This window comes from Alnus glutinosa, chromosome 2 (assembly GCF_958979055.1).
Source record: "Alnus glutinosa chromosome 2, dhAlnGlut1.1, whole genome shotgun sequence".
Taxonomy (NCBI): Eukaryota; Viridiplantae; Streptophyta; class Magnoliopsida; order Fagales; family Betulaceae; genus Alnus; species Alnus glutinosa.
The window spans coordinates 33,964,146-34,080,276 of NC_084887.1; the positions used below are offsets into that span (position 1 = coordinate 33,964,146).

General features: G+C 35.1%; 12 protein-coding genes and 1 long non-coding RNA gene across 29 annotated transcripts; 6 read left to right on the forward strand and 7 right to left on the reverse strand.

The window, feature by feature from the left end:
* Window positions 1-7,403: 7,403 nt before the first annotated feature.
* On the forward strand, window positions 7,404-15,157 carry LOC133859667 (probable WRKY transcription factor 3). Its single transcript, XM_062295154.1, has 4 exons — window positions 7,404-8,399; window positions 11,425-12,137; window positions 12,230-12,388; window positions 14,469-15,157. The coding sequence occupies exons 1-4, from the start codon at window positions 7,980-7,982 to the stop codon at window positions 14,737-14,739; spliced, it is 1,563 nt and encodes a 520-aa protein (XP_062151138.1). The 5' UTR covers window positions 7,404-7,979; the 3' UTR covers window positions 14,740-15,157.
* Window positions 15,158-17,200: 2,043 nt separating this feature from the next.
* LOC133859660 (cyclin-dependent kinase C-2 C-like) lies at window positions 17,201-21,148 on the forward strand. 3 transcript variants are annotated; one of them, XM_062295142.1, is made up of 9 exons: window positions 17,201-17,626; window positions 18,207-18,491; window positions 18,633-18,950; window positions 19,092-19,319; window positions 19,499-19,596; window positions 19,708-19,816; window positions 19,906-20,409; window positions 20,506-20,638; window positions 20,829-21,148. In XM_062295142.1, exons 1-9 carry the CDS (start codon window positions 17,201-17,203, stop codon window positions 20,834-20,836), a joined length of 2,109 nt encoding a protein of 702 aa, XP_062151126.1. In that variant the 3' UTR covers window positions 20,837-21,148. The 3 variants fall into 3 exon arrangements, with proteins under 3 accessions (XP_062151126.1, XP_062151127.1, XP_062151128.1); XM_062295143.1 differs by having other exon boundaries at window positions 20,930-21,148; XM_062295144.1 differs by having other exon boundaries at window positions 19,726-19,816.
* On the reverse strand, window positions 19,313-22,281 carry LOC133859661 (uncharacterized). Its single transcript, XR_009898786.1, has 3 exons — window positions 22,094-22,281; window positions 19,705-20,580; window positions 19,313-19,553 (listed from the first exon to the last, which is right to left on the reverse strand). It is a non-coding gene; the product is annotated as an uncharacterized LOC133859661 (long non-coding RNA).
* A 4,130-nt stretch (window positions 22,282-26,411) lies between these two features.
* LOC133859663 (uncharacterized) lies at window positions 26,412-35,448 on the reverse strand. Of its 5 annotated transcripts, none has more exons than XM_062295146.1 (10): window positions 35,145-35,448; window positions 32,645-33,026; window positions 31,794-31,877; window positions 30,971-31,414; window positions 30,443-30,578; window positions 30,136-30,298; window positions 29,836-29,964; window positions 27,814-28,008; window positions 26,986-27,108; window positions 26,412-26,724 (listed from the first exon to the last, which is right to left on the reverse strand). In XM_062295146.1, the coding sequence occupies exons 2-10, from the start codon at window positions 32,925-32,927 to the stop codon at window positions 26,620-26,622; spliced, it is 1,662 nt and encodes a 553-aa protein (XP_062151130.1). In that variant the 5' UTR covers window positions 32,928-33,026; window positions 35,145-35,448; the 3' UTR covers window positions 26,412-26,619. The 5 variants fall into 5 exon arrangements, with proteins under 5 accessions (XP_062151130.1, XP_062151132.1, XP_062151133.1 ...); XM_062295148.1 differs by lacking the exon at window positions 35,145-35,448 and adding an exon at window positions 35,064-35,082; XM_062295149.1 differs by lacking the exon at window positions 35,145-35,448 and adding an exon at window positions 34,432-34,574 and having other exon boundaries at window positions 32,663-33,026.
* An 8,823-nt stretch (window positions 35,449-44,271) lies between these two features.
* On the reverse strand, window positions 44,272-46,535 carry LOC133861227 (uncharacterized). The gene is made up of 2 exons (XM_062296962.1): window positions 45,382-46,535; window positions 44,272-44,882 (listed from the first exon to the last, which is right to left on the reverse strand). Exons 1-2 carry the CDS (start codon window positions 46,314-46,316, stop codon window positions 44,846-44,848), a joined length of 972 nt encoding a protein of 323 aa, XP_062152946.1. The 5' UTR covers window positions 46,317-46,535; the 3' UTR covers window positions 44,272-44,845.
* Window positions 46,536-47,807: 1,272 nt separating this feature from the next.
* LOC133859722 (uncharacterized) lies at window positions 47,808-51,968 on the forward strand. Its single transcript, XM_062295236.1, has 3 exons — window positions 47,808-47,962; window positions 49,567-49,890; window positions 51,752-51,968. The coding sequence occupies exons 2-3, from the start codon at window positions 49,617-49,619 to the stop codon at window positions 51,829-51,831; spliced, it is 354 nt and encodes a 117-aa protein (XP_062151220.1). The 5' UTR covers window positions 47,808-47,962; window positions 49,567-49,616; the 3' UTR covers window positions 51,832-51,968.
* Window positions 51,969-54,512: 2,544 nt separating this feature from the next.
* On the forward strand, window positions 54,513-61,457 carry LOC133859665 (SNF1-related protein kinase catalytic subunit alpha KIN10). 2 transcript variants are annotated; one of them, XM_062295152.1, is made up of 11 exons: window positions 54,513-54,671; window positions 56,167-56,359; window positions 56,720-56,904; window positions 56,991-57,173; window positions 57,280-57,411; window positions 58,770-58,955; window positions 59,260-59,349; window positions 59,422-59,505; window positions 59,886-60,026; window positions 60,452-60,694; window positions 60,953-61,457. In XM_062295152.1, the coding sequence occupies exons 2-11, from the start codon at window positions 56,170-56,172 to the stop codon at window positions 61,064-61,066; spliced, it is 1,548 nt and encodes a 515-aa protein (XP_062151136.1). In that variant the 5' UTR covers window positions 54,513-54,671; window positions 56,167-56,169; the 3' UTR covers window positions 61,067-61,457. The 2 variants fall into 2 exon arrangements, with proteins under 2 accessions (XP_062151136.1, XP_062151137.1); XM_062295153.1 differs by lacking the exon at window positions 54,513-54,671 and adding an exon at window positions 54,672-54,771.
* A 923-nt stretch (window positions 61,458-62,380) lies between these two features.
* Window positions 62,381-63,287, forward strand: LOC133860553 (NAC domain-containing protein 41-like). The gene is made up of 3 exons (XM_062296136.1): window positions 62,381-62,647; window positions 62,703-62,864; window positions 62,961-63,287. The coding sequence occupies exons 1-3, from the start codon at window positions 62,381-62,383 to the stop codon at window positions 63,285-63,287; spliced, it is 756 nt and encodes a 251-aa protein (XP_062152120.1).
* A 1,792-nt stretch (window positions 63,288-65,079) lies between these two features.
* Window positions 65,080-66,764, reverse strand: LOC133861503 (ethylene-responsive transcription factor ERN1-like). The gene has a single exon (XM_062297289.1). The coding sequence runs from the start codon at window positions 66,458-66,460 to the stop codon at window positions 65,255-65,257; it is 1,206 nt and encodes a 401-aa protein (XP_062153273.1). The 5' UTR covers window positions 66,461-66,764; the 3' UTR covers window positions 65,080-65,254.
* A 6,728-nt stretch (window positions 66,765-73,492) lies between these two features.
* Window positions 73,493-74,360, reverse strand: LOC133859947 (uncharacterized). The gene is made up of 2 exons (XM_062295536.1): window positions 74,144-74,360; window positions 73,493-73,898 (listed from the first exon to the last, which is right to left on the reverse strand). Exons 1-2 carry the CDS (start codon window positions 74,262-74,264, stop codon window positions 73,708-73,710), a joined length of 312 nt encoding a protein of 103 aa, XP_062151520.1. The 5' UTR covers window positions 74,265-74,360; the 3' UTR covers window positions 73,493-73,707.
* Window positions 74,361-79,007: 4,647 nt separating this feature from the next.
* LOC133859668 (uncharacterized) lies at window positions 79,008-100,705 on the forward strand. 6 transcript variants are annotated; one of them, XM_062295155.1, is made up of 8 exons: window positions 79,008-79,114; window positions 79,388-79,531; window positions 79,815-79,859; window positions 80,196-80,240; window positions 80,568-80,612; window positions 99,491-99,535; window positions 99,833-99,877; window positions 100,426-100,705. In XM_062295155.1, the coding sequence occupies exons 1-8, from the start codon at window positions 79,021-79,023 to the stop codon at window positions 100,533-100,535; spliced, it is 573 nt and encodes a 190-aa protein (XP_062151139.1). In that variant the 5' UTR covers window positions 79,008-79,020; the 3' UTR covers window positions 100,536-100,705. The 6 variants fall into 6 exon arrangements, with proteins under 6 accessions (XP_062151139.1, XP_062151140.1, XP_062151141.1 ...); XM_062295156.1 differs by lacking the exons at window positions 99,491-99,535; window positions 99,833-99,877; window positions 100,426-100,705 and adding exons at window positions 80,947-80,991; window positions 81,539-81,854; XM_062295157.1 differs by lacking the exons at window positions 99,491-99,535; window positions 99,833-99,877; window positions 100,426-100,705 and adding an exon at window positions 81,539-81,854.
* Window positions 92,574-94,852, reverse strand: LOC133859671 (uncharacterized). Of its 3 annotated transcripts, none has more exons than XM_062295165.1 (5): window positions 94,741-94,852; window positions 94,333-94,476; window positions 94,004-94,048; window positions 93,620-93,664; window positions 92,574-92,879 (listed from the first exon to the last, which is right to left on the reverse strand). In XM_062295165.1, the coding sequence occupies exons 1-5, from the start codon at window positions 94,829-94,831 to the stop codon at window positions 92,764-92,766; spliced, it is 441 nt and encodes a 146-aa protein (XP_062151149.1). In that variant the 5' UTR covers window positions 94,832-94,852; the 3' UTR covers window positions 92,574-92,763. The 3 variants fall into 3 exon arrangements, with proteins under 3 accessions (XP_062151149.1, XP_062151148.1, XP_062151150.1); XM_062295164.1 differs by having other exon boundaries at window positions 94,333-94,482; XM_062295166.1 differs by lacking the exon at window positions 93,620-93,664 and having other exon boundaries at window positions 94,333-94,482.
* A 10,452-nt stretch (window positions 100,706-111,157) lies between the features above and the next one.
* Window positions 111,158-114,029, reverse strand: LOC133859670 (uncharacterized). 3 transcript variants are annotated; one of them, XM_062295161.1, is made up of 6 exons: window positions 113,918-114,029; window positions 113,494-113,637; window positions 113,164-113,208; window positions 112,786-112,830; window positions 112,408-112,452; window positions 111,158-111,502 (listed from the first exon to the last, which is right to left on the reverse strand). In XM_062295161.1, the coding sequence occupies exons 1-6, from the start codon at window positions 114,015-114,017 to the stop codon at window positions 111,357-111,359; spliced, it is 525 nt and encodes a 174-aa protein (XP_062151145.1). In that variant the 5' UTR covers window positions 114,018-114,029; the 3' UTR covers window positions 111,158-111,356. The 3 variants fall into 3 exon arrangements, with proteins under 3 accessions (XP_062151145.1, XP_062151146.1, XP_062151147.1); XM_062295162.1 differs by lacking the exon at window positions 112,786-112,830; XM_062295163.1 differs by lacking the exon at window positions 112,408-112,452.
* Window positions 114,030-116,131: the final 2,102 nt, after the last annotated feature.

The following is a 116,131-nucleotide window of genomic DNA, read 5'->3' on the forward strand; positions in this document are numbered from 1 at the left end:
TTTATTACTCAAACTAATAAAAAAATAATAATGCTAAAAATAATATTTTTATTCCACAATTATTTCCTAATGCTATTTTTTTTTTTTTTTTTAATTAATAGCTTCTGGCCGGGGTGGTCCTGTCCTGGCTTCAATTTCAAACCGACTTAACTTTTCAGCTGGTCTAAATTTAAGAGAATTATTTGTCAGCTCAAATTAACCTTAATGTTACAATTTAACAAAAAAAAAAAAAAACACTTGTGACACATGCGTATGAAGTGATCGTTATGTGACTAATTTATGAATATATAATACAGTTTATTATGGTTTAAAACTAATTTCTTAAAGTTAATTAGCAGAAATTTTGTTTAAAACTAATTTCTACAACACCTAAACTAAATTCAAAGGTTGAGGGTGCCAAAACAAGCTAGATTTTAATTTTCATAAAATATCAGCGATATCCAAGGGTCTCCAAGTAGATAGAAATTAAGTACAAACTGGTTTATAGTTAATTTCTACGAACCAGTCTAATAAAGTGGCATGCGTTCCTAAAGCATGCAATTAAAGATCACATACCTTCTTATTAATGCTATTAAAAAAACATGTGAGAAGTACATACAATTAAAAAAAATATTTGTTTCTTACATGTTGAGGGATACATATCACTTTATTATACTGGTTTGTAAGAATTTAAAATAACGTATTCCTAAAGAATATAAGAAGTACACGCTTTTTAATTAATGATATTAAAAAAAAACAAAAAAAAATATATCTGTTTTTCACATGCTAGCTAAAGAATACATGTCAATTTATTTGATTAATTTGTGAGAATTAATTTCAAATCAATTTCTAACTAATTTATGTCCAGAGCAAAAACTATTTCTAGTCTATGGACATTAAAGATATTAGACCAATAGTGTTTCATGACAATGATATTTGACTATGTTGTTAGTTTGATATTTTTCAATAAAATTATATATATATATACACACACTGGTTAACCATTTCGCATTTGTTTCTAATATCACAATTTAAAAAATGGGAAAACTACAATTTACCCCCCTGAAGTTTACACCAATTTGCAATTCTAGTACCAATGTTTCGATTGCGTCAATTGCACCTCAGAAAGTTTTAAAAATTTGCAATCCACCCTCTTCCGTCCAATTGTGCCGTCTCAATTGACGAAAACTCAAACACGTGCGCAGCACGTGCGTTTTTAGACTAAAGTTGACAAAAATGCCCTTATTTAAAACGCAGCGTTTCTTGGGTAAATTTTATAAAGAAGTAAAGCCACGTCGTCGTCGTCTCTGAACATAGCCCGATACTCGCTCTCAGTGCAATCACTCGGCTCGTTCCCTTGCTCCACCAGCTGCAGTATTCGTAAGAAAAAAAACTTGTCTTCCTAATTCATTAAAAAGAAGGTACCTTGGGGAAATATTGTTGTTCCTGACAAACGTTTAGCTATTGGTGGCAGTACTGTCGGTAAATATAGTGATGGAATTCGAAGTACAATCACTAGATCTTTGCTGGAAGTGCTGCAATGAATAGCAATGACGAGCCCTTGTGGTGTATCCTTTGAGGGTACATGTAAAAGTTATAAAACTTTTAGGTGTGGATCCACAAGACTTGCTGATAAATCAAACGCTAAAGTTGACGACCATTGAATCACAACCTTCGCGGAGTAACGTCCAACCATTCGGGCCTATGGCTCAGCAGGACCCTTTGTGCGTTGCCTTCGTCGAAGTCCATCCCTACCAAGTTTATTCTCAATTTCTCTTGGACTTGAGGCTTGCTTTAGATATAGATGATAAATCATTTTGCTAGTGCACTTTGGGTGACATCCAAGACGTAAAGGACATGCATTATCCTCTTTCTCTCTCCTCCTCTGTTTATGTTGTGTAGAACAGGGGAGAACAGAGTGATTTCTTCAGCGACTCTCTCAGCTCCTCCTTTGTTATGAATCCGTCGCCGTTTTTGTCGAAGGTGGCGAATATCTTCTTGAGCTCAGCCTTGTTGTGGGAGTTTAAAGACGTGGTGGAAATAACTGAAGGATTTTTGTTGGGTGGAGTACTGTGTTTCAACCATGCAAACAACTTCTTGGTGGGAAAATGAAAGAATATATAAAGGAAGCCAGTAAGAAATTGAAGAGCTAATAGGAGTACGGTAATTACCATCATTTCTGTTTGCCTAATACAACCAAAGAAGTAAAAGATAGGGAAGATAGAGAAGTAGTGCAGCACATAGATAGAAGAGAGTAGATAGAGAAGTTTCGTTCGTTTGTGATGGGATTTTTGGTCTTTAGCATTCAAAAAGATTATGCGGTATTTGGATTATTCAAGAAGCTGCTATATCTTCACTTAAGATTAATGGAGACTATTTTGCTTCCCAGAACCAACAGGTACACTTGGCTTCTAATGATGCAGGCCTTAGGTTCATATCCTACGGTTTGGGAGGCGTCAAGCGTTTTGAATTTTTTGGGATTTTTTTTGGACAAAACGGTGCCGTTCAAATGAGGGCATTTTTGTCCACCTTTGTCTAAAAAAGGCACGTACATGGCACGTGGGGTCACTTCCGTCTCTTCAAACGGCACAATTGGACGGAAGGGGGTGAATTGCAAATTTTTGAAACTTTCTGGAGTGCAATTGACGCAATCGAAACATTGGTACCAAGATTGCAAATTGGTGTAAACTTTAGGGGGGTAAATTGTAGTTTTCCCTTAAAAAATATATAAATATCATTCTTGTTTTACCCCCATTGTAGTTTTCTTTTCTCCTTTTCTTCTGGTGGTGCTGAATGCCAGACCCAACTTGTCCTTACGTCTGACGTCACTTAAGAAAATGATCCCTATTCAAATGGCCATGACTTCTATAAGGTCATGGCAAAAACGTAAGTTTTTTTTGGCTCACCAATAAAAAGTTGGCATGTGAGCTTGGAAAAAAAAATGAAATAGAATCAAAACACTCGATCTACATCTCATTTCTTCATCATTTACCGCTGCTTAGAAAAAAAAAAAAAAAAAAAAAAAAAAAAAAAAAAAAAACCTATTCTACATATGATTTCTTCATATTCTCTTCAACGTTTACCACTTATGCGATTTCTGTTTGGAGAGCGACAAAACGAGGGAAAGTGAAGGAAAATTAGAGAACCGTAGGAGGAAGAGTGGCTAACCCATGTTGGAGGAGTAGCGTTCGGTGGCGTGGCAGCGTGTTCTGACTCGGGGAGGTGGCGGCGTGTTCCGACCTGGGCGATGCCAACAGTGTCCAGACCCACGTCGGAGGAGCAACGTTCATCGTTTGGTGGCGTTGGGTTTGGCCTGGCTGTGACATCGTGTTCTAAATCGGGCGTTAGTGGCGTTTTCCAGCCTAGGCGATGCCGAAAGCGTCCAGACCCACAACCTCCAGACCCACGTCAAAGGAACAATGTTCCGTGGCTTTGGGGTTGGCTTGGCTGTGGCGGCGTGTTTCGACCCAGTCGATGGCGGCGTGGTCTGGTACGGGCGTTTGCAGCATGGTTTGGCCTGGGCGGTGCCAGCAACGTCTGGCCTGGCTGTGATGGTGCAGATTTGGGTAGGGGCGGTCTCTTTGTTCTCAACTTGTCTGAGAGGGAAATGGGGCAAAACAATTGTTATGATCCGGTGTTTCGGTAACACTTGAGTTTGTTGAGTTTTTTTGTTCTAAAATGACTTGTCAATATGTTATTTGTGAGCAAAAAACCTTTGTTTTATGTCATGACCTGACAGAAGTTGTTCTCTTTTTAATTTGAAGAGAGAGATTTCTTTATTCCATTTTTTTTTAAGTGTTTCTTTTCCATTGTTGGGTGTTATAGTTCTCGACAAATTAGTAAATGTAGAGACTATTTTTTTATTTTTTATTTTTATTTTTAAGTTGATAATGATTTTTACTATTGGATTTAAGATTACTATTACATTTTGATCCAATAATAATTTTAAAGTCACATTAATTTTAAGATAATAAAAATATGGTATTTAGCATTACTCTTCGACATATATGTTGAGCACAATACCAGCTAGGTTTTCTTTTTTCCCATTTGGTTTATATTTGATTTGCATCTAGTGTTTTTGAAACTTAATCATTGAATTTGTGAAATTCACGTGAAATAGATAGCAAATATACAAGGGATGGACGTGATGTGAATGAGGTCTCTTTTTTCTTTTCTCTTTTTTAGAAAAATGCAAGATACACCAATTTGCAATAAGTTTTTTGAGGGAAAAAAAAATTGGTTTTTACGCTCAACTTCCGTCTAAATTTTTACAAAAATCGTTAAATTTGTTCTAATTGTATTTTGACACATGTCACTTATCATGTTTAAATTAATATTATTAAGATACTATATGTAAATATTTTACATAATTATATATATGTGTGTGTTTCGGTCACTCTCATTTACTCAACCACCCGTACCGGGCAAAAAGTGGTTCGCCAACCTCTCAAGCCTTTTATTTTTTTGCAAATGGACCTCTTAAGCCGTTTTTTTTTTTTTTTTTTTTTTGGGCAGATGGAGGCTGGCTGAATCACCCTCAAAGCCATAGGAATCGTTCGGCAAAAATTGCACCGTGCTTTCTGAAATTCTAGGATTGAGCACAAAACGATTGGGCTTAAATTTGAGGTCATTAAGGCCCACTTTTTGGGCCGAGGCTAGGTCCATTAGAAAGGCCTTAGATAGGCCTATAACCCCTATAAAAGGACATAGTCTTTTTGGATTGTGCAAGTGGCCCATTAGAAGACCCAAAGTGAGAGGACACTTATTGGACTTCAATGAGGCCTTCTTTATATATATATATATATATAATCTTCTTCTTCTTCTTTTTTTTAAAAAAAAAAACAAAAAAGGTCTTTTTAAGGAAAACCCTTAGCCTAATCTTGAATCAGTTATAATAATTGGAATTAGTCTAACTAGGAATAAATAGCATTAGAGCTTGAGTTTATACTATATCTATAGAGCTTTAGAGAGTGTACTTAGCAAAACAAAGAGGTAAGTGAATACAATTATACTTCTCTTATTTTATGCCCTGTGTTGTAAACGTTTGTACAATGCTTCTTGTGCTGCTACATAGATTGTTTCTTTTGTGGGTATGTTATTTTAAAAGAAAATGTTTGAATTTATGATCTCTTAAATATTTTTCAAAGTTCTAGTTCTCAAACTATTAAGAAAAAAAAAATATTATAAAAGAAGAATAAATGATAAATATAAGGGAAATGCTAAAAATACTCCTAGTACACTTGTTATGCACTAAGAGTACATGGATCATTCACCTAAATATAATGCATGCATTCAAAAGAAGTGCCTCGTATATTAGAAATAGCACAGTACTAGAGTTCAGAGGATGAAGTGCAAACACTTCGTGCGGTCCATCAATGAAATGTTTCTATTACGAGTATACCCATAATTAATCGAATAGATTCATTTCCAAAGGACTCCTTCTGAGGCTACAAGTTGAATCGGATCTCTAGGGGTTGTACAACCCTCCCTCATATACATGTCATAATAGTGTGTAAAGCCACAGAACAAGTGAGAGGACAAAACTTACTATAAATTATTTTGGAAAGTAAATTTTAATGTTTATGATCAAAGAAGAAAAAGAGTTTCCAAAGACAATGTGACAAATAATCCATAAATAAATTAATAAAAAAATTACTACGATTTTCTCTCTTCTTCGAGAATAATAAAAAGTGAATAAAGAAAACATATTTAAATGAAACAGTAAAATTTGATAGCTAAAATAAAAAAATGAGATATAAGTGCCTTGAAAAATAAGTAGTTAATATAAAATTTTTAAAAAAATGATTCTTTAATTAAATTTTGCTGAGCCTAGCAATAATTCAGCCAAAAATCACTATATATATAATAATGATTTTATATACTACTTTTCTAAAACACCTATATAATATTCGTGTGTGTAGAAATTTCTTCTATTACCTCAAAAAAGAAAGAAAAGAAAAAAAAAGAAAAGAAAAAAGTCTAGGTCTTCCCACGTGATATTTACTTTTAGGCTTAGTGGATAAGTATATACCAAGTGTGATAGCTTGTGGGCCGTTGATGGATGACCCAACCAAATTGCTCCGTTCTGATTGAGGCCCCCTGAGCAACGTACACGGCACCATTTATTACATATGCTTCCAATCCTCTCCTTTTGTGGTTCGTAGTTTGTACACGCAGCTATTAAGAACCAAGAAGCTTCAGGGCCTCCACGTACTTTCCTGTCTGTCGCCAATTTGCCAACAACCCGCCCTCACCCGAGTCACCCTTGCAACTTGCGCATATTTATTAGAAAATCGTACGATTAGGGTCGGTTTAAATTATAATTTTTTTTTTTATTTTTTTTTTATCAAAATTAATTTATATATTTTTGTAATTAGCTTAATTTACAAATCGTTTACTGTTGTTAAATTCCATTAAAAATTTTGACAAATTCCGTTAGGAGCTACGTCAATGCCAATAAAATGATGACATATGTAGATCATAATAAAAAAATATAAATAAAAAAATAATAGTACTTGAAAAAATTTGAAAAGAGAAAAGAGATGGTTGCCAATTGGACAGTCACCCCTTTGGGGAAGGCCTGGCCACCCCCGACCACATCTGGGGTAGCGCACGGCCTCCTCTAGGAATTGGAGGTGGCCTGAAGGCCACCCCTAGATGCTTTGAGGGTGGCTGCCAAATCGGTAGCCATCCATTTTCTCTTTTCAATTTTTTTTAAAGTATTATTTATTTATATATATTTTTTATTATGATTGACACATATCGTTATTTTATTGACACTAACATGACGCCTAATGAGATATGTTAAAATTTTTAACGGAATTTGACTCAGATGAACGATTTGTAAATTAGGCCAACCACATGAATTTTTGAATTAATTTTAATAATGAAGAGAGTAATTTATAATTTAGGCAAATTTCAAAGATTAAATACCGTAATTTTCCCAATATTTAATGCTCCAAATCCTGGTGGGTTCAGACCTTGAGATATTTTTTTCTCCAAATCTGAGCACCTGGCAAAAAAAAGGAAAAAGTATTTATGAAATCTCATTTAGACGTCATGATTAGGTCATAGTGCAAAATATAGTATGTTTTTATATTTTTATTATTTATCCAAAAAATACAATAATATCATGATTAATTGTAACTATCTGTTATCTGTATCAACGATGTTCGATCTTTTTTATTTGCACAAAAATAAAACCCACTTGGAGTAAAGCCCTGTCTCGAATTGCCATAGCTAGTGTCTGGAGATCTACCTTCCGTATATATAATACATATTCCTCCAAGTTGTTCATCAAAGCACCTTCCTTGAGACTCTAAATTATTAAAGTTGCTTTATTTATTTATTTATTTTCCATTAACTTTGTATCATTTTCCTTCTTGAAATAAACAACATTACTTCAACTTGTTTTTATCAGTGACTGAAATATAAAATTGTAATAAAAAAATTATAGCGGTTCAGGCATTTTCCATTGAAGAATTGTAAAGCACACAAGACCGGAAAGGAAGTGTTTGGTATGGAAACGTTGTCGAAATTGTGAAGGGAGTGGCGGTCTTGTTGGGCAAGAAAGTCAATGGGAAAAGTCGCAAACATGGCGGCATGTCATATGGGGTGAGTTTGGAGGGAGATTTTATTGTACGCAACATCCTGGAGTTGGGATTCTTTTGGGTTTTAATTTTCAACCAGAAGTTCCAAAGTGAGGATTAAAACTTAGAATTAAGGGGGAAAAAATGTCGCTTTCCGTTTCTGCTGCGTGGACTTTCCACTGGCATGAAATTTGAAGATAGCACGAAACAACAAACACGGCCATCATTACCAATACCCCATTTCTCACCAACGCCCAGGAAAGAAAAACAATAGTTGTTGCAGTTTCAGAGAGAGAAAAAAGAGGGTAAGAGAGGCTTGAAGGGGGAGAGATGATTGGACGGAGTGGCACAGAGGCAATTTGATAGCGAGAGACAGTTATACAGAGAGAGAGAGAGAGAGAGAGAGAGAGTATGGCAAAGAAGGACGATTATGGGAGAATTTCAGCGCCAGCGCCAGCACCAGCGCGTCCTACGATAACGCTACCACCGCGTCCATCCATGGAGACCATCTTCACGGGTGGGGCCGGAGCGAGCCCGGGACCCATGACTCTGGTGTCCAGCTTCTTCTCCGACAACTACGCGGACGGAGGAGATTACCGGTCCTTCTCTCAGCTACTTGCTGGAGCCATGGCCTCTCCGCTCGCCAGGCCCAGCTTCTTTACCGACAATTCCACCGACGGTTCTTCCAATGAACTGGGTTCCGATATGGGTTCTGGGTTTAAGCAGAGTAGGCCCATGAATTTGGTGGTTGCTCGTTCACCATTGTTCACAATTCCACCTGGGTTGAGCCCCTCTGGCTTGCTCAACTCGCCTGGGTTCTTTCCGCCGCAGGTAATTGATCCAATTCTCGTGAATTTGTGATGGGTTTGTTCTGTTTTCGGTTAATTCTGAAGTACGTTTGATGATTTCTGAAACTAAATAATTGATTTTTATGGAGTTGCATAGTGCTTGTTTTGTTTTAGAGTATTGTGTTGGACTGAGAACTAAGGATAAGATATAGGTGGCAGATGGTGGTGTCATTGAGGAATGCAGTGGTGTTTGTCAGGTCAAGAATTGGCTTACATGAATTGTAGTTTACTGAGGTTTAGACTTAAGATTCTGAATAACATAGTGAGGGATTTGAATTATAACTGGAAATGGATTCATTTTGAAACTACAGGATATTTAAGTTTGAAATTCCAGTGGTAAAGGGATGGGATAGGTTTAAGAGAATTTGAAGTTCAAATCTTGCTTACCAACAATGCAAAGGACATCGATCAAATTCAAATTTCATTGGACAGCCAAGATTGGCTATCTCATATCGTCAAACTCTGTCAAATTTATGCTTTCATGCCTGTATCCAAAGAAGCATATTTAAATTTATCTGTTTTCCATGTGTTGGACTTAATTTCCTTCTGTTTCGTTCTCTAACCAAGGTTTGGTTCAGCTTGTGATGGTTCCAATCAGCCATTGGGGATGAATTTTAATGATGTGTCCAAAATAAGGAGACTTTTTGGTTTGATTGAAATTTTGAGGGATTGGACATGGTGAAAATAAGTTAAAAATACTGAAAAGTCTTATTTTTGGCCAAATTATGTGATGTTGTTGAATAACAATAGGATTTTTTTTATAAAAAAAAGGGAAATGACAAATTACAGTTTGGAACTGCTACTGAAATGAATGTATGGTGGTAATTTTAGTAATACCAGTTAGATGAAGTATTGTTTTTACCATATAAAGTAATTTACTAGCTAATCTTGCATTGATGATAAAATATAAAATAAAGAGAAATTGCAGAGAGAGAAAATGACATAAGGAATTTAATTGGTTCAGCTTAAGAGGTCTACATCTACTATATGAAATGCCCAATAGGGCTACATTTTGATTGTATTAACTTGGTCATTTTTTGTACAATAAGATGTATTTACAGAGAGTATATCATACTGTCATGGTAGGAAAATGTGGTAGGTGAAAAATATTTTAATAACATCTCCCCAAAACTCAAAGTAGAAGCTTGAGTTTGGAAGTCAAAGGATTGTGTGGAATCCTTGAAAATTGCTAATTGGGCAGAGTTGGGACTAGGTTGATGTGAGTTGGCATGGGCGAAATCTGAGTGATAGGCAAAGTTCATGATGGATTGCTTACGAAACCCAGCTCGAATCATGGAAAGACATGATTGTGAAGTGCGTATGGATAAAGGCACATCATGCACTTGGTGCGTGCAGGTAAGGACGCCCGTGTACCGTGCATGATAGCATGTGTAAACTCCTATGAAAGGCAGCGTGTGAAGACATGGGTGTTGGCGGGTGATAGATACCTGGCAACCGCTGATCCCGGATTTGGTGTTGGTTGCTTTAGAGGACGTCTAAATTGATCCAAGGGGCAAGAAGAGCGAGAACATTAATTTTTTTTGGTTCGTTGATTTTTTAAGGGTTTTTAATGCTTTTTTTGGGTGTTGCTTTTTTCTGTCAGATTTGGGTTTGGTAGGGCCGGAGGTGGATCCAACGCGTCATGGATGGGTGCAGTGCATGAATCCAACTCTTGCTGGAATCTGATCTTGGTCAGCTGGTTAACCGATCTGCGCTAGGCGGATCAGGGTAAAATAAGGATCGGTTGAAGTGGGCTGGATTGGATCAAGATGGATTCAATCCAATTTGAATGAATCAAGTTGGGTCAAAGTGGATTGGGTTAAGGAACTTTGGTGTGAGTCGGATCTGAAGACTTGGGCCAGGTTTGAATAAGATGCCTTCCACCTTGGAAAATGGTTTAAATCTGTTTGACTCGGAGTGTGCAATGCAAGAACATAAGGTGGACGTGCATGGGTGCGTGTGATGTGTGCAGTTCTTATTTTGTGTAGGAGTGCGTGGTTTTTTTAGGTGTGTGAGGGTGTCCCTGCATGTGGCGTATGTAGGTCTTATGTTGCATGGGACACATGCCAGTGTGTGGCACATATATATGTTGGCAACTGGGAACGTGTGAGGCATGTAAAACGACAATAGGAAAGTAGAGGCGGTGCATGGAATCGCGTTAGAATGCTTGTGGTGGTCTTGGTGGCGAAGGAACTGGGATCTAGGTTGACAACCTCTAGGCCCAGTGACGAGGTCAGTTGTTGGTAAAAACGGCTGTGGAAGGTCAGATTTTGAGGTGGGGCGTGGGAGCGTGGCTTGTACATCAAGGGCGCATGAGAGAAATTTTTGGCAGCGGATCCCATGGTTGGGTAGATCAACCATTTCTGAGGTAGTTTTAGGTGTCAGTTGATGAAAAAGAGAAATTTTTGGCAGCGGATTGTCGGCAGCACATGAAGCATGTGGGAGAAAAGTAGAAGAGATAGGAGGCCACAAAAAGTAGCTTTAATATCATGATAATGTATGAAATAAAATAAAATGAAGAAAAATTGTAGAGAGAGAAAATGACAAAATTTAAGTGGTTTAGCTTAAGAGGCCTACGACTTATTATAGGAAATACCCAATAAGGCTACATTTTGATTGTTTTTATTTAGTAGATTGTACTGTCACAATACAAGTGTAGTACAATGTGGTATACTGTGGTAAGTGAAGGATATTTTAGTGCTTTAACAGTTGGATTGTTGAAAATTGAAGTCTCTTTAGGTCTGTATTTCCTTCTAGACAACTTGTATAATTTGTTGAGAAGTGAGAACTTTGCAGATTTATCAGAAATCTTGCAGTTTAGAACGAGAGTACTGACCTATCTAAGCCATCCGAGTGGATACAATAAGCGGCAATATGCCTGCTAGGCTTGCGTCGGTGATGGTGCTTGGCACCTTATTATCTACCATAACAATGCCATCTAATTTTCTTGAAGGTAGTGGCTTATTTTTGTATGGGTATTCATAATTTGTTCCCCAAAATCCACGCAGAGCCCCTTTGGAATGTCCCACCAGCAAGCCTTGGCGCAGGTTACAGCTCAAGCTGCACTAGCCCAATCTCATCATATTCACATGCAAACTGAATATCAACCTTCTTCAGTAGCAGCTCCTACAGAGTCGCATAATCCATCATATAATCTAAGTGGAGCTTCACAGCAGCAGATGGCACCCTCAACATCAGACCCCAGAAGTTCCATGATGGAATCATCAGAAGCCTCTCATGCTGATAGGAAATACCAACCTCCTTCCGCTGCAATTGATAAGCCTGCTGATGATGGCTTCAACTGGCGTAAGTATGGGCAGAAGCAGGTTAAAGGCAGTGAGTATCCACGAAGCTATTATAAATGTACACATCTGAATTGCCCTGTCAAAAAAAAGGTTGAGCGTTCTCTAGATGGCCAAATAACTGAAATTATCTACAAAGGCCAGCATAATCATGAACAACCCACTAGGCGTGCAAAAGAAGGTGGTGATATAAATGGAAATATAAATTCTCAAGCTAAGCCAGATCTGGGTTTGCAAAGTCAGGCTGGAAACTGGAACAACTCAAGTGAAAGGCTACCAGCTTATTCAGTTCCTGACGGGGATCAGGAATCTACTCAAGCTGCACCTAGTCAATTACCTGGATCAAGTGACAGTGAGGAAGACGGCGATGTTGAAACAAGAGGAGAGGGGGATGATGATGAGCCAAATCCGAAGAGAAGGCATGTTCCCAACTAACTATTGTACCTAATCATCCTTTTACCTCCTCTTTTTTTTTTCTTTTAATTTTGAAAATCATTGCCTTGGAGTGCAGGATCACAGATGCTGTGACATCTGGCGTACCTTTGTCACACAAGACTGTAACAGAATCAAAAATCATCGTGCAAACAAGAAGTGAAGTTGATCTTTTAGATGATGGCTACCGATGGCGCAAGTATGGGCAGAAGGTGGTCAAAGGCAATCCCCATCCAAGGTGATAACTTCATCGATATTTCTAATTGTGTTTTGTTCCAATGGTTGTTTGATGTAAGTGGACCCTAGGAATATTTCAATAGCGATATATGACATGACAATGTAAAAATAACATAAATTGAACAACAGAGTTGCATCAACTATGGCCCCAGTTAATTGGCTATAAAATATTCTTGGATAAATAAGTTACCTCTAAGATGAAGCTCTAGGGTTGGTATGATTTGAAGTGTGGCAAGCTGTTTTATTATCTTATCTAATTTACAATCTATTATAATCCATTTTCAGAAATATTTGAAATTTCAAATGTTGAGGGGGCCATGAACTGATCAACTGAAGCTTACAATCATAAAATATTGTTAAACATGTCAGTAATGCTGTCTCTTAAATTTAGAGTTTATATATGGTTTAGAATTTCTGTATGCATTTGAGAAGATCGCCATGCTAGAACTTGGGCTACAAAAACATTAGTTTAGGCCACCCTTTATCCTTTCGATCTAGGGGTGAAAATGCAGGCAGATAATAACCGCCCGCATCTGCTATCTGCTATTGGTATATGCGGATGCGGTTATGAAAACCTATTATACGCATATGCAGATGCAGATAGCGATTTTAGGGTATGCGAATGCGGTTAATAATCGCATCTGCATTCCCTTTATATATAATATATTATATATATTTTTAATTAAATTCACTAATACGATGTCGTTTTGAATTTGGTAAAGCTTATAACCTTTAGGTTATGTTATGTTTTTTTTTCACTATCATCTCAAAGTAATACCTTACTATATTTACTTTTTTTTGGGTAATCCAAATCTCAATTACTCTATGAGACAATGATCCTCTATGGCTGATAATCGTGAATTGTGTAACAAGTGAAATATTAATTTATTTAAGTTTGCATATAGTAATAACCACATTATTTAATCTTGCATATAGATTTAGATAGTAATCTAAAACGCTTATTACCTTACATGCGGATAGCGGATAATAACCACATTTAATAACTGCAATAACCGTACAGATGTGGATAGTAATTGAATTATGCGGATGCGGATGTGAATACCTAAAAGCGATAACCGCGTTATAAGGATGCGGATATTGCCAATAACCGCATCCTCATTTTCACCCTATTTCGATATGTGAGAGTGTAACTTGAGTATTTTACTTGTCAATTTAAAATTTTAAATGAAAGATTGGAAATTAAAAGACAAATAAAAATTGTCTTCGTACTTATCAGAAAAGAAAATAAACTAAAAAATGTCTCCTTAAGTCTTGTCTTTCTGCTTTCACTTGACATGCATCGACTCTTGGAAACCATTGGCTTATCCATGCTAGAATCTGTCTTCTTTACTTTTACCTCTTTGTATGTTGTTTCTTTATGTGCTTTTGCCACTCTGCACTTGATGAGTAGTGCATCTACTAGATGTTCCATCTATGAAAACGTAAATCTCATCCACGGTTTTATAAAATCTGAATACTCAGAAAATAAGAAATTTCATTCCTTCCAAAAGTTGGTATCTTGATCACGAATCGAAGCTTTTGTAAGGGATAGGAGACATAATCCTTCGCTTATCTCCCAGAATAACATTTTCTTGAGCTCTGTATTGTGCATCCTAAACACAATTTCATACCATGTGCAGAAAAATAATGGTTACATTAGTCAATATAGAATGTAGATTCTTTTTTCCTTGTCACTTCAATTTGTCTCTCAGGTTTTCAGTGCTGTCAAGTGTCATGTCTGGGATACATGTCAATCTTTGTATTCATGTTTAGATGCCATATAATAGTTTTCTCCCCCATTTACTTGATGCAATCATTATGATAAGCCAAGGTTCATTTCTGATTTTGCAATCTTGTCCCACCCCCTATATGTAAAATAATCAGTGGTCACTTGAATGGACATATTTTGTCTCCATGTTTGTCAATCAAATAACTGCTGGAGTCTGTTGCTTTTATTGCTAACAATTTTGATCTTGGTATTGTCTCCTTAGTTCCTTGGTTTTAATTTTTTGGCACTTAAACCATATACGATGTTCATTTTCTGCAAGAATCATTTTGATGCCTCAATCTCTTTTTAACAGGAGCTATTACAAATGCACTAATGCTGGATGCAATGTCCGTAAGCATGTTGAGAGAGCTTCGACAGACGCCAAAGCCGTCATAACTACATATGAGGGAAAGCACAATCACGATGTCCCAGCAGCTAGAAACAGCAGCCACAACACGGGCAACAGAATTGTACCGCAAAAGGTGGTGGCCGAGAAACATCCACTGCTTAAAGAGATGGATTTTGGAAATAATGACCAAAGACCAGTACTTCTACAGCTAAAGGAAGAGCAAATCACAGTGTAAATTTCCTCTGCTGACATCTCTTATGCAACCATCAGGTCAGTGGTTGATTCGGGCGGACTAACCCGGCACAAAATGAACCAATGTAGAATAAAGAAATCACATCAAAGGCTTACTTTTGTTCAGTGGAAATAGTTGCTGCATGCATGTGTGATTTGTTGATGAATGATGATGCTTTTGCTTATACAGCCGCTTGCTTTTGTAGTTTGTACATTTCAGATTTGGTCTCCTACATGATTTTGTCCACACTTGAAATAGGAGATGACTATAACTCACATATGGGTGTAGCTTAAGTTCCCTTGTTCTTACTTCTCAGTACTGTAATTTTTGTTATAGGGGGGGGCTGTGTTGTAATTGGCAATTAGAGTGAAAACAATATATATTATATATGCAAAGAAGCCAATCTGCAAAATTGGGATCCTGATTTATGTTTACCGACAAACTTTGTTAAATGTGTTTCTTATTGCCTCCACGACTCAATTTGTTTTGTATAATTAATGTTGTATTTTTTTACTACATGTTGCCCCATTTCTCTTTCTGCACGCATCTCAAGTTCTTTTTTGTGTGTGTGTGTTTTTTTTTCCACTGCATATAATGATTTTCAGGGTGAGCTTGGGCACGCATGGGGATGAGGAAATGATTTTTAACTTAAAAGGAGACACAGACTTTACAGTCCGTTTGGATTTACGATTTTAAAATAACGATTTTAAGATCGCAAGTTAAATATTTAGCAAAATTACAGTTTAACTTTTAAAATTGCAAGTTAATTTTTAAAGTTTTTCGTTTTCAAAAAAGCATCTAATTGTTTGCGATTTGAAAAAGATAAGTTTTATGCCTTTTTAAATCGCAATTCTTAAATGATTTATTTTCTGTAATTTGGTTTAAAATCACACTTTTTATTTGCGAAATCGCAATTCCTAACACAATTCCTAATGCATGCTTAATCTTGTGCATAAATTTCGCATTGTCACCGGATTGAATTGACACTGCCTAATATAAGCATCCACATGGCTGATTTTTTTTTTTTCCTTTTTTTTTTTTTTTTTTTTTTTAATTTTTAATTTTTTATAAGGCGTGCTTAATAAACCTGAGCCATACTTTTCAGTTGAAAAAAAGGGCGACGTTTAAGAGCAGGACATTTGTCAATTTTGGATCAATCAAGAAAACATATAAATTGTCACATGTTTTTTTATTGTCATTTTGAATGCAAAAACCGACATGTTTGTTATTGATTTTGTTTTTTTTAAAAAAAAAAACTGAAAGATTAACAAACATTTTAAAATTATTTTCATCTCAAAACTCTTTTACAAACAAAAAATAATAAACACCTTTTAAAAATCATTAACAAACAGAGTTAGACTCCATCATAGAAGGTAAGTATGTTTGTTAATGTCTTTTGAGATTTTTATTTTTTTTAAAAAAAAAAAAAAAAGTTTTCTGATGTAACATAAATGTGAAAATAAATTTAAATTCGTTGTTAATGTTTTTGTTTTGAAAAAAAAAAAAAATTGTCAAACGGATTAGGTATTCGCATTAGTAATTTAGAAAAAGAAAGAAAAAAGACATTTGAACTAAGTGTATAAGATTAAGACCATGAAATTAAGGGTGTCATTTATTTTAGCTAATGCTTACCAGAAGAAGTTAATTTTAGAAATCCTTACAAAAATTCGTGCATTATCCTCTCATCACAATTCACAAGCCTTTTATTTATTTATTTATTTATTAATGTTCTTACTTCTTCCTTACGACAATATAAATTTAGGTGATAAAAATACAAAAATTGAGAGGATGTGGAGAGAATAAGTATGATAATGCAAGGCCACGATCACTTCCCTCTTAATAATAAATAAATAAATAATAAAACTAAGCAAACAACTAATTAAATATCTAATTAATCCAGCTTCTTCATAATATATATCTTGCAGTGGAGCTGTTGGGCAGTTAGCCTTGCAACCACCTCACCACCCCCACCCTATGTGTTTCCCTCTCTCTCTCTCTCTCTCTCCAACCAAAGCAACGAATTGGAAAATAATAACAGAACTTCCAAACGGTTACATTTCACCTTTTCCTCCTTTTGCAATACCAAGAAAACACACAGACAGAGTCAGAGACAACCAAAAGATGTACCCATTTGGACCCACGAATCCCTGTTTCTCTCTGCGTCTCTGTCTCTCACTTCCTTTCCTTTCGGAACATTTGTCCCAGAAAAACCATCCCTCCCCCGCAGATCTCGCGGAGACCCAGCAGAGAAACGAGAGCACCCAGCCAAAAACAGCATTCATCACAAGGACTTTCTTGATTTTCTGTCTCTCAGGGGGTTTAAGGAAACGCGCCCAATTTCTCTCACACAAGCAGGGACGCACATGCCCACACCCACAATGCAATCCTGTTGTTCTTAAGCGGGTGTGAGGGAATCTGGGCCCCATTTCCCGATCTGGGTCGACCCGATTTCTCCCATGCCTAAATGGGTTGCATTAGCTCGAAGCAGGCGGTCCGGGCAGCTGCCAACGCTAATGCGGCGGGTTCCTCCCCTGTTTCCGTTCACACGACGCACAGCATCAACAACAACAATAACAATAATGGCGCGGCCATGACTGTGGTGGCCTCACGCTCGCTGAGGAACCATTCTGGGGCGTTGGAGTTGGATAGCGTTAAGATTAGGAAAGAAGAGGGATCAGATGATCGGAGCCGCGAGGTGAAGAAGTCGAAGAAGGATACCTCTCGTTCGCATTCGAAGAGCTCCTTCAGCTTCAAGCTCGGGTTCTCTCACAGGCACGTGCAGGCCGAGCAGGCCGCCGCCGGGTGGCCCACTTGGCTCACCGCTGCCGCAGCCGAGGCCATCAATGGTTGGATCCCTCTCAGAGCTGATTCTTTTGAGAAATTGGAGAAGGTATGGATCGTCGACTTCAAAGCTTGGTCGTTTCCTTTCTTTGTTTTGTATGCCGTTATAGAATTCATTTCTTTGGTTTTACTCGTGTCAGATTTTCATTTGAGAATTGCAGTAATATCTTCCATATACATTTACATAAGGTTCTGTAAGCTTATATATTTAGGAAAAAAAGAAAAAATTTACAATGTGGAGAAGCTGAAGATGATTGGAAAGGGACAGAAAGGCCCCAACATGGAGATATGAACTCTCATGCTTGAAACAAAGCATTTGACTTTATAAGCTGAAATGACAGAGCGGGCAGGCGAGGGATGACCCAATTGGTTGATTGATCACATGTGATCGATCTATTTGAAAATGTGCAGACATCCAATAACATTTAGGCATAAAATCTTGCGGGGAGTTTTGTGTTCATCTGCCAAACACCTTGCATTGCCTTTTGACACACATCTAATGATCATATGATGTTGTTTTCGCGTTTAATATTTTGCCTATGCTTCAGTACGTGGTTCATTGGTCATATCTTCATAATTTTTTCCTCATATTCGTTCCCTTTTTAAAAGATTTATTTTTGCCAAGGTAGATCGGACAAGGTACGTACAGCAGCGTGTTTCGAGCGCGAGAAGTTGAAAGTGGGAGGATGGTTGCACTGAAGAAGGTGCGAGTTGACAATTTTCAGCCAGAGAGCATAAGGTTTATGGCACGAGAAATAATGATTCTCCGCAGACTGGACCATCCAAACATCATGAAATTGGAGGGGCTTATTACTTCTCGATTATCAAGTAGCATATACCTTGTGTTTGAATACATGGAACACGATCTTGCAGGACTCGTATCCAGCCCTGATGTCAAATTTAGTGAATCACAGGTTTGTTGATACTCAATAAAAGATTTTTGTGATACAATATGAGCTCTGATCATCATCAGGACATTATGTCATGTTCTGTTTCTGTTTCTGCTTCTCTTTTTCTGCTTTGGAAGATAAAAACTTAGGCTGACTTTTCTGTAGATCAAGTGTTATATGACACAGCTATTATGTGGAATTGAGCACTGCCACTTACGAGGTATAATGCATCGAGACGTTAAAACATCCAATATTTTGGTAAACAATGATGGGATTCTGAAATTGGGGGATTTTGGATTGGCAAATGTCGTTAGCCTAAAGAGCAAGCAACCTCTGACCAGTCGTGTGGTTACTTTATGGTATCGTCCTCCTGAACTTTTGATGGGGTCAACGAGTTATGGAGTATCGGTGGATCTCTGGAGTGTGGGCTGTGTATTTGCAGAACTTCTCATACGGAAGCCTCTCCTAAAAGGGAGAACTGAGGTGATAACACTAATCAAAAAAGCACTTTATTCCATAGCCACATGATTTTTTTTGGCTCATGGTCAGAGTGGGATTTTGATGAAGATTAGAAGAGAATAGTTTTTCTTCATAAAATTCTTTATACACTTCTCCGATCTGCAGGTTGAGCAATTACACAAAATTTTCAAGCTTGTTGGTTCTCCACCTGATGAGTTCTGGAAAAAGTCTAAACTTCCTCAAGCAGCTATGTTTAAACCTCTGCATAATTACGAATGCTGTCTCTCGGAGAAGTGTAGAGATTTTCCAACAACTGCTGTGAAACTAATAGAAACTTTGCTTTGCGTAGAACCTCATAAGCGTGGGACGGCATCCTCTGCCCTCATGTCTGAGGTAACAACTTATATTAATTCAAAGTTCAACAATCTGTTTGAAGATCTTTTTGTTGGGATTAGTTGTGATTCTACCACATTTTTATCATATCATCTTGTGGTGCATGCTTGTTGCAGATAAAACCCGTAATGTTTTTTGGCTTTCTGATTTGATGTCTACGTCCTGCTTCTGTTTTTCAGTATTTCAACACAAAGCCCTTTGCATGTGAGCCATCAAGCTTGCCAAAGTATGCCCCTAGCAAGGAAATCGATGCGAAAAATCGTGAGGATGGACGAAGGTGAAATTTTGTCTGGTTTGAATCGGTTTCATTCTTTTTAGTAACATTCTTTGAGCTGCCTGAAACTAGTTTAAATCCATATATATGTATATATACCATTGTACTTACCAGGAAAAAGGCTGGTGCTAGATTGCGAGAGCCTGCAGCTTCAAGAAAGCCTAGAAGAGTCCGGAAAACTTTGCAAGAAGCAAACAGTAACAGTAAATTAGCATCAAAAGAGGTCTATCTCTCTCTTTCTCTACGTGGGTGTGTAGTTGAAGGAAGAAAGATGGTTTCTTTAACCACTTTTGTTGGTCCTTTTTTATGCAGGAAACGCAAGATCATGCTCAACTTGCTCAGAGAAGCAATGGCAGTGATGCACATATTCCCAAACGAAGAGGTGTTTTTGTGCGTGGAGAGGCACTAAAGCCATCACTTGATACAATGTCAGAGACTTCCCAAATGATAAATCCTTCTCAAGGGGACAGTGGATATTCAGGCCCGGCACAAGTCTCAGGATCAACCGGGTTTACGTGGGCAAAAAGGCGAAAGGAGGACGCTACATCCACAATATCAGACGGATCAAAGAGCAAAATCAGTGCATTAGATCCATACTTTGCAAAATCATCTTACGTAACCAAAAAAGAGAATGATCTTTTATGCAGGGCTGTTGCCAATTCCATCGAGAGTGCCAAGTTTGCAATGAAGAGGCAGCAACGCCACCTTGACCGGCCGGATTCTTTCGACTCGTCTGAGACATACCATTCTCCTGACGTATCACCAGTATTTAGTCAAATAGGAGAAACAGATGCATTGAGCCCGAAATCCAATGCTGTAATTGAACTCAACTGACATGTGTTTTCTATCATTTCTTAATTTTCTTCATGTGTTGGACTGAAGAATCTCATTGCTCTTCTAACAATTCGTTAGGGTGGCAAAAGCAGAGGTGGCCACATTGAATTCTCAGGACCGTTGCTCCATCAACCACATAAATTTGATGAACTCCTGCATAAGAATGAAGGTCATATTCGTCGGACAGTTCGCAGATCAAGATTTGAAAGAGGTAAACTACAGTTAAAATATTAATTAAGCTATTGAATTTACCATTTCTCATCAAATTAAGTGATTTAATAACAATCGTTGAATCAAACCGAACATCTGCAATCTTATTTTGGTACATTTGAGAAAGAAGAAAAATGTAAGAAAAATTGCTTACATTCTTCACCTTTACTATATTCATATCTACCTTGCAGATACCTGAATTCATGAAGAAAACAAAAAACTAAGAGATGTGAAGGTGTTCTTCCAGTAGCACCTATCAATTGTTTTTTACATTTTGAACTTGTTTTTACAGATTGATGGTGCAAGGTTTGTAGGATTTAAGGAGAATGATTGCCGGACTCAACTCGTCAACCCTCCGACACTGCCTTCAACGGCGGCAGCTCCATCTTGCTGCTGACAGGGTTTGGGATGTTCTCATATCATTTGTAATATAAAAGAAGAGGCCAAAGTTCATACGAATCTACACAATATGATGATTCATCACTTAGATAATTGAGTAATTTCAACTGCGTATGATCTCTCATCAAACACCCTTATTTCAAAGAAAATAATTAAAACGCAAATAAATCAAATCAAAGATTTTTTTTTTATTTATATTAAAAGAAAGGAAGAAATGTAGGGCAAGCCCTCGCTCTGACTGCAGAAAGCTAGAGCAGCAGAGCGACCATGGCAGCCCCCAGTTTGATAATGTACGCCCATCGCACTATCGTGCGCCACGATTAAACCTCTCCCGTGGAATACCACGCCACCCCTTCCTCAAGAAGGAAGCGCTCGGCCTCAGGCGCTTTTCGGTTTATTTGTTGCCCCTCTCTGTCTATATATACCGACGAGAAAAGTCTGAAACCCTAGTGTCTTATTTCCCTTCCTGCCCGGATCTTTTACCGTATTTACCTGTATGTCCCTTTGCCTTTTCGTTCTGATTATAATTGATTGGGTTGGGTTTTCAGGATCCAAAATGGCTAGTTTAGGGCCTGTAGCCATTTTGTTTGGGTTTTGAGCCGTTTAGCCCATTAAAAATTAATTGTGGCCTACGCTCGGGTATTGGCTGTTCAGGATCAGCTCGTTTGTATATGGTAGAAGCTCGAGCTCGAGCTCGGGGTCGGGATCGTCACGAGCCTGGATTCTATGTGCGAGATCGGCTCGCTAAGAAAAATTTGGTGATCGAGATCGAACCCTAGCTCGATCAAATTGGGCGATCCCGAGCTCGAGTACTCAGCTCGAGCTCGGCCCGTGTAAAAATTGAATATTAACCATTTAATTTAACAGTAAAAGAAACAAATTGAACCAATTTTTATTAACTCTTTCCAAAAAGAATTACAAAGAAGACAAACAAGTGCTTGAACTGAACGTATTATCTTGATGAGTTGAACCTTTTTATGATTTTGCAATAAGGCAATGACTCTAGAAGACTAGAATAATCTAGATTACTCTTACAAATAACCTTTTAAGAAAATACCTCAGTCTGAGTCTGCCAACGCCCAATGAGTCGAAGAACTCGAAGTCAAAGCTGTAAGGATTTGTGAAGACTCAGGAAATGCTACTGGTAAGGATTTAAAGACGAAGATTAAAAGAGTGGCGATCTAACGGTTGTGGCTGGGGGCGAGTTTTCAAGGCAGGTTGCATGAGTGACATGTGGCTAGGTAGATGAGAAGATAAATCCTGAAGATAAGGAAGCAATGGCTATGATGAGTAAAAGAAGATCTAATGGTGGAGAAATGGTCAGAAAATACATGGGAAACGTGCGCCTAGGAAGAGCAAAAAGTTGTTGAAATTATGCAAAGACAAGATAAAAAAACAAAAATAAAAAAATAAAAAAAAAAAATTATTATTATATTTTTTTTTTTTATGGCTTTCATGTTGATGGTTGCACATTTAGCTTTTGCATTTGAATACTAGTTAGAAACAAACTATTAGTTAGAGGAGTTTTATTTTCTCTTTTACATTTGAATAATTAGATATTTTGTACATAAATTTTTGTGGAATTACATTGATTTATTTTTAAATTTACTATTAAATAATAAATTTATGTATGTAGACTATTATATTTATATTGCTATTTTTATGAAAAAGTAAATTGCAAGATACATTTTATATGTTTTAAACCATTAATAAATTTTGTTAAATTGTTTATTTATTTTATTTATTCATTAGTATTTTTAATAAATTTTTGTTTAACTTTATTTTATAATTTTTGTCCAATCAATTCAAATCTTGGCTCCGGCACTACTCCCTATAACCATCTCTCCTTGCCATTCTTTGTCACGAATATGATCAGTATCTCGTCATCATTGTGTGTGAGCATTGTCGTGACCATCGCCACATGAAGCAGAGCTGGGTGGCAGCGTGGTCATTGGGATAAGTATGATAAGTATCATATGATATGATTTATAAGATTATCTACAATAAATATGATCATTATGAGTCAAAATTATCATAATTTCTAAGTATCTAATGATCATATGATCTAAGTATTATCACATGATCATATGATTCAACAATTCGTATGATCTTAGATCTTGAATCATGTGACATGTTGATTCCTATATATTTAATGATAATACTTTTTTTTTTCCTAATTTAATAAGCATAATACTTTGATCATATGATATAGTGATTATATGGCACAATGTTAAATCATATGATTACGCAATCTAAATTCTAATGATAATACATATAATCATATGATTTAAAATGTAATGATAATACTTAATTTGTTATTATAATTAACACATTAATAATTCTACTGCTAATCACTTAATTTGAAATTATATGAATCACATTATCATTTTATTTAATTACATTTTGGACTTGTCATTATATCACATAATTAATGCGATTCATACTAACATATGTAATGTATATACCCAACTATTGTATCTAACTATCTAAGTATGATTAAGAATTGTAAGATACTTATAATCTTAAATTATACTTAACTATTGTATATGAGATTATCTATGAATCTATAATAAGTATATATGATTATTATGAGTCATAAATAATAATCATCTACTAACAATACTAATATCATATGATTATACGATCTAAGTATCATAATTTTCATAATTCATAATTATCTACTAACAATACTGATAACATATTTACATGATCTAATAATCTGTATGATCTTAGATCTTGAATAACGTGATGTAATGATTACTAAATATAAAATGACAATACTTATATATAACATATAATAAAGTGATTACATGTCATATGCTACAATGTTATGTTATTATATGATCATATAGTCCTGCTATATTACATGAATAATATGATTAAATATCTGAATTGTCATTATATCATATGACTAACAATTAAGTATTGATATTATCCAATTTTACTATTTTATATATATATATATTAATATATATTGACCAATGATCATTGTTATTTGTTACTTAATTAATTTATGCTTACATATAGTATATTGTTTATTAATATAATATATTATAAAAATAAGTTGTATACAAGTCAAGCCTTAATAAATGAGTCGATCCTTATACGAGTGAGTTCACGAGCTTTAATCGAGTCGAGCCAAGTTTATACGAGTTTGCATTGTTTAATAATCGATCATAGATTTCGTGTTCACGAGTAGCTTATTTAATAATCGATTCGGGTACGAGTCGAGTTTATTCGAGCCGATCTCCAGTGAGCTCACGAGTAGCCCAGCTCGTTTACACCCCTAAGTGCACGCATGTCACATGAATTCTTATCAACCATTTTCTTTTAACAACTTCCTTCACATGAAGATTTTGTGATGGTCATTCCTATATATATAGCAACAAGAACTTGGCATTTGCATTCGCACCTTCTTTTCTTAACCTTGAAAGCCTTTCTCTCCTTCCTCAATGCCACCTCCACGGCCTTGTCACCGGTCTCACCACAAAACCTTCACGCGTGGCTTGTTAATGACCACCGTGATAGGCACGGAGGCTGCACGAGCCCATCTAGTACCCTTATGGAATTTCATTACTTGCAGAATTCTCAATCGGCCAGCCACCTGTTCAACAACTTTCTGTAGTTGATACGGGTAGCAGTATTATTTGGTTATAGTGTTTCCCTTACAACCAATGTATTAACTCATTTCGTTTGATATTTAACCCTTCAAAGTCTTCCACATACTCTAACCTGTGAATATTTATCGGAATGGAAATGCAATTTGGACGACTGTACCATATACCATACAGAGACTTATCTTCATCATCAAGAATCTTTGTTGTTGAGCAATTTGTCATCGAGGCATCTGGTGAGTTTACAATCACGGGTGTTCTCACTAAATTAAAATGGGTTATGGCGGAATGAACTTGTTAGAGTTATTGGAATGAATGCTACATCTTCGTCCTTGGCTTGTCCATTGGGTGGTAAGTTCTGCAAGCCTAAATGATCCTAACTACAACTATAGCCAATTAGTCATAGGCGAAGGCGCAAACGTACATTCTAGGCAATAAAACACCTTTTAGAAGCATAAGCTTCAACAACAATTATAATTACTACGTCCAACTAGAAAGAATAAGCATATACAGTGAATCACTTAATAGATATGAACTTGATCGTGCAAATTTGTAATCAAGCCATTCGGTTTTACTATGATGGGGACCGCATGAAAGCCCTACAACTCATGGAAGACGCCATTTTCCACCTCCACCACCTGGACCTATGGCAACGGCATTTCTCCTCTCCACCCAAAAGCTCATTAACCGCAGCTTTAACTCCACTCATCCCGAATTCACATCATCAATGCCCAAGAATTGAATTAAGCCACAGCGACATTCATCGATCCTGCAGTACCTGCTTCTCTATTATTGACATCTATACTCCACAAATTGATGTTTGGGATTGCAATAGCGAGTAGAATTTTGTTTATGTAAAGCTTTACCAAAAAGCTATTTAACTGTTTTGTAACTACATGTCTAAAGTATTTCAAAACTGTTACAATTGTTTGGTAACAAAACTAAAAATATGTTTCTAGAAGAAGAAGAAAAAAAAAAAAAAAAAAAAAAAAAGGTCAGTTTTTTTTTTTTTCATTTTATATTAACTTTTTGATATCAAAATGGTTACTATGATAATGTTTTTTCCTCATTTCTTAATTATTTAATTTCATACTTTTAACTCGAATTATGTAGTTGATGTCCAACATTTGTCTTTTTGGTGGCTTTTAGTAATATATGGTTTTTTTTTTTCCCTTCCTAATTAAATTGATGATTTCGAATATTTGTCCATAATAAAAAAATTCCTTCAATGAGGGTCTTCTTTAATAACTTTTATCAAAATGTTTGTTGGCTGCAATGCTGAGATAATCGAATTATGCCTTTGCGTGTAATGTCCTCTCTCTTTTATTCGACATTACGCTTTAATGTTGATTATTTTTTAGTGCAAAGACAAGAACAAGTAAGGAGATTACCAAGCCATATATATATATATATATATATATGTGTGTGTGTGTGTGTGTGTGTGTGTATATATATGTGTGTGTGTGTGTGTGTGTGTGTGTGTGTGTGTGTGTGTGTGTGTGTGTGAAAACCTGGTGCTAAATCATAAGAGAAATGATATTTACACTTCTTGTACACAATAATTACACTCACACAAGATACATTGGAGTGGGGCCCAGTGTTGTTGTGAAGGTGATGTATAAGTATCATTTCCCAAATCATAAAACCAGCTATGTCAAAACCTGGTGCTAAATCATAAAACCAGCTAACAAGGTGCTGCCGTTGACTGCTTTGTTTCAACACAAGTTAACCCTCAGAGTCATCCTAAGAGCATATATAATATTTATATATACTTGTATTGTTGATATTATTATCATGATTATTGATTCAAAATAAGTAACACTTTATATTTTTTTGGATTTTCTTTTCCTTTTACACAAGGCTGGAAAAGCAGGGGTTGATTGTGTACAATATGGACATCCTGATCCCCAACTACGTTGTTGTCTATATCTATTTTATGCCAAACCCAAAATCTCACCATCTCTGTCAATCATTGGGTCACTAGTGTTGGTATTTGACCATGATCGACAAAATCAATCTTGTTCAGTCTCAAACAGCACAGCACTTGCTCTGGCAGTTCTTCTGGTTTTTGTGCCTGTTCAATGTAATGTGAAGAGGGTTAGTTTTAGAATGAATTCGAAGGTTGAGAGATGCTATGATGTATGTGAATCTGCCAAAGCCTCTTATAGCTTAGCAGGGTCCTAACTTGTAAGCAACTAAAGTGAACTTAAAGAGTTCTGACATAAAGTTGTCTGTCATCAAATCATGAATCCAAGTTCTTTTTCTTTGAAGGGAGACCAAACAATAATAACCCAGATTTCCCACATTGGTCTGTGTAACCAGATTAGTGAGTTACCTGGATTGTTAAGCCCAAATCAAGTATTCCATATTTCAGACGTTCTCGGAATGCTTCAAGTCCCTTCCTTGATATATAGCTGAACCGATGAATGTCCAGATCAATTTCAAAGTAGTTAGGACCCTGCATCAGAGCCAGAGTAACTGAAGTCAGAACCAATCCTATTCTACAGGCAATATAAAGTAGAGTAATGATAAGGATAGAAATCCTTGATGATTTGATTACCTTAATTTAAAGGATTTGTTTGTATTCAAATATATGTAAAGCTCTATAACTAGAGCCTTGTACTCAAATCGAGAATCAAGAAAACAAGTAGCTTATAAGGCTTTCATGTGTGGGCATAGGTCATAGATCAAACTACCTTAATCTCTATGTCTTTCTTTCATGCTTTCATCTCTTTAGATTATTATGAGATTCTATAAGTAACAAGAATTCTAGCACTATCTTTTATTGAAGTGTGGCATATGCCTGAAAATGGAAAAGTAACAAAGTTTAACACAACAGTAAGGTGGAGTCAAAGACCTGGCTAAATCTATTGATTAAAAGAACTTCAAAAAGAAACTAAAACCCACTAGCATTAGCTGAAGGAACATATGATTTCATACGTAGGAACTATCATTATAGATAGTCAATAAGACAAAACAAAAATCCCATATTCCTATTTCTCTTCCCTCCTAAATTTGTGAACCCACCTTGGTCGGTAATTAGACCATTATAGCAAAACTAAAACAAAGTTGTTGTGCAGTTCATTTTTATAAAATGAAATTTGTGTAGCACGAATATTGTACATTAATGTACTTATGTAAAAACAAGAAATTTATACATTACCTTAAAAAATTTGTGCTGAGGGCGTGAAAGGACTGGTTTTTCATTATAAACATGTACAAGCTTTCTTTCAGCAGAACTCAAGTGAAGATCCTCAGGATTAACCACTCCAGCCATGATTTTTATCCTTTCTCTAAAAGGAACAGTTGATTCTTTTGCAAATCCTTTAACCTTCTCCATCTCATCATCAACCATCTTCTGTTAACATAAAGAGAAACCTTTAAACTGAACTGTTGTACCAACAAAACCACAAGAGTGAAAGACTACATTCAATAACAAAAGGCCATATAATATTTCTTAGCAAAGTTATCAAGGCATAATGCCATCAAGTTTTTTACTAAAATATTTTCGGGAGAAGAGATTACCCACATATTATTTTGCAATATCTCAGTTCCTTTTCAATTAAGAAGAATAGCAACAAACACAAACATTCTGATAATTTCCTATATGTAGAGAAGTGCAAGCCCTCAAATGGATACAGAATTAGAGAGAACAACCTATTAAGAAGAGCTGTCTACTTTAATTTGTTCAACCCAGCCAGTGAGTCAAGAAAATCTCTAACATCAGCTTATTATATTTTTAAATCGCAATATAATTTCAAGAGGCTACTCAAAAGGACAAAAATAGCACGGAAAGCCAAAAAGAAGATAAGGCGGTGCAACCCCTTTCTAATTTCTATTCACATGTGCTATTAGACAGTGGAAAAATCTTCATTACTTCAAAATGAATAGGAAATATCTTGTGAATCAATTGATTATTGGTTGTCATGACTTAAGTGTTAATTATACATCACATTATAGGATTAAATTGCAACAGGTAAACTACCCTTTTTTTTTTTGCTTTATTTAATTGTTCTTTAAAAAAAAGAAGAAAAAAAAAGTGCCAGCTATCAATATGAACTGAACAAACTTCATTGATTCACAAGATAACTCAGGAACCAATATTTAAACCAAAAAAGTAACTCTCAATATTTTTTATTTTTTTAAAGATTAAAGGAGCAAAGAAAAGTGATAATGACACATGATTATAGTCTTTACCAACATGTAATTAAGTTTCTACGTTTATGTGTTTCCATTTGTTGAAATTCTATTCTATATTTATCTAAGATTTAAAATGTAAGTAAAGAGGTTTGGCAACGCCTTTTAGGTTTTTTTGTTTTGTCTTTTAGCAAAAAAAGCAAAAGCATTAACAAATAACTCAAAACACAAAATACTAAAAATTACTTTTACCTTTATGTCACATTACAACAAAAAAGCAAAAACCATCTTCTAAAAAGCATTGTTAAATGAACCCTAGATTTTTATCTCACAATTATCACACAATACTAACGTGACATTCCCAACCAACTCATGGATTAGTCATTGTTAAAAAAAATAAATAAATAAAAAAAAAAAAAAAATTGGTTTAGACTACCACATCAACATTATAGAATAGTTGTGAGATAAAAATGTGGTATATAGCATTATTTTTAGTACACCACATATATGATGATGTAAAGCAACAGTTGTTTCAATTCCATAAAAATTACAAAATGTACGTGAAACAAAATTGGGACTGCCACCTATATATAGCATCTGAACTTTGAGCTGTAATACATACTAGTTCCCAAGCTCAACATGTGCCATAGAACAAAAAGCAATCATTTTGCAGATCAAATGCAATAAAATATTTAGGTAAGATGTCTCATTAATTATAAGGATGTATATCCATGGTTGAAAAATAGGCGGCCTTGTGAAAGAAAGAGGCTAATCAAGTGTATAGGGTTGGAGGTAACGTGTAAAGCACTACAGAAAGGACTGTAGTGTTTTACGTGTCAACCCAGAGGCAATATGGACAACAGAATTCACTAAAATTTATCGAACTTTATAGCCATTAATTAGATGAGCTGAAAAAACACAAACTAAAGGATTAGCTTCTTCAGTCCTTTGCAACAAGTGTCAAAAAGCACTATGAGCACAATAAAATAGAATTAAATAGAACAAAGTATTGGTCCATATGGAAAATTACAATTCAAATGGAAGATACCTTGATGCTGTCCTGAAATTGGGGAGATGTGTCTTTGTCAAAATTTTCAGAAACTTTGAAGTATAGTACAAGACTCATCCCTTCCCCATCACTGTCACCAAGGAACATTGCAGCAGGATAAGTAGGCATCTGCCACAAGGTGCATGACAAGAGAACAAGATACAGCATGAGAAACTGTTCAGGAGACCATTCACTGTTTAAATTGAACTAGCTGTAGATTGGTATTTCATCATTACAAAATTGACTAAAAAACAAAGAAATATCAAAGTAACTAAAGTTTTAAAAGGGAAAAAGAAGTACCTGGATATTTACAATCAGAAGTGGTTGCACTTTGCTGTCTGCTTTCACATTGGGAAGCTCAAGGTATTGGGCAATGTGGTCTATCTTTTTTGGGCAGACAAATAAATCAACACCAATTGGAGTATATGGACTGTAATTAGGAGCAGGTGACTTCCGCTTATCTCTGTATGGTAGATGATATCAGACAAATATATCCTTATTGATAGAAACACACACACAAACACATGCGCACGCACACAAAAATAACTACTTGTTGCACATGTCTACAAATGCAGTTAAGGTTGGTTAGAGAAAGACAACAACATACTTGAAATAGCTGTCGCTCCGGAGTTTAAAGGTAGAGGGTGGAATCTCAGACCAACATCCTGGTGTCGGCTTCTCTCCCGTACAACGTGTAATTGTATGTCCTGCTCTGGGACGATACAAGTATCTTTTTGATTGACCTGCATATATATAGTCATTTTGCTTAATATTCTATCAAAATCTTAGATCATGCAAAACTTTGATATTAAGCATAAATCAAATGGTGACAGCAAATTACCCATTATGGCATCGATGAAAGTACAAAACTTGAATTAACTTCAGTATTGTAATTAAAAGAAAAGAAACATGCAAACCAAGAGAAATAATCTTATATATCTTAAGCCACTTAAACCTTTAACCAGAATTGTAGGCGAGGATCACACAATAACTTATTATCTCACTCGTTTTCTTTAGCCAAATGACCTTGTCCCTAATTACATAGTTGGGCCGTAGTAACAGTGGATTGTACATTATTCAATAATTCTTAATTTTTCCCTTTAGTCAACAAAAATAGAATTATGTAAACACTTACAATGTTCAGTGGTTTCTTCTCCGTCACAGGATTTCCTCTTGAAAGAAAGCCTGAAAACTGCTGAGTGCTTTCTCTGAGACTGTGGACCCGCAATCGATGGGTTTAGACTCTTGTCATTGAAACTTACAGAAGGAACCAACCGACGTAACCCTTGAGTTTTCTCTCGGGAATCACATCTATCCTCTTTTAGACCTTTAAAGCTTCCATAAGAATGATCTAACATCTTCGCCCTCCGGCTACAAACTTCATCAGCCTTCCCTAAGCAAGAAAGCTCATAACCCTCGGTACCAAATTTCTCAGAATTACCTCCATCAATTTTCAGATAGCTTTCATGGTATTCTTCATACTTACGTCTGCTATCCATAAAGCATGCTGATCTTTCATACTGAAGCACTTGGCCACTTGAGATGTTCCCATTTGCATTGCCTACCAATGGAAAACCATCTGCAGATTTAAAAAAGAGGAGAAAGTAAAATAAATTAGACAACTCACAGACAATCATATACTCCATGTATTCCATAAGAAATAGCACTCATATAACTAGGCACTGAAATGATTAGTCAATTTTGTACCATGATCAAAGTGGCCAAGCCAAAATTTTGATAAATTTGTCAAAAATATCTTATTTATTGTACAAAGATGAAAAATCTAGGTGATCATAAGTAGTTAATTTATTGGCCCAGGCTTCTGACAGTTCAGTTGATGCAGAACACATGGGGCCAAAGATCACCAATGTGCAGGCTCAGTATGTCTATTGACCGTACACTGACAAAATTAGATTTCATTCTGCAGACATAATTGAGGAGAGGTTGATATTCCTTGCCTCCGGGTACACTACTGAAGTCATCATCTGAATCAGACTCCAGAATACTGACTGAGTCAAACCAAGCATCCTCTTGGCAAATTACTGCAAACACAAGGCCATTAAAACATTTAACATCCATGGGAAAACAAAACCATCACAAGGAAAATAGATAACAGGATGCATATGTATATATACCACAACAAGCATAAGTCTTTGGAATCAACACAGGGCTAAAGTACATGATAAAGAATTACAACAAGGAATCAAAAAATAGTTCATACTTTTAGGTTCATAGAATCTACAAGGCATGCGAATATAATAATACAGTCTAAAGTACATTATAAATATTGAGCTACTTTTATTTATCAGAAAAATAAATAAATATTGACCTACTTTCTCAAGACAAGGACAGTAAACCAATAACCTATGCAAATTCTAATGCCACAAACTCAGAATCCACCATGAAAACAAAATGATGGCGAATAGAAAAATAGTTTCATATTTTGTGCCATGTACATTGTAAGTATAATTTATTCTCAACCACATACTCTGAGCAATCAAATTTGGATTTAGACAAGGTTCGTACATAAATAATAGTAAGATGAAACTATGACACTCCCGAATGTTGATAGGACAAGATATGAGTTATTGCTCCTTACTCTCAATACCTCAAATAAACTAAGACAAAGTCTTATTCATTTATAGATGGAGCTTAATTTGTGTATATACATACACATAAAGATACATACACCGCACAATTCTATATTTCGTTACATCTTACTCATGAGCATCCAATATGCAGTCACTGATTAAGATACTAATTAGGTATTACTTTGCACATTATCTGGAAAAATAAGAGAAGGATGTACAATTCTCATCATACTGACTGTGGCGCCATTGCAGCTGGGTGAGATGGAATGTCGAATTAGAAACTTCAGATCTTCTGCAAGTAGTTGTTGCACCCTTCTCAAAGTCCATGCGAACAAACTCACTAACAGCATAATCTGTTATGTCATTTCCTGCATCACTATTCCTTTTGTTGGTGCCATCAGGGACTGAATTGGAAATCTTTCCACGGCAATTTTTGAACCGGTGATGGTGTTTCTTCCGCGGTTTAATTGTTTTAGAGGGTGTTGATACACAAGCACCCATTTTAATTTTTCAAATATAGAACTCCTGATCACAAAAATGTATTCTCCTCATACAGATCTCCTACCTCACAGAAAGGACTTGCAAGAAGTCTGATGTGCCCTACAAAAATGAAGCATCTACAATATAGTCTATCAATTAAAAAAAAGTTCAAGCAAGACAGTTTTCATTGACAAATTGTATAGTAAGAAAACATGTAATCCCATCATTTCCTTGGGCTGTTTCAAGAATTTTGTGTGCTAAAATTGTAACCCATTAGAGACAATAGCTTGACAATCAACTGTTAGCACTTTAAATAAACAAAAAGTCTAGGCATAATTTGATTATGTGACAAATTAAAATAAAGGGACTATCTGAAATTATATTTCTCAAGGGAAAGATGAGACTTGAAATATAACACTAGTACATTGTACCCCACTATAATTAAAAATATCCCTCTGCAACACCTGCTCAAACCAAGTTCCCAAAATCACTGAATGGCCCAAAAAACACAGTATCAACCAATAGGTTAAAATTTGGATGTAACATCGATCTAATTGGTGTTTTACAGAGGAATCATCAAATGGAAGTATCCTAGACATGTCAGAAACAATAGGTGTTTCTATTTGAAAGGGAAAACCATTAATCCTTACTGACTTTGCAAGAAAAAAAGAAAAAAGAAAACATGATAATTAAACTGAAGAAAACTCAACCAAATCCTAATTGCCAACAAAGTCATTCTCTATCTAAAACAAACTGTTTGTTCGTGTGTAAAGCCAATACTAACATTTGTGTACTTGAAATTAAAGGTCAAGAAGAATGCGTGGTTTATCAAGAAAAGATGAACCTTACTTTCACTCTGCAAAAGAGAAAGAATAAAGCTTTCTTTGAAAATGCAAACTACATTAATACCACATAATTCTTTCATGCTGCTCCACCAGATAAGAAGACAAATCCCTCCTAGAAAACACAGTTAACACTAAAATTCTTGACTTCTCGAACCCTCAGTAATACGGCAAAGAAACAAAGTCCACTCCAAGTAATAACCTTAAGTAAATATGTGTGAGGGTCTCATGATAGTATCATTTTATTAATCATGGTAATTAAATTATTGAAACTCTCAGACAAAAAAGATCGTGTGAATGAAGATTCAGAGAATAACTGAGGCAAACGAAAGCCACAACAGGAGATTAATTATATCAATTAACTTAAATAAAATAGGAACCTACTAAGTAATTCTGACTATAGTATTTCTCTTACTTAAATATAAAAAAATCAAAATCAAAATTTAGATTTAGATTTACAATGTAAAGCTAAAACAAAACATATCTGACAACTGAAGTTCAAAAAAGAAAACAACCCAAAATTCTCAAGAGAATATCCCTTCTAAGCAATATAACACAAAATTCAACATCTCTGTTGTGATTTTAACCAAAAAAAAAAAAAGGAAAGAGAGAGGCAGAGAGAATGAAAATGTCAAGCAGAAAAGTAAAAAATACAAAACAAAACAAAATGCAGAATTTCATACCCAGAAAACATTCAACACTTCTCTTCAAATATTCCAAACTGTATTAGAGAGGGAGAGAGGGAGAGAGAGAGAGAGAGGTCCTCTATTTTAGTTTATATAGAAGCTGATGTTTGTGGAGAAAGAAAGAAAGGTGGAACCGTGGAAGCTCATTCATCCAAAAGAAAAAAGGTGGAAGCTCAAGAGAAAATGCGGCGAAGGGTCCACATCCATTATGGTTAAAAAAAGGACAAAATAACTAAAATTAAACATAAATAAATTAAAAAGACAGGAATTTTTTTTTTAGAACAAAGTTTGTCAGCATCAAGAGCACGCAAGAAAGATTAGTAATATGACAACGTGACAACGACACTATTGAAAACAAAAGGTATTCTTACAACACTTGATTTTTTTTTTAAAAAAAAAAAGAGAGAGAGAGAGAGAGAGAGAAGGAAAAGTATATTAAAATTCATTGAAAAAATGAATCAGTAAAATATTAATTTTATCAGGATCTGCAATCTGAATTGCAATAAGAAACACGGAATTCTGGGAAAGCAACAAATTTGAAAAAAAAAATTAAAAATTAAACAAAATAATGATCATTGACAAATACATTAACCATCAAAAGAGAGAGAAAATAAAAGAAAGAAACTCACAAAGACTCAAAATATTGACACACCAACACCATTATAGATGAAACTCATATGCAAGACCTGAACACCGAAGAAAAGCCATACCCAATGCGGGATAGATCTCCAAGAAGAAGCCCACCCTTTCTCTGCTACAAGCACCACCACCAACAGAACCCAATGCAGATTATAACGTCGGATCCAAGAGCGATGAGAGAACAAACTTCTCCTCCTTTACTTGCTCGAATCGAAGAACGAGAAGCAGAAGAAGAAGAAGAAGATAATGATGAGGATGAGGACCAGATATTTTAACACGAAATATAATAGAATTTGTTTTGGCAACAGGTAACGTGGGTTTCTTCTTCTTCTTCGCGTTTAGCTTTTCGCTCCGAGATTTCGCTGCCGCAAACAAAGGAGGGAGAGAGAGAAAGTCCCCTTTTTTTTTTTTTTTTTTTTTTTTTTTTTTGGGGGTAATAAGTCCGGTTGTTGTTGCTGTTGACGTCGTTGGTCTTAAGATTCGTTCGTACAACAGATTGGTCCATGTTTTGTCCAGAGTTTGTTCGTATATGTTGGAGATCTAATTTTGATAAAAATTAACTAAATAAAAGAATGATCAGAAAATAATAATAATAATAATAATCAATTTGTGTTTTGGGGTAACTTTTTAAAAAATACATCAATTTTTTTTTTTTAATTGGAAATTGATTTTATTGGTGCATTGCATGTAAGGGGGACATGAGATTTTTTAGACAAGATGCAATAAGATGAAAAAGGTGGAGTCCGCCTATTCGAGCAGGTGCTCCAACAGTCTAAACAGGAATATTCATACTTATCCGAATAAATAGGCCCTATTTAATCCCCTCTTATAAGCTGTTCATATTGCATTGCACCCGACTTAAATCTAAGTTCTTTGAAATAAACCAAGATATGAGTAAAATGAATGGGAAAATGGCCAAATAGGAGCAGCTATTGTAGAATCTTGTTAAAATTGATTTGAATAGGTAGAGGTGTTTTACTTTTGTTGCCGATAATGCAACTAATGTATCACTTTTTTCTTTTTCTTTTTTGGGACCATGACTTCTCTTGTAATTAGGGGTGGGCATGCCCCCCCCCCCCCCCTTGTTTGCGGTTGAAAGTCGATCTATGCAAGTTAAAAAGGGCTGGTGGTGGGCTAGCTGCCGAAACCTCTTCCACCCGTGCAACCCAACTTTTAATTCATACAAAGGTGAACAAACTAAAAGAATAGGTATTCCTTGTGTTTATAATAGGAATTAACCACATACGCGCGCTAGCGCAAAAGCCATTGCGCTAACGCTCATCCGTTTTCTTACTGAGGGAGATACATGATGAGAGGACAATGTAAGAAAACAAATAATAAGAAAGAACATCATCCGAGTAGTTCTGATAATATATGTGATTGACTGGAAATTGTTGCAAGATGCATTTCTAAGGATGTCATAATAATGCACCCTTTGCGGGTGATGCAACAACGCATTATTACAAAAAAATAAAATAAAAAGAGAAATGATACATTTTACAAATATTTTTTTAAAAAAAATTTGTTCTTTAAATTATGTGTCATAATTTTATGTGATTTATTACTTTTAAAAATGTATTATCATTTCATGAAATTATGACACATTATCTAAAAACTAAATTTAAAAAAAAAAAAAAAAAAAAAAAAAAAAACTCTTTTAACATTTTTCAAAATGTGTGATTTTGGCCCTCACTATCATGAGGAGCCTGGGGAGGTGACTGAAGTTTGAAGTTTGAAGTTAGATAAGGAAACCCACGAAACACCCCCCCCCCCCCCCCCCCCCCCCGGCCATGAGAAGAAAAATAAAAAATAAAAAACCCAACTACAACAAAAATAAAAGAACTCAACTGGGGGAAGGATGCCTAGAATAAATACTATGGTGGATTGGTGGTCACAATCTAATGCTGTTCCCTATTTATAATCTCAGGTCAACTTTTATTGGGATTTTTATAATTTGTTGATCCCAACATTTCTTTTGGAGTAAGTAAATGGGATCTGGATCTCCTCCCTTTATTTTTTCACTTTTCAATTTTTTTTTTTATATCACATTAATATTTTTATTTTTATTTTACAATTCAAAAAAAAAAAAAACTCAATACTTAACATTTTTTTACATTTTCATAAAAAAATTCCAAACTTTTTGGTACTTTATATTACATTAATCCCTTCTTAAATTAATCTTAGTAATTAAGATTATATCTTATATATATATATATAAGATTATATAAATTAATTATAATTTGATCCGTTTAATTAATTTTTTAAAATTTTAAGTCATTAATTTTATGTTAAATTTTCGTATTATGTCAAAAACTATTCAACCTTATTATAAGTGGATCGTCCTGTCCTACAAGAAATGCCGAGTATACATTATTGTACTTGAATGGAACATGTAGAAATTAATGAAATTTATTTTTCATTGTACCTCGTGTTTGTTGATTGAGACATCAGAAAAGAAAATATGGATGCCATTTTTTATATTTTCTTTAATTTAAATTTTGTTGTGAGTGTGGTGCTGTCCATCGATGTTAAGATTGTGGTTCTTTATAATTATTTATTTAAATTTTAAAAAATTTAGACAGATAATTATAAAAGATCATTTATAGGACTTACATGATTGAATAAAAATTGAATTGTCAATCACTTATCTGATCAAATGAATCTCATAAGCGATCTTTTACAATCACCTATTAAAATTCTTCCAATCAGATAATTATAAATAATTCTAAACCTTGATGTCATTGTCGTTGGGGATGATATGAATTATGACCTATCAAGATGGGCCAAAATATACTAAATGTATAATTTATTGTCAGGATTTGATTCATACACAACACTATCATAACAATCACACAACAACCCTTCATATGAGGGTGGGTTCCAGTATGTGGGGTCTACCATCATATGAGAGGTTGTTGTGTGATTGTTGTGTTGGTGTTGTAAATTTAACATTTTTCTTTATTGTCATAACTCTTTTGCCACCTATGCTTCTTTTTTTCTTTTTCTTTTTCCTTCCATTTTTCGTCCTATAAATAAAAAATTTGTGATCATATTCCGTCTGTACTAGGAGAGGGAATTTTAAGAAAAGAGAGAATCTGGTATGTTTGATAATGTATTTTGTGGGTTGTTTTTTGTTTTTATTTTTTTAAAAAAAATTATAATGTAATATATTTTTTTTAAAAAAAAAAATTTATTTTATTTTGGGATAATTGCACTGTTGGTCCCTGTGGTATGTCATAATTATTTTTCACTCCATATGGTTTAAAAAGTGCATGGAAGGTCCTTGTGATGTGCAATAATTACATTTTACTTCCTGGGTCGATTTTTCGTCCACCATTTTGACAGAATCTATTAGCCCTACACATCAGCGATATGTGTCCATCTTCATAAAAAATATAAATTTATTAATAAATAAATAAATTTATTTTTTTTAAAAAAAAAAAAACAAAAAAAAAAAAAAAAAAGAAAACTGGCAGGCAAGGGGTGGCTGGGAGACCCCTTTGGGGTTGGCCCCGCGCCACCCCCTTGCCACCTGTTTCTTTTTTTTGTTCTTTTTTTTTTTTTTTTTTTGAATTTTAATTTTTTTAAAAAAATAAGTATTTTTATTTATTTTTTTAATAAATTTATATTATTTTATTAAGATGGACATGTCAGCGCCACACCACATGTTGCCAATAAGATGGCGACACATGGCGCTGACGTGGCATTTGACGGAATCTGTTAAAATTTTTAACGTAATTTGACTGTAGGGATCGATTTGTAATTATAGCATATCACATGGACCTCTCATACACTTTTTAAATTATAGAAAGTAAAAAATAATTATAGCATATCACATGGACTAACGGTGCAATTATCCTTTTAAATTATTTGTAATGAATACATTTTATTAATAATAATAATAATATTATTATTATTATTGGACAGAAGGAATGAAAAATGCTTTCTTTTAAGACTACGGAAGGGGCAAGTGTTTCCATTTCCAATCATGACAATTGGAAAGGAAAGACAAAAGAAGAGGTGCTCATGATTTTATATAGAATAAAAGTGTGTGACACGACATCTTTGGCTCCACTAGGTACTCAATTACAATAGATGCTTTTGTAAACGTACATAAGTACTTTTTAATTTACAAATAATTTACAGTTTTGGCGAGGCCTTCTTTATTTATTTCAAAAGTTTATGTAGATGAAAATAATAAATCTAATTAAACTTATCTAGTTAATTAATATTCTTTTTTTTTTCTTTTCTTTTTTTACGTGTGGAATTAAACAATACATAAATTATTTAATTAAAAATGAGAAATAAGTAACGAAAACAAGTTTCGAATTAAGACTTTAATTCTAATACCATGTTAAATAAACAAAAAAGCACATAGATGTTCTAAAACAACACAATTTGAGATTAAGATGTGTTGGTGCCTCTTTGTTTTGTTGTCTTGGATTTGGAGTCTAACAGTGCTTTTACCACTTTAGACTCCATTCGGTAGTTGTCGTTGTTTTCAAGTAAGGATTCAGATAGGTCTGTCTTAACCTATGTCCTTTTAACTTTTATAACCGTCTTGTGCGGTCTCTTGAGAGGACTGAGTCACTTGTCTGACCCATTTTTTACTATTTGTAATGACTTCAACACTATTGTAATTTGTTTTGAGTTTATTGTTTGAGAGTTTATTCTTTTCTCAATTATAAGATCGCTCACTCCTTCATTCCAGATTATAAGTGGAAATGATCCTTTCATGCAGTCCTTTCATAGAAAAAAAAAAAAAAAAAAAAAAAAAAAAGAAAAGAAAAGAAAAGAAAAGAAAGAAGGAGAAAGAAAGAAGGAAGAAGAAGATGTTTGCCGCACATTTTCATTTTCAAAGATAAAAAGTAATATAAATCTCAGTTGAAAAATTTGTATGTTATGATTGTGCTTTGAGAACATGCATGTTTAGCTGAGAATTTTGATGTTAGGACTGACCCATGTACCTCCTTTATGGCTTTATGTCTCCCTAAACAACAACATTATGATGTGTTTGAACATTGAGCTATACTAGGATAGTAATCAATTATTTTTGAGCTTGACTAAAGGCAGGATCAATTTTAATATAATTTTGCGTAACAATCAGTTACTAAGAAGAGTTGAGCATCTAATTAATTTATTATTTAATTTTGCCGTTTCCAAAATTCAGAATTTAATTTTTAAGAAGGCACCCATTTGGCTGCCAATTAAAAACGTAAATTTTTTCACATTTTTAAATCGTCATTCTTTGAAATGAATTTTTAAATAAGACGCTTTGTAATTTTATTTAAATCGTATGGAGCTCAAACGCAGCCTTATATATTTTCACCTTCAAAATATTTCTTCAGGTAAATATTTGATGATTGAAATATTAATACAAATAATATCTCTTCAATCATCAATGAGTAATAGGAAAAATGAAATTGAGGTTGACTTTAATTGCTCTGGAGTGTGACATATTGACAATCGATCTGTTCACGTGGAAAAAGCACACTCAGACACGTGGGGCGCACCCATATACCATTATCTACCGGAATTATTGCGTGAATGTACGGTTGGCATATATTATCACATAAGCTTTGCACGTGAAAGTCAATAAAATATTATTAAATAATTAAATTCCGAGAGAAAAATAAATGTTAAAATATTAATTAAAATATTAAATTTATAATTTGATGTTTGGAAAATGCAAGGCAGCAGCACTTATACATATATCCACGTGTGGGATATAAGCTTTTTAGTAGAGTGGAAATTAAACAAAAGTTCACTTTTTTTTTAGTGGCTACTAGGAAGCCAGCTTCATGTTTCTTAATTAAAAAAAAAATAAAAAAAAAATCTTTGTATAGTACGAATGTTTTCTCAAATCAGCTCTTCCTATCAACCTAATTTTGGTGAAACCTTATTTTTATTTATTTATTTTTTTTAACGAAAGATCTGAGTATTTCATTGATCAAAGATCACGGGTATAAAATTATTACATCACAGAGTATAAAACTCTACAAAATCATAGCCACATGCTATGAAGTTACATAGTCATTGTCTCATAGATACAAACAAAACTATTACAATAAAGTGCTATCTATGACTTTCGTCTTCCGCTAACCTATATACAAAAATAGTTAAATAGTAGATCTGCTTCGAGCAGACTATATCTAAGACAATGGTAGCCAAATATTATAAAAAATTTTATTTAAACCGGTGGCGAGAGATAATCTCTCACACCGAATTATCCATACTGTGAAAGATAACCCCTCACGCATGATTAACTTTTATCTCATAGATCGCCCGTGATGGCAGAACTAAAGAAAATAAAACTCTTATTCAAAGCAAAAACACAACCAGCAGCAGTGGTTATAGAGGAAATAAACGGCACATCACAGAGGTAGATGGACAGATGCATAGCGGATAGGCCAAACTTGTTGATCTAATCGGAGAACACATACAAACAAAATAAAAAACCAGAATGTGAGGGAGAAGGTAAAAGCGGGGAGTAGAAAGTGAAAGGGAGAAGAATAATGAGCATATCTGCTTCCTCCTTCTCTCAAATCTGTTTTACGAGGGGTGAAGTATGTCTTGTAATCAACTTCTTTAGTTGTTTCACTTAACTTGAGATGTTTTATCCTTAAAACTTGAAAGAGACTCACAAATTGTTATCTTGACTCTTCTACATCTCATTATTATCCAAGATATGAGATTCACATATTTTATCTCGGATATTATTAATTTTATCCCAGCATCTTCTCTTTAGAGAAGTTAGGAAGGTCAACAAAAGTGTAAATTTTTGTGCTCACAATGGTCGCAGCCACATTCCCATATCCAAATTGTAAGTGGAAAATATCTCACCCTAGCTAAAATGGCTGCTTGTTACTGTTTCTGTTTTTAATTTACTTGCAAAAAAAAATAAAAAAGTTGTTTTTTTCTTCTTTCCTTTTTCTAAGCAATACAAAAATCAAGGGAAGGGGCTACAAACAAGAGCTAAAGTAATGTCCACTTAATTGACGCCATAGCTTATAGGAAAATAATGCATCAAGCTAGTTCTACAAATTAGCCATCATACCTTCCACCAAATAAAGTGAAACCTCAACCAAACTTGATTGGATCATTGTCACCCCAATCATTCCTTCATTATATTGGAAATAATCACTTATTTTAAAATCTTAAATTTATAAAAATTGTTGAATTTAATTAATTAATTAATATATTAATATTCTTCCTTATGTGTGAGTTTAAATTTTTATTTAATGAATAAGACTTAACAAGCATGGAAAAAAATTTGAATTATTGAGACAAATTTGAATTGCTATACTACTTTATTAAATTATTATTTATTTTAAAAATTTAAGCACGTAAGAAATAGTAAATTTAATTATTTAATTAATTTTTTTTTACACAATTAAATTACTTAACACCAAATTAAATCCTTTATGACTTCTGGCCATGTGTTACTCAATGGAATCAAAAGTTTATCGTGCGAACAAGGATCAGTTTGGACGGGAAGCTAATGTGATGGAAAGTTGTCTTAAGACAGAAATTAAGGTCGTAACTTGTGGGAGAGGTAGCTTGTTAAAATTTAGGTTTTTTTTCAAAACAAAAAATTAAGCCGTAATTACTAGGAAATTGATGAGTAACGTCACGTCTAGGAGGATATCTGTCCTTAAATCCATTACAAGTGTTCTTGCACGTTCGTCAAGAAATCCACGATTAATCAATCAATCAAACTTGTCTTTGCTTCGCTTTGAATTGAACAATAATGAATAAATCCCACGTTCAGTGTGTTTAGACGTAAAATATTTTATTTTTGGTGTTTGGTGTAATTGAAAATTATAGCCAATGTCAGTACAGTTTTCAGTATGATGATGAGTTGCACGTTCTTCAATGTTTTTCACGCTTCCTTCCGATACCTAAATGAGCTTATAAGATAAAAGTATGCTAAATGCATAAAATAATAAATTTGTCGTTTATACATATGTATGAGCCTATTTATAAGTAAAGAAGTGAAGTTAAACATGAATTAAGATTCCTGTTCATACTTGATCTAGGAGTGCTTATCAGAGCCTGATTTGGTCTGTGAGTCATATCCTCATTTAACTGGGAGTTGGACTATTGATCTGATTCTTCAAAGAGTCCTTATTGAACCTGAACTGAGATTATTACTCCAATTTGACTTGGAGTATGATTATCCCCAACAGTTAACATAAATGATTTTCAGTTTGACCGTAAAATCTCTTTATTTTTTTAAAAAGATTTATTTTATGGATTTAAACTCTTAATTATTCCAGGCACATTTGTGGGAATCCACCACTGTTGAATATTAGAGTTTATTGATAGCCCGAATTTATTGTCGAAGGTCCTCGAAGTTTGGTATCTAATTGCCAGATTCCGGAGTCGGTGACCGCCATCGGATTCCGGCAAAATAGGTCGAAATTTGGCCGATGCCGGAATTTGGCACTGATTCGTTGGAATTCGATGATGTTCAGCATTGTCGTCGGATTCCGACGACCTTCGTTGAAATTTGGTTGTACTGTGCCAAATTCCTGCTACTTTGCCCGTAATGGAGGGTATTGGTATCCAATCGTCAGATTTCGGCGCCGGTGACCGCCATCAGATTATGATAAAACAGGCAGGAATCTGGCACTGGTTCGTCGGAATCCGATGACGTCTAGCACTATCACCGGATTCCAACGACTTCCCCAGAATCTGGCCAAGACAATTTTCGGCGAAATTGGCCAGAATATGGCCAGCACGGTAGGAATTGGGCCAATTCGCTGGAATCTGGCTGTATTTGCCATATTCTGGCCAGTTTGGCCGGAATGGGGGGTTTGGTTATGTAAATAGTAGTTCAATACTCTCTTTTGGTAAGAGTGTCAGTTTGTGGGGGCATATTGATAATGACTGATAATTCACGAGAGAAAAATGTAATTACCCCGACAAATTAAATTAATCATCCAAAGGCACTAATGGAAAACAAATCTCACGAATCTAATCCAATTGGTGAATTTCAACATATTATCAAAAGAGTAATGCTATTTAATAGATTGTTATACGACTGTCATACAATTTGAGGATGTGATAGTGAAAATCATTTATTAAATCAGTACTTCTAAAAAAGAAAAATAAAATAAAATTAAGAACTTATTTTTCATTGTCATATTATCAAATTATTTGATAATTATACAACGGTCTATTAAATATGATAGCTCATTATCAAAATTCAAAAGCCAAGAGCCATAAAAGGGGCCTAGGCTGCCTAGCCTTTGACTCGGGCTTGGTGGAGTCAGCCATTTCTCAAGCCCATAACTAGGGTTTTTCGATCAGCTCACAACCTGAGCCATTATTTCTTAGTTGAGCAAATTGTTAGTCTCCAAATCCGCTATAATCAGCTCATTCTCCACAATGGATTAAAATGTGAGTGGTTGTAGTGTGTGATCTGATCTGCACTAAACCTGTCCCATAGTCAGCTCAATTTCTTGTTGATTTGGACTCTCATTCCCATGACACACTGGTGGGGGCTGCTGAATTGACCCATTTTACATCGTCTACTAACAAAGTTAACAATGACAACAAGCAAAAGAACAAAAAAAAATAAAAAATACATTGCTTGAGAGGTGAGAGTATCATACACAAAAATGACAAAATAGACTCTAGAATTTTCAGCTCGAATTTTAGGGAATATTGGCCGGGAATGAGAGAAGAGACTTCGGGTCTTGAGGTGTCCGCTGTCCGGATAGGCCTCCAGGCAGCTTGGGGTATAGGGCTCATTTGCCTGGACTCCTCAGAACTCGGAGTCTCCCCCTCCTTTGTCCAAATTTCTGGAAATTCGAACAAATTTTTTTAGCAAATGTCAATCCACATACATAACAGAGAAAAGCAAAAGAAGAAGAAGAAAAATCAGTTACTGCATACAAACTAATCCTTTATTTTCCCAAAGAAAAAGAAAAACGTATCCCTTTGTATTTCATTCATTATATGTTCATCTTACATGGATTCCCATTTTAATTTGCCCCTGCAATTGCTTTTACACCATTGAAAAAGCAAACATCTTTTGGAGTCCACTAAGAGCTGCCTCTACAATAAAAAAGAAAACCAAATGAAGATGGAAATAGTGGCATACTTGTTCACTATCTCTAGTACCAGTTGAACTAATTGATTTGTGTTCTTTCAGTAATTCTTGAAGTTTCCCATGTTCAAGCAAATCTGTTTAATTCACAGAACTCGTATTTCATTTGTAATTACACGTTTAGGCTGGTCTAGTTGGTATTGCAACAGCCAACAGCAATTCATGGAAGATCATCTTCTAAAGTTCTCAACCTTGGAGGGTAGTGCCTGTCTTGATCTTCTTCATCAATCCAAAAATTTGATCTACAGCTCTTGAAGAACAAGCAACAAGCAATTGTATCAAGAACAACAAGGAGTGAATACAAGTAACCAACGAGCAGCCCCTCCAAGGCCATAAACGCAGCAGGCCTTCCATGGGGGTGATGATAAGCTCTTACAACCCGGTACCGGAACAGGGCCTCAATAGCAGCAAGACCACAACTGAGAGGGAGAGACAACAACAGAGCCGTTGAATTTGTACCCCTTCTAAGCAAAAGAGCCTTGTGAATGGCCAAATAGCCGTTGCAGCTCCCCATCCCAGCCACAACTAAAGCTAAGTTGCATACAACCACCATGTTGGCAAGTATGGAGTAGAGAACAGTTGAGATTACAAGCAAAAAAATGGGATTGTTGGAAAAGAACACAGAAGCTCTAATGGTATTAAAGGCAGCCATGTTGATAGTCATGTTGAGGATCAAATTGCAGAGGTGGGTTATCAGGAGAGGCTTGTAAAGCGACATAAAAGAGATAAAAGGAGGTTTGTGGTTGTGGTTGTGGTCACTTAGAGCTTGAATTATAGACGCTTTAGCGATGATAAGGGAGGAGAGTATAAAAGGGAGACTCAGGAAATAGCCAAAAATGGTTTGAGAAAGATTCATATTGAGAAGAGAAACAAATAGCCAAGAGGAAGGAAATCCTGCAGCATGGAAAAGGGATTTGAAGTGAGCATGAATGATGGAGGAAGGTGGTGAAAAAGAAGGGAAAAGGGCTTGTGATAGGAGGACTGAGGCAGAGAAAGGTAGCATAAGAAGAACTGCGGTGGTGGTGAAGTAGTGAAAGTTTTTCAGAAAGGTGTAGATTGATAACCTGATGATTTTTCCTGCTCTCTCCATCACAACAGATGGGGCTTCTTCCATTCTAGTGGGCATGTGAAGGGATTTGTACCACAACCAGTGCACTGTGATATAACAGAGACAAATGGATATTTCTCACCTTATTTTCAACAAATACTATAATGTTTAGCTTCTTATTTTCCTCGAGCATTCCAACTAACACAACTGCTAAGGGTGAGATATTTTCTTTGGGTTCATTATGGCCTAGTATTTGCCTAAACCTTTTAGTTTCTAAACAAGGCACCGATGCTTTAATAAATCACATGCGGATCGGATTTAGGTGAGATTAGGGCCTCAGAGCACAACTGGTGCTGAGTGCTGAGTGCTGAGTGCTGATGCAAAGAGAGAGACATGGACGTGCCTCATTAATTACTTGTCTTATCCTTCCATTTTGTTCGGTCATTAGTGGGTGTTTTGGGATTAACCCCCATAAACTTATGCTGCTCGATCTTATCATATTGCCGTTGAAGGACATTCATTCATTCCAAAATATTGTCTCCATCGAAGAAAGCACAATGGTTCTAAGAAGACTTGCCAATACAAACGAAGAAGAATTATTATTATTATTATTATTATTTTTAAGGCAATAAAGATGAATTTCTTCCGGCCTAGTTTTTTCTTTTTCTTTACTTTATTTTTATTTTTATTTTTTTTTAAAAAACAAAATTATCCTACATTATTTTAACAAATGAAGATAAAAATTAGTCTTATACACAAAATTTACACATGACATCAATATCATTCTTACCGTTATAAATTCTATTAGAGTAATGTTATGTATTACATCTTTATTTTATTTTCAAGATGTAACAGTGCCTATCAACTCTTAGATCAATGCCACATCAACCCTTTAAACCGTCATTGTTAGAAAAGAAATATTAAAAAACGGATAGACACTGCCGCATGGCCCACATTAGTCTAGTAAAATAAGGATGAAATAGAGTTTAATATTTGGCATTTCTCATTCCATTAACATCCATCGGATTTCGAATATTTATGATCACATCTTTTATAATATATAGTTATTTTAATTACTTATTTTTATTTACCGCTATATTTTTGCTGAAATATTAGCACCCTAGAATTAACGGGGAAAAAAAATAAATAAATAAAGGAGTTGAAGTCCTTGCGTTATACATATACGTTCTCCTACAGTGAGAGAATATCGTTGGAAGAAATTAGAGTCAGTATGACCATATAATTGAGGATACTAGAAACGTACTATATTGTTTGCACAAATGGAATGTCAACCATGTCAAATAACAACTGAATGGAGCGGTCCATCGTCTTGCAAATGAAGTTTTATCTATGCTGGGAGAACATGTTCTTATCGAAGATGTTCCTTATTGTATTTATGATATTATTTTTTTTGAGCGTTGTGCTTAATATGTTTTTATAAAAAGTTCGCTTAATTCCCTTAAAAAAAAAAAAAAAAAAAAAAAAATTGTTCCACAAGTTGTCATATTGGACCAAATCCGTTATGACGACACGTGCCCTTCAGGTGGACGGTGCTCAAACATCCAAATGAACGGCTGGGATTAGCGCTGTGACCACCAAAAAGTCACAGACGACTTCCCTATCGACTTTGTTCCATCCCTGTGCACCGGGCAAGCTTTGCGGTTCCGAACTCTGATCCCCCTCTCCCACCCGTAAAGCTCATCCCCTGCGGCCTACTCTTCACGGTGAGTCTTCCTGTACCCAATCACTCCCTTGAGTCTCTCATCTCTAAGGGTCTTTACCATTGTCCCTCTCCAAATCTTTTTCCATATATACATACATAGACACACGCATATATAGGATTTTTGTGTTTTCGATGATTTTGGTTAAGGGGTTTTGATTAATTTTCATTAGCTATTATGTAGCTGTGTTTTCGCAGCTCATCAGGCCTTGGAAATCTGTTAAAGTTCTGTTTTCTGAATGAATACATGCATATCTGTGTATGTATGGACGAAAATGTTGTTTAGGTCCTTTAGCATGACATGTTTGACGATCTGTGTAGTTGGTTTGCCTACGTTATTTGCATGATTGTGATTTAAGTTTTGGTCCCCGAGTTTGGTAAGTTCAAAGCTTTAATGAAAAGATATAGCTGAATGGGTAAAACCATGTTGGATGCTGGTAGGATTGTACAGTATAATTTTTTGGGTATGTGAATTGGAGAGGTAGTTCCCAATTGACCAATTTGAGGACTGAGAGCAGGGTGGTGGCAGTGTGTGTGATATCATTGAGTTGAACAGGCTTTGATATATGCTAATCATTTCATGGGTGGTTTTTTTAAGGTGAAACACAGGTTTATTCATCTCACTTAATCAACTTCTTAGAAGGGTCGCAGAATTTCAAGCATTTAAATTTTGACCCTTAGTTTGAACTTGTGTAGTTCTTAAACCTAGCTCTTTAATTCAAATCGGGAAAATATGATTGAAGGTCTAAACTGAGAACTTGGAATCTTTGTTCTCTGGATTATGAGGGTTGGCTCAATACATGTTGTTTATTTGGAGTACTTGACAAGAACATGTTGATGCCTATGAGTAATGCCAGAATAGTCTCATGAAGGTTTTTATATATTCTCCTTGCATGAGAATTGTTTTATGCAATTTCTTTGCCACATCTGGATATTCTTCCTAGATAATTATCATTTCTCCTCGTATGTAAGAAACCAAGCACAGTTGTTTATATAAAACTTTGAAATCTATTGTATACAGTCTAGGAAGTTATCGTACCAGTTCTTCTGAATATATTAGAGCGAGCATTTGTACTCCACTGACATGAAGCCAAAATTCCCTTTATTATACGCGGAATGAAGGAGATGAATATAGTTTGGGACTCGGAAAAATGTCAAGGGTGGAATTTTTATTTTTATTTTTTTTAATTTTTTAAATCTTTTCTCTGAACTGGTGCAATGCACAAAAGTTTTTTGGACAGTGACAAGGAATTCACCTATCTAGAGTCTGATTTTGATTCATTTTGCGAAAGAACACTAGTTTAAGGTATTAATTCTCTTATTTAGCCAACCAGTTGCAGAATACATCTACTAGGGAAGATTTTTATTGAATTTGAAAGATGAATATTTGAAACTTTTTTCTAGGGTTATTTTGCTTTCTGATGTCAATGGTTGGGTGACTGATTTTGACTTTTATGCAGCTGTGAGAGGAAGAAAGTGTTAGTTGTGCTAACCTTTTTTACTGATTTTATGCCGTCACTATTTTCATTTTTCATATGTTGATTATGCCATTCTATTACTTCATTTTGTGTATAATATTAAATTGATTCTTGAGCTTGAATGATTCAGGTGTTTGTTTACGCATCCCTAGGATTGATTAAGAGTTGATTTTGATTGATATGGCATCTAGACGCAATGTTCATTACAGCCCTCTTCCTGCTGATGAAGATGATTATGATGGTATTGCAAGAAGACAATATGACCCTCGGTTTGACTATACACCCAAATCCTTTGACAAAATCCCATGGAAGTCCATTACCCTTGCACTTTTCCTCCTATTTTTTGGATCATTGCTTCTTTTTCTTTCGTATTTCATCTTCACTGGTCACATGGGAGGAGACCGATCCCAAGCGTATGGCCTTTTGGCACTAGGAGTTCTCTCCTTCCTCCCAGGTATGTCAAAACAGTTTTCATTTTACTTTGTATTTTGTGACAACAAAATGGCTAATGGGAAGCTCTATGCAGATCTTGGAGCATGACTATAATACAAAATTAAAATTAAACAAATTAGAGATAATAGCACCCCCCCCCCCCCCCCCCCCCCCCCAAAAAAAAAAAAAAAAAAAAAAAAAAGAGTTGCTTGAAAGATTTAAAAATAAGAATCTAGAGAGGAAAAAAAAAGGGTGGATCACAAGTGAGCCCAATATCTGTTAGATTCTGACCTTTTTGTACTACTCTTGTTTAAACAAAATTTTAAGGCAGAGAGATTATCCTGTAGTGCTATAACTCAAGATGCCCGTTTTAATATAGAGTACATATTTTAAGTTTAAAGAATAATAATATGAGCTAAGAGTGGTTTCTGTGACAAATTACCATATATGTCAGAAAACATGGATGTCCATATTATCATGCAAAATCCTTTGACAAAGATAAGTTGATATATACGGACTTTGAATTTCCAATCTCATTACAAAACATTAAGCCAACACTGCTGAAAACAGTAGTTGCCTTGATATTTTTCCAATAGAGTGTTGTTTTGAGTATCAGTAGCGGCAGATAAAGATTTCATAGAAGCATGAAAAAACATAATGAAAGAAGATAAATTTTGTGAATTAACGATTAGATATTCTTGAGGTATTGTTAAACTGTATCCAATGAATGGCTTATGATTTGACTACTTTTAATATCAGAAATAGCAAACGACATGCATATGTATGAGCTGTAAAATTCTTTATTCCAATTTAGATTTCCTTTTTGGTGTAATTCACACAAGCATAGAAGAAAAAATAGCCTTGCACAAAATTGTGATGAGCTTGCCTAATACCTATTCAATGCATTATTTTCTTTATCAGATAAGGTCTATATTTGGGGAGTGGAGGGAACTTGAGAATACTTTGTGGTTTTGGTTTACACCATTGGTGTAGAATGCTAATTATTGCATCTTTTTAAACACTTATTCTCATGTTTTGCATCAAAATGCGAATTTCTTTCCACAATTATGCGACGCATTTTAAGATAAGAAAGTGAAGTCCGTTGCAATTGTGTAGACTGCAGCTTGTGAGGAAATTGCAACTCTTGGTGATTTTGTAGGAAGCAGTATTGTGTAGTAGTCCTTAACTTATTCTACCTTGCTATGAATTTCTATTGAGTGATGTAAAGGAGCCTATCCCCCTCATGGCATGAGATATTGTCAGTGGTTACTTGTCAAAAAAAAAAAGAAAAAAAAAAAAGAGATTGTCAGTGGTCTGTTTGTATGCTTGCCCCATTTGCATGTATGGCATGATTGTGTTTCAAGTAATACTTGATTAAGTAGCTGTCAGTTCTATGGCTGGGGGTGGGGGTGGGGGTCGTAATCCCTTCAATTACTTTGACACTTCATTCGAAGCGTTTTCAAGCCAAGTTGGGTGACTGCCTTTTATATGTATTTGTAGACTCTGAATCTGTGACATACTGAAGCAATGTTCTTTTCAAGAGCATGTTACCTAGCCATTAATGCCTCATAGAAGTGGAATATTTGTATCATAGTTTTGAGAATCTGGAGCTTTTATTTGTTCGGTAAATACCGTAAATTATATTGAAATATATGGCATCTTTTTTATGCACAATTTGGTTTGCATCCTGCGACAGAGAAGGGTATGGTACAACTGAGTTGTGTTTTGATCATTCCGCATGTCTTCCTTTACAAAAATTATCTTAAATGAAGCATGAACAACGTTTCTGATTCTTCCGAGTTACTTTCGTAAAGTCTCCATTACATTTCTTAGTAGCTTAATCAATTGATCATCTTTATATTGATCTTGATTTGTTGCTGCAGGCTTTTACGAGACTCGAGTCGCATATTACGCATGGAGGGGTGCCAATGGATATCGTTTCGCTTCCATTCCTGATTATTAGTGCATGTGTCTTTGTAATAATGTTCCTTATGTAGGTGTATGAATGCCATTTTGAGTCCAAGGGTGTTGTTTGACACACTGACAAAAACCTGTTGTATAGAACGACGTGCATTATGTAATCTGGTTTTTATTTCGACATGCTTATTCTTCAAATTCCCTCTCTATAAGGTCGTTTTGGTTTCATTCTGTAAGTATAAATCTTGCATCTTGGAGACAACATAAGGAGTGTTGTGATAAGTAAAAATTTGGTCGCAGCCTTTAGTTTTAGTGTCAGAAGCACTCGGCCTCTACTTTTAGAGCACTAGTAGCAGATGCCTTATAAGTAGTTTTTTTTTCCCCTTAAAATAGGAAAAATGTGAAAAAAGTTGCCAAAAACCATACCACAATAGTTACCCTAAAATAGATAGTCACCCTTGGAAAGCTACAGTGCTACCCAATGTAGCTTCCTAACAAGATATTATAATAAAAAAAAAAACCATTTCCCTCTCCTGCTCCTCTCTCCTTCCTCCTTCCCCCGTCCTCCACCGTCTTCACCTCAATTTCACCTTCCAGGCTTCCACCTTCCTCACCGGCTCACCCCTTCTCAATCCCCACAAACACATTTTTTGACCACGTCTCCACAGCTCAAACTCAAATCAAAATCTAAAATTTCTTTAACCCCGGCAAAGCCCCAAGCCCAAGAATCACCTCCCCACGTCGATGTCCGGAATCAAATCCATCAACCCGTCGTAGAGGCCGAGGATCTTGAACAGCTTCTCGAGGGATCGCTGGCTTATGCTTATCGCTTGGGTGAAGTTAAAGAGTTGGATCGCCGGGCCATTCGTCATCTATTGCTCATCGTCGTGGAGACGTGGTCGTCGGATCTTCACAGCTCATTGTCGTCATCTATTGCTACTTCATGAAATTGTGTTTTCATCTGGGCTTTCTTCTTTGATTTTCTCGGGAAAAGTTTGGTGTTTCGAAAAATTTGGGAATGCTGTTGTTTGTTTGGGGTGGGGAACAATTGCGGGCGATTCGGGAATGGATGGATTGACTTCGTCCATAGGGTAGAAAGCGAAGAGAGCATCGCCGGCCGGATTAATGGGTGACGAGAAACAGGGCATTTGGGTTTGTGGGTGGTGGGTTTTGAGCGAGAGAGAGGACGGAGAAGCCAAGAGATGAGAGAAGAAAAAAATGAATAAAAAAATAAAAGTAAGAAAGAGAAAAAATAATAAAATAAAAATAAAAAACAGTTTTTAATTGATATAAGAAAAGATAAAGGGAAGCTGTTGCGGGGTGTTTTTGCATAGGAAAAAAAAAATGGTTCGGTTCCCTAAATTTTTCATAATTTAAGAAAAATGATTGAGAGTCTGCTGCTAGTGCTCTTATTAAGAGATGCTCTTAGCCTCCCTCATCTCCCAATGAGACACTACCCCGCCTCCTTCGTGAGTGTTGGGGCAGGAGGTATGGCTTTCGTCTCCGTCCCCTTTTGAGCTTCAATGGTCGGGTACCCCTTTTGTAGGATTTTGGTTCGAAGTTTTGATTTTTAATTTACAAGGCAAAATGACAAATTTTAGTTATTTGTTTGTGTTTTACCTTAGCATTTTGTATTTCTTGGTTGGGCTTCAAATTAAGGAGAGCTTTGTTGCATTGAGGAAATCATCGTAGCTTTCTTCAAGATTACTCAAACCAGCCGTGGACTTTAATTAGTTGGATAGCCTTTAGACTAGTCTTACGTGTTACTGACACAGCCGTTGAATTAAATACCTCAATTCAAACAAAATACGGTATTGTACTTTGCACCATATAAAACTGGGAATGATATTAGACTAAACAGATAATTAATAAATACAACTTTTATATACTAAATAATCTATTCTTTTTTTATATAGATAAAATAATCTATTCTTAAATAAGAATAAATTTGACATTAACATTTTATTCTGATTTTTTTTTTTTAATCTACTTTCTAAATATTCGCCTATATTAACTTAAACACATATACGTTTAAATTACACACAAAACCATTTTGAAAGGAGAAATGATCCCTACACTCATTTCTCACAACAGCCCCATAACAAGCTGACGTGATTGGTAATATTTTATTATTATTTTTTGTTTTCTTTTGTTTAGGGTAATAATAAAATATTACTAGCTACGTCAGCTTGTTGTGGGGCTGTTTTGAGAAATGAGTGTAGGAATCATTTCTCTTTTGAAAAATTTATAAAAATTTGTTTGGGTTTGCGATTTCAAAAAATACATTTTTAAAATATACGATTGAAAAAAGTGATTTTTAAAAACGCAGTTAAGCGTTTGATAAAATTACAGTTTGACATTTAAAATCGTAGGTTAACCTTTAAAATTATGCGTTTTTAAAAAAACACTAATTGCCTACGATTTAAAAAGGAAGTTTGTACGTTTTCAAATCATAATTTTTTAAATTATTCATTTTATGTGATTTAGTTTAAAAACAAATTTTTTTATCAACGAAATCATATTCCAAACGCAGGATTTTTTGGCTAGCAATTATTTTGGATTTTTTTTTTTTTTTTTTTTTTGAGCATCCTCTCCGTCATTTTATACCTTTAAATATTACTTTCCACAAATCCCAAAGCATCAATTCCGGAAAAAAACTTGGTCCGAGCTATTTGAACTACCCAATATGCCCTCAACAATCCAACAAAATCCCACTTGAGAGCTTCAGTAAAAGCACGTAATTTCAGGGAGGCAATTGTTTGTATGAGACTGAAGATTTCGTCATCTTCGACTCCGTAACTCCAACGCGAGCGAGACAGCGAGAGAGAGAGAGAGAGAGGAAGAGAGGGAGAGTAAGCGCGAGGGATAAAGAAAACGTAGCCACAGGTCAGTGCCTTGCTTGGCAACGATTATCGTAATCTTGCAATTTCTTGTTTTTCAATTTTTCGTTTGGGCTTTTGGTTTTGGATTCTCAGATCTGTTTCAGGTAGTGTTTGAAGATGGTGTGTTGGATTGCTAGATTTCTTTTTTCATTTTTTTGGGGGGGGGGGGGGGGGGGTGGATTTTGTGTAATCTTGATTGGGTTATTGTTTGATTTTCATTGCCCCTCTGATTTGTTTGTGTAGCTGTTAATTTCCCGCGAATATTGTTTTTTTTTTTTTGGGTGTTTTTGTTAATTTTGCTTATACTAAGTGACGGTTGAATATAGATTTGTTAATCATTTGTTTGAAGTTCGAATGATTCTTTAGTATTTGGATGGTTTAATGGATTGATTGAAAAGCTATGCTAAATTCTACTTTTCCAACTATAGTTGGTTTGGGTTTGTTTCTGAAAGATTGTGAAAGGTTGAAAGATGTGGTTTTGAATAGTGAAATTGTAAAGAAGAATGTTATGAGATTTACTGCTGAGTGCTGACTCAAAGAAGTTGTGTTGGGTTTCAAGGTAGGAAAAGCTGATTCTATAGTCGGGCGATCAAGTTTTATTCTCTCTCCTGAGGGCTTCTGAATTAAGGCAATTTGGGGTTTTGTTCAGTGGTCCATCATCCGATTAGGCATAGAAATCTAGAGATTTTCCGGAGCTTTTCTCTGCGTTCTTCATGATGATTTTAGGATGAGGCTTTAGTGGCGTATGGTTGAAAACATAGTGTAATTTGGCTTGGGAAATAAGATGATGAAAAACTGTGTTCTGCTAGGTTTATAGTTGTTTTTGCTGAGTTTTTTTTTTTTTTTTTTTTTTTTTTTTTTTTTCAAAATAATTTACAACTATGGCAGCAGAATGCTAGGCAGTGTGTTTTTTGGTAACTGTGATTTGATATGGAAACTGTTGTCATGGCATCTATCTTGGAACTAGAACACTCACATGGCAGCTAACTATACAAATTTTTCTCAATATAAACAGTTATCATTTTTTTCTTCTTCTTTTCAGTCTGTTGGATTACTATCATAGACAGCATAAAATCGCTCAGTGATAAAAAAATCCCCGATTTTTCATATTACTATCTTTACCCCATGATGTGTTATTTTTGCTATACACATGTCCTAATCTAAAGGCTGATCATAACAATAAACTATTTTAAAGGAGAACTTCTCGGTGAAGTTCTTATAACCAAGAGAGGCTAAGAATGCTGTTAGAGATTTCCATTCCTTGTGGTTGGGTGGATCCTTCTGAACTCTGGACTTTGCTTTATTATGTTGACCGTAAATATGCACTTGTGATTGTTGTAGTAGACAGTGGGAGGTGTCTATCCACTGGTGACCTTTCCTAGGGATGCCTTTGCCAGAAAAGTTTGTTACTTATAATGTCAATTCTATTTTTCTGCATCAGTGTGCGTGTGTATTCTCTTTCAAGTTGTCTTAATTTTTTACCCATGTCTATTAAATAGGAAATGGATAGTTCAAATGGGCTAGGTGCCAATGGTCTGGATGTGTTTTTACAAAATTACAAGCTTGGAAAAACACTTGGCATTGGTTCCTTTGGCAAGGTGAAAATCGCAGAGCATATCTTGACTGGCCATAAAGTTGCTGTAAAGATCCTTAACCGTCGGAAAATAAAGAACATGGAAATGGAAGAAAAGGGTTTGTATTCTTTCCTTTGAGATACTCTGTTCTGTCTGTATGCACACGATTGGATTGGATCATCTGTTCTTTCAAATGAATCTGTCTCTATAATCTTGGATATTAATTATATTGAATCATAATCATATTTCTACTACTTGCCCTAGATGCTTTAAACTTATAATTAACTTATTGGATTAATGTCTGAAATTTGAAAAAGTAAGCATTATATACTTATTCTGAGGTCAAGATTTGCAGTGTTTTTCTCCATAGTTGTAGTTACTTTAAGTCTTGCATTTATGAATACAATGTTTCTTTATTCTTTTTCTTTTTACTTTAATTTTTTCTCTCCATTTATTTTTTCCTTTTAAACTGGTGCAGTGAGAAGAGAAATCAAAATTTTGAGATTGTTTATGCATCCTCATATAATAAGACTTTATGAGGTTGTAGAGACGCCAGCAGACATCTATGTTGTGATGGAGTATGTGAAGTCTGGAGAGCTCTTTGATTACATTGTGGAGAAGGGTAGGTTGCAGGAAGATGAAGCTCGTAATTTTTTTCAGCAGGTAGGGTTGGCTAATATTTTTCAGATTGAGACTATTGTTCATTACTCAAATAAGTTAAAGTAGGCTAACCCCTATGCCTTGTGCAGATAATCTCTGGTGTGGAGTACTGCCATAGGAATATGGTGGTTCATAGAGACCTTAAGCCTGAGAATTTACTTTTGGATTCCAAATGGAATGTGAAGATTGCGGATTTTGGTTTGAGCAATATAATGCGTGATGGTCATTTTCTGAAGACAAGTTGTGGAAGTCCAAACTATGCTGCCCCAGAGGTATGGATTTGTGGCAAGTTTTGCATAGTAAAGTTAATTAACTAATGGTTGTCCTTTTTTATGATTTCAACTTCAGGGGTTACTATCTATGTCAATTTCTTAATAGGTTATCTCTGGAAAGTTGTATGCTGGTCCCGAAGTGGACGTATGGAGCTGCGGTGTTATATTGTATGCCCTTCTCTGTGGCACACTTCCTTTTGACGATGAAAACATTCCCAACCTTTTTAAGAAGATAAAGGTATTTCTATACTTATAATGATTAACAAATGTCAGATCAGCTGATTCTGCAATGTTTTTTGTGGCTTTATGTGGCAGATATTGTTTTAGAAAATTATTGGGCTTTTTAATGCGCTCTTTGGAATCCCCGCTTTCAGTTGTTTATCTTTGATCTTAATTTCAGTTTGGCATGCTTAGTGTGTGCCGTGGTCATACATTGGCTAACAATAGCTGTTCTTGCTTGCATAGCTTATATTTCAGTTTGTACATGCTTTTAAATGTTTTTCTATTTCCTTTTATTGGCTTGTACTTTTTTCCAAGGGGAGAAAAGCACTTTTAGAGGTGTTGATTTAGGTCTTTTCTAGTTTTTCTATCCTTTTCTTGGTGTGTTTATGGCTGGTTGTGTTAAGTTGTTTTCTTGTTGATGACAACCATCTCATTTGGTGGCCTTTTCATATCCATTGTTATCCTTCTTTTATTTTATAATGAAAAATGCTAGCTACTATAATTCTATCAAACATTCATCCAACAAGGTTGACATTGCATTCCCAACTAACCCTTGGATCATTGTTAAATAATAATAAAAAAAGATCCAATGGCTGATTTGGAGTACTATGTCAACATTGTTGGACAATTTTAGGATAAAAAATATAGTATCTACCGTTACTCATTTTACAATTATTCTTTTGGGAGAAAGATAATATATATATGCTGAACAATTTGCTCCAGGGATCATGCTGGTTCTAGAAACCATGAAGTGATAATGGATTTAATTTAGCTTCAAATGGTTTGAATGTTAATGTTTGTGGTAGATCAACATTATGCACTCAACAGACTTAAAATGGTGCTAATTGTCTCAACTGTGGCTCTTGATTTTTATTATAACTCATGCACTTTAGCTTGCCGTGCTTTAGATAGCCTTTTTTATACACCCTATCTACACAATGCTTCGTCTCTATTAATAAAATTTCTTATGAATTAATCAGAAAAAGTGTAGCTCTAAACCATTATTGTAGAACCCAATGACTGATAATGTGGTGTTAAAACTGAACTATAATGTTAGTCGACTGGCATTTGATGCTGAACATCAGCTTTTGTGTTACCTATATACAAAAACAGGACCGTGAATCTAATATGTAGAGTAGCCTCATTCAATTTTATGTAGAAGATAATAAACTTTGCCTTTACTGGTATTATTGTTTTGTTGTGAGATTTACTTCATGTGCCACTGGTTGAGTGATAAGTCCAGACTCAGTGTTTGAGCTTTTCTTTCTAATATTTATTTGTTTATTCTTTTCCCCTGCTCTGTAACATATCCAAATTAGAGTCATGCTGCAAAGAATCCACAGTATTTTGAACTGATATCATTTTGTCCTTTAGGGTGGGATATACACTCTTCCCAGTCATTTATCATCTGGTGCAAGAGACTTAATCCCAAGGATGCTTGTGGTGGACCCAATGAAGCGAATGACCATTCCTGAGATTCGCCAGCACCCATGGTTTCAGGCTCATCTTCCACGTTATTTAGCTGTGCCCCCACCAGATACAATGCAACAAGCGAAAAAGGTTTGTAGACTCTCTCTCTCTCTCTCTCTCTCTCTCTCTTTCTCTCTCTCTCTCTCTCTCTCTCTCTCTCTCTCTCTCTATTGCATGTTTTGATTTCAGTTATAATAACTGACAGTTTTGTTTTTAATCAAAAGCCTGCTAAATGGCCTTCTTTGTGTAGATTGGGAAATTGCTTGCTTTATTGATCCATTCGTGGTTATAAAATTATCTGACAATTGGGTAACATACATGTTATGTCGTGTATGTGGTATTTGTTTTATATAAGCTTGGTAGTATTTAATTCTGCTATCAACACATTTTGCAGATTGATGAGGAGATTCTACAGGAGGTGGTTAAGAGGGGATTTGACAGGAACCAACTGATTGAATCTCTTCGCAACAGATTACAAAATAAGGTTTGAACGTTTTCAGACTAATATTTTCCTACAATTTTCAAATGGTGTCTTATATCTTGCAACTTATTTCAGGCTACTGTTGCATACTATTTGTTATTGGATAACCGGTTCCGTCCTTCCAGTGGATATCTTGGAGCTGAGTTCCAAGAGACTATGGTGCGCCCGCCTTTTGTTAAGTTATTCTATGCTTATAAAGTTTACTTTAGCAATATTTTTTTTTTCTTTGATGAAGTTATTTGGAGCCTCCTGTGGTCTATTGGATGGCAGTTCTCTGAGTTTGTTGTGAATGCATTTCCATTTGAAATGGGCCCAACCTTGTTGGTTGCCTTTTTGAACTGCCTAAGGAATAATAGTAGATCATTATATTGTTAGCTAGTTATATTCTCATTGGCATGGATGTGTGATTATTGAATGTACTATACTGTTTTGGGAAGTTGGATCATCTAGTTGATTAATAGTTAGATATTTTCTTTATTATATATATTTCCATTTGATTAGGAATTGAATAGATGTCACTTGGTTTTATTTTTTTCTAGGATGGTGGTTTCAATCGTACGCATCAAAATGAGGCTGTTGCTTTGCCTGTTGGGCACCGCCTTCCAGGATATATGGAGTATCAAGGAATGGGCATGAGATCACAGTTCCCTGTTGAGAGGAAATGGGCTCTTGGACTTCAGGTTAGTTTTTAAGCTATTTTTATGTGGGAATAGAACTCAAATTGCCCCACTATGTTGTTTTATATAGTTACTTTTGTTATAAAGTTTGCTATTAAGCTCTGTGAGTAGTTTCTTCTTGGGTGGTATCTTCGATATAGTTTAGTCGGGTCAATAGAAGTTGATTGCTTGGTATGTCGAAAAAGGTCAATGCTTCCATCTGAATAATGCCTTGCCATTTGGAAAAAATGATATGTTTCAGTGTTTGGGGTTATCTGGTTGAATTCACTACCGGCCTAAAAAGTCTAGGAAATTAGTTGAGCCAATCTGACTGCATAGCAAGTGGATAGTGGTAGCAGGGTGAAAATGGTTTTTCCTGAACATTGATAAAAAAAAAATTTGTGCTCATCTATTATTAGTTGATGTATTTTTTGTCTTCATCTTGGCAGTCCCGAGCTCATCCTCGTGAAATAATGACAGAAGTCCTTAAAGCTCTGCAAGAACTGAATGTGTGTTGGAAGAAAATTGGGCATTACAACATGAAGTGCAGGTGGATACCTGGCATTCCTGGTCGACATGAAGGCATGATGAACAATCCTGTGCACAATAATCACTACTTTGGGGATGAATCTACCATCATTGAGAACGATGGTGTTACCAACTCCCCAAATATTGTCAAGTTTGAAGTGCAGGTAATTTGCTCTGCTAGAGTGTTCCTTTCTATAATCGTGATTTCTGTGTGCTTGGATATGTGAGAATGGGCTACGCCTACAAGCAAGCTTTTTTCTTAAAAAAGAAAGCGAAAATAAGAAAAGAGGCAGTTGAATGGACAAGTTTTTTTTATCCTTTCTGCTTATACCTCAAGTATGATTTAGACTATACAAATTCATACGGAGCTATTTCCCCCTGAGTGTTGTGCTAATATATATTTTCTGCTATCTTCTAACCAGCTCTATAAAACTCGCGAGGAGAAGTATCTACTTGATCTCCAAAGGGTCAATGGCCCGCAGATTCTCTTCTTGGATCTTTGTGCTGCTTTCTTAGCACAGCTCCGGGTCCTCTAAAGCAAGAAGGCTAGGATCACAAGAAGACATTTGCCATTGAATCTCCTCTGATGCTTGTGAATAAGAAATTTGCAATGTATATAAACTTAGCCTTTCAGTTTGGTACCTTTTATCCCGGTATTTTTTCGGGTATAGTTTGAGCCATTCTTCGATATCTGAATTGGCTCGCGCGTAATCCGGGTTTTGGCTCAAGCTGCCTTTCCCTTGGATTTTCCTTAATGTTATGACCCTGGTTGGCGAACCTGTCATTCCAATGGAGGATGCTTCATGAGCGATTCGTGCCATTGATGTTTACCCAATCTGGATCATATATGGAGCTCACTTTTGTACTTGTATTGTAAAGTGTATCTTCATGTTCTATTGATGATCCTGCCAACCGATGTTTTTGAAAGACCTCTTATCTCTGTTCTATTTCACTTTTGCTGATGTTTTCTTCTCTGGTTATGAAAAATTTTGGTTCCTATAAGCTTATTGATTTCTCACCCGAAGCTGATGGGCCACATCTAGCACTTGCATTGAATAAAGAAAGAAAGTCTTTTTGCAACTCTCTTTCTTAGAATAAATACATTTAATAGAAAATTAGAAAGTCCTGAAGGACTAAAGTTTGTGAAGCATTTGGAGAAAACCATGGTTGGCCTTGGTCCATCTGAGGTCAGAGATGGAGGAGTCTGGCAGAAGAAAAGAGAAATTATCTCACAAATGGGACAACCTTGTTCCATTGAAGATGAGAACATCATGGAACTAACATTTGTGATTGCGATCAGTGTAATCTTGGATCATTTAATCCAAAGTATATGTAGCATATTACACCTTGTTTTCAACGAGAAGCTCTATGAGAAAGTAAAAAAAAATGTATATGTAATTTCTGCATTCATGACTACCAAGCAATCTTCTACTAGAAACTATTTCTGTTGTTTTTTGGGTCTTAAAATTGTCTTCATACGGATTCAAGCGCCATCAAGGAAATGGTGGCCAGCAAAGGCCTATCGTTCATGACTCATCTGTATGCAATTCTTTCAAAGGACTGTGAAATACGGCACGTCGTCTATTCAGACCAAGTGGTAAAATTTAATTCAATTTTAATAGCGAGCATATTTCAACGGTAGGCTTAGGCTTGCACTGCCTTTCTTTTTTGTATGAAAAAGGCGGTTTTTTATTTTTTATTATTGTTATTATTATTATAACTACGTTGATGATGGGCTTATAATTACATATAGGGTTTGGACGTGATTTCCAAATTACGCACTCTTTATTGTTATTGTAAAAGGAGAAAAGAGAAAAGAAAACTAAAGTTTGATGGAGTCGATACATGCGATGTTGCTGGTGGGGTTTCGCTTTAGGCCTAGCGATGAAGAGCTCATTACGAACTACTTGTTGAACAAGGTTAAGGGTGAGCCGCTTCCCTTGGATGACATCCGTGAGTCTGATATGTATGGTGAAAAGCCTCTCTGGCAAATCTGCGGCGATCTTTGTGATCAGGAGGAGAATCTCTACTTTTTCACCAGGCCGAAGAAACTATCCAAAAACCGAGTGGCATGGCCAACCGGCTATGGGGTGTGGCACGAGAATTCTTCTGACAATGTATATGATAATCAGGATAACGTTATTGGGGCCAAAAAAACTATTCTGTTTCAAGGTGAAAGAAGGCTCGTCCATGAAGAAATCCGACTGGATTATGCATGAGTTTTCACTCGTTGGGGAAACCAACTGGGTTCTGTGCACCATTCATAAGAAAAGACCAGAACCAAAAAGTGGGCTTGAAAGACGCTTTGAAGATCAGTCTTATATTAGTGATCAGGTTCCTGCCACCATTGTCCCTCTTGAAATTGTGACCCCCCAACCCTGGATTGATACAGACATGTTGTTACTTGAGGATGGATCCCATTCCTAGTAGAGAAAGAGGATGCGTTGTGATGTTGTTGAACGTGATGGGCCTCAAGCCACTGAGACGCCTGCTGAATATCCATTTGAATTTGTAATGCCTGTGTTTGAATTTACACTGTCACAAAATTCCGTGGATACTGTGGATGAGAATAACACGCAGACGACTGATTTGGAAACCTTCATGAGTTGCCTACCTGCCAGTAATGATGACTCAATGCCTGAGTTTTATACTTCATATGTTTATCTGCTGCCGCTGCCTTCCCAAGAGGATGAACATTTGCTGCTTGGTATATGGGTGGATTTTGATGATGCTGACTTTGGTATTTTATTTATCTAGTTCGGGACTGGAAACCATTGTTAAAGAGGGAACCTAAACTCTGTTTTGCTGTTGGTATCATTTAGATAAGAAAAGATCGTAATTTTTTTTTTTTTTTGTTTGTTCAATTTTATTGGAGCACATTGGTGTAATCTCTCCTTATTTTTGAATATCATCCCTATTAAGGCTTAAACTTTAACGCTAAAATATATAATAGTCAATGGTGTAGAAACTCAATACTAGGCACTACTGCTGAGACAAGAAAAAGACAAACAAAAAAGATACATGCAGTGACACAGGCAAATAAAAGAAAAGAAAAAAAATGATAACCAAGAGTGCCATGTGAATATCTCGAGGTGAAGAACACCAGAGCACAATTAATTTGCTCAATATTTCCATTGACATCATTAGTCTTGCTCTCTGATCAGCATATGCATCAATATTTACGTCAAATAACAATCTACAAATTCAAGGAAGCAGGAAAAAAGGAATGGCCAACATTCAGCAGTTATCAGTCCTCAAAATCAGACACTAGAGTTTTAATGTACCACAAATGGGAAAGCAAAACAGGGTAAAAATTTAAGAATAAGTAAAAGACTTAAGATTGCTAGTATCCCTAGGCCCAATAACCTGGAAATCTCTTTCCTGTAAGTTACCACATCTCTCATAAAACCACTGCCAGATAATGAATCGCCATGCCAATTGCCACACAAAACAATAAGCATCTGTCTGCAGGGACAGTAGCCATAAATTTGTATCTTTCATTTCCCTGGAAGAACACAATCAAAACGGATAAACTACAAAGATCACTCATCAAATATCTGTTCAACTTTAGTAATATATGAATTAAAAGAGGCTGACATGTTCAACTGCTGTGGAACTAAATAAACCTTCAGTTCAGAGGGATGTTCTACAGGCAACTTTCTGATTTTGATTTCCTAAAAAAGAGAAACAAGACTTAAATGATTAGGGCAGATACTGATATTTAACACAAAGTGATTCTAAATTAAGGGAATTTGGGGTTTTGGGTGCATCATGGTTGTTCAGTGGTCCATTATTCGATTTAGGCATAGAAACCAACAGATTTTCTGGAGCTTTTCTCTGCATTCTTCTTGAGGGATTTTAGGATGAGGCTTTAGTAGCGTATGGTTGAAAACAAAGAGTAATTTGGCTTGGGAAAATAAGATGTTGAAAGACTGTGTTCTGCTTGGTTTAAGTTGTTTTTGCTGAGTTTTGTTTGACAACTGTGGCAGCAGAATGCTAGGCAGTGTGTATTTTGGTAGCTGTGATTTGATTTGTCATCTGTTGTCATGGCATCTATGTTGGAATTATTCTTGAAGCACTCACACAGCAGCTAACTACACAAATTTTGCTCAGATATTAACAGTAATCAAATTTTTATTTTTACCATTTCCAGTCTGTTGGATCACAAATGAGAAAGGAAAATTATCTCACAAATGTGACAACCTTGGTCCATTGAAGAACTGAACATCATAGAACTAACATTTGTGATTGCGATCAGTGCATTCTGGGATAATTTAATCCTCAGTTTATGTCGCTTATAGCACCTTGGTTTCCACGAGAAGGTCTATGAGAAAGTAAAAAATGGATATGTAGCTATAACCATTGCAAGTCACGTAATTTCTGCATTCGTGACTACCCAGCAATCTTCTACAAAATCATTCCTGGAAACTATTCTGTTGTTTTTTAGGTCATAAGATTCTTTCCTGGGATTAATGAAATAAAGCGTAGAGCATATCAAAGACTAGCAAGCCAAATGAAAACATTCTGTATTTGTGATCGCGAATAAGCATGACAAGAAAAGGAAATTACACATTACTTCATCATATCGGCTAAAAGTTAGCATTACATTTCATTGTTTCCTAGACATATATCAAAAGATCATCATTGCTTAAAATAAACGTGAGTGTAGACTTTCACTTGTTTATTAGAACATGAAATCTTATGAACTGAAGGACCTATATCAATTAGTTAACAGAGCAGATGGGTGGAAGGTCCAATGAGCTCCAAAGTGACAATTCACCATCGTTGCTCGAAGAAGAGGAAGAAGACCCTATTTGAACTGAACTTTGCAGGTTTCCCTCCTCCCTCTTTCTCATCACTTCCACATATTCTTCTTCTGCATTCTTCTCCACTTTGCTGTTGTTACATGCCTTCTGTAGGTTACTTAATTGGTCAGACATTCCCCTTCCTTTCATATTTCCTGCTATGAGCTGCCGCTTTAAGCACTCAGGTATTCCATTGAAGGCATAGAGAGAAGCTGAGAACTTTCTTTCATATTTCATCCTCTTCATGGCTGCTCTAAGCATTGATGGCTCATCAGTGTAGTTCTCTGGCTCCACCGGTTCCTCAATCTCTTCAGCAATCTCAAAGGGTGAATAGAAACAGTTTCCAACAGCATCCAAAAATTGGAAATCCTGAGTTCCAATATCAGTGCATGTTTCTTCTCCATCTTCCTCTCCTTGCCCTCCAAAATTACCATCACCACTACAAGTCTGTGCTACACTAGTACTGCAGTTATAGTCGAAGTCGATTTCTCTGCCCCCAGAGTCTTCCTTTTCAGTTAAAAAGGATTCAAAATTTGTGTTCATGTAATCATAACTAGCACTTGCACTAGTACTCGGTACAATGTTGTTGTAGTTGGTGTAATCTTCAGAATCGTTAAGGTAATCTGTGAATGAGGTATCTGAGAAATCTGTTGCTGCTTCTCTGTATAGTTCTGCTTGTTGCTTTTCTTGCTGGCCAATGGGCAAGGAAGAATTGGATGAAGCAGTGCAAGTGTTATTTCTTGCTTTGAGCCTTTGGAGAAGGAGGTTAGTGATCTTTGAGGGAAGAGCTGGCGATGAAGATGAAGATGAGGAACAAGGCCAGAAATTTGTTCGAGTGTTGGCACCACGAAGCAAGCAAGCAGCCTCATCATATGCTCTGGCTGCTTCCTCAGCTGTATCAAAAGTGCCTAACCACACTCTTATCTTTTGTATGGTGTCCTTAATCTCAGCCACCCATCGACCGGATGGCCGTTGCCGGACACCAACAAATCGCTTTCGGGCTCTTACGGGGCCGCCGAGAGCTGCTGATGCTGCAGCTTCCTTCACCATCTGATCCCAACCCATGGTTTCCTCACTAGAACTTCTGTCTTCCACTGCTTCTCCAGCCTTTCTCTTCCTAGCCATGAATACTTTGCTGTTTCTGTAAGGGGTTCTCTACTCTATATCTCTTTTTCTCTATGCTTGGTAAACTTGTGGGGGGATATTCTTTAGCTGGTGAAAGGTTTGGTTGCTATGCTTCTGTCTATGTTGATCTGTTGCATTTATATGAAGGCAGTGGAAGATCCTGTCAAATGAGAGTTGTACGCTGTAAGGGTCCTGCAGCTTGTTTTTGTTTATTTGTTTGTTTTTAATATTGGCTTCATATCGAAACATATGGAGGCTTCTCTTTGACAAGAAAGTATAAAACAGGCCATGTAATTGATGCAGTTTAGAGAATTTTGCTTTGACCGAGCCAAAGGGATACCTGGAGGCTAGAGTTCGGTCTCTTCCATGATACTATTTTAATAATTCATCATTCTTTTAGCTTGGAAATGTAAGCCTGAATGGGTCATTAATTACAGTTCTCTTCTTAATCTATTTGATTATGCTGTTATGATTTATTCAATGGAAATAATCTATTCTAACAAGTCATTAGCCTATCCTTTATCATCAAGGAGACACAAGCATAACAGTCGTCACTATTGGAAAAGTGACTACAATAGGAGCAAAGGTTACCTTTTCCTGGTATTGCTTGCAAATAATTAAATGCATTATTAAACTGTTTGTGTAAAACCAATAGGACCCTAAAAATCCAACATCATGTCGGTTAAGTTTTGCTCGGATGCTGCCATAAAGTGCAATTTTCAATTATATTTCCTATCAAAATGAAATCCTGCTACTGCATTATATTTGCACTTGGGTGTCACATTCTGGTAAAGGCCTCTGATAATCCACATAATTAGCCTATATATATATATATTTGCACTTTGCTGTTAAAATCACATATTAAAGTACCTAGTATTTGGTTTTCCATGAAGAGAACGTAATTTTTGATACTTTTCCAGCAGGGTTGGGAAATTATATTCGTGTTGACCCATATAGTCGTATATCTATGACTTGACACGACAAAAATCTGACTTATGAACTCGAATTGGCCAAATGTGTTTTATATCAATTGAGCCGGTTTCATTTACATGTTTATTGTCTTCAATGAGACCCAGAAAAAGAGGCAGCCAGGAAGACAATCAACAATAATTATGCCCTAATTAAGACAAGTATGAAAGGAAGTTTATTCCTGGTCATTTTCATGCCCAACTAAGCTCCATAATATTCCTGATTAAACAAAATAAGCCCCTACCATTTTGCTTTTGTTATTATAATTGAAGTCAAGGAAAACGATTTCTCCAAAGCCCCACCACAATAAGCCTGTCCAAATCCACTAAAGCAGACAAAAAAATAAATATTTTATTACACCCTTTTTCAATATTCTTTTTCTGATACTTTCAATAACAATATTATGTTATCTTTATTCTTTTAATTAATTTTGTATCCTAATCTTGACGCTCTTTTCTTCACCCGGCAAGCTGAGATAACGACATTCCTGGACTAACTCCAATTTTCTATCTGCTTGTTAAATATTGTAATTGCTTATACGCTATGCAACAACCCACATTACAAGTTAAAATTTGTTCATTGCTTAACTCGCCGAATTTGACACGTACACTTGTCAATCATAGAGCTCATTTTTTATTTTATCTTATTTATTTATTTTTATTTATTTTTATAATGTTTCTATATCAACAAAAATGTATTTACCTACTTTGATTAAAAGTTAGTTACCAGGGTAGCTTTTGATTTTGTATCATATATATATATATATTTGAAATTTCCTTAGTTTTAAGATATCTAAACATGCAAGGTGAGGTAATTAAGGCGTAACTTATCAAATATTAATTAAAAGATAAACTTCATTTAACCCCTTAAATTTCTCTCACTTTTGTAATTACTCACCAAAGTTAAAAAAACTTTTAATTTAATGTATCAAGCTTTTAATTTTTTGCGATCTTACCCCTTCCATTAAGGTTTGGGGGAAATGGTCAAAGAGTAAAATGATCATTTTACTCCTGTAAATTTTATAAAATTACAAAATTACTCTTAAATTATAATAAATTTTTTTTAAAGAAAAAATATAAGGGCATTTTAGAAATATGAGCCACCTCCATTAGGATATTATGTTATATCCTAATGTAGGGGTGAGATTAAGGTTTTTTTTTTTTTTTTTTTTTTTTTTTTTTTTTTTTAAAGTTCAATAATATACTAAATTGCGAGTTTTTAAACTAGGAGTTGCAAAAGTGATGGAAGTTTAGGAAATTAAATGAAGTTTCTCCTTAATTAAAAGATTAAGTCTACCATATATATATATATATATATATATATATATATATATATATATATATATATATATATATATATATATATATATATATATATATATATATTTTAACGTTTAAGTTTTGTAGATAAGCCATAATTTAATACGATATCATAACTAATTTTATTTTATTTTTCTTTAGTTTAATTAAGATATCTAAAACATGCAAGGTGAGGGGCGAACTGAATGGAGTTAGTTATAACGATCTTGCTACTATGAAAAAAGATGCTATACGTGCTCAATTGGGTGACATTTGCGAATTAGATGGTGCTACTTTTCAATCTGATGGTGTTTTTTGTATTAGTCTAAAGGGTTGGTTTATTTTGGAAATACTTCATTTGCTTTTCTTATTTGGACACATTTGGCATGGTGCTATAATCTTGTTCAGAGATTTTTTTGCTGGTAGTGACCCAGATTTAGATGGTAATTAAGGCACAATATGAATTAAATGATTAATTAAAATATTTAATTAATAATTTAACATGGTATCAGAATCAAATTTCTGTGGCCTTTGAAAAACTTGCTTTCTACTCGATCAGAGGATCGGATCCATATATACCTTCTTCCCTTAAAAAAAAAAACACATAATTCTCGATCTTGTATTATTTTTCTTTCTCTAGCTCCTTGTTTCAACAGCAGTTACGACACCACCTCTAGTACAGTTGACATAGTCTTAACTTAAGCATCAAGCTATAATACAGGAAAACAACATGCAGTTAGAGACAAAGGGAAAACGAGGAGGAGGGAGGTGGTCGCAAAATCTCATGGAGAGTGCATGTACTACGTACATGTGTATCCATAACAAAAGAAAGAAGAGACCAAGTTAAGTCCAAATGCCGACAATTTTTCCTTCTCCTAAACGTACGTTATGTCCTTGATCATGTCGGTCTCTTGTCCCCTGTTAAATAAATCAATAAATCTCCTCAAACATTATCAATAACAAATACTACTTGTTCTTCACCGATCTGTAAACGTACATTATTTAGCAAAATATCGACATATGGGCATATATATATACACGCATGCATTTGTTATCAAAAGTCAAGCAAGCAAAGAATAGGTAAGCCGTTTTTAACTACACAAATTAAACTCTAGCTTGGGCTGCATGCTATATTGCCATGTGTAATGCCTTTGTTCTTCCAATTACGTACTATATATATATATATATTAAGGAAAACAATATATTAAGTTAGAGAGAATATAGTATTAATTAGCCATTAATTATCTTGATTGGACGAATGTGGCAAGCTAGAGTACCGGAAGATGTACGTAATCCAAGGAATTGAAGATGTCAATCGCCGTTGTTGTTACTCCACGTGGATGTCCAGGAAGAAATCAAACGTCTCCAAATTTCAAACTGTACATATAATATAATAATGGATGATCAAGTGTACGTATATATAATTCCCTATATATGCAGGGTCCAGCACATAAGGTTTGTTTGTTTTGACGCATTCCAATCGATTATTCATCAATCTAATAACCGACCCAAGTGGGCTCAGTTCAGTAACATAAGTTGACCCAATCAATGATACAAATTGGCCGATCGTCGACCTTGTTAATGGCCCATCAGCCAGCCTAGTTTCTACAACCCATTATTGACCTAGTTATCCGGCCATAACGCTAATGCCTCTAGTTAATTACTGCATCATCGTCACCAACCACCTCCGGCCACCTTACAACCAACGCGCGTCGATCTTTGACCATCGGCCATCCATTCTGTTGTATCTGGGGATCGCACAACCACCTTTGGCAATCATATTTGCTATCGTATATTATCATTCTCCATCTCACGCCATCAGCGAGTCAAACCGTCAAGTCAACCTAGCAAATCATAACCAAATCAACTAAAAAAAAAGAGATGTGTTACATGCACATCACTTTTTTAAATTAACTATTAGATCTGTAGGACCCACATGTGAATCTTTATGGGTCTTACAAATCCAATGGTTGATTTAAAAAAGGAAAAATGTTAGATTTACAACACCAATACAACAATTGCACAACAACCATTCACATGATGGTGAGCCCGGCTCATATACTAGGACCCACTATCATGTGAGAGGTTGTTGTGCAGTTGTTATATTGGTGTAGTGCAAGAATCAAATCCCATAAAAAAGTGATGTACAAGAGATGTGCAAAAATCATTTCTCAAAAAAAGAAGAAGCAACTCATAAAGTCAACTTGGTACGAATTTACACAGTTCAAGAAAAAAAAAAAAAACTACCATACAAAAAAAAAAATGTCAAATTATTCTTTTTCTTCCAAACTTAAGCTTCTACCTTGAGTTTGAGGAGACTGTTAGAATATATATATATATAAAAGATATATTTTTTTTTTCATATTATTTTGAATCTTTTGATGTATTTTTAGTTGTACGTATTTACCACAATGATCAGTTTGTAATGAAATCTCCATAATTTGATTACATTTTCTAGTTCACTTCACCTACCGATCTTATTTTCACATCACCTATCATTCAATACAGATATAGTCCGGCCTATTAGGTTCTTCTTAGTGGTAGACATTAGCCTCTAAGGCCAAATCATCTCAAATTTCTATGTTCTCACTCTTGCTTCTGTTCTCCTCCTCCTCCTCCTCTTCTTCTTCTTCTTCTTTTTATTTTTTATTTTTATTATTATAAATTTATACAAATATATATATATATATATATATCTTAATTTCATGAATACGTACAATGGGATATAGTACTCGTATATTTTACTTTTTAGAATGCTAAGAGTATGTTTATTTTTGTTTTTAGAGAACAAAAATAGAATTCACAAATTAATAAGATGTAAATGTTTTTAATGGTTTTGTTTCCCCTAAATTGAAAAAAAAAAAAAAAAAAAGTTTCTGGAAGCACTATTTTCATGGACTTATTTCAAATAAAATGTAAACTAAGTAAGAAAAAAAAAATGCAAATTAGGATGGTCGATCATCAACTTAATTAATTCTAAAGGTATTATATTTTGGTTTTTTTGAGCTGATACACATTTATCTTTTATCCATATCTTATCTATTTTCTTTGCAAATTCATCATTAAATCTGTGCATGAGACCGTACCACATGTTGGTCCCACACATTCAATAGTGAATTTGCATAAACAAAAAATTGGCAAAAGATAAAACCAAATATTTCTTTTTTTTTTTTTTTTTGTTTTCACGTCTAGGTTCTCAAATTTTGCTATTGAACAGAAGGTCCAACTTCGTTTGAGATGTCTGTTAGCCTATAAAGAAAAAATGACGCCGTGTGCTAAAAGCTAGTATTTTAATCTTGACCGTTCAAACCCAATAAGAGGAGATGCCCAATTATTGAAACACAGGAGGCAAGCCAAATCCAAATCTGATACCCTAAAGTTAGAACTCAAGACCATGAATGACACCTTAATTTGTAACCGCATGTCGTCTTTAATTTCACTCACTTTAGGAATTTGCAAGGTCGTTAACAAAACGACATTCATACCTATTGGGGCGACAAAGGACGACCTTTCAACTTCAAACTTGCTCGAATAAACTTTTTAACAGTGCTCCTACTAAGTGCTAAGTATCACTCACTCACCTCAAACACTAGTGCTTGAAAGCTATGCAGCTCTACAAAGATGAGACCACACTCACCAGCACTACCTTCATAGCTTAGTACTGTTCTCCATAGCCAAATGCTGCATTTCTCCTCCAGCCTCAACTCTCACAACTTCAATGAAATAGACCCGCTTTGGAGTTCCCTATGAAATGAGGCCCGGAACCTAATCACTAAGAAAAAGTTTTTGGAACACCAGCAGTATGCTCCTTAAAACCCTTTCCCTTATCTAAATGTAAAAAAAACTCTCAAAAACCCACGTGCAACAAATTAACTCTCTTGGTGTTTTCTAAACCAAATGAAAGCCAAGAAAAGCTAAAGTACTAACCAAGATTTGAGGTACGTAACACTTTAGCTTTCCTATTCATTATTTTACGAAAGAAACTTGGAGCTCAAATTAGTTTTGAGTTGAGAATGAAATCGAATTAACTTACAAGATCTAAACTCCCATTATTCCTAAATAGTTCAGACTTAAGTGGTAGAGCAGTCGACTGTTAATTGAATATTGGTCATAAGTTCTTTTTGTTGTTGAATCTTTCGTTGGTTGTGATAGAATATTTATTAAATAATTATATTTATTAATCTTTATATTAAAGGAATTGATAATTTAATATGGTATCATCTTAAGCTCAATTAAATATTTTATGTGTTGAGTATACACGTTAGGGAGTGTTAGAGCACTCTTGGGCTTGGGCTTGGGCTATACCCAACGACTGTAATTTGGGCTTATTCCTTTTGAATTGAATCACATCTAGAGAAGAAAGTCGGAAACAGAGATAATACGACATATATAGTAGAGTATATGTCTATGTGTATAGGTCCAGTTCCATAGTTTGTTAGGGAGCCCAATTGATGTGCTGACTACGCGTATTCATCGTGGAAAATAAAACCAACAAACAGAGACTCACTCCACAGATAATCAACGTACGGCAGGCGCGAAGCGGTTTAGGGGTGGTTTTGTTTGTGGGAGGGGTGGCACGGTGTCAGACGGTGTGGCCAACGAGATGAAAACGATCGGTGCATATGGGTTTTGGTTCTTTGGGAGGCATCGGTGGGTTGTTGGTGTCGGTGTATTGTCGATTGGTTGAGAAAACGATCGAGCCTTAAGCTCGATATGATACCAAAATTGACGTAGTACCAGGAGGAATTTGTGAAGAACAAACACAAACAAGCAAAAACTGATCAATATTACTTGTATTGAACGAACTGCATGCTCGCTTGAATAAAATTAAGGAGTACGTACGTACACTGATCTACTTATTCAAGATAGATGCATAAACTAGAATACAAACAAAAAGTAAATTGGTCCAAATTCGGAAAGGAATAGGACTTGCTCTTTGGATGTCAATTGGAACTGAAAAAACAAACAACAATGAACAATCTAATGGCCCCCGCCAGGGGATGGTTCTACGTTTAGGCGGGGTGAAGGTGGACCCGATGTACCTCCTTCTCGTAGGCTCCGAAAGGAAACTATTTTGTTGCTACTAATGTTCAGACCTTCAGAGCTGCCTTCTACTACTCCTGGTACTATCTTCGTCGACACATCAAGTGATAAACTCTTTCGATGATCACCTTTCAGGCCAAATTAAAGAAAGATCATAGCAGGTGATCAGAAATAATCATATATAGAATCAAGGAATTAATAGACAATATTAAGTACATGAAAATATAATCAACCTAGACAAGGAGATCAAATTAATAGAATGGCTTTAAATATGTTGTTTAGAGACGTACACATGCATGCACGGTACTATATATGGTAGAGAGATGATGAATATAAAAAGGAAGCAAATAAAATTAGAAATTTGTGGTCTCACCACTCTGATCAGCCAATTCTCGAGCGTTAATTGAAGAGGGAGAGAAAAGAATGGAAGCCAAGAGAATGCCAATAATAAGAATGGTCTTCATGTTGGGTGTCTTGAATCTTGTGTTCACCATTTCCCTCCTACGTACACTCCTATTTATATATAGTGGATTCAAGTATTATGATCGAATTTGTGTTGACTTATATAAAAGAGTATTGAATATTTGTGCTTGGTTTCTACTTTTGACTAGAGAATACAAGTTAACGTCAAACTCTCATTTCAGAACTTCAAGTCTAATTTCGCAACGTCTCTCTACTGTATGTTCAACTTTAGCTGGCGAGACTTTTGCTTCTTGGATAAGTCTGTTCCAATACCATTTACCAAAATTTCCGGCCTCTTGTCATGCCATCATGACATTCAATTCATATATATATATTGGATCTATCATTGTGAAGATACTGCAAATAATAAGAATGGATTTCATGTTGGTGGTTGGATTGTGTCAACCATTTCCCACATGTATGTTTCTGTTTCTTGCCCATTTAAATGCAAACTTCACGTGTTTCCTTTTCTAGTCCCGGCCCACTTACTTTGCGTATATATTATGTAAATATTTCATCTCATCACCAACGCAAACACGTGATCCTACCTAATATATATGCTTTAATAACTATTTACGTGGACTTATTTCTCGTACAATGTGAACTCCCAATTTGTTTCAGGGTCTTTTTTTGAAAAATACTTTTGGGGTGGCTGAAAATTATGGTTCATCTAAAAGTATTTTCTGTTTACCAAGAAAAACAAGGCTAATGAGGCCAGGCGTATGATGCGTTTCATATTCGTAAAATATTTTCCACCACTCCAAGCAAACCAGCATGGCAACCTAGGTGCTCTAGCCAGTCGTTAAGGTTGGTATCACTGTCGGCCAACCACAATGTGCTGGACCCAGGCAGAGTCGGCAAGGGCGCGGGCGTACTTGAACACTGATCCTAATGTGTCCATGGCATGTGACAGCATACATATATATATGTATATGCTTTAGATCGAGAAGGCCGAATATGATTCTCTTCATTTTACTTCTATTTCATATATAGTCTAGATTTTATTGCATGTGTTAATACCTCTAACAATACTATAAATTCAATGAAGAGGGAAAATCTTTTTCAATACAAAGAGGAAAAGAATTAGATAAAGGGAAAATGATGAGAATGCAGCTAGAAAACATCTTACAGGTTGTGGCCCGATTTGCCACATGATGAGCACAAAAGTTTATACTTCGGTTAACTTTACGAGCTGTCCAACTAATAGAAAATGGAATTATGGAATGAATAACGAAAATAGTGGAAGCAATTCTCCATTCTTGAATAATGGCGGGCAATTGAATAGTTAGAGTAACTATAAGCGAATCACATTTTAAAATAAAGTTTAGTAAGTCCTGCTTTGTGCTTTCACCACTTTGAGTGGTCATGCTTTGTGCTCTCACCACTTTAAGCTAGCCAATCTACGAGCTATAATTGAAGCAGCCAATAAAAGAACGGAAACCAAGAAAATGTAGATAATAAAAATGGCTTTCATGTTGGTGATTGGATTTAATGCAATAAATCAGCTTCCACACGAAAAAATAAACACATTTTTCTCAAAATTTTTCTATTTTTTTAAAAATGTCTTGTGCTTTGAAAAGTATTTTTAGAAAAGTTTTTTAAGAACATGTTTTGAAGAAATCAATTTCTTCATACATGACATAAGAAGTCTTTTGGGATAATTATACTTAACCCCCCTGATTTATCCACGGTGTGGCGATTTACCCCCCAATGTACCAAAATTGGTACATAACCCCCCAAACTTGCCAACGTGTGGCAAAATCAACATTCTGTCCAATCGACCGTTTGTTTGGACAGAAAATCGGTCACGTGAACGTGCAAGTCACGTGACCGTTTAAGACAGAAACCCTCCCCAAGTCACGTGACCGACTTTCCGTCCAAACGAACGGTCGATTGGACGGAAGGTTGATTTTGCCACACGTTGGCAAGTTCGAGGGGGTCATATACCAATTTTGGTACATTGGGTGGTAAATCGCCATACCGTGGATAAATCAGGGGGGTTAAGTATAATTATCCCAAGTCTTTTAATACGAACCACCCCTAAAGGCCAAAGTGAAAAAAATAAAAGAAAAGAAAAGAAAAGAGAAGATGTTTGGTCCTTGGGGGTGGCCGAACCGATCCTATACTATGAAAAAAAAGCAAATTTTGGACAGTTTCAAACCGTCCAGAAATGCAAAAAAACCGTATGGAATCAATTCCAGATGGTTTTTTCTAGACGGTTTAAAACCATTTAGAATATAATGTCGCTAAATAAATTTATGAACGGTTTGAACAAAACCGTCCGCAATTACAGACGGTTTTGCTCAAACCGTCCAAAATTTATTATTATTTTATATATATATATATATATTTTGTCCACCGAAAATTAGCTTCCGTCACCACTGAAATTAGCTCCGATCACTACCGAAAATCTGCTCCAGTTACCACCATCCACAATCCAGCCTTTCAGTTGCACCAAACCCCCCCACCGAAACCCAGAAACACCAAAACCCAGAAACATGAAACAACCCAGAAGCATCGAAACAACCTAGAAACACCGAAACCCACCCCAATTACCAACTCATCACCTCCAACCCCAAACGACCCAGAGCCGGTTTCGGCCGGATCCGGTCGGAAATCCCGACGTCCTCGCCAGATACCCTAGAAATCCACACACAGAAACACAACCAAGAATCACTGAAACCCACCCCAATTACCAACCCGTTAGCTCCAACCCCGAACGACCCAGAGCTGGTTTTGGCCGAATCCAGCCGGAAATCCCGATGTCCTCGCCATATCCACCGGAAACTGACGCACACCTGCGTGGGTTTCACAGATTCGGCCCTCCATCTCCGGTGCTCTCTCCTGCCTTTCTGTTCCAGTCGTCCCGATCTAGCGGTTCCGCCTAGATCCCGTCGCTCGTCTTCACTCGCCAGCCAGATTGAGAAGAAGAAGATCAACGAGACCTGCACGCCCTGTCTCTTGGGAATTCTTGGCCAAGTGTGTGAATAAAGTAATGTGATATTGTGCAGATTGTGGGATGGTGTTATATGAGTCGTTGATAAATTTGAAAGAGATGGTTGAGATGTGGGGTGTTATTTTGTGGTGCGGATCGATGACATGGAATTAGTAGGGATGAGTTTTAGTTTTTGAAATTTCAAACGGTGTCATTTAAACCGTATGTAAATTTTGTAGACGGTTTTATTGAAACCGTCTGAAAAATATTTCCAGACGGTTTTATTTAAAATCGTCTGAAAATTTACAGACGGTTTCAAATAAAACCGTCTGGAAATTATTTTTCAGATAGTTTCAAATAAAACCGTCTGGAAATTATTTTTCAGACGGTTTCAATAAAACTGTCTGTAAATTTACAAACGGTTTTTTTTTTTTTAAACCGTCGTAATTTATTTTTTGAAAACCGTCCGTAAAAATTTAATTTTAGACGGTTTTTAAAACTGTCTAGAAAAAAAGGGTCCAAAATTTGCATTTTTTTTGTAGTGAGCTAACGTGTCCATGGCCGTGCTCGGGAGGCCTCGCGCTGTTCCGAATCTGCTCAAATTGATTTTCTCATGCCATCCTTAGTGCTCGAAGAAGTAGATTTTTGGGCTAGTATATATTGGACAATTGGAGAATTCAATGCCTAGCTTCCTTCTTTTGGTTTGATCGGTGATTTTGCTATATATGTGTACGTATGTCGATTTTGGGTGAGTGGGGTAATGGTGGTAGTGATTTATGGTGATGTTTTTATAGCATTTTCAGGTTCTAGCCAAACACTTGAAAATCTCTTCCAGACCATTTTTAGAATTTCAGGTTTGCAAACAAACCACAGGAAAATAATCAGTATTTCCTAAAAATTAATATTTTAGGATGAAATCATTTTACATCGAAACATAATTGAAGCAATCATCGAGCTATAATTGAAACAGCCAAGAAAAGAACGAAAACAAAGAAAATGCAGATAATAAGAATGACTTTTATGTTGGTGATTGGATTTAATGCAATAAGTCAGCTTTCACACACAAAAAAAAATAAACACATTTTTCTCAAAATATTTCTAAAAAGTTTTTTGAAAATGTATTGTATTTTGATTTTTTAAAAACGAACCTGCTGTGAAAAAAAACTTGAGAAAAAAAAATCTCTCACAACTTGCTCCTCACGTGAAACCCAATTAATTGGAAAGAGAACTTGAAAAAAAAGAGAGGGGGTTATAAGAATTAAAGGTCATGTTTATTTGTGATAAAGAAATTAGGTTAGAAGAAAAAAAGTTAAAAAATAAAAACAATAAATAAATAAATAAATAAATAAATAAAAAAGGAAATTTAAAATCCTTAAAATCCATTAAAAATCACATATTTTAAAACACTAATAAACTTATTAAACAAGTTTGTAGCTAATTTTTATCCATTTGCACATCTTCACTGTCTTTGCCGTGATTACACCGATCGGATAATTAATTAATGATAATGCCAATAGCCAATAACAAAAGCCTCGTAAATTAATTAATGGGTCCCTTCCCATGAACCTTCCTTATTCTAACCATTTCTTTCTTAATTTGCTTTATTTCATCATTTTCAACTTTGAGACTTGGAGTCGTCAACTTCTGCTTCTTTTTTTCTTTTTCTTTTTTTCTTTATCTTTATAAGATAAGGCAACTTCTGCTTTTAATACCACTAAAATTTGCTTTTAATACCAAATTACCAAAATACCATCCCCAACAAACACTCATGTACACACGTGTCACGGCCAAGCACAAATTCATGGACTATAAATAGGAGGGAAATGGTGAACACATTATTCAATACACCCAACATGAAGACTATCCTTATTATTTGCATTCTCTTTGCTTCCCTTCTTTTCTCGCCCTCTTCGATTCTCGCTCGAGAATTGGCTGAGAGTAGTACTGGTGAGAGCTACCAACCATAGATAAATTTTTTTTTTTTTATTTGCTTCCTTTTATATTCATCACTCATGTCCATCTGCATGCCATGCATGCACGTGTCTATATAACAAATTGAGCGCTTAATATTTATTCTAATTATAATTTTAAAATGAATTTTCGCAAAGTAGTTTTCCTTTGTGAAAGATTATTTTTCATTCATGTTTTTACCTGTCAAAATAAAAATTTAAATTCCGTCCATGCAAGGAAGAGTTAATTATCTAATTATCAGGACTGCAGGAGGTAATGGCCAAGCCGGAAATCCCAACAAACCAGTAATGCCAATAAAGTGCGATCCTAAGAGCTCGACTTACAGTCGTTGCATAGGACAAACCAAGCCAGAGCCGAAGTGTAATTCCTATGGGGCCTACACTCGTTGCCCAGGTCTGGAAATTAATCATCTTAAAATCCCATATGTTTTGTTGGAGCAATATTCCATGATTATTTTTTGAAGCGATAACCTTACTTTCTCGATCAAGAAATCTTAGAAATGAATTACTATGATCAGTTTTCTGTCGTATATATCAAGATGGCAATTAATTAATCTCATTATTGTCATTTTTAGATGACAATTAATGTCTTTATCCTTGTTTAACAATTCTAGCTGTGTGCACCATCGTGTCAACTTGATTACTCATGAGCTAATTATCTAGTTACCGAGATGCAGGTACTGGCTCATCTGGAACACCCAACAATCCAACAGTAAAACCAGGTAAAACAAAGCAAATGTTTATTTATTTATTTTTTAAATCTTGATTGATTGATGTGGTGACTCACAAAGTAATTTAAACATATATTATAATGTTTATCGAACAAAATTTTTCTCAGTTTATATAACTGCGATGTGCCTCTTTTAATAGTTACATTAAAAAAAAAATGTATGTGTTTCTCACATACATGTTAATTAAAAAAAATCATGTGCTTAATTCTCACATGCACACTAAGAGAGACAAATGAAATAGATGAAACTAGCTACTTTAACCCAATTTGAAAAAAAATTATGACCTGTGAACTTCATGAGCTAATTATCTAATTATCGACGATGTAGGTACTGGCTCATCCGGGAATCCCAACAATCCAGCAGTAAAACCAGGTAAAACAAAGCAAAGGTTCTTTTATTTATTTTTTAAATCTTGATTGATTGATGTGGTGACTCACAAAGTATAATTTAAACACATTATAATGTTTATAGAATAGAAATTTTCTCAGTTTATATAACTGCCATGTGTCTCTTTTAATAGTTATATTAAAAAATTTATGTGTTTCTCACATACATGTTAATTAAAAAAATCATGTGCTTAATTCTCACATGCACGCTAAGAGATACAAATGAAATAGATGAAACTACTTTAACCCAGTTTGAAAAAAAATTATGACGTGTGAATTTCATGAGCTAATTATCTAGTTATCGATGATGCAGGTACTGGCTCATCCGGGAATTCCAACAATCCAGCAGTAAAACCTGGTAAAACAAAGCAGATGTTCTTTTATTTATTTTTTAAATCTTGATTGATTGATGTGGTGACTCACAAAGTAATTTAAACAGATATTATAATGATTATAGAATAGAAATTTCCTCAGTTTATATAACTATCATGTGTCTAGCTCTTTTAATAGTTTTATTAAAAAAATTATATGTTTCTCACATAGGTACATGTTAATTAAAAAAAATCATGTGCTTAATTCTCACATGCATGCTAAAAGACACATGAAATATATGAAACTACTTTAACTTAGTTTGAAAAAAAATTATGTCGTGTGAACTTCATAAGTTAATTATCTTGTTATCGACAATGCAGGTACTGGCTCATCAGGAAATCCCAAGAATCCAGCAATAAAACCAGGTAAAAACAATTATTATTTTCTTGATTGATGATGTCGTCACTCACAAAGTAATTTAAACAGTTATAATGTTTATATGACAGAAATTTCTTCCAAACTGAATTGGAAGAAGAACATAAATTTCCTCCAAACTAGGTTAGAGGAATTTCCTTCAACATAGTCGATCTATAAAACTGTTATGTGTCTGATCTTGAGAATATAAGAAGCATGCACATGCTCTTTTAATAGTAATATATAATAATAATAAAAAATTATGTTAATTAAAAAAATCACGTATTTTTCACACGGTAAGAGAGACACATGGAATGGATAAAATTTCTTTAACCCAATTTGAAATAAATTTATGTTGAACTAATTATCTAGTGATCAACGATGTAGGTACCAGCAAAACCAGAAATGATCATAACAATCCGAATTATAAATCAGTGGCTAGCTAGCTGCATGGCTTTCATGCTACTTAATTAATTGATTATAATCTCGGAAAAGAAGTTGACAATTAGTATGGCAATTAAGCAAGAGCTAATTATCCATTTATCATCGATATTTCAGGTCCTGGTGATCAACCATTTAAGGATCCCAAAGGTCCAATAACAAAGTGTGATCCTAAAGGCCCCTACACACGTTGCCAGCCGAAGCCCAAGTGTGATCCCAAGTACAACCGTTGCCCACCTCAAAACCCATGAATAAGCCATAATTAATTACGTTGTGTAATCAAAGTATGAATTAAGCCCAAGTGGGACGCTTAATTATTAATTACCACAACAGCCGACAGGAACGGTTGAGAATAATGGGCAGTTAATTATGTAGTTTGCTATATATGTGTGTGATCAATAAAAATAGATCGATCAATCTATTTGTTTTCTTATATTATGGACTTTCATTTGCATTCTTGGAATATTTGTGATCATAAGACGTACGGTAGCAGCTTTGAGTAGTAGGAATTATTTGAGATTTATAAAATAATAAACTTTCTTTGAAACTATTATAAAATGAATTTCAAAATAATCAAATGATCATGCAAATATTGAATGCATCGATTAAAAAAGCATGTGATTGCATATATATGCTTTAGATGGAGAAGGCCAAATATGATCCTCTTCATTAATTAATTCACTTATATTTCACCTATAGTCTAAATTTTATTGCATGTGTTAATGCATACCTAGCTCTAACGATACTATAAATTCAAGGAAGAGGGAAAATCTTTTCCAATATAGGGTGGAAAAGAATTAGATAAATGAGAAACGTTGGGAATGCAGCCTGAAAACATTCTGGTGCGGTCCGATTTGCCACATGATGGGTACAAAAATTTACACTTTAATTGGTTAGCTTTATGAGCTGTCCAGCTAGTAGAAAATGGAATTATGGAATAAATAACGAAAATAGTAAAAGCAATTATCCAGTCTTGAATAATGGCGGACAATTGAAGAGTTAGAGTAACTATAAGCGAATCACATTCCAAAATAAAGTTAAGTAAGCTCTGCTTTGTGCTTTTACCACTTTGAGTGGTCCTGCTTTGTGCTTTCCCCACTTTGAGCCAATCCACGAGCTATAATTGAAGCAGTCAAGAAAAGAACAGAAACCAAGAAAATGCAGATAATAAGAATGGCTTTCATGTTGATGATTGGATTTAATGCAATAAGTTAGCCTCCACACAAAAAAATAAACACATTTTTCTTTTTAGAAAGTTTTTTGAAAATGTATCGCATTTTGTTTTTTAAAAAGTGTTTTGACAAAAGTTCTTTAAAAACATGTTTTGAACGTTTAACAAACATGGGCAATGTAAAAAATTGCAAATTAGGATCGTCATATACTTGTTTAGATTGGCCGCTAATTTCTTCACATATGAGATAAGGAGCCCAAGTCTTCAAATATGTTTTTTCTTCACGTATCATATTTTCCAAAAGAAAAGCAGAAATAGGCTAAAAGTACATATATGTGGAGTAATTTTCCAACGAAGTAATGTAATGAGAATCCCCACAACCAAAACAACGATGGTCTCCTCAGAACAATCTGAACAAATATAATGCAGTGATACCATAAGACAAACATTTAGACTTCAGACTTCAGCAGCATGAAGAAGGGGAGAGTTGCGCCCATCAGTGCTTCTAGGGTATTGCATTGACATTAGGGTTGGCTCCCTATATGCAGTGACTAATTTTTTCATAAAATTCGGTCATAGTAGCAGGATCATTCAAGTCCTCTCTATCTTTGTTTACCAAACAGTGCACAACACACCATTTTCGGCCATTTCTGGTGAGGCATCAAAAGAATGCACAATAAAAATATTTGCAAAGAAAAAAAAACTAGAAAAGAAGAGTTGAGAGAATAAACAAGATTTAAGGGCCATAAAGAAACATATAACTTGATAATATACTAGTGTAAAAATACTCTACTGTTTTTAACTTGTTCTCATGAGATTTAAGGTCAATCTCATACGGAATAGCTGCAGTTCTGCCTGCTTCACTAACTTAGGCCATAAATATTTCTGGCAATATTATTACTACTAAGAAACAAATTGTAAAACATTTATGAATAAAAGATGGGTGCTAGTGTCCGAAACAGACAAAAGGGCTAATGAAAATGTGATTTGTTGTTATATGTTCTATAAGACATTAAGCAGCAAAAGTGATTAAAATTTAGTGAGGGTGATGATGAATTAATAGGGTGCAACTACGTACACCAGCATCAAAGAACTGAGAATCGTGTACAAGGTGAAGATTAGGGGAAGTACAGAGGGCAATGAAAGGAATCTACAACATCTAGAAAATCATTTAATTTGCAGAAAAAACATCATTTTTAAATGGTGACAATTCCATATGGATCCCATACAAGTCTTAATTGTTCATTAATTCCAATTGTTCTTATCCTCATAGCTAACAAATAATAGCTCTCTCTCTCTCTCTCTCTCACACACACACAAAAAGTGATTAACCCTTTGCACCAATATTCTTATGTTATACAATTTTGAATTTGGAACTTTGAAATGGTGGGTGAAGCTCAAAAGTGAAAGCTGCATGCATGTAAAAAACTTATTTTTTCTTTTCTTCCTTATCTTATGAAAGATGGAGCCTCTCTTTTTTGAGTGATAAGTAAATAAGAGAAGATGATGGGTGGATGAAGCTCATAAGTGAAAGAATAACTCGAAGATATAGCCCTGTACGTTTAATAACCCTCTCCCCTTATTTTTACCTCAAAAAAAAAAACATCAACTTCAAAACATTCTTATATCACATCAACAATTTTTTATTATTATTTAAATAAAAAAAACCCACTACAATACAAAATGTTTTTACTTTTCTATATAAATTCTTTCTGCTTTATATTACATCAATCGCTTTTTACTTTCACTCAACAAAAAAATTCTCCCTATAAGGAGAGGGAAGGGGAAGGGAGGGGGGTTATTAAACGAGGCCATAAAGAGGAAGGCATTCTCGTAACCCGGTTGCACGCGGTAGATGATGTATCCCACACAATAGTAAACCAAGAGAAACGACATAAATTTTAGGGGAGCAAGGAAGAAGTATGTTACACCAAGAAGTCCAAAGAAGAGAATCCTGGGAATTTAACCAAGTATGTTACAACATAGGCAATGAAGAATGATGCCAGCATCAAAGTAAAAAAAAACCAAACCATTTCGTATCTTCAATCATAGTTTTAAGAAATGGTTTCAACAGTTTAGGCCAACATTTAAAGCCAAAAAGATCTTTCCTGAAAATTGATACAAGTTCAGTGCTAATTAATGATAGATTATTTTCATGTTCATCACCTTTCAATTGGAAGATAGTCGGGATAAACCCACTACCTACTTAAAAGAAAAGAAAAAAAGAGAGAGATAAGGAAAAGAAGAAGATAAAACAATTGCATTCAGCATCTTCATACCAGACCCTAGAGAGTGAATCTGATCCAAAATCTGCATATCCAGAATAACATTTGTTCCACAAAAAGCCTCACCATTGGATGTGTCTTCCAAAGATTAATGAGCTAGGTCAACTACCTCAAGTACTCAAGCATGCATAAAGAGATTTCAACCCAGTACAAGACAATGTTATCCAAGATACTTGAAACTTTTTAACAGCATGGATAAAATATAATGCATCAGGTTTGCAAATTCTTAAATGACTCTAATCTTAAACGAATTCAAAGTCACTGCCTAAACAACTGTGTTCCCTTCCGAACCTAAGTTCCACTTTCAATACAAGAAATTAAGAATGAGTCACATTTGGCAAAGGTCCAACCAGACATCGTCGTAGTTTGGACCTGCCTAGTGGGAATTGGTCAGCTGTTTACAGTTCTAACGTTTGACATTTTTGAACAAAGTGAAAGTTCTTATGATTGAAACCTGCCTTTGGCCTAGAAATAAAACTTGCAAACAGAGACTCACTTGATAGATAGTCGACGACAGGTGCGAAACGGTTCAGTGGTGTAATGTTCGGGACATTATTTAATAAATAAAGTATAAATTTGTATAAATAATTGATTAAACTTAATTAGGTGTATTTAAAATACAAGAGAATATTTTTAAAGACCAAAATTTATAAAATGAGTTTATTAGGATTAAATTAAATTAAATTTATTTAGTGTGGTTAAATAAAACAAAGTGTTTTATTTTTATCTTATGAATTTGTAAATGGTGGTCATGAAAAGAAATTATAAGTGATATTTTTAAGTCCAAAAGAAATACAAAAAAATGAAATAGAAATAGAAAATAAAAGGAAAAGAAAAAAAATAGAAAAGAAAAGTCAAAACTAAAGTAAATAATAAATAAATAAAATATATATGGAAACATCGAGCGTAGACCTGCGCCCCACGTTCACACAAAATGAGCACTTGGCCATTTAATACATGATGGCCACATGGCCATTAAAGAAAATAAAAAATAAAATAAAATAAATGAAAAATAAAGAAGAAGAAACAAGGCGCACTGCACCTTATATTATGGAAAGAGGCACTGCCTCTTTCCTATCTAACTCGAGAAGAACAAAGGGGCTTTTTAGTCCCTTTGATTTTTCACCTTAAAACACTGATTTACGAAGATCCAACTGTCCAAACTCAAATTTAATTTTAGAAACGTGATCTATGAAGCTCGATTTACGTTTCTACTGATTGGTTTGAGATATTTTCACAAACACTTGATCTTTGAGATTTTATATTAAATCTAAAGATATATGAGTTTGATTTTATGTGTTCTTAAGATTTGTTGTAAGGAGCTTGCTTAACACTTTCCAAGTGTTGGATTTACATTTGGTGGAATTTTTGGTGAGTTTCCTCAAACCCTCACTCTTGGGTTATATATTTTAATTGCGATTTTTTATGCCTAATTCTAAGTAAACCTTATGGGTTAGTGTTATTAGTATTTAAATAAAAATATTATGTTATGGTTAGTAAAATAAATTACGGTTTAAGTTTGGAAACTCTAATTTGATGGGTCAAATTAATTTAGGGTTTTTAAGTGTTTAAAACTTAGATTGTTAATTTGTGGATTAATTGTGGTTATAGTGATGATTAATCACAAATTAGCTATGGGTTTTGTAAAAATAAGTATTTATGGGTTATATTTTAATGTTAGTAAAAATAAATAATTATGGGTATTTAGTTTAAATAGTATTTGCGAGGTTAACCCTAAGACTTTCTTATGGGTTAATGTTATTTTAAATGTGTTAATGAATTATGTCAATAAGTTAATAATTATTGAAAAAGATTAATGAAAATAATTTTAGGTTTAATAATATTGAGAAAATAGTAGTGGAAATAATTTATAGATTAATGAATATAATTTGGGATTAATATTTGATGTTATAGGTAATTATTTTAGATGATGATTTTAATGTCTATCCCCAAGTAAATACTTTGGGTTAGTGTTAATTGAGTTTAGTTAGTGTTTAGATTTATGAGTGTGTAATTGGAACCCTTAAAATATTATGGGTTTTCCAAGGGTTAGTTCTTGAGCAATTTAAGAGCTAAATGTCGGTCTAATGTTAGAAATGTCAAATAATATACAATGTGTATTTTCACAGTGACGCATTGCAAGGTGGTGCCTAGGAGACTTGGTGCTTAATATCCGCGCAGCCAATGTGAGTATTTCACTCTCTGAGAAAAGTTACTTTTTATGTATTTTATAAGAATGCAAATAATGTGTTTTTCTTACCGAACTGACAATATGTTAATCATATGTTTTGGATGCTTTGAGTAGTTTTAATTATGTTGAAATATGACAATAATGTTTATGTGATTTAAGATGATTTGAGATATGAGTATGAAATATGTTTGGTGTTTTGAGATATGATTTGAAGTGTTTTATTGCCTGCTGTGGTTGGAATTTTAAGCTATATTTTGATGCCTGCTGTAGTTGAAAATTTAAGTTTTGCAAATTGTTTGAGAAAATGACATGTTGAACTGTTTTATGTTTTATGAATAAAGCATGTGTTAAAGTCATGTCCATAAATTTAAATTTAAAGTATTTGTGCATGAGCATTGAGCATGAAACGAACAAGACTGGGGTTAAATTCCCTTGGCACACGAAAAAGACTGGGGTTCAATTCCCTTGGCAAATGAATAAAACCGGGGTTTAATTCCCTTGGCAAACAATTACGAACAACAAGAATGCATAGCATTTGTTTTATAATAATTGAATTGTTTTCACGTTATGATACATAGTAGTTTTATGCTAGACATATTAGTATGTATAAGAGTCTCAATGGAAAAAAACTTATGTATATTTCTATCGGATGGCTGCATGATTTAAATGCCATTGTTTTTCTAAGTCTTACTAAATCAAAAGTAATATAATAGATGATGATGTACGTAGTTGTTTCCAACAATGGAACTTCTACGTATAAGCTCAACTGTGTAGTATGCTTTAAATGTTTTTTATTAGTCGGTGTTTGCTATATCAGCTATGAGGGTTTTCAAACAAAAGTTTATAAAATTAGTGGCTGTTATAGTGTACGCATGACTAAAAAATGAAAAGTTGGTTCTTTGCGAAAACTCAGTGAATAGTATACCTCTGAAGTCTTAGTGTATATATTTAATTATGATAAGACGGTGGGCTCATAATTCCACCTGTGCGGATGCGTCGACCCCCGCAACCGTGCAAACATTGATGCTTTGGTTGCAGGTTTTGCGGATATAGATATTGACTCACCTAGCGTATGAGATGCATGATTGGAGCACATTGCAACAATCATGAGTTACGGACTCATGGGTAGTCCGCATTTTTGGTATTTTATTTATGGCTCGTGTCCTACGTGGCATACGTGTTGATGAGCCTGTATTTTAGTATGTAATTTGTGTAATATGTTTTATAAGCCTTAAATAGATAGAATTGTAAATGGCTCTTGTTGTAATTATTTGTTAGTTATTAGATGTATTTCCGCTTATGATATATGTTCCACTGCACATTGATTATTATATTTCGCTGTGTTAAATGTAACTCTGAATATTAGGTACATGTTATAGAACGTGTACGTTATGTTGGCTGAGCGACACATAGTCGCGTCACTGTGAAGATCCGTTTGTATGTTTTTTTTTAAAAAAAATAGGTCGTCACAAGTGGTGGTTTTGTTTGGGGGAGGGACGGCACGGTGTCGGATCGTGTGGCCAATGAGATGAAAACGATAGTTGGGTTTTGGCTCTTTGGGAGGCATCGGTGGGTTGTTGGTGTCGATGCATCGTCGATTGTTTGAGAAAACGATCGAGCCTTAAGCTTTGATACCAAAATTGACGTAGCACCAGGAGGAATTTGCGAAGAACAGAACACAAACAAGCAAAAACTGATCAATTTTACTTGTATTGAATGAACTGCATGGTTGAATAAAATTAAGGAGCACGTACACTGATCTACTTATTCAAGATAGTTGGATAAACCGGAATACAAACAAAAAGTTAATTGGTCCAAATTCTGAAAGGAATAGGAATTGCTCTTTGGACGGACATGGAACCCAACCGTTGATAATTGGAATTGAAAAAACAAACAACAATCTAATGGCCCCCGCCAGGGGAAGGTTCTACATACGCTTTGGCAGGGTGAATGTGGACCCGATGTACCTCCTTTTGGTAGGCTCTGGAAGGAAACTATTTTGTTGCTACTAAGGTTCAGAGCTGCGCGCCTTCTACTACTTTTGGTACTGTCTTCGTCGACCCATCATGCTATAAACTCTTCCGATCACCTTTCAGGCCAAATTAAAGAAAGATCATAGGAGGTGATCAGAAATTATGATATATAGAATGACTTTAAATATATTGTTTAGAGACACATGCATGCATGCATGATGCATGGTACTATGGTTGAGAGATGATCAATATAAAAAGGAAGCAAATAAAAGTAGAAATTTGTGGTCCTACCACTCAGACCAGCCAATTCTCGAGCGTTAATTGAAGAGGGAGAGAAAATAATGGAAGGCAAGAGAATGCAAATAAAAAGATTAATGGTCTTCATGTTGGGTGTCTTGAATCTTGTGCATGTTCACCATTTCCCTCCTATTTATAGTTGATCGATTCAAGTATTATGCAGTTTCCTTATAGGGTCCTATTCCTTAAATTTTTTTTTAAAAAAATTAAAAAGTCATAAAAACTATCTTATAGTCACTTTTCTAAAATTTTTTATCCTTGGAAGTCAACAATACTTCCTACTGCATAGGGAAGCTATTCAAAAAAAATAAAATAAAATGGGAAGTACTCTTCCTTTCCTATTCAATTGTTTAATAAAAAAAAGTTTGACCCCTCTCCTCTCTCCGCAGTCCGCATCTGTCATTCCTCTCTCTGCCATCACTGCTACTCTCTCTCTGATCGCCATCTCTCATCTCTGCTCCTCTTTTCCTAATCTCATCAGAACCCACAAGGAAAAACCAGACATGGGCAAAGAAAATGAAGCTCCCCTTTATTTTCAAAAGCACAGAGGCAACGTCTTCGTGGCCATGGCCTTCTTGCAAGCAACCCAGAATCCTCTCTTTCCGAACCAGCAATGACATTTACAAGACCATGAACTCAATCTACGTACTTAGACCCTGCCATTGACGCGGTAAAGATAACCGAGTCGGCCAGCTTCTCAACGACCTCGGAAGACTCGGGAGTGGATCCGGTCGAGACATTGATTCGTGGGTTGAGGTCAGAGAGGCTGTTTTTCAAGTCGGGACAGACGATTCCATGGGTGTGGACTATGCATCTTGTGGGAGAAGAAAAAAAAAAAAAAAAAAAGAAAGAAAAGAAAAGAATAAAAAATCATAAATAAATAAAAAAAAAATTAAAAAAAAAAACTAATTGATATAAAGAAAAGTAAAAGAAAGTTGCTACAAATTTTTTTTTTTTATTGGGAAATAAAAAGTGATTTTGTTCTTAGACATATGAAAAATGGTTGGAAAAAGAAAAGAAATTGTTGTGAATGCTCTTAGGTCTCGGGGAGCTGAGCTCCCAAGGGCCTAAGGTGTTCAAAAAAAAAATCTAAAAAAATAAAATAAAATTTACTCTTAATTTTATTATTTTATTATTTTTTAGTTTTAACTCCCAATTTTTTATTTTTTCTTTCTTTCAATTTGGTCCTCTCAATTTGTAAAAGTTGGCTCCGCTCTTGTTGGGAGCAGATTTTTTAATCTTTTAATACCATTCTTAGAACCGACCAAATTTGAGTGGTACAAAGAACAAACATTAATTTCCTTTACTTGGCTGGAACAAAAAAACGATCTTTTATTTGAGAAAAAAAGAAAAAAATGTACAAATTAAAAGGCTTAGTGATGGGTACTTGAAAATTAATGGATTCCCAACCCAGTTGTAGATGCGATGATGGGCAGTTGGGCACCGGTGCTTTAACATTTTTACCTGCACTGGGCTATTTAATTAGAGTCTATATGTGAACCACCCAATCTTAATATATTAGATCAGTAGTTGTAACCCTTGGATCATTGACCTTTTAAATGAGTGGGGGTGCACAGTGACCCTTCAAGGCTATTTAATTGTTAAGACTTTGTGGGCTTCACAATTTTAGTATTTTGTCGATGGTTGAACGACACAATGACTATTGGGACGGTCTCACCGTTACGACGGTCATACATTGTCGGGAAGAAACTTCTTTTCACTAACCTAGACACTAATCACAGCTTAAAACGAAGCTCAAACAATGAAGTCTCAAACTTTATCTTAAAAATAGATGTTTCTTACAAAAACCAAAGTTTTCACCTCCAACATTTCAAAAGTAACAATGATACTCACAACAACACATCTAAGAGTTAAAAGTTATTTTCTTTCATAAGTTCGAAACGTTCTAGACATATACTCGAGTCAAAATCCAAACTTTCTAACCCTAAAGCAGTTACTTCTTTTCATCATAAAAAAAAAAAAAAAAAAAAAAAAAAAAAAAAAACCATAATCTTACTTTGTATCAACACACTCACTTGTATTGATTAGTGATGTGCCAACTTTGGCACGCCACTAAATCCCATTTACTGACGACCGGATTAGTGACGTGGAAAACACGTCACTAATGGCATGTCATTAACATTTACTAACATGTCAGACCTCCTGACATGTCACTAAATGTCCATCACTAAAAATTATTATTATTTTGTAGTGATAATCACATCACACCTATAAATAACACTTAAACTCCTAATAAAACTAAGGTAGTACAAGGCTTTGATCCTTTAAGGCAAGAAATCCTTCAAAAAATTCATTCATTACCTTTTTTTTTTTTTTTTTTCTTCTCTCTCTCTCTCTCTAGGGTTTAGGAGGCTGCAAAACAATTAGAAATGGCGTTTAGCTAGGGTTTAGCTTAGGGAATTTATAGGCCCTCCCTCACGTCTATGCAAACTTTGCTTCATCTAATTCACATGCATGTAGACTATCACCGTTCGGACAATCTCCAGATCGTTCGAATGTTTTAGCTGAAGGATGACCTTCGGATCATTCGAACATCTTTCCTATTTTTCCGCATGTTACCTTACGTTTGGATGGTTTTCACAGGAAATCTTTTCTACGTATTTAAAATCTCATTTTCTCCCATTGTGAGATTTCTAACTAATCCAACTCTACTATAAACGTAGGCACTAATTAGGGTGTTCTTAATCCTACTATAGTGCGGGTTTTTACAAGGTATCTTGATCCAGTTAGGGGCAAATTCTCAGGAAAATATTTCTTAAATTTAAATAGAGTTGCTTGAATTTATCCAAAATTGCTTATTCGTTATCCCGAAAATCCTATTTCACTGTGGGATTTTGTTTTGTTTAGCTTTAAATATATGTTGAATGTAATATATATATATGTCATTTTTAAATATAAGAAGTTTGTTTGACCCCCTCCCTCTATTTTTTTTTTCTTTATTTGAATTTTAGGGATTTATCTTTCATTGCATGCATGAAATGAACCTATTATCTATAATGCAGTCACATGCTTTTAATTTTAACCGATGCATTCATTATTTGCATGATCATCATTTGATGTTTTATTTTGAAATTCATTTTATAATATATAGTTTTAAAGACAGTTTGTTATTTTATAAATCTCAAATAATTCCTACAACTCAAAGCTACATGCTACCGTACGTCCTATGATCATAAATATTCCAAGAATGCAAATTAAATGAAAGTCCATAATATAAGAAAACAAACAGATCGATCGATCTCTTTTTATTTATCACACACACACACATATAGCAAACTACATAATTAACAGCCCATTATTCTCAACCGTTCCTGTCGGCTGTCGTGGTAATTAATTAATAATTGAGCGTCCGACTTGGGCTTAATTCATACTTTGATTACACAACATAATTAATTATGGCTTATTCATGGGTCTTGAGGTGGGCAACGACCGTACGTGGTCGAGGGATCACACTTGTGCTTCGGGTTCGGCTTGGTTATTGGACCTTTGGGACGATCATTAAATATGGGTTGACCTGTACCTGCAATATCGATGATAAATAGATAATTAGCTCTTGATTAATTGTCATACGAATTGTCAAGTTCTTTTCCAAGATTATAATTAATTAAGTAGCATGCATGAAAGCCATGCAGCTAGCCACTGATTTATAATTCGGATTACAAATTTAACGCAGTTTATTTCATAATTAAAATAATTGCCGAAGACATTATCGTATATTTTTCTAAGCATATATAGGTGTGTACGTACGTGTGTTTCTGAATCTGATTCTAAGTTTAGTAAATTAGTTTTATACACACATATAAACATTATAATTGTCAATTTAAATTACTTTGTGAGTGTGACCGCATCAATCTTAGGATTTCCAATTTTGCCAGTACCTACATCGATCGTTGATAACTAGATAATTAGTTCAAAATAAATTTATTTCAAACTGGGTTGAAGAAATTTCATCCATTCCATGTATCTCCTAACATGTGGGAAATACATAATTTTTTTTTTTAATTATATGTAACTAATAAAAGAGCATGTGCATGCTTCTTATATTCTCAAGAGACACATGACAGTTTTATAGATTGAGTAAGTTGAAAGAAATTCCTCCAATCCAGTTTGGAAGAAATTTATATCAGGTTGGAAGAAATTTATGTCCTTCCTCCAATTCAATTTGAAAGAAATTTATGTCATATAAACATTATAACTATTTAAATTACTTTGTAAGTGATCGACTGCATCATCAATCAAGAAAATAATAATTGTTTTTACCTGGTTTTACAGCTGGATTATTGGGATTCCCAGATGAGCCGATACCTACATCGTCGATAACTAGATAATTAGCTCATGAAGTTCACACGTCATAATTTTTTTTCAAATTGGGTTAAAGTAGCTAGTTTCATCTATTTCATTTGTCTCTCTTAGTGTGCATGTAAGAATTAAGCACATGAATTTTTTTTTAATTAACACGTATGTGAGAAACACATAAATTTTTTTAATATAACTATTAAAAGAGGCCGGCACATCACAGTTATATAAACTGAGGAAATTTTTATTCGATAAACATTATAATGTATGTTTAAATTAATTTGTGAGTCACCACATCAATCAATCAAGATTTAAAAAATAAATAAAAGAACATTTGCTTTGTTTTACCTGGTTTTACTGCTGGATTGTTGGGTGTTCCAGATGTGCCAGTACCTGCATCTCAATAACTAGATAATTAGTTTATGAGTAATCAAGTTGACATGACGGTGCACACAGCTAGAATTGTTAAACGAGGATAAAGACATTAATTGTCATCTAAAAATGACAATAATGAGATTAATTAATTGTCATCTTGATATATACGACAGAAAAGTACTGATCATAGAAATTCATTTCTAAGATTTCTTGATTGAGAAACTTCGGTAATCACTTCAAAAAAATCATGGAATATTGCTCCAACAAAATATATGGGATTTTAAGATGATTAATTCCCAGACCTGTGCAACGAGTGTAGGGGTCTTTAGGATTACACTTCGGCTTCTGCTTAGATTTTGCTATGCACTTACTGTAAGCCGGGCTCTCAGGAGGACCACACTCCTTGATTGCTGGTTTGTTGGGATTCCCGGTTTGGCCATTACCTCCTGCATCTTGATAATTACATAATTAGCTCTTGCTTCCATGGATGGAATTTAAATTTTTTTATTGACGAGTAAAAACATGAATGAAAAATAATTTTTCACAATGGAAACCCACTTTGCAAAAATTCATTTTAAAAATATAATTAGAATAAATAAGCGCGCAATTTGTTATATAGACACGTGCATGGCATGCAGATGGACATGAGCGATGAATATAAAAGGAAGAAAATAAAAAAAAAAAATTTATATATGGTTGGTAGCTCTCACCAGTACTCTCAGCCAATTCTCGAGCGAGAATCGAAGAGGGCGAGAAAAGAAGGGAAGCAAAGAGAATGCAAATAATAAGGATGGTCTTCATGTTGGGTGTATTGAATATTGTGTTCACCATTTCCCTCCTATTTATAGTCGATGAATTTGCGCTTGGCCGTGACACGTGTGTACGTAATTGTTTGTTGGGGATGGTATTTTGGTCATTTGGTATTAAATTAAAGCATATTTTAGTGGTATTAAAAGCAAAAGTTCCTTTCAAAAAAAAAAAAAAAAAAAAGAAGCAAAAGTTACCTTTAATTGGTAGAAAAAGCAATTTTTTTTTTTTTTAAATATATATTAAACGTACATAAAGGAGAGAAAGAGGGCCTACCAATTGACTAGAAAATCAATTGATTGTAACCTAGTTATTATCACTACATATGCTAACCCAGAGGGGTTGGCTGAATTGAAAAGGACTTTAGTCTTGTAGCATTTTGTTTTGAGGTTTGAATTTTTTTTTTGGTGCAAATAATTCTTTCGATTGGGTCAATTTGTCGGTGAAATAGAAATATTACTCAGTCCCTGTAACTAGAAGAAATGCTTTGCACAGGTTTAAAATTTACCTAACAGATGCGAATACACAAAATGACCCACCTTAAAAGGATTCTCCTCCTCTAGTAACATATTAAATATATCTAGCATGCATCAATCTTGATCATGTGGCACGCACTCAAGTAGACTATCACTCCAATTACCAAATAATTGAATTTTTCAGTCAAATTTTGTGGAATGAACCAAGTCTCAAAGTTGATGATCATGTACGGACGTGGGGTTACATGCATGAAATAAAGCAAAGAAAGAAATGGTTAGTTAGGATAAGGATCGAAGGTTCATGGGAAGGGACCCATTAATTAATTGATTTACTGGGCTTTTGTTATTGGGTATATATATATATATATATATATATATATATATATATATATATATATATATATATATATATATATATGTATGGCGTGATCACCAATAACGTCAGTGAAGACATGCAAAAGCAAATATGCAAACTTCACGTGTTTCCTTTTCTAGTCCCGGCCCACTTACTTAAACACGTGATCCTACCTAATATATATGCTTTAATAACTATTTACGTGGAATTATTTTCCGTACAATGTGAACTCCCAATTTGTTTCAGGGTGGTCTTTTTTTTGAAAAATACTTTTGCTATTTATTTTTTTTATCTTTAAAAGTGTTTGGGGCAGCTGAAAATTATGGTCCATCCAAAAATATTTTCCGTTAACTAAGAAAAACAAGGCTAATGAGGCCAGGCGTATGATGCGTTTCATATTCGTAAAATATTTTCCGCCACTCCAAGCAAACCAGCATGACAGCCTATGCGCTCTAGCCAGTCGTTGAGGTCGGTATCACTGTCGGCCAACCACACTGTGCTAGACCCAGGCAGAGTCGGCAAGGGCGTGGGCGTACTTGAACACTGATCCTAATGCGTCCATGGCATGTGACAGCATATATATATATATATATATATATATATATATATATATATATATATATATATGCTTTAGATCGAGAAGGCCGAATATGATTCTCTTCATTTTACGTACTTCTATTTCATATATAGTTTAGATTTTATTGCATGTGTTAATACCTCTAACAATACTATAAATTCAAGGAAGAGGGAAAATCTTTTTCAATACAAGGAGGAAATTAAATGAATTAGATAAAGAGAAAATGATGAGAATGCAGTCAGAAAACATTTTGCAGGTTGTTGCCTGATTTGCCACATGAGGGGCGCATGCACAAAAGTTTGCACTTCGGTTAACTTTACGAGCTGTCCAGCTAGTAAAAAATGGAATTATGGAATGAATAACGAAAATAGTAGAAGCAATTCTCCAGTCTTGAATAATGGCGGGCAATTGAATAGTTAGAGTAACTATAAGCGAATCACATTCCAAAATAAAGTTTAGTAAGCCCTGCTTTGTGCTTTCACCACTTTGAGTGGTCATGCTTTGTGCTCTCACCACCACTTTGAGCCAATCTACGGGCTATAATTGAAGCAGCCAAGAAAAAAACGGAAACCAAGAAAATGCAGATAATAAGAATGGCTTTAATGTTTGTGATTGGATTTAATGCAATAAGTCGGCTTCCGCATGAATAAATAAACACATTTTTCTCAAAATATTTCTTTTTTTTTTTTTTTTTTTTTGAAAATGTATTGACTTTTGTTTTTTTTTTAAAAGTGTTTTGAGAAAAGTTTTTTAAAAACATGTTTTGAAGAAATCAATTTCTTCATATATGAGATAAGAAGTCTGAGTCTTTTAATATGAACAACCCCCGAGGGCTAAAGTAAAAAAAGAAAAAAAAAAAAAAAAGGAAAAAGAAGAAGAAGAATGAAAGAAAAAAAAGAAAAGAAAAAAAAAAAAGGAGATGTTTAGCCCTTGGGGGTGGCCGAACCACCCCTAGGCCAAATGGGATTGGTATCGGCCACCCCATTTTGGTTATTGGGGTGGTCGAACCACCAGCCCCCAAGAACCATGCACAATGTGCTGGACCCAGGCAGAGTTGGCAAGGGCACGGGCGTACTTGATCACCAATCCTAACGTGTCCATGGCCGTGCTTGGGAGGCCTTGCGCTGTTCCGAATCTGCTCAAATTGATTTTCTCATGCCATCCTTAGCGCTCAAAGAAGTTCAGTTTTGCAAATTAAATAGATTTAACGTATGTAATTCTTGCAAAGTAGATTTTTGGGCTAGTATACATTGGGCAATTGGAGAATTCAATGCCTAGCTTCGAATTCCTTCTTTTGGTTTTGATCGGTGATTTTGCTGTGTACGTATGTCGATTTTGGGTGAGTGGGGTAATGGTGGTAGTGATTTATGGTGATGTTTTTATAGCATTTTCTGGTTCTAACCAAACACTTGAAAATCTCTTCCAGACCATTTTCAGAATTTCAGGTTTGCAAATAAACCACCGGAAAATAATCAGTATTTCCTAAAAATTAATATTTTAGGATGAAATCATTTTACATCGAAATATAATTGAAGCAATCATCGAGCTATAATTGAAACAGCCAAGAAAAGAATGGAAACAAAGAAAATGCAGAAAGTTAATATCCTTAAAATTCATGTTTATTTGTGATAAAGAAATTAGGTTAGAAGAAAAAAGGTTATACATATAAAAAAAAAAAAAAAAAACAAACGGAAAGTTAATATCCTTAAAATCCATTAAAAATCACATATTTTAAAACACTAATAAACTTATTAAACAAGTTTGTATAATTTTTGTTCATTTGCATATCTTCACTGTCATCGCCGTGATTACACCGATCGGATAATTAATGATAATGCCAATAGCCAATGACAAAAGCCTAGTAAAATAATTAATGGGTCCCTTCCCATGAACCTTCCTTATTCTAACCATTTCTTTCTTAATTTGCTTTATTTCATCATTTTCAACTTTGAGACTTGGAGTCGTCCACTAGACTTTTGCTTTTAATACCACTAAAATTTGCTTTTAATACCAAATGACCAAAATACCATCCCCGACAAACACTTACGTACACACGTGTCACGGCCAAGCACAAATTCATCGACTATAAATAGGAGGGAAATGGTGAACACAATATTCAATACACCCAACATGAAGACCATCCTTATTATTTGCATTCTCTTTGCTTCCCTTCTTTTCTCGCCCTCTTCGATTCTCGCTCGAGAATTGGCTGAGAGTACTGGTGAGAGCTCCCAAGTACCAATCATATATAATTTTCTGATTTTATTTGCTTCCTTTTATATATATTCATCACTCATGTCCATCTACATGCCATGCACGTGTCTATATAACAAATTGCGCGCTTATTTATTCTAATTATAATTTTAAAATTAATTTTCGCAAATTAGTTTCCCTTTGTGAAAGATTATTTTTCATTCATATTTTTACCTGTCAATATAAAAATTTAAATTCCGTCCATGCAAGCAAGAGTTAATTACCTAATTATCAAGATGCAGGAGGTAATGGCCAAACCGGAAATTCCAACAAACCAGCAATGCCAATAAAGTGCGATCCTAAGAGCTCCACTTACACTCGTTGCATAGGGCAAACCAAGCCGCCAGAGCCGAAGTGTAATTCTAATGGGGTCTTCAGTCGTTGCCCAGGTCTGGAAATTAATCATCTTAAAATTCCATATGTTTTGTTGGAGCAATATTCCATGATTTTTTTGAAGCCATAACCTTAGTTTTCTGTCTCATTATTGTCATTTTTAGATGACAATTAATGTCTTTATCCTCGTTTAACACTTCTAGCTGTGTGCACCGTCGTGTCAACTTGATTACTCATGAGCTAATTATCTAATTATTGAGATGCAGGTACTGGCTCATCTGGAAAACCCAGCAATCCAGCAGTAAAACCAGGTAAAACAAAGCAAATGTTCTTTTATTTATTTTTTAAATCTTGATTGATTGATGTGGTGACTCACAAAGTAATTTAAACATATATTTTAATGTTTATCGAATAGAAATTTCCTCAGATTATATAACTGTGAGTCTGTGATGTGTCTCTTTTAATAGTTATATTAAAAAAAATTATGTGTTTCTCACATACATGTTAATTAAAAAAATCATGTGTTTAATTCTCACATGCATGCTAAGAGAGACAAATGAAATAGATGAAACTAGCTACTTTAACCCAATTCGGAAAAAAAAAAATTATGACTTGTGAACTTCATGAGCTAATTATCTAGTTAATTATCGACGATGCAGGTACTGGCTCATCCAGGAATCCCAACAATCCAGCAGTAAAACCAGGTAAAACAAAGCAAAGGTTCTTTTATTTATTTTTTAAACATGTATTATAATGTTTATAGAATAGAAATTTCCTCAATTTATATAACTGTGACGTGTCTCGATCTTTTAATAGTTATATTAAAAAAATTATGTGTTTCTCACATACATACATATTAATTAAAAAAATCATGTGCTTAATTTTCACATACACGCTAAGAGACACATGAAATATATGAAACTACTTTAACTTAGTTCGAAAAAAAATTATGCCATGTGAACTTCATGAGCTAATTATCTAGTTATATATCGACGATGCAGGTACTGGCTCATTCGGGAATCCCAACAATCCAGCAGTAAAACCAGGTAAAAACAATTATTATTTTCTTGATTGATGATGCCATCACTCACAAAGTAATTTAAACAATTAGAATGTTTATATTACAAAAATTTCTTCAATTCCAAACTAAATCGGTGAAAGGACATAAATTTCCTCCAAACTGGGTTGGAGGAATTTCCTTCAACCTAGTCAATCTATAAAACAGTCATGTGTCTGATCTTGAGAATATAAGAAGCTTGTACATGTTCTTTTAATAGTTATATATAATAATAATAAAAATTATGTTAATTAAAAAAATATGTATTTCTCATACGGTAAGAAACACATGAAATGGATAAAATTTCTTTAACCTAGTTTGAAATAAATTTATGTTGAACTAATTATCTAGTTATCAACTATGCAAGTACTAGCAAAACCGAAAATGATCATAACGATCCGAATTATAAATCAGTTGCTAGCTAGCTGCATGGCTTTCATGCTACTTAATTAATTGATTATAATCTCGGAAAAGAAGTTGACAATTATTATGGCAATTAAGCAAGAGCTAATTATCTATTTATCATCGATATTGCAGGTACTGGTGATCAACCAATAACAAAGTGTGATCCTAAAGGCCCCTACACACGTTGCCCCCAGCCGAAGCACAAGTGTGATCCCAAGTACAAACGTTGCAATAATAATTAATTACGTTGTGTAATCAAAGTATGAATTAAGCCCAAGTGGACGCTTAATTATTAATTACCACGACAGTCGACAGGGACGGTTGAGAATAATGGGCCGTTAATTATGTAGTTTGCTATATATATGTGTGTGATCAATAAAAAGAGATCGATCGATCTTTTTGTTTTCTTAAATTATGGACTTTCATTTGCATTCTTGGAATATTTATGATCGTAAGGCGAGATTTATAAATTAAATAACAAACTATCTTCGAAACTATTATAAAATGAATTTCAAAATAATCAAATGATCATGCAAATAATGAAAATAATGAATGCATCGGTTAAAGAAGCATGTGACTGCATATATATATATATATATACACACACCCATATATGCTTTAGATCGAGAAGGCCGAAATATGATCATCTTCATTAGTTCACTTCTATTTCATCTATAGTCTAGATTTTATTGCATGTGTTAATGCCTCTAACGATATTATAAATTCAAGGAAGAGGGAAAATCCTTTCCAATATAACGAGGAAAATAATTAGATAAAGGGAAAATGATGGGAATGCAGCTAGAAAACATTCTGGTTGCGGCCTAATTCTAGTAGAAAATGGAATTATGGAATGAATAACGAAAACAATGGAAGCAATTCTCCAGTCTTAAATAATGGCGGGAAATTGAAGAGCTAGAGTAACTATAAGCGAATCACATTTCAAAATAAAGTTAAGTAAGCTCAGCTTTGTGCTTTCACCACTTTGAGCCAATCCACGAGCTATAATTGAAGCAGCCAAGAAAAGAACAGAAACCAAGAAAATGCAGATAATAGGAATGGCTTTTATGTTGGTGATTGGATTTAATAGAATAAGTTAGCCTCCACACAAAAAAAATAAACACATTTTTCTTTTTAGAAAGTTTTTTGAAAATGTATCGTATTTTGTTTTTTTAAAATTTTTTTGAAAAAAGTTTTTTAAAAACATGTTTTGAATGTTAACAAACATGGGCAGTGTAAAAAAAATTGCAAATTAGGATTGTCATGTACTTGTTTAGATTGGTCGCTAATTTCTTCACATATGAGATAAGGAGCCCAAGTCTTCTAATATGTTTTTTCTTCACATATCATATTTCCCAAAAGAAAAGCAGAAATAGGCTAAAAGTACAGATATGTGGAGTATTTTCCAACAAAGTAATGTAATGACCACAACCAAAACAACAACCGCCTCCTTAGAACAATTTGAACAAATATAATGCAGTGATACCATAAGACAAACACTCAGACTTCAGACTTCAACAGCATGAAGAAGGGGAGAGTTGCACCCATCAGTGTTTCTGGGGTATTGCATTGACATCAGGGTTGGCTCTCTATATTCAGTGACTAATTTTTCATTCAAGTCCTCTCTATCTTTGTTTACCAAACACTGCATAACACACCATTTTAGACCATTTCTGGTGAGGCATCAAAAGAATGCACAACAAAAATATTTGCAAAGAAAAAAAAATTAGAAAAGAAGAGTTGAGAATAAACAAGATTTAAGGGCCATAAAGAAACATATAACTTGATAATATACTGGGGTAAAAATGCTCTATTGTTTTTAACTTGTTCTCAGGCAAAATTATTTATAAGGTCAATCCCATACGGAATAGCTGCAGTTCTGCCTGCTTCCTAACTTAGGCCATAAATATTTTTGGCATTATTACTACTAAGAAACAAATTGTAAAACATTTATGAACAAAAGATGGGTGCCAGTGTCCTAAACAACCAAAAGGGCTGATGAAAAGGTGATTTATTGTTATATGTTCTATAAGACATTGAGCAGGAAAAGTGATTAAGAATTTAACGAGGATGATGATGAATTAATAGGGTGCAACTACGTACACCAGCATCAAAGAACTGAGAATCATGTACAAGGTGAAGATCGGGGGAAGTACAAAGGGCAATGAAAGGAATCTACAACATCTAGAAAACCATTTAATTTGCAGAGAAAGCATCATTTTGAAATGGTGACAGTTCCATATGGATCCCATACAAGTCTTAATGGTTCATTAATTCCAATTGTTCTTATCCCCTTAGTTAACAAATAATAGCTCTCTCTCTCTCTCTCTCTCTCTCTCTCAAAAAGTGATTAACCCTTTGCACCAATATTCTTATGTTATGCAATTTTCATTTGGAACTTTGAAATGGTGGGTGAAGCTCAAAAGTGAAAGCTGCATGCATGTAAAAAACTTATTTTTCTTTTCTTCCTTCTTTTATGAGAGATGGAGCCTCTCTTTTTTGGGTGCTAAGTAAATAAGAGAAGGAAATGGGTGGGTGAAGCTCAAAAGTGAAAAAATAACTAGAAGATATAAAAAGGAAGGCATTCTAGTAACCTGGTTGCGGTAGATGATGTATCTCATACAATAGTAAAACAACAGAAATGGCAGAATTAGGGGAGCAAGGAAGAAGTATGTTACACCAAGAAGTCCAAAGAAGAGAATCTTGGGAATTTCACCAAGTATGTTACAACATAGGCAATGAAGAATGATGCCTGCATCAAAGTAAAAAAACCAAACCATTTCGTATATATCTTCAATTGTAGTTTTAAGAAATGGTTTCAACAGTTTACGCCAACATTTAAAGCCAAAAAGATCTTCCCTAAAAATTGATACAAGTTGAGTGCTAATTAATGATAGATTATTTCATGTTCATCTCCTTTCAAATATTGGAAGATAATCGGGATAAACCCACTACCTACTTAAAAGAATAGAAAAGAAGAAAAAAAAAATAGAGAGATGAGGAAAAGAAGAAGATAAAACAAATGTTAGCAAATTTGACGGCTCAATTTGTGCTAAGCTTTGTGCTACCTTATTTAGTTCAAACTATATTTAGAAGTATATATTGTATAATTTGGTAGGCTTTATTCTTACCTTGTATGGCTTTATTCTTTCCTTTGTAATGATTGATTTCCAGCCCTGTAATGTGCGACGGTCTACATAAAGGAAGTAACTCTTACAAGGAGAGTCATTCAAACCAAATCCTTATTTTGACATGGTATCAGAGCCCCAAATTCTTTTCGTAGTATTCTTTTCGGCTTGGCTGAATTTTTTGGTTTTCTTAGCTTTTCGGTATTTTTCTTTTATGGGTAGTGGCCACCTCTTGGTTTCTCAGCAGGTCTGTTGAAGGAGTCGGCTGCTTCTATGGTTTTCTCGGCAGTCGCAGTCTCTTTGTTTCTCGGTGGTGAGCATGGAGGTTCAGTTGGTGGTTCCCTAGTTTGCGGTTCAGTTTCTAGTTGTGGTTACATTGCTTGGTGACTGTTGGCAAGTCCGGTGCAATCTTGGAGAGATTTCGGTGCACCAGGTTTTCTATTTCCTGATTATTATTGTTTCTGTCGAAATTCTGGTCTTGTTCCATAATTCTAATTATTAGTTTTTGGTGCTGTTAGGTTGTTGCAAGTTTTCGGTACTGTTGGGCTGTGATATTATATTCCCGTAACTGGTTTTGGGTTTGTGCCTATTGATGGTATTGTTGGGCTGTGATATTATATTCCCGTAACTGGTTTGGGTTTGTGCCTATTGACGGTATTGTTGGGCTGTGATATTATATTCCCGTAATTGGTTTGGGTTTGTGACTATTGACAATTTTTTTGGTGTTGTTGGGTTGTGCGATTATTATTCCAGTACTGGTTGTGCAATTTTTTTTTTTGTGGTGTTGGGCTGTGCAATTTTGTTGTGATTATCAGCACTTTCCCTGCTTTGTCAATTTTCTTTCTAGTGGTTATTTTGTCAGAAGAAAATTCAATTGTTCGCCTTAATGGCAAGAACTATACCAGTTGGGAATTCCAATTTCGGATGTTTGTGAAAGGCAAGGAATTATGGGGTCACTTGGATGGGTCTTCTTCGGCTCCCACTGATTCCAAGGAACTTAGTTCATAGGAAGGTAGGGATGTCAAAATTGCTTCTTGGCTACTCAGCTTTGTTGAACCTCATATGGTCAACAATCTTCGTGGGTTCACTACTGTTAAGGCGATGTGGGATTACCTTCGACGAATTTATTATCAAGATAATTCTGCCTGAAAATTTCAATTGGAGCTTGACATTGGAAACTATTGCCAAGGGAATATTTCTATTGAGCAATTTTATTCCGGTTTTATTAATTTATAGAATGATTATTCTGGATTGGTGCATTCTCAGGTTCCCAAAGAAGCCTTAGCAACCCTACAGGCGGTTCACTCTGAGAGCCAGCGGGATCAATTCTTGATGAAGCTTTGACCTGAGTTTGAAAGTGCACGAGCTGGATTAATTAATTGCACACCTGTCCCATCTTTTGAGGTTTGCTTGGGTGAACTCTTGAGTCTTGCGTGAAGAACAACGTCTTGCCTCACAGCTTGGCCTTGCTCAAGATGCTGGTGGGTCTGAGATGGTTAATATGGCCTATGCGGCTCAAGGTAGAGGACGGTCCAAATCTTCGCCACAATGTTATAATTGTAAGGAAATTGGGCACATTGCAAAACATTGCAGGAAAAAATTCTGCACTTATTGCAAGAAGGTGGGGGGGGGGGGGGGGGGGGGGAGGGGGGGTCATATCATCATTGAGTGTCATGTACATCCTCAGCATCATGTACATCCTCAGCATCAATCCACTCAAGTTTTTCATACTGCTGTTTAGTTCACTTTTGTGCCTCCATCTTCTGTACAGCTCGTTGTTCCGGGTTCTTCTTCCAACATTACTCCCGAGCAGGTTCAACAGATGATTATTTCAGCCCTTTCTATTCTCGGTCTCCAAGGTAAGAAACATCTTCTTACTTCTCCGTGGTTAATTGACTCTGCGGCTTCCAATCACATGACTAGTAGTCCGGCAGCTTTACATGATGTTCGTAAGTATGATGGTAAGCAGCATATTCAGATCGCCAACGGTAGCACTCTTCCTATTACAGCAGTTGGAAGTCTGGGACCTTCCCTTACTAATGTTTTTGTGTCTCCTGATTTATCTGCTAATCTCATTTCGGTTGGACAATTAGTAGAAGAAAATTGTTCTATTCATTTTGATCATTCTGGTTGTTGTGTACAGGATCAGGTGTCGGGACAGGAGATAGCGAAGGGGCTTAAAGTGGGGCGCCTTTTTCCTCTTCAGTCTTTTTCCATTCCTCGTTCCCTTTTTGTTGGTTGTTCTGCTATTGATAATAATAATAGCCAATTGTGGCATAAGAAATTGGGTCATCCCAACTCTATAATTTTGACACATCTTATGAAACATGGTTATTTAAATAATACAACTGAGTTCTCTTCATTATCATTTGATTGTGCTCCTTTTAAACTTGGCAAAAGCAAATCTTTACATTTTCCTCTACAATGTAGTCGTGCTTCTACCTGTTTTGAATTATTCATTCTGATGTTTGGGGTATAAGTCATATTATTTCTCATGCTCAATACAGGTATTTAGTGACATTTATTGACGATTACAGTTGTTTCACATGGGTCTATTTTCTTCGTTTTAAAGCTGATGTGTTCTCAATCTTCCAAACTTTTGTTGCCTATGTATAAACCCAATTTTCTACCTGTGTTAAGATCTTTTGCTTTGATTCTGGGGAGAGAATACATGTCACATGCTTTTCAATCTTTTCTTCAATAGAAGAGTATTCTCTTTCAGTGTTCGTGTCCTTACACTCCTCAACAGAATGGTGTCGCTAAGCGTAAGAATCATCATCTTTTAGATGTTGTTCGTACATTGATGCTTGAATCTTCTGTGCCTTCTAGATTTTGGGTCGAAGTCTTGTCTACGGCTGTCTATTTAATTAATCATATGCCTTCTCCTACTTTACATCTTGATTCTCCATATTCTCGTTTGTTTGGTGTTCCTCTTGATTATAATTCTCTGCATGTTTTTGGTTGCATTTGTTTTGTTCACTTACCTCCCGTTGAACGTCACAAGCTTGTTGCGCAATCTGTTTAGTGTGCTTTTCTTGGTTATAGTAATTCTCATAAAGGGTTTGTGTGTTATGATGCGGATGCTAACAAACTTCGTATTTCTCGCAATGTGATTTTTTTTTTAAAATCAATATTTCTTTCTATCCCGTCCTAATCATGTATCTTCATCTATTTTGGTTCCTCCTTTTGATGATGTGTCTAGTACTTCTTCTCATTTTAAGCCAGGTCTTGTGTATCAGCGACGTCGCCCACTGCCTCTTCCTTCCTCTGAACCGCCACCTGATCTTGTCGTACCAGCGCCCCGCCGGTCTACTAGGGTTTCCCGGCCCCCAGATTGGTATGGTTTTTCTTCTGTTATTCAAGCTACTCTTGATATTACTTCTGTGCCTAAGTCTTATTCTCAAGCTTCTACTTAAGAGTGTTGGCGCCAAGCTATGCAAGACGAACTTCAGGCTCTTTAGGACAATCATACTTGGGACATCGTCCCTTGTCCTGTTGGAGTTAAGCTTATTGGGTGCAAATGGGCCTACACTATCAAGCTACGGGCTGATGGTTCTATCAACAGACATAAAGCTTGTTTGGTGGCACTCGGGAATCGGCATGAGTATGGGCTTGATTATGAGGAAACATTCGCTCTCGTGGCCAAAATGACTATTTTCCGCACTGTTATGGCTATTGTTGTTTCGAAAGGTTGGTCGCTTCGCCTGATGGATGTGAAGAATGCATTTTTACATGGTGATCTAAAAGAAGCAATATTTATGTCTCCTCCTCCTGTCTTGTTTCCTTCCTCTTCTGTGGAAGTTTGTCGCTTGAAGCGATCTCTGTATGGTTTGAAGCAGGTACCTTGGGCCTGGTTTGAAAAGTTTCGTACTACTCTACTGGATTTCACGTTTACTCGGAGTCAGTATGACTCCTCTCTCTTCTTTTGCAAGACTACCCTTGGGATTGTTATCCTTCTTGTGTATGTTGATGATATTGTGATTGCAGGATCTGATCTCTAGTTAATTGAGCAACTCCAACAGCGCCTCAAATCTTCATTTCATATGAAAGATCTTCGTCCCCTGCAGTATTTTCTTGGACTTAGGTTTCAACCTTGTCCGAATGGCACGCTTTTACATCAACATAAGTATACCCAAGAACTTCTTTCTTTAGTCTGTCTTCAAGACAGTAATTCAGTTCTTACACCTATGGAGGTCAATTTGAAGTTGCATCAGGCGAATGGTGATCTCTTATCTGATCCTTCGATGTATCAACAGCTGGTGGGCAGTTTGAATTATTTGACTATTACTCGACCTAATATCTCGTTTGTTGTTTAGCAGGTTAGTCAGTTTATGCAGGTTCCATGCCAGACACATTTGGCCGCTATCCATTGCTTTCTTCAATATCTCAAAGGGACATTTGGTCGCGGCTTATTTTTTCCTTCCAGGATTTCTTTACAGTTGGAGGGTAGTGATGCCGACTGGGCGGGTTGTGCAGATACACGTTGTTCTGTTACTGGTTGGTGTATGTTTCTTGGCTATGCTCTCATTTCTTGGAAGTAAGAAGCAGCCTCGTGTCTCGAAGTCATCCACCGAGTTTGAATATCGGGCTATGTCCTCCGCTTATTCTGAAATTGTATGGTTGTGAGGCTTGTTAGGGGAACTTAGTGTTCCACAGCTTACTTCTACTCCTCTTCATACTGATAATACTAGTGTTATTTAGATTGCTGCCAATCCAATTTTTCATGAGTGCGCCAAACATATTGAAGTGGATTGTCATTCCATTCGTGAAGCCTTTGCTAGTCAAGAGATTACTCTTCCTCATATTTTCACTTAACACCAAACCGCTGATGTTTTCACAAAGGCTCTCTCTCGTCCTCGCTATCAGTTCTTGATTGACAAATTGTTGCTTCACGATCGCCCAACATCAATTTGAGGGGGGATGTTAGCAGATTTGACGACTCAATTTGTACTAAGCTTTGTGCTACCTTATTTAGTTCAAACTATATTTAGAAGTATATATTGTATAATTTGGTTGGCTTTATTCTTTCCTTTGTAATGGCTGATTTCCAGCCCTATAATGTGCGACAGTCTATATAAAGGAAGTAACTCTCACAAGGAGAGTCATTCAGACCAAATCCCTATTTTGACAACAATTGCATTCAACATCTTCATACCAGACCCTAGAGAGTGAAACTGATCCAAAATCTGCATATTCAAAATAACATTTGGTGCACAAAAAGCCTCACCATTGGATGTGTCTTCCAAAGATTAATAAGGTCAACTACCTCAAGTACTCAAGCATGCATAAAGAGATCGATTTCAACTCAATACAAGACGTACAATGTTGTCCAAGTTACTTGAAATTTTTTAACAGCTTGGATAAAATATAATGCATCAGGTTTGCAAATCCATAAAATGATTGTAATCTTACACCAATTCAAAGTCACTGCCTAAACCACTGTGTTCCCTTCCGAACCTAAGTTTCACTTTCATTACAAGCAATTAATAATGAGTTACATGCATTTGGCAAAGGTCCAACCAGACATAGTCGTAGTTTGGACTTGCCAAGTGGGAATTGTTCAGCTGGTTATAGTTTTAACGTTTGACATTTTTGAACAAAGTGAAAGTTCTTATGACTGAAACATGCACCACATCTTCAAGTTGGTCATGATGACGTTGCAATATATCTAGGGAACACCTCTATGAACTAAGTTTAGCCTTTTACTTATTTACAAAAAATATATATAAATCTTAATAGAAATATATATTCGAAAGATTTATTCTTTCGAAGTAGATTATTCACAGTTTGGAACAAAAATTTTGTAGATTTTTGTGGATGGGGAATGATAATGACAGAGCTCATGCGGAAGTTTCCTAGGAGGTCTGTTTGCCAAAAAATGAAAGGGGTTTGGGTTTGAAGAGGCTTGAGGTTTGGAACCAAGCTGCTATTATGCGGCATATATGATTGTTGTTCACAAGAGCTGGTTCATTGTGGGTAGCCTGGGTGCTGAAATACCTTTTAAACGGGAGGAGTTTATGGGAGGTTAAGGTGCCGCAAGGTTCTTCTTGAAGTTGGAGAAAGATTTTGAAGTTGAGGGATTTAGCAAAGAATTTTTTTTTTTTTTCAATTCAAAGTAGGGGATGGTAAAGATATTTTTCTTTGGTGGGATAGATGGCATCTTCCAAATGGAGTTTTATTAGAAAAGTATGGTTTTCGGCTTGACTATAATCTATAATGCATGAAAACTTCAATGCGATTATGAAGAATTTGAACTATATTATTGTGAACTATATTATGTTTTATAGCATCGTTAGAGGCATTAACACATGCAATAAAATCTAGACTATAAATGAAATAGAAGTGAGATGAAGAGGATCATATTCGACCTTCTCGATCTAAAGCACATATATATATATATATATATATATATATATATATATATATATATATATATATATATATATTAACTGATGCATTCATTATTTGCATGATCACTTGATGTTTTATTTTGAAATTCATTTTATAAGAGTTTCCAAGATAGTTTGTTATTTTATTTTTATTTTTATTTTTTTGAAACATCACCTTCATTAGAAGAGAATAGCCCCAAAAAGGGGATTACAATGATCCAAAGGACATCACAAATACAAGATTAAAAACAGAAGGCAAATCTATTGCCCAAAGGTGAAAGCACAACCCAAAGGCCATCACAGTGATCAGAGATAAAGAATCTTCACCCACTAAGTCAAGATAAAACTTGACTTAAAGCAGCTATCAAATACAATAGACTAATAAGACATGAACTTATATTTGGGCCTCCCAAAAACAATAAAGCACAACCCATCTAAAGATAAGAGACTTGGTCTAGCTAAAAGCCACCTAAAATCCCATACAAAATCAGCCCATTGCAATGATACACTGTGAAAAGAAAGAATATACAAAAACCAAACAGAAAAACATCAACTGCCATCGTCGGAAAAAGAGCCAACCATCGCCTGAGTCTTGCACGCACCATCTCCCAAGACTCCCAGCAGCACCCAACCACCACAAACCAAGCCTGAGAAGCAAGGCATAACTCTCACGTGCCGATCCGTTAAGCAAGTTCCCCAGCGCGTGCAGGCCACGCGCCGGTCAGGGAATAGTGACAAGACCGCAACTTGAGATAGTCGAACTGGAATGCGGTGGCAAAGACAGCTAGACAGTGCGCGGCGGGAGATCTCTGATGAAAACGCATAGATCTAGCTCATAAAAAAAACTTTACCAAGCAATGCTAGATAAGGCGAAATACACTGGGGACTCGAAGAACAACCAATTCCAAAACCAACAAAGCCATTGGAGATTTCCTGCCGAAGAAAAGAAAAAACAAACAAAGAACACAAAACAAAAAACAAAAGAAACACTCCACAAACCGAACTAGTCCGGGTGGAACAAATTAAAACACCCTATCCTAGTGGTAGGGACAAAAAACATCATCCACTGGTAAAGCCAGGGAGGGACAAAATCTCCAAGCTTAGGAGCTTGGAGAATGAAAAACAGGGGGGAGGGAGGCGTGAGACCTCCCTCCCTCGGCAAGGAGATCTCTAAAGGAACTCTCTCTCTCTCTCTCTCTCCCTAGGAAGATGAGAGCTTCTCTCTCTAGGAAACAATAGTTTGTTGTTTTATAAATCTCAAATAATTCCTAAAACTCAAAGTTGCATGCTACCGTACATCTTACGATCATAAATATTCCAAGAATGCAAATTAAATGAAAGTCCATAATATAAGAAAATAAACAGATCGTCGATCTATTTTTATTGATTGCACACATATATATAGCAAACTACATAATTAACGGCCCATTATTCTCAACCGTCCCTGTCGGCTGTCGTGGTAATTAATTAATAATTAAGCGTCCCACAGTCCCACTTGGGCTTAATTCATACGTTGATTACACAGCATAATTAATTATGCATGGCTTATTCATGGGTCTTGAGGTGGGCTGCAACGTTCAAACACGTTCGAGGGATTACACTTGGGCTTCGGCTTTTGTTTCACAAGGCAATTTTTTGACTCGGGATCACACTTGGTTATTGGACCTTTGGTCGGATCATTTGGTTGACCAGTACCTGCAATATCGATGATAAATAGATAATTAGCTCTTGATTAATTGCCATACTAATTGTTAACTTCTTTTTCGAGATTATAATTAATTAAGTAGCTAGCATGAAAGCCATGCATGCAACTAGCCATTGATTTATAATTCGGATTACAAATTTAACGTAGTGTGTATTTCATAATTAAGATAATTACCAAAGACATACAATATTATCGTATATTTTTCTTAGCATATTTAGGCTGGTGTACGTACGCGCGTGTACGTGTTTCTGAATCCTGATTCTAAGTTTAGTTTTATATACACATATAAACATTATAAATTGTTTAAATTACTTTGTGAGTGTGACCGCATCAATCAAAATAATAATAATTATATATATATATATATATATATATATATATAATAATAATAATAATAAAAAAAAAAAAAAAAAAACAAACAAACAAACAAACAAAAGCTTTGCTTTGTTTTATATGCTTTTACTGCTAGATTGTTAGGATCATTTCCGGTTTTGCCAGTACCTGCATTGTTGATAACTAAATAATTAGTTCAACATAAATTTGTTTCAAATTGGCTGGGTTGAAAAAAATTCATCCATTCCATGTGTCTTTTAGCGTGTGGCAAATACATGATTTTTTTAATTAACATGAATTTTTTTTAATTATATATAACCATTAAAAGAGCATGTGCATGCTTCTTATATTCTCAAGAGACACATGACAGTTTTATAAATCGAGTAGGCTGAAAGAAATTCTTCCAACTCAATTTGGAAGAAATTTATGTCAGGTTGGAGGAAATTTATGTCCTTCATCCAATTCAGTTTAGAAGAAATTTATGTCACATAAACATTATAACTGTTTAAATTACTTTGTAAGTGGCTGCATCATCAATCAAGAAAATAATAATTGTTTTTACCTGGTTTTACTGCTGGATTGTTGGGATTTCCGGATGAGCCAGTACCTGTATCGTCGATAACTAGATAATTAGCTCATGAAGTTCACACGTCATAATTTTTTTTCAAATTGGGTTAAAGTAGCTAGTTTCATCTATTTCATTTGTCTCTCTTAGCGTGCATGTGTGAATTGAACACATGATTTTTTTAATTAACATATATGTGCGAAACACATAAATGTTTTAATATAACTATTAAAAGAGACACATGACAGTTATATAAACTGAGAAAATTTCTATTCTATAAACATTATAATTCGTGTTTAAATTATACTTTATGATTCGCCACATCAATCAATCAAGATTTAAAAAATAAATAAAAGAACCTTTGCTTTGTTTTACCTGGTTTTACTGCTGGATTATTGGGATTCCCGGATGAGCCAGTACCTACATCGTCGATAACTATATAATTAGCTCATGAAGTTCACACGTCATAATTATTTTTCAAATTGGGTTAAAGTAGCTAGTTTCATCTATTTCATTTGTCTCTCTTAGTGTGCATGTGAGAATTAAGCACATGATTTTTTTTTAATTAACATGTATGTGAGAAACACATAAATTTTTTAATATAGCTATTAAAAGAGACACATCACAGTTATATAATATGAGGAAATTTCTATCCGATAAACATTAAAATATATGTTTAAATTACTTTGTGAGTCACCACATCAATCAATCAAGATTTAAAAAATAAATAAAAGAACATTTGCTTTGTTTTACCTGGTTTTACTGCTGGATTATTGGGTTTTCCAGATGAGCCAGTACCTACATCTCAATAACTAGATAATTAGCTCATGAGTAATCAAGTTGACACGACGGTACATGCACACAGCTAGAAGTGTTAAACGAGGATAAAGACATTAATTGTCATCTAAAAATGACAATAATGAGATTAATTAATTGTCATCTTGATATATACGACAGAAAACTGATCATAGTAATTCATTTCTAAGATTTCTTGATCGAGAAACTAAGGTTATCGCTTCAAAAAAATCATGGAATATTGCTCCAACAAAACATATGGGATTTTAATATGATTAATTTCCAAACCTGGGCATCGAGCGTAGACCCCATTAGGTTTACACTTCGGCTCTGGCTTGGTTTGCCCTATGCAATGACTGTAAGTCGAGCTCTTAGGATCGCACTTTATTGGAAATGCTGGGTTGTTGGGATTCCCGATTTGGCCATTACCTCCTGCATATTCGATAATTAGATAATTAGTGCTCTTGCTTCCATGGACGGAATTTAAATTTTTTTTATCGACGGATAAAAACATGAATGATCGAAAAATAATTTTTCACAATGGAAAACCACTTTGCAAAAATTCATTTTAAAATTATAATTAGAATAAATAAGCGCGCAATTTGTTATAAAGACACGTGCATGGCATGCAGATATGGACATGAGTGATGAATATAAAAGGAAGCAAATAAAATCAGAAATTTAGATATGGTTGGTACTTGGTAGCTCTCACCGGTACTCTCAGCCAATTCTCGAGCGAGAATCGAAGAGGGCGATAAAAGAAGGGAAGCAAAGAGAATGCAAATAATAAGAATATTGGTCTTCATGATCATGTTGGGTGTATTGAATATTGTGTTCCACCATTTCCCTCCTACACTCCTATTTATAGTCGACGAATTTGTGCTTGGCCGTGACACGTGTGTACGTACGTGTTTCTTGGGGATGGTATTTTGGTCATTTGGTATTAAAAGCAAATTTTAGTGGTATTAAAAGCAGAAGTTAATCCTTTAAAAGCAGAAGTTAACGACTCCAAGTCTCAAAGTTGATGACGTACGTACGTGGGGTTACATGAAAATGATGAAATAAATTAAGCATTAAAGCAAATTAAGAAAGAAATGGTTAGAATAAGGTTGGTTCATGGGAAGGGACCCATTAATTAATTTACTGGGCTTTTTTTATTGGCTATTGGCTATTGGCTATTGGCATTACCATTGTCCGATCGGGTGTAATCACGGCAATGACGGTGAAGATATGCAAGTGGACAAAAATTATTTACAAGCTTGTTTAATAAGTTTGATTAGTGTTCTAAAATACGTGTGACTTTAATGATATTAACTTCTCATTTATTATTATTATTATTATTATTATTATTATTATTTTGTTTTATTTTTATTTTTAAACTTTTTTTCTTCAAACCTAATCTCTTTAGCACAATTAAACATGACTTTTAATTCCTATAACCCCTTTTTTTTTTCCAAGTTTTCTTTCCAATTAATTGAGTTTCACGTGAGGAGCAAGTTGTGAGAGATTTTTTTTTTTTCCAAGTTTTTTCTTCACAGCAAGCTTTTTTATTTTTATTTTTTTGTTATCCTAAATGGAACAATTTTTTTCTTCCGGTAGTTGAACGAAAGAGATCGATGCTATTGTTGGCCCTTACTCGTGGAAATGGACTAAGGGTGAGGGCTGGGCGCCGGAGTATTACCCGAATTGTGTGGTCAGAGGAAATGCTTTGCACGGATTTAAAATTTACATAACATGTGTGAATACATAAAATAGCCGCCTTAAAAGGGTTCTCCTCCTCTAGTAATGTATCAAATATATCTAGCATGCATCAATCCTGATTTTGTTGGGATATGAGATGACTGCGCACCTGCCTATCATCCATACACTACAAAAATATCAGAAATTCTGGACGGAAAAAATTGGTTGCTAATCCGGGTTATAGACAGTTTAGGTCAAACCGTCCGCAATTCCAGACGGTTTGAGCCAAATCGTCTAGAACTGGTTCTGGACGGTTTTGCCCAAAACCGTCTAAAATTTGTCTTCTTTCTTTATCTTTTCTTTTTCTTTTTCTTTTTCTTTTTTAATTTTATTTAAAAAAATTATAATTATAATTATTATTTTAATATAATTATTATTCTTATTTTTATGTCCGGTGGTCAGATCGAGCTCCGTCTACCAACGTAAATCAGCTCCGGTTCTACCGGAAATCCATCGGGGAGATGAGATTCTTCGGTCACTGCCGGTTTCCTTCGGGTTCCACCGAAAATCAACGGTAGATCCGGTCACCGGGATTCAAAAAATCCTTCACAAATCAAACCCAAGAATCACAATCCAAACCCAAAACAGAGAAAAATCCTTCACAAATCAAACAATCCTTCACAATTGAAACCCAAGAATCACAATCCAAACCCAATACAAACACAAAATGTAAATCTAACCTAAGAATTTCACTTACCCCCCCCCAAAAAAAAAAAAAAAATCAAAGATCCATCCGGTGGTTTGGAAGAGAGTGGTGTCGAGGAGGCTGGAGGGGGCAGAGAAAGAGAGAGGAAGAGAGAATCGGCCGGAAATCCACATATTCCAGCCGGATCTGTCATTGTATCTGGACAAAGTTTCGGCTGGATATCTGACCTTCTGCTTCAGATCCGACCTCAGCAACGTCACCAACTCCGGCTGTGTCTAGATCCCGTCGCCGGCCGGAGAGAGAAGAAGAAGAACGAGAGGGAGAGATGAGGTCGGACTCGAGAGAGAGAATTTTTTTTTTTTTTTTTTATGAAGGGAGAGAGATCGATCGATATGGGTCTTTCCTATAAAAGAAAGAAAAAAAAAAAAAAAAAATTCAGACTGTTTTTTTTAAACCGTCTATAAATTTAGAGACGGTTTTAGGAAAACCGTCTGGAAATTTCCAAACGGTTTTCTTAAAACCGTTTGAAAAAAAAAAAAA

Bases quoted from the DNA above. Each gene is read 5' to 3' on its own strand.
- LOC133859667 (XM_062295154.1), top strand. From the start codon at position 7,980: ATGGCAAAGAAGGACGATTATGGGAGAATTTCAGCGCCAGCGCCAGCA. The intron at 8,400-11,424 runs GTAATTGATCCA...AAATCCACGCAG, and splicing joins CTGGGTTCTTTCCGCCGCAG to AGCCCCTTTGGAATGTCCCA. The intron at 12,389-14,468 runs GTGATAACTTCA...TCTTTTTAACAG, and splicing joins AAAGGCAATCCCCATCCAAG to GAGCTATTACAAATGCACTA.
- LOC133859660 (XM_062295142.1), top strand. From the start codon at position 17,201: ATGGGTTGCATTAGCTCGAAGCAGGCGGTCCGGGCAGCTGCCAACGCT. The intron at 19,320-19,498 runs GTAACAACTTAT...TCTGTTTTTCAG, and splicing joins CCTCTGCCCTCATGTCTGAG to TATTTCAACACAAAGCCCTT. The intron at 20,410-20,505 runs GTAATTGAACTC...ACAATTCGTTAG, and splicing joins TGAGCCCGAAATCCAATGCT to GGTGGCAAAAGCAGAGGTGG.
- LOC133859663 (XM_062295146.1), bottom strand. From the start codon at position 32,927: ATGGGTGCTTGTGTATCAACACCCTCTAAAACAATTAAACCGCGGAAG. The intron at 30,299-30,442 runs GTATGTTGTTGT...TCTACCATACAG, and splicing joins CGGAGCGACAGCTATTTCAA to AGATAAGCGGAAGTCACCTG. The intron at 29,965-30,135 runs GTACTTCTTTTT...ACCTTGTGGCAG, and splicing joins TTCTGATTGTAAATATCCAG to ATGCCTACTTATCCTGCTGC.
- LOC133861227 (XM_062296962.1), bottom strand. From the start codon at position 46,316: ATGCCCACTAGAATGGAAGAAGCCCCATCTGTTGTGATGGAGAGAGCA. The intron at 44,883-45,381 runs GTTGAGAACTTT...TCGAATTTCCAG, and splicing joins GACAGGCACTACCCTCCAAG to AAATTTGGACAAAGGAGGGG.
- LOC133859722 (XM_062295236.1), top strand. From the start codon at position 49,617: ATGGCATCTAGACGCAATGTTCATTACAGCCCTCTTCCTGCTGATGAA. The intron at 49,891-51,751 runs GTATGTCAAAAC...TTGTTGCTGCAG, and splicing joins AGTTCTCTCCTTCCTCCCAG to GCTTTTACGAGACTCGAGTC.
- LOC133859665 (XM_062295152.1), top strand. From the start codon at position 56,170: ATGGATAGTTCAAATGGGCTAGGTGCCAATGGTCTGGATGTGTTTTTA. The intron at 56,905-56,990 runs GTAGGGTTGGCT...TGCCTTGTGCAG, and splicing joins CTCGTAATTTTTTTCAGCAG to ATAATCTCTGGTGTGGAGTA. The intron at 59,350-59,421 runs GTTTGAACGTTT...AACTTATTTCAG, and splicing joins GCAACAGATTACAAAATAAG to GCTACTGTTGCATACTATTT.
- LOC133860553 (XM_062296136.1), top strand. From the start codon at position 62,381: ATGTTGCTGGTGGGGTTTCGCTTTAGGCCTAGCGATGAAGAGCTCATT. The intron at 62,648-62,702 runs GTATATGATAAT...TTCTGTTTCAAG, and splicing joins ACGAGAATTCTTCTGACAAT to GTGAAAGAAGGCTCGTCCAT. The intron at 62,865-62,960 runs GTTCCTGCCACC...CATTCCTAGTAG, and splicing joins AGTCTTATATTAGTGATCAG to AGAAAGAGGATGCGTTGTGA.
- LOC133861503 (XM_062297289.1), bottom strand. From the start codon at position 66,460: ATGGCTAGGAAGAGAAAGGCTGGAGAAGCAGTGGAAGACAGAAGTTCT.
- LOC133859947 (XM_062295536.1), bottom strand. From the start codon at position 74,264: ATGGTGAACACAAGATTCAAGACACCCAACATGAAGACCATTCTTATT. The intron at 73,899-74,143 runs GTGAGACCACAA...TTGGCCTGAAAG, and splicing joins AGAATTGGCTGATCAGAGTG to GTGATCATCGAAAGAGTTTA.
- LOC133859668 (XM_062295155.1), top strand. From the start codon at position 79,021: ATGAAGACTATCCTTATTATTTGCATTCTCTTTGCTTCCCTTCTTTTC. The intron at 79,532-79,814 runs GTCTGGAAATTA...ACCGAGATGCAG, and splicing joins GGCCTACACTCGTTGCCCAG to GTACTGGCTCATCTGGAACA. The intron at 80,241-80,567 runs GTAAAACAAAGC...TCGATGATGCAG, and splicing joins CAATCCAGCAGTAAAACCAG to GTACTGGCTCATCCGGGAAT.
- LOC133859671 (XM_062295164.1), bottom strand. From the start codon at position 94,831: ATGAAGACCATCCTTATTATTTGCATTCTCTTTGCTTCCCTTCTTTTC. The intron at 93,665-94,003 runs GTAAAACAAAGC...TCGACGATGTAG, and splicing joins CAATCCAGCAGTAAAACCAG to GTATCGGCTCATCTGGGAAT. The intron at 92,880-93,619 runs GTAAAAACAATT...TCGATATTGCAG, and splicing joins TAATCCAGCTGTAAAACCAG to GTACAGGTCAACCCATATTT.
- LOC133859670 (XM_062295161.1), bottom strand. From the start codon at position 114,017: ATGATCATGAAGACCAATATTCTTATTATTTGCATTCTCTTTGCTTCC. The intron at 112,453-112,785 runs GTAAAACAAAGC...TCGACGATACAG, and splicing joins TAATCCAGCAGTAAAACCAG to GTACTGGCTCATCCGGAAAT. The intron at 111,503-112,407 runs GTAAAAACAATT...TCGATATTGCAG, and splicing joins CAATCCAGCAGTAAAACCAG to GTACTGGTCAACCAAATGAT.